This window comes from Neovison vison, chromosome 10, assembly GCF_020171115.1.
Source record: "Neovison vison isolate M4711 chromosome 10, ASM_NN_V1, whole genome shotgun sequence".
Taxonomy (NCBI): domain Eukaryota; kingdom Metazoa; phylum Chordata; class Mammalia; order Carnivora; family Mustelidae; genus Neogale; species Neogale vison.
In genome coordinates, this window is record NC_058100.1 from 73,641,217 (window position 1) to 73,749,128 (window position 107,912).

The 107,912-nt window shown below is 50.1% G+C and overlaps 3 protein-coding genes and 1 long non-coding RNA gene across 6 annotated transcripts; 2 read left to right on the forward strand and 2 right to left on the reverse strand.

Moving 5' to 3' along the window:
- Positions 1-14,141: 14,141 nt before the first annotated feature.
- On the forward strand, positions 14,142-46,679 carry CNTN2 (contactin 2). 2 transcript variants are annotated; one of them, XM_044267727.1, is made up of 23 exons: positions 14,149-14,182; positions 23,142-23,297; positions 27,452-27,596; positions 27,725-27,900; positions 28,055-28,150; positions 28,532-28,741; positions 29,016-29,115; positions 30,655-30,830; positions 31,215-31,351; positions 31,803-31,932; positions 33,554-33,704; positions 33,829-33,956; positions 34,287-34,462; positions 34,977-35,097; positions 35,632-35,790; positions 36,202-36,351; positions 38,166-38,236; positions 38,552-38,786; positions 39,112-39,224; positions 40,570-40,756; positions 41,476-41,588; positions 42,032-42,200; positions 42,563-46,679. In XM_044267727.1, exons 2-23 carry the CDS (start codon positions 23,228-23,230, stop codon positions 42,670-42,672), a joined length of 3,123 nt encoding a protein of 1,040 aa, XP_044123662.1. In that variant the 5' UTR covers positions 14,149-14,182; positions 23,142-23,227; the 3' UTR covers positions 42,673-46,679. The 2 variants fall into 2 exon arrangements, 1 of the variants encoding a protein (XP_044123662.1); XR_006386685.1 differs by lacking the exon at positions 42,563-46,679 and having other exon boundaries at positions 14,142-14,182; positions 38,611-38,786; positions 42,032-42,116.
- Positions 46,680-50,791: 4,112 nt separating this feature from the next.
- On the reverse strand, positions 50,792-51,640 carry TMEM81 (transmembrane protein 81). The gene has a single exon (XM_044266347.1). The coding sequence runs from the start codon at positions 51,638-51,640 to the stop codon at positions 50,792-50,794; it is 849 nt and encodes a 282-aa protein (XP_044122282.1).
- Positions 51,641-53,126: 1,486 nt separating this feature from the next.
- On the reverse strand, positions 53,127-91,407 carry RBBP5 (RB binding protein 5, histone lysine methyltransferase complex subunit). 2 transcript variants are annotated; one of them, XM_044267729.1, is made up of 14 exons: positions 91,246-91,407; positions 78,717-78,742; positions 77,661-77,833; positions 69,375-69,515; positions 68,311-68,473; positions 66,981-67,090; positions 65,600-65,719; positions 65,358-65,511; positions 65,190-65,261; positions 64,435-64,552; positions 62,634-62,703; positions 62,005-62,234; positions 60,872-60,949; positions 53,127-55,193 (listed from the first exon to the last, which is right to left on the reverse strand). In XM_044267729.1, the coding sequence occupies exons 1-14, from the start codon at positions 91,262-91,264 to the stop codon at positions 55,165-55,167; spliced, it is 1,503 nt and encodes a 500-aa protein (XP_044123664.1). In that variant the 5' UTR covers positions 91,265-91,407; the 3' UTR covers positions 53,127-55,164. The 2 variants fall into 2 exon arrangements, with proteins under 2 accessions (XP_044123664.1, XP_044123663.1); XM_044267728.1 differs by having other exon boundaries at positions 60,758-60,949.
- Positions 91,408-91,703: 296 nt separating this feature from the next.
- LOC122918195 lies at positions 91,704-101,205 on the forward strand. The gene is made up of 3 exons (XR_006386569.1): positions 91,704-91,802; positions 100,592-100,689; positions 101,172-101,205. It is a non-coding gene; the product is annotated as an uncharacterized LOC122918195 (long non-coding RNA).
- The last annotated feature ends 6,707 nt before the right edge of the window (positions 101,206-107,912 follow it).

Here is a 107,912-nt window from a genome sequence, read left to right on the forward strand (position 1 = left end):
GTCAATGTGGCCGATCGGGATTTACCCCTCACTGTTCTGCTCTGCTGGGGTGCAGGTGGGGGGACATGCAGGCTCCAGACCCTGGCCCCGGGGAGCCCAGGGGAGAGGGTCGTTTGTGCCAGGCTGCTCAGGGTCCTGCAATGAGGGGCCAAGCTAGCTGCCAGTGCTCACCCGGCTCCAAGTCTGCCTTGGGTAATAGGAAAAAAACAGCCAGGACTCGGAAGATAAGGGAGGCACTGGCTGGGTGACTGACCTTCGCTTCTTCCTCAGTAGGACGGAGATTGTGACCGCAGCTTTCTCATACGTTGGTGTGAGCATGAAATCAGTTAAAATGTGGGAAGTTCTAAGAAGAGTGTCTGATACATGGTAAATATTATATAATAATGCATTAAACGTACAGAAATGAATGAATCCCCTTAGGCTTTCCCCTTCTTCTGCATTCTGGAATGTTCTCCCTAACCTCTATTTCGTCCTTCAGAAGCCCTCCCGATCCTTCCAGGAAGTCTCAAATCCCACCTTTCATGACCAGCCTAGCCCCCAAGCGTGTTTCTCTTCAAGGAGCTGCTCCTGACCTTCCCTCCCCCTGTCCCCCACCCCACCCTACTCGCCAACCCTCATCCACCTTGACCTTCAGCATTGGTTCACTGCCACTGCAAGGACTTGTCTCTTCTGTGCCTGCCCAGTCTACAAACTCTGCAAGGCAGCCCTCCCCCTCCCACGCAGGTGGGCCTCGTTTGTCTGTGTTACTGTATTACTGCCCGCCAGTGGCTCAGTCTGTGCTGTATTGACAAGGGGGCACGGGGTGGGGGTGGGGGGTTGATGTGTGTCAGGCAGTATCTCTCTTCCTGAAAGCTCGTTTACCAGGTTCGGAGTGGCTGGATGTAAGGGCCAGTGATCGGTATTGAGAGGTAGAGGTTCATGCTACAGCCCCATTAATTAACTTCCCCAAAGTCCCCTAAGTGCTCTTGTCTCTCTTTAAAGCCTAGGAACCCACTCTTGCTTATCGGAAAGGACTGTCCATTTTCCACCTCCCTCCCTCCCGCTGCTTCTCACTCCAGGCTGGTGGTTAAGACGCAGCACCAACCTCTGCCCACCGGGCAGTCCATGGGGCAGAAGAGAATGAGGCCAGCCATCCAAAAGGCCCAGGTTTGTCCTAAGAGAGAACGACAGGACTCTGCCAGACTGCGTAGCTCTGAGCCCCATGGGAGTGGGACAGGGAGGAAGTCACCTGGTGGGGAGGACCATTTCCCCCCCAGATTCCGGAGCCTAACTCCCAAGCTTAGGGTAGGAGAAAGCCCCTCTTCCAGGCCACACGGCTCCTTGCTTCTCAACACCAACAGCATTCCTCTCCAGGGACCGGGGGTTTGGCAGAGATCATCATCCACGCCATCCTACTGGAGGTCCAGAATGGCTAAAATCTGCCATCCTTCTCCACCCCCAGACCCAGCAGCCACCTCCCTGAAAAACAAAGCACAAAACAGAAAGTCCTCCCTTCCAGCCACCTGGGCCTCCTTCCCACGTTTTCCATGGCGCTGAGCCCTGGTACAACCGAGCTCATCAAGCTGCAGGCTCGCTGCCAGGGGGACAGAACACGCTCTGGAGCCCCCAGGCAGGGGGACGGGGCCATAGGTTCAGTGGTCAGCCAGCAGGCTCCCGGAGAAGGCTCAGCCCCTCCTCAGTTATGAGCACCGCCTCAGACCTGCAGACCGCAGGTGTGAGCCCTGGTCCATCCCTCCATTCCATAGATCCCCCACATCAAATGCTAAATCCCAGACTGGCTCCCGACCCGGCCCCAGTGACCCAGCAATGCACTAGCTAAGCTCCTTGGGGAGAGCAGGTGTCCTGTTCAGACTGTGGCCAGCCAGAGTCTGCAAGGGCTGTGAGGTTTCCCCGGGCCGGGAAGGGGGACGAAATACACAAACCTACAAATACACTCATTCCAAAGCCAACAGAAATCGTCTGAGAGCTTCAGACTCTGAAGCTGGCTGAACCTGGCCCTCTAGCCTCCCCCATCCCAACACACCCCAACACAGACAGCTGGGCGCCATGCTGTTCTGGGAGAGCTGGGGGCCAGAAAAGCAATACGATCATTCTCCAGAACTTCATCCTATCCCACACTGAGGACCGTGAACGTGCATGGTACCCAGACATAGGCAGGCCCTAGACCAGGGGGGAGCCTCTGCACCCCCTTTCCTCCCTGCCCCCAGCCCTGACATCCATTTCCGATCTCCCAGCCCCGCTTCAGGGCTGTCAGGCACCCTCTTGTGGGTCCATCAGTGGCTTTTAACGGAGCCCCCCGCCCCCGCTTTCATCCTATTAGTGAGCTGGGAGTAATTACGACTTCATTAGCCAAATAGGTTCTTGGTTCAGAGATTCCCCCCACCCCCCAAAACAAAACACACACCCGCTTCCCTCCATCTGAGGTCTGTCCCCCGGGGCACCAGCTAACAATGTAGCAGGCTCCGGGGAAACCAGCAAGGAAGGGGGAAGAAGCCAGGGATGGCTGGCCAATGGGGAGGGGGCCAGCAGCTGCCCCCCCTCCGCCGCCACGCATCTGTCGGTGGGCTACCCCCACCCCAGATCTTTGACAGGGAGAAGGATGGCCCTCCAGCAAATGAGGGGCGTGACCCTTTGCATCTGTCTGCTGTCCTTCGCCCCCCAGCCCCCCGCTCTAACTTCCAGCTACTTCCCGGATGGACAGGCCAGGCTTTTCCTGTAGGGGGGCTCTCGGAACCAATTCCCAGGGGCCTGTAGAATGTCGGGAGTCCCCAGCTTCCCTGCCCCCAGTCTCCCATCTCGACTGCAGCTGCGGAAGAAGACGGGTCTGCCAAGCAAGGACAAAGCTGCTCCCAGGACCGGCTGCCTCGGGGGGGTTGGGGGGGGCTCAGCCAGCCCCAGCCTCCGGGCCATGCAGGCAGATCCCTGACATCTCGGAAAGATTCCACAGCTTCCCCGTCTCCAATCTGGCTCCCTGTATCTCAGCCTTAGAAAGTGTTTTCTTTGGGTCTAAATTAGCTCCACCTTGCAATTAAAACCATCCCCGCTAGGGAAATGGCTTATTGTGCTTCTCTTTTACTGAGCTTTTAATAGCTTTTAGGAGCATGGAGTCCAAGCCTCCTGCCCCTCCTCCGCCCTACCACGAAACTTCCTCAGTTACCGCGAGCCACACAGTGCTACTCGTGCAGCCTCCTGCCTCTCGGCGCAGGCCAGGAGGCGTCCCGGCTAAGGCCAGGCCAGCTCCGGCCACTCCCACTGCCCACCCTCCAGCAGGGAAGGCACAGGCTTCCTGCAGACCCTCAGACGCATGCCTCTTTGTCCATGCAGTTTCCGAGAGATCTGGCTGCTTCTTCTGGGGGCTGCGCAAGTAACAGCTGGTGAATTCTCATTCCTGCTGAGGGACCCCCTGCCTGGATCCTCAGCTGGCAAGATGCCATCTGCTGGGGCTGGACCTAGAGGCAGGAGGCTAGATGAAATGACCTCCAGACAGCCCTGCCACTTACCCGACTCGAGGCTACGTGCAGCCTGGCCCTGGCCTTGGCTCTCATCTGACCCTGTCCTGCCCCCAGACCTGACAGCTCTGCCTCTGCCCACCCTTTCCCAACCCCCAAGCAGCCCAGAGGCCAGGCAGGAGGACCCCTGCTCCCTGCCCTTCAAGCAAAGGGAGTCCCCAGAGCCCAGCCCAGCTGTACACACCGTGCCCCTGCTTGTGTTCCCTGAAAGCAACCCTCCTTTTGTTAATTCTGCAATTTCCCCAAGTGCCAGGAGCGTCTCATTTGACAGTCACTGCATCTGTTCCTGTCACTCTCCAGAAGGTCGAGTGGGAGCCGTGCCAGCCCCTTCCCTGAGGCTCCCACACCTCACGCTCCTTCCGTCAGCACGAACGCCCTGCTCGCCTGGTCCCCTGGGAACACCTCCAGGTCCCCTCTCTATGTCCCCAGCCCCCAGCACCCCTCCTTGTGGCCTTGTCCGGCAGCCTCAATAACCATCTCCCCTTCCAGGACCAAGCTCACCTGTCTAAGTAGAGGAGCACCTGTCCCGTGCCTCAGGGAACTTCAGGGAACATTAGTCCTTCCTGTGAGGGCCCCAACAGGTGTAGGAACTTCAAGGACCAAACCCTCGTTTGGTCCTTCTCATTGTCCCCCTGCCCCAACACACACCCTGCGTGCACCCTGTACACGCAGTCTTTGGGCCACTCACTAGCAGAGCAGTGGACGTTCTGGCTGATTCCTCTGCCTAGAAGGCCTACCAGGAATCTGCCATGCCTGCGTCCCGAGCTTCTGCATAGAGATCCCAACCTCGTTACTGCTGACATTCGGGGCTGGGTGATGCTTAGGGGGAGAGAGGGCTGCCGGGTACATTATAGGATGTTCAGCGACATCCCTGACCTCCCCCCAGACGTTATGGGCACACATTCCGCCCCACACACACCCTTGAGAACCAAAAATGTTCCAGACGCTGCCAGAGGTCCTCTGGTTGAGAGCCACCGAGCTAAGGTAAGAAGGAAACCAGAAACCTGAGTATCAGTGACTGACACCTCCGCCTGGCTCCCGGAGACTGAGGGACAAGGGACAGCCTTGCTAGGGTTTGGCAAACCTCTTCTGCAAAGGCCCAGGTAGTAAATACTTTCGGCTTTGGAAGCCACACGGCCTCTATTGCCACAGCGCAGCCCCCGGCGTGGCACGAAGTCGGCCGGACCATAAATGAGCAGGCAGGGCTGTGCGCCAATGCACCTTGATGAACACTGACATGTGAATCTCATCTTATTTTCACGTGTCATGGAATAGTCTTCTTTTTCGTTTTTCAACCATCTAAAAACGTAAAATGCATTCATTCTCAGCACCCGCGCCGTGCTCCAGGCTTCAAGGATCTCAGAGGAATGGCCAAGGTTTCCGGCTGACCTGTCCCTACACAATGGACAAAGTCAGGCCCAGAGGCTGACGCTGTGAATGGGGTCCTGGTCCTGCAAGGGGGTGGAGAGGGCCAGTCACCCCCAGTCCCTTGGTCCTAATAAATCCGGGGACCGTTTTTTGGTGGGGTAGCCCCACTAAGCCCAGCAGGACTGACTACGTAATTTGCAGCACCTGACACAAAATGAGAATGCAAGGCTCTTCTTCAAAAATTATTCATAATTTTGGGGCACCTGCGTGACTCTGTCCTTAAGGGTCTGCCTTCAGCTCAGGTCATGATCCAAGAGTCCTGGAATCGAGCCCCGCGTTGGGCTCCCTACTCAGTGGGAAGCCTGCTTCTTGCTCTCCCACTCCCCTTACTTGTGTTCCCTCTCTCAATCTCTCTTTCTCTCTCTCTCTTTCTGTCAAATAAATAAATAAAATCTTTAAAAAATTATTAATAATTCCAAGACAGCTGCAGAAGAGCATGAAATAGGCAGGGACGTTCTGAGCACAAAGCCCATGTGATCTCACAGGCTGCACATCGCCAAGCTGGCCCTGGACCTCAGTCTCCTCCCGGGAAGGTCTGCACCCACCTCTCAGCCTCTGCCGGGTGGAGGACCGGCCCATCAGGCTGGTTCTCTGGCCCCGGGGGCAGCTTCTCCCACAGGCCCTCAGGCTGGGCCAGCACGTAGGGACTGTGCCCTGCACCGTGACATCTGGCTGAGGTGGTGACTGAAGGCTTCCCCCTAGCCCAAGCTCCCCTTGCTCGATCCATTCGAAGAAGCCTGCGCTAAACAGGCTGGTACTTGCCCTGCCTCTGGGACACCCGAGATTGGGGGAGGAGGAGTCAGTTGCACCCTGACATGGTCTCCGCCACCCCCATCCTGAACTGCAGAGGAATGGATGCCCCACGTCAGTTCATTTAACAAGTATATATTGCACACTGGACGCTCTGCCGAGAGCGCAAAACCAGAACATCCTGGGTGGAGACACCAATCCCGGACAGATCCCTGAGGGACATGCCCATGAAGGAACAGGCCTGCCCAGGGCCTAAGAGAGAGTCAGTGACCACTGGGCCAATTTCTGAGAGTACGGAGGACTTAAGCAGGTGTACCCAAGGGAGGAAGATGACTGTTCCAAATCAGGAACAGCACAAAGAGGGTGAAATGAGAGAATCTAGCCCCTTCCAGAAAGGGCAGGCAGGTCAACGTGGCAGGAGAGAGCTAGGTGGGGCAAGGCAACAGGAAAGGGCAGAGCTAAAGATGGGGCAGATCTGATGATCTCCTGTGTCACAGAACGAAGCCCGGCACCAACCTGGAGGCAGGAGATGTTGAAAAATTTTTAGCAGGAGAGTGACAGGCTCTGATTTGCATTTTAGGGAGCTCACTCTGACTGCAGTCTGGAGGGGGATAGGAGGGACTGAGACCAGAGATGAAGGCTGGAGAGGACGAGATGGTCAGAATTCAGATGCAGCCCGTGAGGGTCAGAGCCAAGACCGTGGGACACGCACAAACGAGGCCTCTGAGGGCTGAGTGGTTAGTAGGATACCGGGGGGCAGGGGGGTTGAGGAGAGGATGTAAAGGTCTGGAGGGTACCATTCATGGGGGCAACAGAACCCAAGAGGGGCAGCAGGAGGATAAGGGGAGGTGTATCAGTCAGGGTTCTCCTCAGAAACAGAATGGGTAGGACGTGTGTGTGTGTGTGTGTGTGTGCCTGTACATTTGTGTCCTATATATGTGTGTGTACACACAGACACATAGATATGATTCATTTCAAGGAACTGACTTATCCAACTGTGGGGGCTGGTGCTGTCTTCCGTAGACGAGCAGAAAGGCTGGAAACTAGGCAAGTGCTGAAGCTGCAGTTTGAGAGCAGAATTTCTTCTTCCTCAGGAAAACCTCAGTTGAGCTTTTAAGACCCTTCAACTGATTGGATGAGGCCCACCCACATTATGGGGGGTAATCTCCTTATTTTTTCTTCTTTAAAAAAGATTTTATTTATTTATGTGAGAGAGAGGGAGTGTGCGCTCAAGCGGGGGAAGGGACAGAGGGAGAGGGAGAAGCAGACTTCCTGTTGAGCAGGGAGTCCGATGCAGGGCTCGATCCCAGGACCCTGAGATCACGACCTGAGATGAAGGCGGACACTTAACCAACTGAGCCACCCAGGTGCCTCAAGGGTAATCTCTTTGAAGTCAGCTGATTATAGATGTTAACCACAGCTACCAAATACCTTCATGGCCATCCCTAGATCAGTATTTGATTAAATTACTATAGCCTAGCCAAGCTGACCCATGAATCTGATGGTCAGGGGAATGGGGTAAGGGGTTGGGATGTGAGACACCCACAGGCATTCAAGTGAAGACTTCTTGGCTGTCCAGGGCAGGTTGAAGCCCCAAGGATCCTTCTAGGTCCTCATCACCTCTCCTCTGCCCATGCCTGACTAGCTGGCCTCCCTGCCTCCCAGTCTGTGTCTGCTCTGTGCATTCAACCCTCCCCACCACCCCAAAGTGGGCTTCCAAAGGACATGTCTCAGCCTGCCTCTTGCCTGCTCAGATCCCTCCAGTAGCTTCCGATTGTCTTCGATGAAGCCCCCCGTAGGGTTCATAAGGCTCTTCATGGATGGGACTGGCCGATCGCTCCAGCCTCCTTCCTTCTTTGAAACTTCAAGTGCAGACATGTTGGCTCTCTCCCTCCCCAAGCTCTTCAGGCTCTGCTGCTGCCTTCGCACACGCTCTTAGAACTTCCTGAAGCCACAGCCACCCTACTTCCTCTCAGCCCGTGCCACCGCTACCTGGTGAGTTCAGACATTCCTTCAGGACTCAGGTAAAATATTTTCTCTGTTTCTGATCCGCAGTAGGCCAAGGCAGGTGCCCCTCTGTGATAGTTTGTGCAAACTTGGGTGACAGCTCTTACTATATTTTGATGATTTGTGCCTATCACCCCACCATTATACTGTGAGCATCTCAAGAGGGTGTATCATGTCTTATTGTCTTCAGTATCCCCAGCATTTGGCATAGTGCTTAGTGCAAAGGTACTCAATATTTGCTTGGTAAGTGGGTGGATGATGGATGGAAAGACAGATGATGGATGGATGGGTGGATGGATGGATGGCCATAATTTTCTAACAATTTCTGGCTATCGTTTGTGGAACTCTTCTTTCATTCCAGGCACTGTACTAGGATTTTTAAGTTGTGAATCAATCCAGGTTTTCGGTTGCAGGCAGAGAATGCAAACTCTGACCATCATAAGCAAAAAGGAACTTTAGCTATCCCGTGGATCCAGAATCAATGGCTAAAGCAGACGACTCAGAAATGGGCAGAAACTGAGGGAGGCTAGCCAGCAGAGACTCACTGAGGTCACATCTGGGGAATGGCCTGATCAAGAGACCATCTTTGGGATCGCCCACATTGGACACTGCCTGCGAGGGTGCTGGAACATTTCACCGCCCCCTCTCCTGCTGCCCAACACATGTATGTCACTTCCTCTGATCCATATAACCCTTTAAGGCAGATGGTCTCGCCTCCATTTTACAGATGAGAAAATTGAGGCTTAGAGAAGCCCAAGGTCACACAACAAATCAGTAGAGTAGGTGGAACCGAAATGCATATTTGTCTGACTCCAAAGCCCATTGGCTTCTGCTCTGCTGTGTGCTATCTACTTCCAGGGGGCACAAGTCACTGGTCTTGTGTAAATACAGCCCACCTGGGTAGTGTACCAGGACACCGAAGCCTCAAAATTCTAATGTACCATCTTTTGCATAACTATAGATTTGGGTTACATTTTTGGCCCTAACAAATTATGGTGGGGAACATAAAGATAGCCAAGTCAGCGCAAGTAGGCTGAGCAATTAGAGAAAGGGTCAGTGCCCTGACATGGGTTGATTTAAACTGCTTCTAAGAAATTAGGCATCAGATATCCAGGGATCCTGGAAAATACGAGTCTGGCCTGAGACTCTGGGAGTCCTGCAGACCCTGGCCGAGGACCCCCCTGTGTGCTCACCTGCCCCGCTTTCATGTCCCATGGCCGCGCATTAGCCACCCTAGGCAGTAAACCAGTCAGCGGCCACTTCTCCGCAGCCCAGCGCACATCCAGAGTCACAGCTGCTCCCAACCAGGGACATTTTGGTCTTGCCAGGACCAAAAGATGCCCCCACCAGGTATGTCCTTCTCAGACCCTGATGCCCCCGTGGAGTTGAGGGCAGAGCTCCAGGCAGGGAGCCCAAGCACCCATTCCTAGTCCTGGTTCCACCTCCCCCGCTCCGTGACCTTGGCTCAACGATCTGATCTCTCTGTGCTTCACCCTCCCCATGACTCAGTCTCTCTCCACTGCCCCTGCCTCCCCCCACATTAGCCATATTGTTCCATTAAAATAAAGAACTCAGGGTTCCTTGAGCTCTTTGGAGAGACCACATAAATGCATGGCATTATTAGCATCATTACTATTAAATATTAATAAGGACATTAGCATTGTCTATTATAAGCCTGAAAAAGAAGCTCCAAGAGCCCTGGGTCGAAATGGCTAGAAGAATAATTAGGCCCCTCCAGGCCACAGACCCCTTCTGGCCCTCAAGCAAAATTAGGAAGGCAAGTGTAGGCAGACTGGAGATTTCCCTTCCAGCTCCCCCTGCTCAGTTCTGCTGCGCTCCTGGCCCCACACAAAGCATGTTCTTCCCAGTCCTCAACACCCCCTGCCAGGAATGCACTCCTCACGACTTCTGCCTACCCAGGCCTCATCCCAGAGCCACACACGCCCACCTTCCCGAGCCCTTCACCCGCCTGGCGTGGGTCGCAAATAAAGACACTCAGGTGATAATCCCTACTGTGAGATTCCACACGATCAGGGAACAATGATTGGTATTTTGCATGGCTCTTGGTGACACAAAATGCACTTTTAAAAGTTGTTGTTTTTGGGGACACATGGGTGCCTCAGCCAGTTAAGCGGCCAACTCTTGATTTCGGCCCCGGTCAGGATCTCGGGGTCCTGGGACTGAGCCCAGCATCAGGCTCCAAGTTCAGCTAGGAATAGGCTGAAGGATTTCTCTGCCCCTCCCCTCACCCCACCCCCAATAATAAATAAATAAATAAATAAATCTTTTTAAAAAAATCCTTGTGGGGGCGCCTGGGTGGCTCAGTTGGTTAAGCGTCGGCCTTTGGCTCAGGCAGGGGTCCTGGGATCCAGCTCCGCATCGGGCTCTCTGCTCTGCGGGGCGTGTGCTTCTCCCTCTCTCTCTGCCCTTCCCCTCTGCTTGTGCTTTCTCTCTCTCTCTCTCAAAATAAAAAACATATTTAAAAATAAATAAATAAATGAATCACTGTGTTTAATCCGCATGTCTTCACAACCACCCTTAGTCGGGATAAGATTGTTCCCATTTTACTGATAAAGAAGTGGATTCTCAGAGCTGTCCGCATCCTTCAGTGATCTGCCCAAGGTCACCCGGCTAAGGGCGACCGCTGAGACAGAACCCAGCTGTCCTGAGCACAAACCCAGAGCCACCGCAACCACTGCAGGAGAGGATTCAGCCTACTCGGTGCACACCCTCGTGACACAGATGGGGAGGCTGAGGCCTTGAGAGGCCCACAGGGAAGCACTGGCATTGTCTGAGCCTATGTGCTTGGCCCGATGCTAGAGGCTTCCTGCCTGAGTCAATGCTCACGTCAACTCAGGGAGATCTGGGTCTTGATCCCCATTTTCCAGGTGAGAAACCCAGGGCTCTGAGGTGGGAAGTGACTTGCCTGTGACCACAGAGCTCACACGTGTCCGGACTGTCTGTCAAGCCAGTCTGGTGGCAGAGCTCTGTCCGTACTGCCTTGTCCCCTGCCCCAAAGCATGGTATGGTCAAGAACACTACTACTATCTGACTGCTTCCTGGAAAGTTCCAGACCCATTGAGGACAGACCACAGCCTGTGGCTCTTGAACCCTGACTCCTGTAGGCAGAGACGCAGCTCCATAAACACACGATCTCCTGAGAGCTCTAGGAAAGGGTCTGAAGTCTGGAACCAGAGGGAAAGATTTCGGGGGCTGCTGAGGCCAAGCTGACCTAAGTGGGGTTTGGACAGATGAAGAAAGAGATCTGAGCACCATCAGAACCCTGGGGCCCTGGCAGGGTCCCCGCTCCCTCCCCGCTTGTCCCCTGCGGCTGGGCCCCCTGAGCCCTGCCTTCCTTGACCATTTGAAGAAGCTGGACTCCACTATTGATCTTTGGGAGTTCTCAAAGGAAAGAGCAGATGGTCTAGGAAGAGTTGGTTGACCCTTGAGATGCCTTCTGGGGGCACCCCCTCCAGGGGCCACCACATGTTCACAGGCAAAATAGCGACTCATTCAATGAGCCACCCGATCATCCTTGGCGGGCCCTGTGTTGCCCCATCTGGGGGTCTGTGGGGACTCAACTTGGGGATACGGTGTCCCGCTCTGGGCTACACAGAGACATACTGATTAGCCACAGAGGGGACAGGTGCCCCCCAAGTCAACTATAGTGAGGATTCTGGGATCTGGCGATGCTAAAAAAGAGGAAATTGTCCTGTCCCCAACTCTGATAAGGGGAAGGTAAGGGGAGTCACTGGTGGCTGGAGCACATGGTATAGTGATGTGACCATGGATGCTGGAAGCCAACTGGCAGCCTCTGCTTCTCCATTTGTTCTGTTCACTTTGATCAAGTTCCTCAACCTCTCTGAGCATCGTGTGCGAAATGAGAACAATGATAATAACACATACCCGTTGGAGGGGGTGTCAGGTAAAGCACTCAGCACAGCTCCTGGCACATTAGAGACACTGGAATTGTTGTTCATAATGTATATAATAATTAGTAATAATATTATGAAGTACTTTAGTTATTACCAGATTGAACCCACAGGCAAAATGCATGGAACCCCAAACGTCTACCCCACTCTTTCCTCAGCAGCAGCAGGAGCACCTTAGAAGCCAGCAGTGAGGAGCCCCGGGAGCCCCCCAAATCCATCAATACCAGGTGCAGCTGATGAAACAAGCAAGAAGATGAAACTCTGGGAATTGTCTCCCCACTCTCCTCTCGGCTTAGTAAGTACTCCCACTGGTAAGTACTTAGTAAGTGCTCTCGCTGTGGCTGTCAGAGGCCCCCGGGGGCGGGGCAGCCGGATGGCAGAGGAATCAGAGATCTAGACACCCAAGTCACCCAGACTGATCTGATCGGGAGGGAACCGTGTCCTTTCCAAGGCACCCAGCCCCCATGGCAAGGGCAGCAGCTGTCCTAAAATAGAGTCACAAAGACAGCTGTCTCCATCTAAAGCAATCCTTGCAAGCATTTCCAGACCCTCGGTCCCTGAGTCCGCCTGTGCCCTGGCCCGTCTCCTGGTCCGTCCCCTGGACCGTCAGCCCTGCGGCCACAGATGCACCATGTCCTCTCTTGACAGCCAGTTTCTGCCTGGAGAGAACTTGAAGTGCTCCCTTCCAAGCCCCGAGTTGACCGGCATGTCATCAGAGGGCAAGGCTAACATGCCAGCCCTAGGGAGGCAGACAGACAGTCAAGGACCATGGGCCGGGGCAGAAAAGGGAAGGACGTCCTGGAAGGGGTGCCCAGCAGCTTCCCAAGTTCCCCGAGAAGCATCATCAGCACCATCAGATGTCTCTCCATCAGGAACAAAGAAGACCCTGAGCTGGGAGAGCCCCTCCGCATGGAGCAGAAGGACGGGAGGGGAGAGCAGATGGGACCTGGGCAGGCGTTCTGGCCTCGGAGTCCGGGCAGCAGAGCCTCCCCGCCCTTCCCTGTCCTCTCCTTCTCCAGGACCTCTCACTCAGCCCGGGTGTTTCCCAAGGCCCGGCGTCCACCCACCCCCTCCACCCCCCACTCCAGCAGACCCAGAGCTGCGCTCCAGGCTCGACAGGTCTGGCCATCGCAAACTCCGAGGCCGGCCTGGCACTGCCAGCTGTTTCAACATCTGGACCACTACCTAGTCTTGTCCATGTGAGCTGGACAGCAGGTGGAGCAGAGTGGGGAGCAAGACGACCGTGACAGCCTGACAGGGTGACTGCTGCTGCTGCAGATGGCTGTCTCCCCACGTCCAGGGCCCAGCCATCCGGGGCACACACACACCCGTCCCCCCACCCCCACCCCAGGTGATAGGAACAGAGCAGAGGAGATGAGCGGAAGGCCTGGATGAGCACCAGCATCTCAGAGCGGGCAGGAAACTTGGCCATCTTTAACCCCTTCACATTAACAGCGAGGCTCGGAGAGGGCAGGAGGCTTAGCCGAGCACACACAGCCAGTCAGTAGCAGAGCCCAGACTCTCCTTCGGACCTTCCATCCCTCAGTCTATTGAGCTCTTCATGACCTCACACTGCTGGTTGATTAAAAATGGGCTTGGATCCATAAGCACTGATGTGGAAAGCTGTCCAAGATCTATTACACAGTTTAAAGATATTTTGCAAATCATGCTGGAGCGTGCGATCCCATTTTCATGAAATAATACTAGTAACCCACATAATTATATACAGGAAAATAATAAATCTGGGGGCACTAAAGTCAGGTTTGTTAAGGGACTTTGACTGTCTATTTTTAAATTTCCTGCAGCGTGTGGACAGAGGGCTGCTACTTTCATAAGCTGAGGGGCAACAATAAAGATGAACGTGTGAGGCGGGCAAGGGAGGGCCCCCTCCACCCCACTTGCCCCGTACAGCAAGAGATTTCTGATCTGGACGCCTCCCTGTAGGAGGGGGGCATCTGGGGGAGGCGAAGAGTTTGCCTCCGCGGGTGTCCAGGGTCTGAGGAGCGAGAGCCGCTTTCTTTGCCCTCCCCGCCGCACCCCTCTCGGGCCCCTTCAGCTCTGGGCTGGGCGGCGATGGGGGGCTGGGGCGGGCAGGCCAGCCAGCGCCCCGCGGCCGAGCCGCCCATGCATTATGGAAGACGCGGGCGCCCCGGCTTGCTCCCTGGTCCTTAAATGACAGCAAATGAGGTAAAGCCAGAAGGGTGGGGACGGGAAGGGGGCGGGAGGGGGGCAGAAGGAAGCCATCTCCGGGGCCCCCGAGCGTCGGCTGAGGACCGGAGCCAGCCAGTGAGCGGAGCCTGGAAGAGGGAGGAGCACATCTTGATGCAGAGATGCTGCAGTGGCTCCGGGCGGGCGCGCACACACACAGGCGCCCTCGCCCGCCACCGCCGCCACCGCCACCGCGGCCGCCACCGCCGCACCGGGACCGCGGCGAGCGGCCGAGGCGAGCAGGGGCGGAGAGGAGGGCGGCCCCGGGGGCCGGCGGCCGGGCTGGCTCCGGCTCACCGCCTCGGGCAGCGTCCACCTGCCCCAGCCAACACCCTTCCTTCACCCCAGGTATGTGCCAACTGCTTTTGTCTCCTCCGGCCCCGGGGAGGGGGTGGGGGTTCCGGGCGCTGCTGTGGCCAGGCTCAGGGGCTCCGGCTCAGTTTCCTTGCAACTTGGGAGGGGGCAGGGGCAGAGCAGGAGCTCCCGCAGGCTGAGGCCAGGCTGACTTCTCACCCAGCCTCTGGGGGGTGGGGGGGGTGGGCCGGAGGTCCCCTCCACCCTGTCTGTGGGTGGCATCCTGCAGGGGCCTGGCAGGCAGAGCCTGGCCAGGAGGCTGGACCCCAGCAGTGTCCAGGAATTCCAGATGGCACCAGCACCTGCCCAGAGAGAGGGCAGCGGCTCCGGGGCCTGCCCAGCGCTGGGGTCCAGGGCCAGACCATCCATGAGGCCAAGCCCCCCAGACTCTGGCCTGCCCCCGCCCCCAGGAGTACCTGGGTAGAATTGAACCTGACCATCCAGACTTGAGGTGGTCCTGAGTGTGCCTCTGCTGGGTGACCTCTTTGCGAAGTCTTGCTTCAGTTCGAGGGGGAGGCTGTGGAAGAGAGGGGTGGGGAGAGTGGAACTCAAGTTTGGGCAAAGGCCTGTCCTAGAGTGGGGACTGAGGGAGAAGAAACTGAGGCAAGTCACATCTCCAAGGGTGAGAAGCAGGGCCGCCGGGGGCTGAAATTCTTTCTCTTCCCTCCCCCTCCCCAAACTTGTCTTCTCCCCCACATCCCTCCCCTCCTCCTCACGGGTGGGAGGAAAAGATTTTGGCATTAAGTTTGGCTTTCCCTGGAGGAAGGGGGCCTGGCGAGAAAGGAGGAGGACTCAGTTTAGAGGGTCCAGAAAGAGGGAGAGTACCATGGGGCTTACATCACCGACCAAAGAGATGGGGGAGGCAGCCTCAGCCGGTGGCCAGAGCTGAATCCTGTTGCCTTCTCCAGGAGAGATTCCCAGGGATGGGAAGCAAGAAAGAGGGGGTGAGATGACACAGTGCCTGTGGAAGGGGACAGTCCTGGCGCTACATGGGGACAAAGTTAGGACCCTTCAGCCACACAACACTGGGGGCTGAGCTTGTGCCCAGGGAGAAAAAGCTGTCAGTCAAGGTTGTCTGGAGGTTTGGGAATCCAGGCAGACCAGGAGGGGTGGCCTATGAGAAGGGCAGGTTCTCTGGCCCCCAAAGTACCTGCCCTTAACGTTCCCCCCTCCACAACCAGCCTGTGATCATCAGACCCTACTGCCCTTCCTTTCAGCCTGACTCCCCGAGACCCATGAGCCCCCTTCCCAGCCCCGGCAGCTTCCTTGGCCCTCTGTTCAGAGGGGGGCGGAGAAGGAGAGCCCGAATAACCCAGTCCCTCAGGGGGCTCCTAATCTCCTTCTGGGCCGAAACCTTGAAACCTCCGGCTCATCTCCCGACCCTCTGGCCAGAGAGATGCTCTGTCCCTGTAGCTTCCCATTCACCCTCAGAGGGACCAGATGAGCCACTGGAGGTCAAACAGTGGGCCACCTGTGAGAGAGGCTGGTGGGACCCTGGCTCCTAAGGGGAGAGCAGGGAAATGGTGCCCTGACTCCTGGCATTGGGTGGAAGGACTTCTGCCCCCAGGCAGCATCCAAGCCCCTCTCCAGGGTGCCTCACCAGTTAACCCCTTTCTAGCCAGGCTGCAAAACTACTCAGGCAAGGCTTCTGCCACCTGGTCAAAGTTATTCCTAATTTCCTATGGGATCTATCGAGAGTCTTCAGCCAACAAGAGGGAGGCAGGAGACAGATGGGAAGGGAATATCAAAGTCGCATATGGTTCACCTGTCCTTCTGGTGCTCCCAAGGCGGGAAGGGAAGTAGAGACACCCAGACGGACAGGTTCCTGGAGATGGTCCCCTGCTCCTTGACTCTCTTACCACCCCTCCCCCACCACTCCGTTCATTTCCACTCCCCGCCTGGCCAAGCTCTTCCCTCATACTCCCTTCCCTGGCCGAGTGCCCCCCTGCAGCCTCAGCCCTCAGCCTACCTCCCCACCACTGCCCCTGCCAGATTTCTCTCCTTATGCAACTCTCTTCTAGCGCATTCCCTGCCGGCAATTGTTCAAATAGAGACACATGTAGGCTGGGCCTCTCTTCCACGGGACGGTTGTGCAGACTGTCTCTGACTGGCCGAATTTCGTTCTCAGGAGCGAGTACACAGAAGGGGATCTCCCCATGGCACCCTCTCTGACCCTGAGGCCATGAGGGAAGCAATACATTTGGGGTGTGTGGGAGGATGTGGGTCCCCCACACACACACCCCGCATGTCCTCAAGCCAAATGTTTGTGAGAAAGCACATCTCAGAGATGATCTCTAAACTTGAGCGTGGGTGGTATTGGTGATCTAGGGGAGAGTCCCAGGGCAGAGCCAGGGGCCCGAGCAAGAGGTGGGCCATACACAGGGAAAGAAGGACCAGAGCAAAGAAAATGCCAGTGCAGCAGGAAGGCTTGAAGTCAGACTGCTAGAGACACCTCCTAGCCAGGAAGATGAGCCACGAGGGGGCGGAGCAGTCCTCCCCAGGGACTGTTTGGGGTCTGGTCCGCAGCCCTGACTGCAGGCAGAGGTGGCATGGACGGCCTTCTAAATTTCTTCCAGCCTCAAGTTACGCTTTTTCAAAAGGTAACAAGGAGTGACTCATAAGAAGACAGACATCCTTCTCAGCCCCTCCCGCAGGCCGGCCACCTCTCATTCTTCTGAGCACCCCCTAACGTAGACCAGCCTCCCCCACTCACCTCACAGGGGGTTTTGGGAATCTGGAACATTCATGAGAGTTTCCATGGGCTGTGTGCCCTGATGATAAGCCCTTTCTTTGGTTTAATGAGCTCTCTTGGTATGAAGTGAGCCCATGTTTCGTTGTTTACCCAAAGATGATGCAGAGGTGTGACGCTCTCACCCCAAACGGAGCGCCCTCTGCCCCAGGACACATGCAGGCCCAAGCGCACGCCAGCACCCATCTCTTCTAACAAGCACCCCCCCACACACTCAACCCCACAAACATCCAGAAGAACCTGCTGGATTTCCTACGCCCTAGCCCATATCCTCTCCAAGTCTGCCGGCCTCCTAGACCAAGAGGCCCCCCATTCTGCGTTTGGCTGGAGGGCGGCCTTCCTGTAGTGCGGCCCCAAGAGACCCAGTTAATCTGGGCCCCAGAGCAGAAACTAATCAGAGGGGAGGAGCAGGTCCAAAGGCGCCCCCACCAGGCTTGGCTCTGAACCAGCCTGCAGGAAATTGTCCAGGAACTGGGGGTAGTCTCCCCCTCTGCAGAGATCTGGGCACATAGGGAAATTGGTCCACTGATTTCTTCCTGATGTGGTTTTTTAGAACGGAGTTGAAACAATCATCCTTACTCCTGGCCTCTCGAACAGGGATGGTCCTCTCAAATTCTTGCTCAATCTGTCCCACTCCATATTGGCAGGTGAGCTGGGGACGCCTTGCCCCTTATCCTGAGCTCCTCCCAGGAGGATGTAAGTCTCTCCCTTTTCCCACTCCGCACTCTGAGGGATCTCTCCAGGGGAGCGGGCCAGACCACGAGAGTCAGAGCCTCCAGGCTGCAGGGGAAGGGCCAGACTCCCCTGGTGCTGACAGCTCGGACAGATGTGTGAGCCTGGGTCACAGCTCTCCCCAGAGGGGCTAGGGGCTCCGAACCAGCTGCTAGTACAAAGAAACTGTAGAGAAAACTGGGGGGTGAGAAGGGAGGGGGAATTTAGAAGGGGCTGGGGAGAGACCGAGCTGTCCATCTCCCCTGTCCCCACCCAGTCCCTATCCCCCACTGGGGACTGAGGAGGTCCCTATTCCCCCCCAGATCCGTCCTAAGGAACCTCCTCCAGCTCAGGGCACCTTCCTTTCTCACCGAGACCTTCCAGCACTGCCCTCCTCTCCCAGCAGCTCTGGCCCTGCCTGGCCCCACCAGGCCACTGCAGACCCCTGTCTTTCCAGATAGGTGTGGAGTGGTTCAGACCTTCCTGCAGGACCATGACCCTATCCCAGGTGGTACTTCCCTTTCTAGGCAGAGTGCCCCCCCCTTCCTGGACCTGCAGGTGGGAGGTGGGGGTGGTCGAGGAGCAGGGCCTGCTGGGAGCGCCCGTGTGTCTGTCCCCACCAGGTGCCCTCCCGAACACGCCGCATTTGGGTGTGGTTCTATGTGCTTGTGCCCTCCTCTCCAGTAGCCTGCTTGCTGCTACTTGCCTGGGCCGGCAGCACCTGTGGGGCGGAGGGGAGGAAGGCACCTGCCCAGGAAGACCGTGGTCGCCTGTGTGTGTCCCATGCATTTGTGAGCGCCGCCCGAATGTCATGACCATGTGGGAGTGAGTCTGACTCGCGGGGCGTCTGTCTGTGCCCCTCAGAGCGCTGGGGCCCATGCTGGAGGTCCCGTGAGGGTTCTCGGTGTAAGATCTGACCTTTTCTGAGCACCCACTATGGCCAGGCTGGCTGCTGATCTCCCCAGAGTCCCTTCTCATCCCCATTTTGCAGGTGGGAAACTGAAGCTTGGAGAGGGTAAGTAATGAATGGAAGAGCTAGGGTTATGCTGGTTAATCGTGTAGTAACATTACACTAGTTATTAAGGGCCAGGCCAGTCGGCACGAGAGCCCACCCTGCGGCCACTGTGCTGCAGGATGGAGGATGGTGGGCAGCTGAAGGGCCGGGCCCCCGCAGTGCTTCCCGGCTTATAATAAGTCACTTAGTCTCTGCCCTCAACCTAGCTCCAAACTGCCCCTTATCCAACCAGCACCATCTGAACATCACCAAACCCCTCAGTACTCAAATCTCCATTATCCAGGGGAAGGAGAGACAGAGTCAGGGCCAGGAGCTGGATGTCTAGCTTCCAGGCAGAGCGTATCTGTCATTTTCTAGTTAGTTCTGCACAGGGGTCCTCAGCCCAGAAAACTCCATTCCGTGTTGAAAGTCTGGCTCGCAGCTTTCCATCCCATGGCTGTCCCCCAGGTCCTTTGTCTCCCACACCCAGCAATTCAGCCCACTCCCCATGGTGCCCCTGAACCCCCAAGCAGCCCATTCCCCCATGTGCCACCGCCGCCGCAAAGGACCAGCCCCTAATGGTGCCAGCCTGTGCCTGCCTGTGCCAGCCTGCGCCAGCCTGCACCCCTGCACTGGGGCAGCTGGCCTGGGCCAGGCTTGGCTGGCTCCGGGCACAGAGGGCCGGCTCTGGGCCTGGCATAGCTCCACTGCTGCCTTGCTCCCGACAAAAAGGCCTCCTCCCTCCTGGGCATTCTAGAATGTGTCATAGGGCAGATGGCACAGTGATTGACTGGGCCACGCTTAGTGGGTCAGGAAGCTCTGCAAAGGCAGTGTTTTCATTACTGCCTTCCCAGTGCTTAGCACTATGCCTGGCACCCGTAATAAACATTGGAAGGGAAAGGGAAAACTTGATGCTAGTTGCCTCATCTTCAGGGAGGCAGTGAGCTCAAATCTTGACCCAGGCTCCGTGCATGTGTGTGCGCGTGTGCGTGTGTGTGTGTGTGTGTGTGTGTGCATGAATTCACACAAGTCCTTGGCACCAGTGGAGGCAATGTACATCTGAATGGCCTGACTGGTCCCTAGTGCTCCCCAAAGACAACTCCTGCAGGTCCTCAATCCCAGCCCCTCCCCAAGGAGGAGGGCTGTCCCTTCTGAGGCAGGTCTTAGTCCCCAGAGGCTACCCAGGGCCCATCCGCCCGAGGTGACTAATGAAAGTCTGCATTAAACTGAACTGGGAATGAGCAGTGGGATTGTGTTACTCCTGGTGGACACCAATGGCAAGCACTAACATGTAATTCTGACCACTGTGGGTGACAAGTGCTCCCGGGTGAGTGATCCTCCTGGCGGCTCAGGCAGGAACTGGGTCGTCACACCCTGTGCTGGGTGGGGACACACACACGCGCACACACATACACTTTCACACACACACACCAGACATACCCATGAACAGACACAGATGCAGGCACACATAGAGACCAGCCCACACATATATACAGGGACACAGAGATGCAAATAAACATCACATACCTGCGCGTGTGCACACGTGCACACACGCGTGCTCCCCACCACTGCTGGTGGGCAGCAGCAGACTCCTGCCCCCGGAGTCTCCAGCCCCAGTTCCCTTGGTCATCTGTCCCAGCTTTGCTCGGCACACTCAGGACAGAGGAGCGCCTGGAGCCCAGCTCCTCCCCAAGCGCGCACCCCGCCCCCTCCCCGAGCTCCGGTACTGGCAGGCAGACAAAGGGCAGGAGGCAAACGATGATGGAGCACTTTCTCCATGCCAGACTCCAGGACGTGCTGCACCAGCGCCAAGAGGCATTTTCAAACTTTTTGGAACCTTGGAACCCTTTGTTTAAAGGGAACTTCCAGTAGCTAAAGCAGACACAAGTAGTTCCTGCTCGGGCTAAAATGGGGAACGAATCTGGAGCCCCAACCTCTCTCCATTCCCCCATCTGAAACGTGACCTCAAAGCAAGTCCAAACGGCTCCAGACTCCTGCAGGGCGCTCCCTCACCTCATTTCCCATTCAGAACAGCCCTGGAGCGTAAGTGCTACAACGTCCACTTGGTAGGTGAGCAAACCCGAGCTTCCACCAGGAGGAATAAGATGGCCAGGCTCTCAGAGCTGTGAGGCCAGGAGGGCAGATCACTGACTCCCGTCTGTGGATTCCAAGGCCTTGGCTGGCTTGCAGTGCTCCCAGGGGCTCCCTATCAGGAGGAGAGCTTCCAAGGCCATATTTCTAGATTCTTCCATGAGTAAACACCCTGCTGACCTTAGAGACCTGAGAGTATGTGTGTGTGTGTGTGTGTGTGTGTGTGTGAAGTGTGTGTGTGAGAGAGAAAGAGAGGGAGAGAGACTATGTGTGTATAAAGGTGTGTGTGTGTGTATGTGAAGGTGTGTGGGGAAGAGTGGGAGTAAGTGTGAAAGTGTGTAAACGTGTCTGAGAGAGCATGTGAGACGAAGAGGCAGAGTGTGCGTGTGTACCTGCGAGTGTCCGAGAGAGTCTGAGTGTGTCATGAATGTGTGTCTATGAGGAAGAGAGAGTGTGTGAGTGCGTGTGCCCTGGGGCGCTGGCCCTCGGGCAGCCCCTGGGGAGCACCGAAGCCCAGCGCCCCCAAATCAGCTATGCGAGAGTGGGAGTGTGTGACCGAGTGTGTCGCTGGCTGCTCGAGGATCTGGCCACAGCTGCCCGCCATCAGTCAAAGGCGACCCACAGTCACAGCCACTGTTCGCGGGGCACTTTGCTAGGCACTGGCGGGACCAAGATGAAGGAGCTCCCAGGCTTGGAATGGAGGCACCTCCACGGGTGGGCACCGAGGGTGTAGCCACGAGCCCAGCGGAAGTCTAACTTGTGCCTGTGGGGGTCTCTGAGGGGCTTCCTGGCAAGGGCAGAGTTTCTGGGCTCAATTCTGGAACTGAAAGTGGCAAGAACAGAAGGGGGGTGCCAGGTCACGGAGAGACGGCACCTGGGCCCCTTCCTGACAAAGGGAAGTGGATATGAGGCTGGGCTTGGGGTAGAGGAGGGAGAGCCACGTGTTTGAACATCGCTCCCCAGCCACACACCCCCCCACCAACACTCCCCCCACCCCCACTGACACCCAGCCCCCAGCCTCCCTGACGCCCCGGGGCCAGTTCTCCCCCTCCCTCCTCCAGCTTCTCAGGAGGTGGAGAAAGGTTGCCAGGGGCCAGAGGCTGAGGTTTAAAGGGGGTTGGGAGCCCTTTCTTTCCGAAGGAATAGAGCAATAGAGCCGAAGTAAGGCTGGGAGATCCTGGTCTTGTGTTGGGTCTTCAGACCCCGCGCTGACCCTGGGGGCAGACTCGGGGGTCATCTGCAACCTCCCCTGCCCCCACTGCCGCCACCCTGCCCCCGCTCCCCAGCAACACCCCCCATCCCCCTCCACCCCATCCAGGGGACAGCATCCCCAGTCCCTCAGCCATGCTACACTCCCTGGGGGCATCGCAGACTCAGAGCTGGAGGGGACCTTATAGCACCTGCTTTACAGAGGAAAAGACACTCAGACCCAGATATGGTCTTGCCCCAGTCTCAGCCCCCTCCCCCTTCTCAGGCTTCTGGAAAGGTGCAGGGCAGAGAAGCAGAATCTGCATCTGGGTTATCTACTTTCCTCAGCGACTCTGACAGGGAGCCCTGGGAGCCCCGAACTCAGAACCTCAGCCTGGAGATGTGGAGTCAGCGGAAGGCCTGGCCCCTCATGCCCCTCTCAGGATGAGGCCCCCTCTGGCCTGCTGGCGGAGGGGAGCTCTGACTAGCTTTGAGTGCCCCTGCCCGGGGAACGGGTGTTTCAGAGCTCTAGGATTTAACCAAGTCTCCATATAACAGGAAGGCTCCTTTGGGAGCCACATTAACTCCTGGATCCTAGAGGGCCTGTGGAGGCCCATCAGCCCTTCCAGCTGGAGGCACTGCTGGCGTGGCCAAGGCTAGGGACCTGGGGCCCAGGAGAGAGGGTGTGAATAAACCAGTGAAACTCCTCACTGCTAGAAAAACAAGGAAGACCCCAGGACTTAATGCCACTCCCAGAGGGGCTTCTCGCCGCCCCCAACCCAGGCAGCTGTGGGGGAGGGGCAGGGGAAATTGGGCCGCAAACGCTGGAGGAGGGAGATGTTCCCCACACCCAGGCATGGCCCTGTTCTCATCTGGACCCTGCATCAAGGGAGGGGCAGGTGGGTTCTTTCCTCCCAATTAGCCAATGCTTTGACTTCCTGAGCAAACCCCCGTTGGCTGTAGGGGAGGTGGGGGGGGCAGGTACAGGGCAGAGCCAGACTCCCCGGGGGCCTCTAGGAGGCACTCAGCCGGGAAGAGCTCCCCTGGAACAGCCAAGCCCCTTCCCCTGGGGGCCTGGGGCGGGTGAATGCTTAGCAATTCCAGCAATCCGGCCTCTCCCCAGGCTGGGGAAAAAGCTCTGCCCACTTACCAGGGAGCGAGGAGGGAACCAGGAGGGGCGCTCCGAGGCTCAGAGTCCTCCCCAACCTCTGCCTCCCCAGGTCCTTCTCAGCCTCCAGCTGGACTCTCCCCAGGCTGGGCTGAGCCTCCTCTCCTCAGCTCCCGATCTCCTCCAAGAACGTCCACCATGGGGACACCCACCAGGAGGAAGTCACACCTGCTGCTGCTGGTTGCTGTGGCCCTCATCTCCTCTCCAGGTAGGAGGTCTCATCTGGGCTCCGGGGCCCAGCACGATGATTATACTGCTCTGTCATTGCTATTATTTTAGTGATGACTTCAGAAATCATTGACTCTCCCTTGCTGTGGCACTTAGGTTTTTAAGGCCGTTTCCTTGCTAAAATTTTCCCATTTGTGGCTCTTCCCTTCCCTTTGAGGTGAGAAGGAACGGTCTCCACCATAATAGAGATGAAAGCAGCAAGATGCACAGAGGGCGAGGCGTGCCTTGGCCACACAGCGAGACTGTGGCGCTCTCAGATCTCCGTGGTCTTGTCTTCGAGCTGAGCCCCCTGAGGAGCTGTGCTGTCCTGTAATGGGGTAGCCACAGCCACGTGGAACGATTCAAACCGAGATGAAATTAAATTCTACAATTAGTCTTTCAGTTGTACAAGCCACGTTTCAAGGGCTAATAACCATGTTGGATAGCGCAGGTGACAGACATTTCCATCGCCACAGAAAGTTCTATTGGTTCGTACCGCTCTAGCGTCCTGTCACATGAGGAGACAGGAATCGATACCGCAAAACTCTAGGAGGGCTCCCCAGGGCCCTGCTGCAGCCTGACAGACGGACTGAGTGCAGGACCTGAGAAGACAGGAGACAAAGCGGGGGGTGCCTGAGGCAGAAGGCCGGGGTGCGGGGAGCCAGCAAGACTTCTCATGCCAGGGCTGCCGTGGGGTAGGAGGTAGGGAGAGCGTGGGAGGGAGGCCGGCAGAAGAGGGCACCGCGGGCCCAGACCCGGGCAGGCCGGCCCCTGGGGAGCCTGTGGGGAAGAAGGTGCTGGAGACCCAGCCCTTCCGGGAGCTGGAGGGTGGTCCCCCGCTGCTCGGAGGGGCCTGTTGGGACCACCACTTGTCCTCTCTGTCCTGACCCCCAGCCCAGATCCACAGATGATTTTTTTCCTCTCTATAAAGTTGTCCACGGGAGAAAGAGCCCTCACCCTCCTTCCTCCCTCCCTCCTTCCTCCCTCCTCCCCCACCCCGTTCCAGAGCACATTTTAGGTTCTCTCTCTCTCTCTCTCTCCCTCTCACCCGGGGAGGATTCCACTGGCACAGTTTCAGATGCTCTCATTACCTCCTAACTGCCTTCCAGGGCTGCACCCAGATCCCTGAGGCTGCAGGGAAATGGGATTGACCCAGAGGCCCCACGGAGCCTCCCAGCACCCTCACCCCCGGGGCAGGGACAGAGCAGCCGCTGGGCAGGGAACCAGCTGCACAGAGCAGCAGACGGCCACCACACTCCCCACCCCACCCCACCCCCGCCGGCCACCACCCTCCCCAGACAGCAGAGGAGAGGCATGGGGGGGTGGGGCGTCAGCACTGCCCCCCATTGGGGACCGCTTGGGCTGGGACCACAACACCTGAGGCAGGGGTGTGGGCAGCGGCCAGACTTTTAGACCTAGAGATGCAGAAAGGTCCAGGGAAGGGGAGGGACCCCCATCCCCGCATGGAACAACCATCACTGGCTCTCCCCGCTCCTGGAAAGCTGTCTCCACTCACTACCCTGCTCTGGAGAGGCGGCCGTGGGTCCCAGGCACCCAGGCCAGGAAAGGCGGCCAGGAGGCCCCTCCGTTCTCGGTGCTCCCGCCCCTTCCTCTGGGCTTCCAGATGCCCATGTTTGGGGGCGCAGAGTTGCCTGGACAGGGAATCCGCATCAGAATATGAAACACAGGCAGCAAGGGAGGGCGTGTGTGTGTGTGTGTGTGTGTGTGTGTGTGTGTGTGAGAGTGCAGCCTCAGAAGAAGGTGTGGGATGAAGGAGAGTGTGTTTGTGGATGTTTAAGAGGGTGCCAATGCCAGCAAGTTGTTGCCTGGACCGGGTGCTGCATTTGGGAGGATGACGGATGCGTGTGGAAAGCCTTCCAGTAAGAGCGATGGCTCCCGGCCCCAGCTGCCCTCCAGAGGGAGCGCCCACGAGGCACCTCCGGGTGAGGCGGGGGAGGACAGGGCCTCGGAAGGCTCTGATGGGAACCCGGGGAAAGAATCACGGCCGCTGTGGCTGAGGACGCGGGCCAAAGGCACAGCTGGCCGGGCTCCGATTCCCCAATACGCTCCTCCTCACTGTGCCATGTGGGGCAAGTTCCTGAACTTTCCTACATCTCAGTTTCCACGTGAGGGAAGTAAGGAAATGTCAGTGCCTGTCTCGTAAAGCGGTTAGGCGAGGAAATACAGAGTGTGGCATCCGATCCAGAGTAAGCACTCGGTAAAAAGCCCCTGTTTTTATCAGTATGAATGCATGTGTGTAAATAAGCACACACAGACGTTGGTATCTGGGCGTGCATGGGCACAGATGTGTGCATGAATGTGTTTCTGACTATGGGAGTTGCTCAGAGAGGTAAGTGAGTGTGTGTGTGTGTGTGTGTGTGCGCGTGCATGCGTGCGTGTGTGCATGTAAGGAAGTGTGTGTGGGCGAGACATGTGGGTGGACACTGGGCCGAGGGTGCATACGTGGCTGAGTGCAAAGGACAAAGCTTTTTCTGGAAGAAAGCCAGTCTCAAAGCCTCAGTGCACCCCAGGCCCCCTCACCACCCTCCGCCATCCCCAGAGTTACTGGAAGCGCTTATAACACAAGGTGGTTCCCAGTAGCCCGGCCGCCCCCACCAGCCCTCCTTCCCCGCCCACTGGGGCTGTCCCAGCTGGGGCAGCGGTCCCTACCTTCCACCACCATCATTAACTTGGGATTAAGCGGGGCTCTCCAACCGAGATGATGCTGGCACCCCGGCTGCCGCCTCTGAGGCCTGGGGCGGCGGGAAGGGCGATGGGGGATGCCATTTCAGGGAGCCCTGCCTCCTTCCTCATTCAGAGAGCTGCTTAACAGCTGCCCTCCTCCCCCGAGGTCCAGGGCTGGGCCTCAGCTGTGGCATGGGAGGGTGCGCCCCCCAGCCCTGGAACGGGCCAGCAGCTGGATGTGCTGGGAGAGGAGGCATTAATTGTTTAATGGGGATCCCCCCACCCACCAGGGAGGGCCTGAAACCAGCTGCATTGAGGGGTAGGAGCCAATTAGGGGTGGCCTGGCTCCTGCCCGACACCACAGAGGCAAAGCATGACGGGGCCCCACGAGTGAGCGAGCAGAGCCCCCGTGGGAAGGAAGGTGTGAAACACTGCCCTCTGTGCCTCGGTGTCCCCCGCCCTGCTGGCGTGGAACAACACGGGCTGGAGAAAGAGGCATCCGCCCTGGCCGGGGGCCGGGCACGAGAACTCCAGTTGCACCAGCGACACGCATGTGCTCAGCAAACTCGGGAGACCGGGGTCTGGACCTGCGTGTGCCACAGACTTGCCTTGTGACCACAAGCGAGTCACGCTGTCTCCAGGGCCTTTCTTCAATTGCCACAGCAGAATGGTATAAAAATGCCCCCCAAAGCTACCTGCATGCCCATCCCATAAACCTTTCCTTCTCCCCGTACCCTCCACCTTGCTCCATGCCTGGGTCCCACAGACATTTCCAGAGCACACAGCCTGGGCCAGACTGAGCCCTCTTCCAGACCCTGGGTGGCCAGTTCGTATTCGCTCCATTTCACAGGTGGAGCTATTGAGGCTCAGAAGGGCTCCGTCATGGCCAGTAAGAGGCCAAGAGCCGGAGCATGTGCCATGGGCCCAGAAGGACCATCAGGCCCCAGGGACACACATCCTCTCCCCGTCTCTTTGGCCCATGACTTCCCAGGCCTCTCACACCTACAGATCAGCTCCCTCTGCCCCGAGGGCCCCTGCACCCGGCTGCCATCACAGCTCTCAGCACCTTGTCCTGTCCTCCTCTGTCTCCCTCCCTGGACTGCAGGCCCCTCGAGGAAGAGCGTCTGTGTCTTACTCATTTTTGCAACACGGTCTAGTCTGGTGTTAGGTACACAGCAGGTGCTCAATACCTGAGTGTGGGAGGGGTGATTTACTCAACTAACTTGGTCAACTGGGGCCTGCCCGGCCTGCTGAAATACAGGTTTCAATTAATTAAAATGAAAGAAAATTTTAAATTGGGTTCCTCGGCTGCACTGGCCACATTTGGAGGGCTTGAAGGCTGGGGCTCGTGGCTACAATGTTGGGCAGCGCAGAAAATGGCATCTCGCCATCCTCGAAGAATGTCCTGGGACAGCACTGCTCTATTGGGCCCTAGGCCCTAAGGCCTCTGGTGCTGTCCCCCATCTACAGCTCGGAGTTCAGCCCGGGGATCCCCGGCCACCTTTGGGCCAGTCTTCGAAGATCAACCTCTCGGCCTGCTATTCCCAGAGGAGTCCACGGAGGAGAAGGTGACGCTGGCGTGCCGTGCCCGGGCCAGCCCTCCAGCCACCTATAGGTGAGCCCCCCATGGCGGGCGCTGGAGGCCCCGGGCAGCCGTGCAGCTCTCCCTCACCCCAGGCCTGCCCCCAGGCTGGGTGCGGCCAAGCAGGACTCAGGAGGCTCCCCGTCTGCCCCCCGCTGCAGGTGGAAAATGAACGGTACAGAGATGAAGCTGGAGCCCGGCTCCCGCCACCAGCTGGTGGGGGGCAACCTGGTTATCATGAACCCCACCAAGGCCCAGGATGCCGGCGTCTACCAGTGCCTGGCCTCCAACCCAGTGGGCACCGTCGTCAGCAGGGAGGCTGTCCTCCGCTTCGGCTGTGAGACCCATGGAGGGCTGCACTTCTGGGGAGGGCCATAGGGGGCTGGGAAGGGTGTCCAGAAAGGGCAGGGACTATGTCCCATGGAGGCCGGGCTGGGGAGAGGCCCCCAGTCTTGGAGGATGGCGCCCAAGTGCCCGGTCTTTACCTCTAGTTCTGCAGGAATTCTCCAAGGAGGAGCGAGACCCGGTGAAAACCCACGAAGGCTGGGGTGTGATGCTGCCCTGTAACCCGCCCGCCCACTACCCAGGTGAGCCGGGCCCCTGGCCCACGGTTAGACAGGGCACAGCAGGGACCTCCAGCCACCCAGGGCTGGAGTAAAAGGTGGTGAGGAACCCTTGGGAACACATACCCCTTGGCTCCCCTGCCTAAAACGACTTTGTGTTTCCTTCACGGCCTGCCATTTTCTAGCTCTGGGCCCCCTCCCCCTGCCTTCAGACTGGGAGCACCCTGAGAGCAGGAGCAAAGCCACATTTTTTTCCCTAGGGCTCCCCTCAGTGCCAGCTCGGAGACCGGAGCCCTGGGGACTAGGTCTAGAGATCCCCACCTGCACGCCGAGGGTCCTCCCCATGGTTGCCCCCCTAGCCTAGCACCCCGTGGTTTCCTCAGACTCCCCATGTCCTATCTATAGGCCTGTCCTACCGCTGGCTCCTCAACGAGTTCCCCAACTTCATCCCGACGGACGGGCGTCACTTCGTGTCCCAGACCACGGGGAACCTGTACATTGCCCGGACCAACGCCTCAGACCTGGGCAACTACTCCTGTCTGGCCACCAGTCACATGGACTTCTCCACCAAGAGCGTCTTCAGCAAGTTCGCTCAGCTCAACCTGGCTGCGGAAGGTCAGGGTCAGGGGACATGGTGGGGAGCAGAGAGCTGGAAGGGTCAGCGGACATTGGGAAAAGAGGGTTCCTCTCAGAGGGTGGGAAGGGGGCTCACAGAGCCCAGGGTCTGGGGCCTGGATCCCTGGGTCCTCCTGCTGCAGGGCCCCAGACCCTTGTCCAGGCCCCCGGGGAGGAGCAGGGGTCAAAAAGGAATCGGCTCTGAGCCACACTGCAGTGCGAGCACCTGGCCCGCATCACTTGCGTCTGGTCGGCAAACTCCCTCTCTCCCCAGATCCCAGGCTCTTCGCACCCAGCATCAAGGCCCGGTTCCCTGCAGAGACCTATGCGCTAGTAGGGCAGCAAGTCACCCTGGAGTGCTTCGCCTTTGGGAAGTGAGTGGTGGAGGAGGGAGGGGGCAGGCCAGGGCGCACCTTGTCAGAGCCCCTTGGGGGCCCGCAGGACCCCAGGGAGAGGGCAGGCAGGGTCTAGCAGAGAGGGGGCAGTGGGTAGGGACCACCCCTCATGAGCACGGTCTCTCTGAGCAAAGCATCATGATGCCAGGGGCCTGACACACACTGGACGCTCCCAGCAAAAGGGCACGGGCTCAGGGGACAGCCTGGGCAGCATCCCAGGCTGAAGGCAGGGAGCACCATGCACGAACCCCAACCTGTCCTGCCTGGTTCAAGTCCCGGTTCCGTCCCTGGCTGGCTGCGAGGTCATGGGTAAACTACGTAACCTCTCTGTGCTTCTGCATCCTCATTTGTACATGGAAACTGTCATAAAAAGTACCTGCATCGCAGGGTTGTTCCGAGGATTAAGTGGGTTAACACACGTGACATGTCTAGAACAGTGCCTGGCATTTAGTGAGCGTTCTACGCATGCTGACAGTTCTCTCTCTCTTTTAAGATTTTATTTATTTATTTGACAGAAAGAGAGATCACAAGTAGGCAGAGAGGTAGGCGGAGAGAGAGGGGGAAGCAGGCTCCCTCCTGAGCAGAGAGCTCAATGCAGGGCTTGATCCCAGGACCCTGAGACCATGACCTGAGCCGAAGGCAGAGGCTTTAACCCGCTGAGCCACCCAGGCATCCCTGACAGTTCTTTTTATAAAAACTGCAATAGAAACCCTGCTCTCCCAGAGAAAGGATTCACTGGAACAGGGCTAAGCAAATAGCAGGTGCTCAACAAATGTTTGGAGAACAGTGTGATTTGCACACTGGTTCTGTTTCCTCATGTCTCCTGTGGATACCCAGGATGTCCCTGTTTTGTGAAAAGCTATTGGGCTTCCAGAAAATTCATATTTAAAGCACGTGGGGCCGCCTGGCTGCCTCAATCCATTAGGTGTCTGACTCTAGATCTCAGCCCAGGTCTTGCTCTCAGGGTCCTGGGTTTGAGCCCCATATTGGGCTCCACACTGGACATTGGGTGTGGAGCCTATTTAAAAAAAAAAAGTGCATGGAAGATTAATATATTAACCCTTTCAGACTCACTGATACCTTAGTCCGTTTTAGTACACAAGTTACTAGTAAGTAGAGCCCTTTTGAAAAGTAAAGGCAAGGTCTGTTGGGGAGAGGGGGAAGGGGACCCACAGAGCCCCAGGTCACAGGCCCCTGCTGAGGAAGGCCGTCCCAGAAGAGGCTCAGAGGCCAGTGCAGGGTGGGGGCAGGGAGGGCAAGCCAGTTTCAGGGTACAGACCACCAAGAAGGTTACTGGTATCGCAATACTGCAGGGGAGAGGAGACCCTACTTTCTGCTTCTCCCCGGCCTGAGCTCTGAGCCTACCTTCGAGAGGCCCTGTCCTCCCCTCTTGCCTCTCTCCCTCCGGCCTCCTCCCCATCCCCACCTGCCCAGCACCTCCCAAGTGCGGGAGAATCTGCGGGCACTAGGGAGTCTGCCTAGCGCAGCCCACCGCTCTGGCTTTGTCTCCTCTGCCAGCCCCGTGCCCCAGATCAAGTGGCGCAAAGTGGACGGCTCCTTGTCCCCCCAGTGGGCCACCGCCGAGCCCACCCTGCAGATACCCAGCGTCACCTTCGAGGACGAGGGCACCTACGAGTGTGAGGCGGAGAACTCCAAGGGCCGCGACACCGTGCAGGGCCGCATCATCGTGCAGGGTACACAGCCGGGACACCCCCTCCCCCTGCCTTCACTCTTGCTCCCCTAGGAAGCAGATCCGAAAGTCAGGGAGGGGACCCGCGTGGTCCCCGGCTTAAGCCTTCCCGCCCCACGATTGCACTGGCTGTGGAAACAGAAGAAACAGACGCTCAGAGCCTCACTCAGGGGGTGCAGAGAGCACATGGAAGGCTTTGGAATGCTTTTAAGTTGCTCAAACAGCCCCGACACAGACGGCAAGGGCCCACTTTCTTCAGCCTGCTTCTCCCGCGACCCAGTTGTGGAATGCCAGGGCGCCCTCTGCTGTCTATCATAGGAACTGCAGCCCTCAAATCCGGGTTCATCCCAGCTCATCCCAGGCCTTTTTCTGTCTTGCTGCCCCGCAGCTCAGCCCGAGTGGCTGAAGGTGATCTCAGACATGGAGGCTGACATCGGTTCCAATCTGCGTTGGGGCTGTGCGGCGGCTGGCAAGCCCCGGCCCACTGTGCGCTGGCTGCGGAACGGGGAGCCTCTGGCCTCCCAGGTAGGAGACTGGGGGCTTCCCACACGTCAGCTGCGCTCCGCTCATCCCGTTCCCTCACCTTCTGGACTTTGCTCCCTGACTGCACCACCATGGGCCATCTCTCTGGGACTATGAAGGCACCACGGGCCGGGTGGTTCTAGGTGCTTCTTTCCACCCCAGATTCATATGGCCACAGGCTGGTCACCCAGATAGAGTCCTGACTGAAGGGCCCGGAGACCTGGATCCAGGCACAACTGAGTCACACAATCACTGTGTGGTCCTGAGTCGGTCACCGTGTCCCTCTGGCTTCAGCGTGCTGATATCCAGGGGCCCGGGGGGACCCGAGTCCTGGGGTTCCGGGAGGTCCTGAGATGGGACTGGAGACAAATGAGTTCCCTCGACAGGGCAGTGGCAGCCTGGAGTCTCTACTGCACCCCCCCCTCATGCCCCGCACCTGCTCTCTTTGGCACAGTCCCGTGTGGAGGTGCTGGCTGGGGACCTGCGCTTCTCCAAGCTGAGCCTGGAGGACTCCGGCATGTACCAGTGTGTGGCAGAGAATAAACACGGCACCATCTACGCCAGTGCTGAGCTGGCCGTGCAAGGTACAGGCCCAGGGAGGCAGGGGACGTCAGCAAGGACACGCAGGCAGGGGCATTAAGCCTTCTGAACAGAAGCATTTGTAAACACACAAATGCAAGGGGCAGCTTCCCTTTGTTTTCCGATGACTTTGGAGCAGAGCAGAGGGATCGAAGAAAGGAGATGAGACACTCGATTGCAAGCTTCCAGAAGACGGGTCTCTGGCTTGTACCGTGTCTGGCACGATTAGCATTAAGCGTTGGCTGCCGCAAAAACAAGGGGGCAAAAATCATTGGCAACCAACTCAATTAGATTTGTGTTTAAACCAGCCCTGTCCGCTGTGCAACCTTTGGCAACTTAATCTCTTTGTGTCTCGGTTTCTTGATGTATAAAAGGTGGGCAATAAAAGTCCCACCCTTGTGTGGCTGTTTGGAAGAGGAAATGAGATAGAGGTAAAGCAGAGAGGGCCTGGCCCTCACCAAACAGGTGCCCAGTAAATGTCAGCTGGTGCTAGTGTTCTTAGTTATATGATATGAGCTCTTGGGGCCTTGGTTTTCTCATCTGTAAAATGGGTATAGTGATACCTACCTTGTCAAGTTGTAGTGAGCTTGACTAAGGCTCATTCGTATATTCGTTCCTTTAACCAATATTTATTTATTCAACACCTTCTAAGGAGTGAGCATGAAAGATAAGGTCTCTGCCTTCCAGTATCCTACAATGCAGTGGAGAGTGAGGGATAATCACAAAATCACGTAATTAAATAATTTTGGACAGCCGTAAGAAAATTACAGTATAAAGAAACCAGCAGAGCGTTAGGAGGATGGTGGGCCGTTAGATAGGGTGGCTCGACCTCTCGGAGGAAGTCACATTTGGAGTGTGACCTGAGTGTTAACAAGCAGCCAGCCATGCAAAGAGCTGAGGGATTTTTAATCGAAATGTATGGCCAGTGCAAAGGTCCTGAAGCAGGAAAATCTTCCATATTCTCGAAGGAGAGAAAATGGCCCAGATGATTGGAGCATAATAAATGAAGGAGAGAGGGGCGCCTGGGTGGCTCAGTTGTTAAGCGTCTGCCTTTGGCTCAGGTCATGATCCCAGGGTCCTGGGATAGAGCCCTGCATTGGGCTCCCTGCTCGGTGGGAAGCCTGCTTCTCCTTCTCCCTCTACCTGCTACTTCGCCGTCTTGTGCTCCCTCCCTGTGTCAAGTAAATAGATAAAAATTCTTTAAAATCGGTGAAGGAGAGTGACGTGAGACGTGGGTGGAGAGGTGGGGTCGTGTCTGTGAGCCCTTGTGAGGGGCTGGGACTTCCTCCTGAGTGTGTTCGAGTTTCTCCCAAGACACGCCAGGCCGCAGAGTGGAGGAGGAGATTGGAGACAGAAAGTGCAAACACAGGAAGACCGACTAGGGGGTTTTCAGTAGTTCTACAGGAGATTCGGTGGCTTGGCCCAGCATGGGGGCAGTTGGGGGGCAGAGACCAGCCGGGACTGGACTCCGCGTGTATTTTGGCAGTGGTGCTGCTGCAAATCACTTGTGGATTGGCCTCGACGGATGCGTAGGGTGTAGCGTGGGGCTGGTGGACCTCTTCATCCAGGCAACAGGCGGTGTTAGGATTCCTTGAGTGACTGCAGGGCACTCCCCTCTCCTTCCAGCGCTGGCCCCCGACTTCAGGCTGAACCCCGTAAAGCGTCTGATCCCTGCGGCCCGCGGCGGAGAGATCGCTATCCCCTGTCAGCCCCGGGCGGCTCCGAAGGCCGTGGTGCTCTGGAGCAAAGGCACCGAGATTTTGGTCAACAGCAGCAGGTACAACCCCTCCTCCACCTGAACCAGTCCCTGGTCCTCCTCACCCACTGTGCAGACGAGTCCCCTTCCCGTGATGAAGACAGTGTGCCCCTAGTTGGCCAGATCTGCTTTGTTCCTGCTGCAGAGTGACCGTAACTCCAGATGGCACCTTGATCATAAGAAACATCAGTCGGTCAGATGAAGGCAAATACACCTGCTTTGCTGAGAACTTCATGGGGAAAGCCAACAGCACGGGCATCCTCTCTGTGCGAGGTGAGGGGCGGACGGCAGGTGGCTCAGCTGCCACAGGGTGCCTGTCCCTCCTGGCCACCATGCTCTTGTCTTCCCACCTTCCTCCACGTTCGGTTTTGAGGCTATCCTGGGACTGGACTTCATTTGGGACCACCCCCTTGCCACCATCCAGAATCTACTCCTGCCTCCCTCTCGCACACTCGTGAGGCTCCTGGGAGGTCAAGATCCTGTTGGCCATGCTGCCTCTTCTCTTCCTTGGGGCTTAGAGACCAATGCTCTCACCCTGCCCTGCTGCCCCTGCCTGGGCCTCTTCCCTCTCCCTCCACCCAGGGATGTTGTTTCTTTTGGCAGATGCAACCAAGATCACCCTAGCCCCCTCGAGTGCGGACATCAACTTGGGGGATAGCCTGACCCTGCAGTGCCACGCTTCCCACGACCCCACCATGGACCTCACCTTCATCTGGACCCTGGATGACTTCCCCATCGACCTCGATAAGCCCGGGGGGCACTACCGGAGGGCCAGCACGGTAAGGCCTAAAGCCAGACAACACTTAGCTCCTCCCTCCTTCTGGACAGACAGGGGATTCAAGATATCCTTAACCGTGACTACTCCAGAGCCTTTCCCCATTCCCTAAGGAATGCCATGATGGCAAACTATCCTAGGATTCGGAGGAACACCCTTCCTTGGATGGGCAGTTCCCTGGATCCCACCTGAAGATGACACATTTAGAAGAGGGTTAGGGACAAACCTGGAATGCCAGGCGCCCAGCAAGGCTCCCTCCCCATCCTGACCCCAAAGCAAATGACATCATCAGCTTGGACCATGGTTGACTGTCTCCATAACAAACTGTTGTTCAGTCCCGTGGTACTAACAGAGGAGAAGTGGATTCCTTCCACTGAACAAACCAAAACCCCGAGATGCTGAGGGGTCCATGGACATAATGGAGCAGGAGACTCCAGGCCCCACCTCGTGCCTCACTGCACTAGCCGGGGCCCTCTCCTCTGACCTGCCCCCCCCCACTTTCTGTCCCCCATGTGCAGAAGGAGACAGTTGGGGATCTGACCATCCTGAACGCCCAGCTGCGTCACGGCGGGAAGTACACGTGCATGGCCCAGACAGTGGTGGACAGTGCGTCCAAGGAGGCCACAGTCCTGGTCCGAGGTGATGGGGTTTCCCACCCCGGCCCTGCCCCCACTCTCTCAGGGGCCGGCTGGGCTCTACCGACCTGTGCTCCCTAACTCCCCTCCTCTCCCAGAAAGCTGTGGGGGAAGGGCTTCTGAGAGAGAAGGGCTTCTAAGTCCCCAGAGCCGGAGCCAAACTTATCCCATGGTTTTTTGAATAGAATATTTCTCCTCCAAAGCCACAATTTTAAAAATCCCCTTCCTAAGACTGGAGAACTCTGCTGAGGCCAGCAGTTTTCAAAGCCTGGTGGTGGCAGGCTTTGGAATCTATACACATCTCTGCACGAAGGCCTCTGTGAGCCCCTCCGGCCTGGGACACATCGCTCCAACATCCCAGACCGCACCTGCCACTCACTGCTGTCCCCATTCCTGGCCCTCCCACCCCATGCGTGTTTAGTGCGCCCTCTGCTGCCCACTTCTGGGTATTGCACCAGCCCCAGCCCGCCTGAAGGAGACTGATTCAAATTTGGAGCAGCTGAGTTCTGACTCCCTGTGCTCTGACACCCTGATGCAGGTCCCCCAGGTCCCCCAGGAGGCGTGGTGGTGAGGGACATTGGCGACACCACCGTCCAGCTCAGCTGGAGCCGAGGCTTCGACAACCACAGCCCCATTGCTAAGTACACCCTGCAAGCCCGCACTCCACCTGCAGGGAAGTGGAAGCAGGTTCGCACCAGTAAGTGCTGCGAGGCTCCACCCAGGTCAGTGCTGATAAGGCCTGGCTGAGCCTGGAACTTGAGAAAGGGAAAGGCTTAGGTCCTCTGCCTGCAGGGAGTTCCCTGACCCTTGGGGGAGGCGGTCCCATGGGCAGCAAGAGAGCAGGGAAAGGGCTAGAGACAGCTCAGTCTGTGTCCTTGGAACGTTGACAGACCATCTCTGGCATTCCCACTGATGCACACAGCATCAGCAAAGGTCCTGGGGTAGGGAGGTCTAGTAGTTTTCCCATCCTTTCTAAAAGAGTGCTGAGCACTGAGTATGGCAGGCACCACCATGAGGGCTGGATACAAGGTGAGTCGGGCCCAGTTCCTGCCCTTTCCATATCGACTGACTAACCAGTGCCAGCACACTGATTCTGGGCCCCTTGCAGATCCTGCCAACATCGAGGGCAACGCTGAGACCGCCCAGGTGCTGGGCCTCACGCCCTGGATGGACTATGAGTTCCGGGTGTTAGCCAGCAACATCCTGGGCACCGGCGAGCCCAGTGGGCCCTCTAGCAAAATCCGGACCAAGGAAGCAGGTCAGAGTCCTGGGGGTCCCAAAGAGAAGTAATGTCAGGGCACAACCCCAAGCCCTCCTGGAAGGGAACCCCAGGGGAGGAGCAATTATGGGAGTTCCCACCCTGCTCACCAGGCTTCAGACTCTAACAAAACAGATGAGAAAGGGACACAGTCAGGGCTCCACATGATGCACTCTGCCCTGGGCCACAGCCTGGGCCTGTCGGGGCTAGAAGAACCATCCAGTCCAAACTCCTCATTTTAAAAACATGGGTCAGCCTTACAAGTGCATATGAATCTAGGATGATCTCAAAATAAAAGGTTTAAGTGTATTTTTTAATGGAAAAATCAAAGTCTGGAGAAGTGTCTGAACTTGAACTCAGGACCATGGGGGTGGGTGATGGGCAGATGTCCTTCCTGGTAGTGCATGAGCTGCTGAAATCAGTTAATGAGGAAGGTGTGTGTGTGTGTGTGTAGGGAAGCAGTCAGTGTCTCTAAATCCTTTAGAGCAGGCGCAATGTACAATCTTCCCACAAGCTTCCCTGAAATGCAGGTGGTGTCACATCTTAAAAGGGGAAGAAAGGAGAGAAAAGCCAGGAGGGGCACCTGCCGACCTAGATTTTCACAGCTGAAGTTCCAAAATGAGAGCCTTGGGGTCTTGCAATGGGCAACATGGAATCAGGACCCCGTCTCCCCTTCCCCGCCCACCCAGGCTTCCCACCTCCCATGTGTAGTAAGGATGTGCCTTCTTATGTCCTTTAAACACAGCTTCCCATAAGCCCCAGGCTAATTCTCCAATCAGTCAACATTTTTACCTGGTTCCTCTCCAGAGTAAGGAATTCCAGGAAAATCCCCTTCTTTGGTTGAACTTCTTAGAGAGACAAATGAAGGGAGGGGAGTGATCTCCTTCATTCTGGTATCCCAGGTGTTGGTGAGCAAAAGACAACCAGGATGCAGAATTAAGATGATGGGCTTTGAAATCAGAAGAGTAGAGTTCAAATTTGAACTATTCCATTTATTAGCTGTGTGACCTTAGACAAGTCACTTAACTGTTCTGGGCCTTGGTTTTTCCACTTGACAAGGGTGATGAGAACGCCCAGCTAACAGGACCACGTGGGCAGTGTGGTTAAGCACCCCTTTGCACATCACAAGGCGCTAAGCTCCTGGCATCAGAATCAAGTGATAAGTTTCCCATTGCTGGATTCTCTGTAGAACTCTTTTGATGCCCAGCCAAGTTACCCCCTGCCAAGATTCCTGATCTAATTAAGTAGAGTCTTGTTTTAATATCAGCTTTGTTGAATACTAGAGACAATTAGGAAATTAAATCTGCCATGGAGAGAAAAATCATAATAAAACCCCCTGCAACCTGAAAGAAATTTTTTTTCATTAACTGCAGTTCCAGATTATTTATTCCCCTCGTTTTAGAGCAAACTGGAGTAGGTCTCTGTTATTTAGTTTAAACTGACAGAAGACGACAAAGATCATTGTGGCGCAGCGACTATAACAGAGCAAGGACTCGTACACGAGCTGGGCACCGTCGTCCTTGATTTTATTCTTCTTAGAGCCCTTGGAGAGAAACATTATTATCCTTATCTTACGGAGAGGGGAATCAGGCTCAGAGAGGTTAAGTAACTTGCCCAGGGACACACAGCTAGTAAGTGGCAGAGGTGGGACCTGATGTCAGGTCTCCCTTGACTCCAGAGCCCACATCCAGAGGTCCTGTTGGAGGACAAAACTAGGGGTGTCCCCATGCATCTGCTGCACAGGCACAGGCGCGAGGCTGCTGCCCCGTCACTGCGCATTCACCAGCCACATCTGTGTCCCTTGGCCCTGACAGCCCCCTCGGTAGCACCCTCGGGACTCAGCGGAGGGGGTGGAGCCCCTGGAGAGCTCATCGTCAACTGGACGGTAAGCTGCAGGGACAGAGGCAGAACTGTGCCTCCAGCTCTCTGGAGGGACAAATCCTGCCCACCCACCCCCTGTCCCCACTCATCTCCAGATTGCGCCGCATGTAGACAGGACCCAGACTGAGCCGCTGTGCAGCCCCGACTCCGGGTGAATGGCACCCCCTTCCTTCCCCTCGCATCCACTGCAGGAGAAAACCCGCCAAGGCCCCCGAGCCCTGGGGCTGCCCCTCTTGGCCGAGGCTGGGGTGGGTGGCGCGGAGGCCGGGCAGGGAAATGCACAGAGGCCCCTCGCCCACGCCACACTCTTGCCCCCCAGCCCATGTCGCGGGAGTACCAGAACGGAGACGGCTTCGGCTACCTGCTGTCCTTCCGCAGGCAGGGCGGCAGCGGCTGGCAGACCGCCCGGGTGCCCGGCGCCGACGCCCAGCACTTCGTCTACAGCAACGACAGCGTCCGGCCCTACACGCCCTTCGAGGTCAAGATCCGCAGCTACAACCGCCGTGGGGAGGGGCCCGAGAGCCTCACGGCGCTGGTGTACTCGGCCGAGGAAGGTGGGCCACCTGTCCGTGGGGTGTGCGGGGCAGGGCGCAGCCCACACCCCAGCTCAGTTCCACGTCAGGGCGGGGCGTGGGGGACAATGGGGCACCTGGCCTCATTCCCTGGCTACCCTGTCTCCCCACAGGCCTGGGGGAGGGGGAGGGAGGCTCCATGGGAAGAGAAGTGGCCTGGGGGAGGCTGTGGGAACGCCCAGGTGACCTTCTTCCAGGGCCCTGGGTTCTCAGAAATCCTAAGCAAGGGCAGACCCCTGTTGGCAGCTTCTCTGCAGGACACGGGGAGGCCCTGGGGAATCCAACCCCCTTCTGTATTGGTCCCCAGAGCCCAGGGTGGCCCCTACCAAGGTCTGGGCCAAGGGGGTCTCCTCCTCAGAGATGAACGTGACCTGGGAACCTGTGCAGCAGGACACGAACGGCATCCTCCTGGGGTACGAGGTGAGCACTGCCCTGGGTCCTGGGACCGGAAGGGGGGCTAGGGGCACCTCACAGCTCACTAGTCGCTCCTCCTGGGATTACTCATTCACTGAGGCGGGGGCCTGCTGTCGTCATGCAGCCTTGGGGAGGTAGCCCGAGCCAAGCCCCTCCCCAGGTCCAGAGCGAAAGACTGACCTGTGGATAGACTTGAAGTTCAGTGCTTGCCCAGAGCCAGCCCTGGAAGCTGGGAGAGCCGCACAGGTTCCGGAAGGGACATAGCCTGTCGCTTTCACACCAGAGCCCAGTTAGCTAGCATCGTCAGCCTGCGGAGGAGAGCATGGTCCCCTCCTCGTGCCCGTTGGTCGTCCTGTCCCTGGGAAGGGTGGGCCCAGCAGTTTCTGGCCTGAGCTCTGAGCCCCCAGTGACTTCATACTGGAGCACCTTGTGGAGTGGACAGAGAGCAAGAGGGAGCAGTAGGAAGGGCAAGAAGGGAAAGGAAGAAATGTCACCTCCTAGGGGGAAGGATTAGGCGAGCGTAAGGACAAGTCTGGACGTTCCATTCCAGCAGCCTTAGCTCTGGGTCTGAGCGCAGTAGGACAGGCAAGCTGCACTGAGGAGGTAACACCACCAAAGTGTCCTTGATGTGGATAAATATTTAACCAGTCCTGCTAATATGATGATGGTTTGCATCTTTACTGGGCCGCCGTCATCAGCTCGCCGGGGCGGGCGGGGACTGCTTTGCAAGTACAGACACTCATTTCATTTCCTTCAGCACAGCCCCCCGGGATCCCGGAGAGAACTCAGTGGGGTTGGGTTCCCGCAGCCCCCCACCCCCGGGAGGAGTCTGTGCCCAGCCCCACGCGTCACCTGCCCCCTCGCCGCCTCATTCCACCCAAGTCTCCACGCTGCCCCTGGACCGGGCTCTCTGCTGGCTGCCGAAAAGGCAGCAACCCCCTCCTCCATCCGCCTTAGCTCGCTTCCCTGGCACTTCTTTCTCCTCTCAAGGAAGAAGAGAGGTTGGGAGCCTTCTGAGTGGGTGTGAGTTCAGCAGTCAGATGGTCCTTCTTACCCAAGATCACCTCCTCTTGGTCCTCCGGTGCTTTGCCTCCCACCCAGTCTGGGTAGTAACATCCCCTCACTGATCTTGCGGTTTGTCCAGAGGCTGCTAATGATAGTGGGAAGCACGTGGCCCTGCTGTCTTGGAGCACGTGGCCCAGTGTCCATGTTATGAGACCCGAGACTGAGTCACGAGGACCGGAGGGAGCAGGAGAGGAAAAGAATGTCGGTGGTCAGGGCCAGGGTCAGGGTTCCCCCCCGAGGTGGGGGCTTGGCTGCTGACCCTACGGGTTCCCCTTGCCCCCTTCAGATCCGCTACTGGAAGGCGGGGGACAAGGAAGCAGCCGCCGACCGAGTGAGGACCGCGGGGCTGGACACCAGTGCCCGAGTCACTGGCCTGCACCCCAACACCAAGTACCACGTGACCGTGCGGGCCTACAACCGGGCAGGCACTGGGCCCGCCAGCCCTTCTGCCAATGCCACCACCATGAAGCCCCGTGAGTCTCTCCCGAGGGTGGGAGCACCTCTAGGACCACCCACTCCAGGGTGAAAAGACCAATGTTCTAGACCACAAGCCCGGGCCTGGACAGAAACAAGCCAGCAAGACTAATGAAATCAGGGGCACGTGGGTGGCTCTGTCAGCTAAGCGTCTGCCTTTGGCTCAGGTCATGATCCCAGGGTCCGGGGATCAGGCCTCACATTGGGGTCCTTGCCTATCAGGGAGCCTGCTTTTCCTCTGCCCCTCCTCTCACTCAGGCTCCCGTTCTTTCTCTAAATAAATAAATCTTTGAAAAAAAAGAAGAAGAAGAAGAAGACTAATGTAAATAGGGCGAGCACAGGGCGCCTGGGTGGCTCAGTGGGTTAAAGCCTCTGCTTTCGGATCAGGTCATGATCCCAAGCCCTGCATCGGGCTTTCTGCTCAGCGGGGAGCCTGCTTCCTCCTCTCTCTCTGCCTGCTTGTGATCTCTCTCTCTCTCTGTCAAATAAATAAATAAAATCTAAAAAATATATATATATATAGGGAGAGCACATGGGCTCTGAAGCATCTCTCTTCTCCAGCCTTTGGAGTTTCCTGAAGTTTGTTTCTTAGGCAGCTGTGATGGAATGTTCTGGGTGTAATGGCTGCGGGCTGACTCATAGAAAAAGACCGACTAAGGCAAGGGGGTGGCTGGGGAGGAAACACTGGGAACATTTCTCAGTCTCCCTCCTCCCGCAGCTCCACAGCGCCCTCCTGGCAACATCTCGTGGACTTTCTCAAGCTCCAGTCTTAGCATCAAGTGGGATCCTGTGGTTCCTCTCCGAAATGAGTCTGCGGTCACGGGCTATAAGGTAAGGAAGGGCCCCAGCAGGCACCGAGTGGCCGGGCACTGGGCCTCTGAGTTTCCAGTGGACACAGGGAGCTGCCGTGTGGAGCAAGTCCGAGTCCGACAGAAGCAGAGTTCGGGATTGTTGGTGCCAAAAGATACAGATAGCTTGTAGCAGAGACAGAAGAAAGGGGGCTGAAGGGAGGATGGCGGGAAGGCAGGGCTCCAGGGGACTAGGTGAGTCTGAGGGTCCTTCCAGCCCTAAGGAGTCTGCAAAGATGGCTAAGCTTCTTGCAACCTGTCCTCCCTCTAATGAGGAGTTTATTTAAGGGCCTGCTCCCAGTCAACAGGTAACGGGAAGGGTGAGCACCAGCACCGAATGGGCACGTCCTGGTGCCCAGAGCTGGGGAAGAGAGAAGAACCAGCCAGTGTGAGTAAGCTCTACCTTGGCTGCCCTCCTCCCCACAGATGCTGTACCAGAACGACTTACACCCGACTCCCACGCTCCACGTCACCAGCAGGAACTGGATAGACATTGCCGTTCCGGAAGACATCGGCCATGCCCTGGTGCAGATTCGGACCACGGGGCCTGGAGGGGATGGGATCCCAGCGGAAATCCACATCGTGAGGAATGGAGGTGCTGGCTCTCCCCACCTTATTCCCCAGGAGAATCAGGGTCCATGCAGATGCCTGATGAAGGAACCATTCCCACACAAACCAACCCCAACTCAGCCAGACCCCCAAGGCACAGGGGAAGGTGGGCAGGAACTGAGTGTAACCGAGTCCCTGCACTGTGCCACCCCCTGCCATCCCCCCCACCCCCACGTCCCTGAGGGCCAGGGAGGAGTGAGATCCCTTCACCGGGTACAGAGCCAGACTTTAGACCACAGAAGCAAAGGTCTTACAAAATCCTGTGGATCCTGTCCTGGGGGTGGGGCGGGGACAGGCTGGCCCCAAGCCCAGCGGACACAGCCCCACTTTTCCACCTGCTGGTTTCAGGCACAAGCATGATGGTGGAGAACTCTGCAATCAGCCCGACCCCACATCCCGGCGCCATCCTTGCCCCGTCGATGGCGATGCTGGTCCTCGTAGGCTACCTGGAGCTCTGATCTTGGCACCCTTCCCTCTCTGCCACAGCCGGACCCCCGCCTCTGACAGACACAGCCAGCTGGCCCTGGCCCTGCCTGATGCCAAGGTGGCCCAACACTGTGCCTGAGAATGGCTGGCTTTCAGTACCTACTTTAAACAGTGCCCTTTTTTGTAGGAGGTAGGATATTTCATATTCTGCCACAGGATAGAACCTGTGCTAGGATTTTTTTTCTTTAAATCAAAAGACGCCAGGCAGTAACTTCGTGATGATACTGAACCCTACGCCTGGGCCCTCTGGGGCACCTGGACAGAAGGAACAGGCCCATGGGAAGAAGGGGGTTTGAAACCACGTATCGGCACATTGGGGAAGATGGCGCTCCTGTCCCGCAGATGGACTCGGCCGCCTGAGCAGAGTGCCTGGCCCAGTGGGAAGACACCGATGGGCCACAGTAGGACAGAGCATAAACATCAATGTCCCTCAGTATAAGGATAGAGCCAGACCCAGGACCAAGAACTCCTCTACTTTCCCAAGGGGCTGTACAGCTGGACCCTGACATTGTCTTCGATGCCCCTAGGGGCCCCTGCCACGTACCCAGGTGGCTGAAAACCAGTGCCCCAAAGTCCAAGGCCAGGAGCCTGAGTCCCTGCAGCTCTGGGGAAGGGTCCTCCAGACTGCCGAGGGTGGGAGCTCAAAGGGGTTGAGAAGCTGGGACACCGGGTAGAAAGGGGCACCAGACTTGGCCTGAGCCACAGTCCCAAGGCAGGTGACGCTGCTGTCTTAGCCAACACTGCCAACCTAATCCTGTCACCCCCAGAGTGACAGAAGCCACCACTGGTGGCCGAGTGACTAAAGGGCTTATCTTGGGGAGGTCCCCCACTCCACCCAGACCCATCCTGCACGGCCCCTCCAGGGTGTGGGCAGGAGCCGGGAGACAGGACTCACGCGCCCACCCTCTTCCTCCTGCTCAGCCTGCAGGCCTCGGGCCGCCACTCTCCAGCACCGACGCCCGCAAGCCTGGGACAGGAAGGTGGCATCTGTTCTATGCGTTCTGCAGTTGGGAGTCTTCTGAGAAGGGCAAAGGATACCTACGGCCCTGCCTGCTCCCAGGGATGCCCTGGGCCACCTGGCCAGACCTGACCCCCAGCTGCCTCCGACTGCTCTTTTGCATTTCCCCAGGAGAAAAAGGCATTAATAAATCACACGCTCTGGGTCCATTCCCAATCACGGGACATCAGAGCTGGAGGGGGCTTTCGAGCTAGACCTGCCCCAGCCCCTCACTTTACAGACGAGGAAATGGAAGGGTCAGGGACCTCCCAAGGTCACACAGCCTGTCCTACCTTCCTATTCCGAGCTGTCTGTCCAGAGGAAGGGGGCAGCTCTGAATGGCTAACGGCCTGGTTAAGAAGGTCTTAAGAAGGGCAGGGAGCTATGAGGAGGTCCAGGTGGGTGATCGTGGGGAGACCGGCATGGCTGGGTCCTTCACCAGGAGGCAACGATCCTTCGTCTTCTAGGCCAAGCTCCTGCCAGGCCCTGGACATGCGGTGCTGGCTTAAGGCCTCCTGCTGCCCTTACCCTTGCTCCAAGTAAAGGGGCCAAAGCAAGGACAGGGATTCCCCAAATCCAGGCAGCAGCGATGGCACAACCAGGAAACCTCCAAAGCCCACGCTCTAACAGGTAGCCCTTCACATCCGGGAGCAGCGGGACAGGCATCTCATAAGGGACAGACCCGTGGAGGACCCCAGAGCCTGGCTTCTGTAGTTTACAGTTAGAGCTCTATTTTGTTATGGGTTTTTAACTTTTAAGTCCTGCTCTATTTTCCTGGGCAGGTTTCTGTTGATGTTTACCCGCTACAATTTTTTAAAAACGCTAGCTCACACCCCTTCTCCGGGCTACCGCTGCACCCACCATCCCGCCCCTGGCCCGGGCCTGGAGCCCCTGAGCCACTGACCAAACCCTCTGCACCTGCTCCCATCCTCCTGCCCCCTCCCGCCGTGAGGTGCTGGGGGCTCAGCTAAGTGACCGCACTCTGAATGCAGAGACCCCCCTTCCTGGTCCCCAGTTCCATCAGAAAGGGGATGCCGAGGGTAAAAATGAGCCTTCCGCTTAGCTGAGTTTTTCCTCACTGCCTGGGGCTGTGGCAGGGGAAGCAGGGGGACGGGATGGGCTGCTGCTGCGGCGGGAAGGCTGAGCCAGCACAGGGCTTCACCAGGGAGCGGGACGCTGATGTTCCTGAGCTTGCTTGAGGCAAAAGACACTTGCAAGTAAGAACCTTCGTTCTAATGAGGCCCCTTGGCAAAGGAGAGGAGAGCAGACTGTCTGGAAAACCTAGCAAGGGCTTTTAACTAGAAAACTCAGCCCAGAACTTGCCAGGGGTATGAGAGCTACGCCGAAACTCGTGTGCCGACAGCCTCAGGCGTCAGGCCGGGGACGGATGCAGGTCCAATGAGACAGAGGGTGACTGCAGGTCATGCAAGTGTATAAAACAGAACAGTCCTTGGCTGAGGTGGCTTTATACAGAAGAGCCCCTGCCTGCCCGGGGGGGCCTCTGATTTCCACCTTCTCTGCTCGCTCGGGCTGAGTCTCGCGCCTGCTGTGGTCAGTACTTGATTCTGGATCTCTCCTTTTCCACTCACCAAGCTGGGAGGAGGTGACAACAGGAAGAGCCACAGACAAGTACTGCACTGCACAGCTTAGTGGCCAGTAAGTGCCTTGAGGACTAGGGACAGAGACAGCCTGCAGACGCCTCAGGGCCGTGGGGGACAGTCTCTCCGTTCTGCATACGTTCAGGCTCAGCCTACAGGGCCCTCTGCCCCCTGGTCTTGGCTACTTGGTCCTCGTTGCTCTAACAGTCTCGATGTAAACCTTGCCCTCAAAGGGACAGGAGCTCTCTCCTGCTCGGGGCTTGGGGGCCAGCAAGGTCAGGTTATCCACTCCCATTCAGGCCACCAAATGACAGAGATAGGCCAGGAAACAGAAAAGGCCACGAGGAGGGGCTCTTTCTGTTTTGATAGAAATAACAGGAGAACCTGAGGTCAGACATCAGGAAGAGCGGCTGTAACAAGAGCCCGGGATGAGGGATGGAGAGGCTGCTTCCTTGTCTAGGGAAACACTGGGGAATTCTGACAGCTGTCGATCTGGGGTCTGGGCCCGCTGAAGTCTGGAGGGTGAGCGGATGCTCTTGAGCGTCCTGTCAGGACCACGATTCTGAGGTCAGCTCAGGAAGAGTCTTGGCGCTCCGTCCTGCTTCGGCCCCGTCCCGGAGGAGTAATGACCCCAGTCACCGTCATGAAGTGAGGAGGCTTGCCTCGGGCATTCCTTCGTGGCAAATGCCGTTTCTCAGCAGCCCCAGGGGCCACGGAGGTTCCTTGAGGCAAGAATCCCAGCTGGCTAAGGATGTGTCACTGCCTTCATCTCCTCCCCACCTAGAGGACTCTCTTTTCTCTCCCGGGCAGGAGGGGCGGGCTAGCGCTGCCAGACAAGCATTAGCCTCAAACCTGGTTCCGAGGCCCGGGTATGGTGCCCTGTTTCCCAAGGTCAGACCTAAGCTGGGTGTTGTCGTGGGATGAACGAGGTTGCTGGAGAGGCTCCTGGAGGGGTGTGAGGGATTAGGTGGGCAATTGTAAGGGACTTCTAGAAGCTCCATGCAAAGAGGTGTCTGGTAATTGTATATAGGGTCATAGGCTTTGAGAAGGCAGGATAGTAAAGGGAAACTGGTGCAGGGAGGAAAAATGGGCCAGAGAACTGCCCCGAGCCCCAGGGAGCCTAGCGCCCTTCGATGGGGTACACCCTGGCTCAGCCCCCAGATTCCAACTTACCCAGCCCCATCCAGGGCCCGCAGAATTAGGCTCATGGCTGGGCGAGGGCTAGGGCTCCATCAGACCCTCCTGACCGGACCCCGTCTTTGTTGGACGGGAACCACTTCGGCCAGCCTGTTGTTCGCCTCTCTTGTACTTGTGACGGTAGTTATTTATTGACTCTGGTAGCGTCAGTGCTTAAATAAAGATGATTTCTCAGCGTGCTGGGGCAGCCGGCTCCTGCCGCGTGTGGGTCTTTATCGTCCGGCTAGAGTCCACGGCCTGTCCTGTTCTCTAACCCAGGCTGTGGCCGATGCCCGCCCCCTTCACACGGTCGGCTCCAGGGAAGTCCCAGACACTGTCCCCTGCCGCGTCCTGCCGGCCTGGGAGGGGGAAGCATGAGGCCGTGGGAGAGTAAGGCGGGCCGCGCAGGCCAGAAGCAGGCCTTGTACCCGCCCACGCTGCCTTCGCCTGCCACTGGGCGTAAATGGTGCTCGTGGACGGCACCTCTTCAGGCTTCCCTGGTTGTTAAGGCATCTGACAGCAGTGACTCAATGGTACCAAAGGGAAGCCTTCCTCCCGCGGGCACACAGTGACTGACCCCCACCTAGCAAGAAGGTGCCTCTCGTCTCCGCTCTCAGCAGCCAAGAGGATGGGAACTCCTACTCCCATTTGGCAGCTGCAGCGTCCTCTCCTGCATTCAACAAACACTCGTCGCGGACATACGTGCACAGCGACACACATGCACACAGACAGCCCTGTGAGTGTTCGAGTTCTTCGGTGCAGAGCGGGCAGGGCTCCGTGTCCGGGAAGACGGTGACGAAGGCGAGCAGAGCCCCTGCCCTCAGTGCTCAGCAGCAGCGGCCCAGGCCCACGGGGATCCCCCCCAGTGTGGGGGGCGGCTCGGGTAGCAGGACAATAGGCTACTTCCTTCCCCCTTGGGAGCACTGGCCAGTCTAGAACCGAAATTTTACTCAGCATGTCCTTGACCCTCCCTCCAGAGGCAGACCCAGAATTCAATGAACTGAATGGAGTTCTTGTCTTTACTGACACATCGGAGGGTTTGGTTTTTATTTCCCCCCTTTCCTGTTCAATCCCTTCACATTCCGAGAGTCAAAATTTACGAACCCCCAGCACAGAGGGCTGTGAGCCCAGAGCTGCACAGTCTCCCATCCCATGCGTCCCTGCCGGCTTGCACCACGTATCAGACCAGCTCTGTGGCTCCTCGTGGGTCTGGCTCTTCAGCTGGAAAATGCACTGAGTGCCTCCCCAGCCACACTGCACTGAGTTCATTAGATCAAAGATACTGTTTTATCATCAAGACTAGCAAGCTCTCTCCCGCGTGCTTGAGCAAAGAGCCCAGTGCTGCACTGAGGTCCTTGGTGACCTCTGCCCCATCCTGTCCGGTCCCTCACAGCATGCAGCACCCTTCCAGGCACAGCACTGCTCCCATCAGACCCTCCCATTCACGGGAGTCAGCTTGCCTGCTCCACTACGTGGTCGACAACAGAACTGGGTCCAGAATCCGGGTCTGCTGAAACCCAGCCCCTCTGAGTTGGGGGAATGGGGGAAAGAATGTGTGGAAAATCTAAGATCTTTCCAAAATAAGATTAGTCGTTAATTGTAAACTACGCATGGGCCGAGGCCAGTGGTCCTCCATCTCCACTCTCTAGCAGAATTACCTACAGAACTTCTGAAACACAGAGACACTTTGAGCGGATTTATGTGGATCTGGGACACTGAAAGGGCCTAACAGTATGACTCCCTGGCGGCAGTGAGCACACTCAGCACCCAGACCTTGCCTCCCAAACGCTACTCCCCACACTAAAAAGGGGAGTCAGAAGCCCTTGGAGAAACTTCAGGTTTGGGTTTGGAGAAAACAAAGTCCCAATGTGGATGTGAGATGTCTTGTTCTAGAAAGCAAGGACATGATCCAGTCAAGCGGGGCCACAGAGGAAGGACAAGAAGAGCTAGCTTGAAGGGCTCTCACCAGCCCAAACTGGAGACGATTTCAGCATCAAATGTAGGACAACAGGCATGGATTATACATGATTTGCTGAAAAAGATAATCCATGGAGATCACACAAATAACAAGGGCAGCTCTTTTACAGAAAAGACGCAGGCTAATGACCAGAGCAGGGCACATTAGCATCGCCATTCTACAGCCCCCCAGCAGGCAATACACAAGATCATGAATGGATCCTAAGGCATTAGTGATTATTAGGAATGTCACAAAGTACCCCCCCAACAAATGACTAATTACAGAGGAAAAAATATACACCTTTGCAGAGACCTAGCAGTTGGCACCTTAACCAAACCACCACACTTATCAGGAGCGAGCCAGCCCGATGCCAGGTGCCTGAGGCCATGCAGGGAGCACACACCGTCTGTGGGGGGCTGTGGTCAAACTGTGGAAGATCTGTTCCTCGGGAACCTACTCATGTGACCATGACGAACCTGGCTCGTGGGTCTCTACCCAAGACAACCAGCTTGATTCTTCAATAAAATCAATGTCAGGAACAACAACAAAATGCAGGTGGTCTATTGTAAAATAAGACTCAAGAGAAACCACCAAACGTGGTCTGTGAAGCTTCCCTTGATCCTGGATCAACAATGAACAGGCGCTAAGATTTCAGAAGCCAGGAGGATGAGGTATCAACCATAACTAAGATTAGGGGGCTGTTAATTTTCTCAGGTGGGGTGGAGACACGGTAGTCCTACAGGAGAACGTCTTTGTTAGCAGACGCATATATGATTTCGGAGTAAAGGCTCACAAAGTCTGGGACTAACTCACAAGTGGTTCAGTAAAGTCAGATAAACATAGAAAAACATTCACAATTGGTGAGTTTAAGTAGAGAATCTATGGGTCGTCATCAAATTGTTCTTTCCATGTCTCTATGGGGTTGAAATTATTTTAACTTTTTTTTTTTTTTTTAAAGATTTATTTATTTGACAGACAGGTCACAAGGAGGCAGAGTGGCAGGCAGAGAGAGAGAGGGAAGCAGGCTCTCTGCTGAGCAGAGAGCAGGATACAGGACTCCATCCCAGGACCCTGAGATCATGACCTGAGCCAAAGGCAGAGGCTTTAACCCACTGAGGCACCCAGGAGCCCCTATTTTAACAATTAAGCTCTACGCCCAACATGGGGGACCGAACTCCCAATCCTGAGATCAAGAGTCGCAAGCTCCGCCAACTGAGCCAGTCACGCACCCTTGAAACTATATTTAACAGCAGACCAACACACAGCCATCAGCCACAATTCAAAGTGATCCTATTAGCATCCTTGGAATTGGGGTTCAGGCATCTCATTCTTCAAAAGCTCATCCGGGTTGACTCAGACACACAGCTAGAGAAGACAACCGCTAGTCCAAGTCCTCACGTCCACTGCCACGTGTGCAGCTGGAGGAAAGCGAGGGGGAAGAAATGTTCCAATTCTCTCAGAATTTGCTCAGCTGGTGGCCAAGAGCCTTTGCCCCGACAACCCCACAAGCCGATTATCTCACACAGTCTGAATGGCCTCTTTGGGTCTTGGGATTGATTTCCTATGGAGGTAGGAAGGCCTTAGTCCTTCCTTTGGTGGCCTTGGCGGCTCTAAGAAACCAACACACTTGCCTTCTCTAGGAACACACACTTGTGGGCACCGGAAGAGTGAGGAGAGGAGCAGGGAGCAAGTCCAGGAACCGTTGGGGGAAAGCTACCGCACGGAGAATCCAGGGCTCCACCAGCAATCAGCTTAACGCTGAACACAGACGGTTTGCCCAGGGAGTACAGAAGGGGCAACTTAAAACATTTAGTGACTGTTAACATACCCAGGTCAGATGCCTTGGCTCTGCCACACGAGGGCATACGTCCTTCTGCAAAGCAATGTGGGCAATGTCTGTTCTGAGAAGTCGGAGGAAAAGGAAAGCTGGACTGATCAGGGGGCCACTCAAACAGTTGGAAGAGATTTTTAACTAAAGAACAGAGGTGGTGAGGTCTGCATGCAGCTACTGTGAGTGATTTTTATTGAAGAGGAGAAAAAGGTTTCCAGTAGGAAAGCTGTTTACATGTCCTTCTACAAGATTATACAGCTCAGAAGAAGGGATGGAGGCGGAGAGGCGTCCAGTTGTAAGAGGTAGTGAATGCAAGCTTGGAAGCCAGAACTCTCCCCAGGAGCAGCGGCAGTGCCTAGGGTTAGGCTTCTTGGGGGCCCAGTGGCAGCAAGATCAGGAAGAGATCCATCTGGAACATTGCCCAGCACACTCCCATGACGTTGCCCCTCTCCATGTGCCCCACTCTTGGGGCAGTGGAAGCCCTCCCTCCTAGCCAGGCCACAATCAGACCGCCAGATATTCCTTTAAAAAGCTAGCCTGGCTTCCTAATCTGGTCTGGGTTCCTGGACAGCCAGCCTTTCCAGAGGAAGGCTTTGAAGGACTCGAGGCCGTCACTGCCATGCATCAGCCTCAGCCCGCCGCCCAGGGCAATGACCAGCAACACGCCACCTACCACTCCACTGGTGATTCCTATTCCCAAGGCTATGGCCACCTTCTCTTCCCACAGTGGGTGCTGAGGCTTAGAACTGTTGTCCAGATTCACTTCCAAGCCCTGATCGACTAACTTCTGATTCTCAGTAAGGGACTGATGGAAATCCAGGTTCACCAACTGAGGGGGAAGGACCCGCAGCCCGAAATAGAGCCTCTTGACAAATTTCAAGTTCCTTAACAGCTGCACATCACACCGGTATGTCCCAGAGTCATACTCCTGAATAGACTCAAACTTCAGCAAGTGCGAGTTGGCCCGGAAGGGTCTGAAGATTTCATCGTCAGTTGAGATGATGCCGCGAGCCAGCCTCCAGGTGAACCGGAAAGCCTCCTTCCCCACCTGCAGGATGTCTGAACTCAGGCAGCTCAGCTCGAACGCCTTCCCTCTGTGGACGGTGAAGTGGAGCATCCCGCAGATCCAGTTCATCAAACACTCCACGCGCTGAGACACACACTTCCTTCTCATGCCATCAGGGCCCACCTCGCAGACCGTCTCTTCCTTATAGCCAAGGCCACAGGTGACCGTGCAGGTGGTGGCACTGACAATAACCCGCCCCACGGCTTGCTGAAGTTGCTTTGGGATGGCCAGTGTTTTCGGTGAAGTCACCACCAAAGGCAGACCAAAGGCCAACACCAGACTCCCAAGGAGGAAACCAGCGGCTGAGGTCCTCATGCCTCCCCACTGTCAGCCGGCACCCGAGCTGTCCCCGGCGAATCCTCTACATCATTACTCCATTCCTTTGACGCAGGATCTCCCTCAACATCAAAAGATGGGCTGCACCCGTGGTCAAGGACACGCTGCGACTCGGTCGACACGGGTCCAGTCCTTATGAACAGGCGAGGCCACAAGGCAGAGGAAAAAGTCACCACGTTGCTGCTTTCCCAGCTCTTGCTCGCCGGTGCCCACCTCTCCAGTCTTCATTCTGTCCACCCCCTTACCATGACTTAAACCTACCCTCTTGGGAAGACAAAGACGAAGAGATTTCAGCTTCTGAAGTCTTCTGAAATTACTTCGAATGCATTGCGAAGCTATTCCTCCTCACTCCAACCCTCCTCTCCGAACATGGGATCCAAATTAAAGAGCTTCAAAACCCCAATTAAATCTGACCCAGAAATCAAATACCAGGTCTAAAAAAATAAATAAAAGAGGATGACCTTCATTAAGTTATTATTGACTTTAAAGGCTCCTAAACCTTCTGTAAAAAAGGATTAAGAACTCTGGACTGGGAGGCAAGCAAGTGATTGATCCTTCCCAAATTTCTATTTCTATTTTCTCCTTTGTAAATTAAGACTGCCTGGGCTACTTCAGGGGGGTCACTTTGGGCAATAAATGATAAACTGTACATGAAAACACTTGGTAAAGTGTGAAACTCTGTTCATGGGTAAGGAATTTTAAATAGAAATGAAAATTCACGGAAACAAGGACCAAGCTGCCCTTTTAGAATCCGAATGTTTATGGGCAAGACGGGCAATACCGAATATAGCCCCTTTCCCCATTCTAGACGCTCCTCCTTCACAAGGGCGCTGAAGGTATTTTTGGGGGGAGGGGATACATAATCGTGCCCACCTCTTGGCCTACTCCCTTACCTTCACAGAACACAGGAGCACATCACTCACTTGGGTCAAGGTTGCTATGAAACAGCTATGACCTCAAAGATGGATTATTAGGCTCAGAGCAAACTAAACCAAAACTGAGTGTCACTCAGATGTGACAATGATTAAAACCAAAGACTTAAATCGACTTTATGAGTTTGAAAGTAATTTAATCTAGGGGGAAAAAAGTCAAATAAAGAGGAATTTAATAGTACTTACACTTTAAGGAAGGTCCTTGGAAGGGAGGAATGCCCTCGCATGTGTTTCCCCCAGCTCCGTGGCCTCTACTGTGTACTTACACACACCAATGGAGTTAAAGAATTGAGAGGGAGAGCATTCCTAGATGATCTTTGTGATTTAACACCAACTCTTTGCTTGAATCATTTATTTATAATCTTGTCCAGAGGCAGAACTCTACACTCCCCAAGCACCCCCTACCCCTCCCGGGTCTGCATCTCTGCACAGAAAGATCTAACATCAGCACAGTAAACGGGATTTCCTGTCCTACAACTCAAAGGGGCTACTGAGTTTCAGAAGCAGCATCCACAAACCAACATCCACACCTGTTCTTAATAAACATCCGATTTTATTTACAAAGCATTAAAGCTTCAGCAAGAAATAACCCAAGGCTAAGTCTCCTCTTGTACAAAACTATGGAACATTAAAAAACGAAATGGCGGGGTAGGGGTCGGAGGGAAGGAATAACAGAAGAGAATATGCACATATTGTACAGACGAAGAAAAATCAAACTAGATAGAAAGTTTCAGGAGCCGAAAAAAAATTCCGAAAGCATAAATAATTATTAGGAATTGCTGCCAGAGACCATCCGACAGGGCTGAAGCCCATTTTCTCAGTAGCCAGTTTAGGAGGCAGATGTAGCAGAAACCTCCTAACGCACGCACAAGCAGAGGACACCAAGCTACCCTGCCCACGGAAGCTAGGCAGAGACCCTCTGTATCACAGAGTTTGTGCAAGATGGAGCTCACGGTGCACAGACACAGAGAAATGGAATGGACAAAACAAAAAACATGTCCAGTGAGCCACCTGCCAATCTCAACCACTGGTCTGATGTGAAGAAATGAAATTCACAGAAAGAGCATGGGAGGAAAAAAGCGGTGGCGGCTAAAAACACAGGCATTTTGAAACCGACTAGCAGGGAGCTCTTCAACTACTGAATATTCTGGTTCTAAAAGTTGGAGCAGCAGAAAGAGGTTCTTCCTGATGTAAGTCTACTTTGATTGCTATCCTAAAATCCAAAAAGTAATCCCCTCGCGGGGCGGCCCACAGGGGCACTGGCTGCTGGAGGACTCACACAGAGCAGAGCACGGAGACGCTCCTCAGAGGACGCCACGACCACAGCCACGATGACCACTGGGTCAGGCACCTCCGGGCAGCTCAGAGCTCTCTGCAGAGAACCCCCTGCACACCTGGGATGTGGGTTCTCCGAGAATTTCAAACACCTCATGTCTCGTCCATCCAATCTACTACCTTGTATATAAAGAACAGCAAAAGCAAGAAGCAGAAAGTAAAAAAAAAAAAATTTAAAAAAGCTAAGCGACCTTTCACAGAAAGGAAGAGACTGAAAACATGTCATACGGAGAAGGAGCGGGGATACAAGGGGACACACTGTCCCGACTGAAAGGAAGGGACAGAGATCCACACGCAATGATAAAAAACAATTTTTCCTTGATCTTTGATTTGAACTGTGTTGCTGCTGCTTTGATTCTGGACGGTTTGACTTCCGTCCTCGTGGAGATTCCCCCACCCCAATAAAAAAGCAGCTTGTGGAGAGACACCTCAAGTTGTCTCCTTCTCTGGACGCCAGCACAGGTGAAGCCACATGAAGGACTGATGACTCCGTGCTGCAGGTGGACGAAACCAGCGCTCTTCGGAAACCATGATTACTGAGAAGGAACTACCACCGGAGCAAAACACGCCAGGAAAGGAAAACAGAGAAAAACCTCGACCCTCTTACAGCCCAGCTTCTTGAGCAAAATGGGGTATGTTAAGAAGAGGGGGTTTTTCTCATCTTTCTTCCCTTTCCAAAAACTTGAAAGCTTTCAAGCACTTTCCTTTCTGCCCAGCCTCCGTACACAGTAGGGAAATACAGGAGGGTATCTGGTGAGAGAGTTAAGTTAAACAACGGAAGACAGAATATGCAACAGAAGTTTCTCTAGGATACCGGCAGCAAAACTTCAGATGAGAATTAGTCACTTGAGGACATGCACGGAGGATGGAAGGCAAATAGGATAGGAAATGTCAGGTCAAAATGATCCTGGGCACAAGAGTTAGAGGAGCAAAACTGGTCTCTTTTCTCCAGCAACATAACTAAGCATTGAAGTTTGAATGAGTCCAAACTCCTGGTGACGTCTTCACAAATCCTCATTCCTGAGAGCCTATGTGGACTTATGCTTGAAGGGGAGGGCCGCGTACTCTTCTTCCATAATTCACTTCTTCATTCAAATATACGATTCCCTCCTTGCACCTCCTGGGTTGGAGGCAGAGGCCTTTGTTTTAAATTAAAGTCAATCTCAAATGACTGACCACAGTGTCCAGAGGCCACATGATGGCAAAAGGGGGAAGAACGAAGCACTTCAAGCGTCTTCATAACAGTTCTGAGATCGCTCCCCCTGCTAAAGAGAGGAAACACAAAAAGATGTCTTTTAGCATCAACTGGGACGAACAGAGGGCAAGAACAGAAGTACTGACGGATGCTGGGTGATGCCCGACAAGCACACGTGGGCTAAGACTCCCCCCTTTACGTTAAAACCAACTCATCTCTCATTTACTCTTTACTGAAGCAAGAAATAATCCATATCCCAAACCCCCATTCTAGCACTTTCCTCAGGACTGCCCCAAGGGGGGGGAGAAAGAATTCCACGTTTTCTAAACTGCTAACCATTCTCCAACATGCCGATAGATGCTTTACGACCCAAGGAGTGCAACAAGGAGAGGAAAGGAAATTCTAGGGTGCCACGTCTCTTCTTTCCTCTATTAGCTTCATCAGTCACTAAATAATAATGTGCAACAGGCCCTTTTCTAAGCACCCCTGTGCCTTCGCTGACATTCTCCTCACCTTAGAATCCCAATATGGTGAAATGTTAATGAAACCTACTGCCGGCATTTCTATGCGCCAACATTTGATCAATAAATAAAATCCTCAATAGTAAAATCCAATGAACACTTCCCTGATGATTCCACAGAAGCTGTTCAACCTCTGAGGGGACATCCTTAAATGGGCTGCTGTGAAATATTAACTAAGAAGTGTAAGAAGGGAACAAAGTGAAGAAAATCCTCCCAGATGCCATCCGGAATTGGGGGGTGGGGTGGGGTAGGAACATGCCACTTGGTAATTATAAAATGAGTAAAAAATAACTGTCCAAGTTATAAAAGAAAAATACCCATTTGTAAACTTTGCTTTTAACCCGACTTTTAAAGTAAAAGTTCAAGCACAGATGAAACTGGCAATAAAAATATATTCCCATTTGTCTGAGGACAGATGAGAAATTAGGAGACACAAACTCTTCTAGATGCTACATTGGTAAAAATCAAATTTAAACTTTATACAGTTCAGTTAGAGAAAAAGTTTCTTCAGCACTTCTTTTTCAGATCTCTCAACATAAAACATAACAACTTCTTGAATTGATTATTTAAAAGAATCCTTGCAGCGGGGGCATCTACTGCGCAGGACGGGACACCGTGCCTTGACTGCATTAAGGCAAGTTTGATTGACTGTGCCCAGAGGTACCCTGACCAATCTTCTTTTAGCTGTTTAAAAATGAATACACCATTAATGTTTTAAGACTAAATCACAACAGGAAAAGCTGGTTTGATCACAAATCAATACTATTAATAAAGAGCACTCAAGATGACTAATGAGGTATGTTATACTGATCATCTGAGGTCAGTTAATGTTTCTGTAACATCCTCATTCATGTGGACCGAAAAAAAAAAAAAAAAAAAGAGGCCTGTTGAGGCATTAGGCAACAAGCCAAAACCACAGCAAGCAGTACTACTAGAAGTAGGTAAAATACAGCAACACAAAAGAGCTCCGGGCTGTTTAAAATTTTGCCCCAAGGACCCACAGTATTTTGAGGCAACATAAAGGAAATCTCCAGTTACGTAAAATTAAGAAAAACTGGGCTCATGATGACCAGCTGTTACTGGTACCTCCTGAGGGCCGCCAAAGCCAAGGTGGCCTAAGAAAATGCTGAGTATGAACTCTGAAAAATTACCCAATATTTCCTTAGTCCACCAGTAAGATCACAAAGAATGAGAAAGAATACCTATGAGCTATCTGATTTCAGGAGTTCATAAATTAGTCTTTCAAAGACAGATCGTTTAAAAAAAAAAGAGCAGGAAGAGGTGGGGAAAAACCCTCACTCCCTGCCCAGCACTCAACATGATCAGACTGAGGAGGTGGCTGAGGACTGGGGTGGCGGCCAGCACCAGGAGGGCAGTAGCACGGCCACACGCACGGAAACCCGCATGGTGTCCATGTGCCCCCAGACGCAGTGTCTCTGCTCGCTCTGCCTTTGCCACCCCCAAGAGACACAGGTAGACATCCGCCACTTCATGCCCGCCTTTCCAAGAGGCCTTTAGACCATGTATGGGATGAGCCACAACTCTGTCACACTTGCTGCTGGTGACATTTACTGCCAAGAAGCCCTAGTTCTTGGCAATGCTTAAGCCCTCATAGGGCAGCATATGCCCTGGTGGTTCTGCTCAATGTCAAGTTTCTGTTCTGAGGACTGTCTTCCGGAGAGAATCTAGTAAGGAAACTTAGAGGAATCACAGAGATGGCGCTGACGACGTTGGTCTGGCCTCTCTGAAGGGTCCCAAGCTCAGGGCTGCCCGCACTAGGCAAGCTTTGCTGAGGGGCTCTCATGCATCAGCCGTGTGTCTTCGTGCACGCGGGTGCCCTAAAGGCAGCTAACACAGATGAGCTATTTGACGGGGAAGAATTTTCTGTAGCCCAGGTTCCAGAAGGCCAGATTATCTCCGCAGAGGTCTGTGTCTCTCCCAGTCTTCTCACGTAAACTCCTGCGGCACTGTGCGACAGACGGTGCCCGCTCTGTCAGGGCCCGGGGGGCTTACCCCAGAGCTCCTTCTGTAACTGGTCAACTGCAGATTTTGACGAACCGCTGCCACTGATCTAGACTGACCAACGGCATAGCCCGTGCCTATAATCCCTTGCGAACGATTTAGCTCTAGTGAAAAAGTAGGGCACGGGGGCAGAGGCGGAGGCAGAGGCGAGATCCACCGAGCCTTGAATGTGCAGACAAAACCTTCAGACGGAATTGATTTTTGAAGACGCTTCGATCTCAGGCACTCTGGATCAAGTTTCGTGTCTTTCCCTCTCCCGGAAAACCTACAATGACCGCAGACCGCTTTTTATGGGAAATCTCTGAAGTGAATATAGAACTCAACCACCAAAGAGGTTTTTTTTTGTTTTTTGGGTTTTTTTTGTTAAACCTCAGTGGCCTTTGCAGGGAAGCATGGCAGGAGAACCAAGTGAAAATCAACAGCCTGGGCCAGCCAGCCTTTGCCTGCTCTGGACCCTCCAGGCCGACCACAGCACCGGGTGAGGTCCCACTTTTGCCCTGAGAATCCCACACAAAAGATAGGAGATCGTCCCGAAACTCATGTCTGACAGAGTTAAGAGACACCCAGAGTCACCACGTGGGACAAGCAGCCTCCGCAAATCTCCAGCCCGCGCCGCAGCCGGTCCCTGACACTGGAGGCAGCCCTGCGGAGGGAAGAAACCGTGATGCCCCTGATCTGAGGTTTTTTAAAAATCCTGCCTCTCAGCACTCTCTGGTTTAATCTGGCCACTGCAGTTCTGGAAATTCCCATTCAGGAAAAGGTCAAGGAACAGGGCCAGAGAAGCAAGGAGAAAAATGGGAGGAAGGAAGTGGTTTATGTGGGGAAGCGCGCCCCGCACAGGGTCTCGAGAAGCTGGTGAGATTGCGTCCTCTAGGCAGCTGTTCGTGTGTGTGTGTGTGTGTGTGTGTGTGAGATCATAGGGGGTACCATCCCCCTGGCCTGGAACCTAGAAGTCTCCTCTAGTTGCTTTAAAGGGTGAAGCAGTTGAAACAGCTGCCGCTCACTAAAGCTGGCCAACTCAAGCACCTGATAAAAATACCGCACAAAGTCAGAGTCTAGTTTACAGCACTCTGCTCTTCAAGATACAGCTTCTAGCCTTTACTGAGATCAGTACCTCATTTAACCTTGTCAGCAAAGTGAGCAGGAATACCCTTCTAATGGGCCCTAGATCCTGGCAAGCACTCTTGCTAGGAGCTCAAAACACTGACTTCTAAGATTGAAGTGTCTATATTACATACAACTCAAAATTTCACTGTGAACTAACTCAGCATTAGGAGAATTTTAGGAAATAAAGATGGCTGAGTAAACTTCCCCACATTTGATGTTGACTCTCACTTAGACCCTTCTGAAGTACAGCTAGGAAACCACTGCTCTTACAGGCTGTGCTCTAAAATCTGACAGCGATTTACGGTAAACCCCTTGGGGAAGGCCAGATACTGACTGCATCAACTATAATTAAAAGTCACTATACTAGAACTCTGTATTAAAGGAAGGAAAATGTGAGTTTCCAAAAACTTTTAAATGGTTTATAGGCCATACCCATACTATTAAAAAGCAAATGATTAATTACTCACGGGTTCTGAAGAAGCTAGGAGACTATGTCTTACAATATTTCAATTAATTCAGTACATTTGGTCACATCTTATTTATTTACTGATCTTTATTTTAAGTGGGCCTCATGCCCAGCATGGAGCCCAAGGCGGGGCTTGAACTCACTACCCTGGATCAAGACCTGAGCTGAGATCAAGGGTTGGATGCTTAACTGACTGAGCCACCAGGCGTCCCTGTGGCCACATTTTAAATCACCCTGAAGCATTTCAGCTCTCTTTAAGCCAGAGGAATCTATTTCAATTTAAACTATGTTTTTCTGTACTGACATCTGCTTGTACAAAAAAAGGTTATAGAGGGATCTTCTTCTTCTTTTTTTTTTTTTTGACATTAATCTATTACTGACCTGCAATCTTTATTGGCAATAGCCATGTAACTCTTCCCAGATATTTAAAAATATACAGAGAGCCTTAAGTGGACTCAGTGTGGAGGTGCAGACTGGTTATCAGTGGAACACCGTAAATACTGGTGTTGAAACACGCTGGTGCTCTGTGCCATGTGCTGGCCGTGAACACCTGAAGTCTGCATCTAGCACATGTGAGAAAGAATTACTCAGAGTGAGTCACTGAGTCGGCTTAGCTTCCCGACAGAAGGGAATTCATGTTCACACGATTAACTGACTGCGGGTGGACCTCAAACAAGGAACTGTCGCCCGTTCTAGTCATGTGTCCCATCAGCACACCGGGCGGGGGGGGGGGAGGGTGTCACACCCTGAAGCTGAAAATTTTAAAGCAAGAGGAAAAAAACCAAAGTACAACTGCTGGTAGCTGATCAGTCCTGTCCCTGAGTCTACTGAGCTCGCCACGGGGAACCGAGAGCACTGTTTTCACTAAAGCAGGGCTTGTACATAGAACAACATTTTCCAAAGGCTGGCGATGTCGGAAAAGAAATGGACTCCACTTGATTACTATTTTCCAAACAAGAGACCATCTAGCCTACATTCACAAGTATTTGACGGGAAATTAAAATTGTTCTCCGTCCCCCTCAATCATATAAAAGTGACAGATCTCTGAAAGTTTCAAAGGCGCAGGTGTTAAGAAGCTACATGGATATTTTAACTGCTGTCTTTTTGGTAATAATCTCCTATTTGGAAAAACATTTCACCTTCTTCCTTAACATGATGGTACTACTGACAAGTTTTTGTTACTGCCTCTAGGCGATGGAGAAAGAGCCACCACCTCTGGGATTTGACCAGTTTAAAGAAAGACAAAATGGGCGTCTTCCCCACAAAAATATTCATACAGTATCTGTGTGCAGTACAGAGGAATATAGACTCCCGGAAACTTACTGATGGACCCAAGGTTAAGAGCCACTGAATTAAGCCAAATCTGTTTAGCCTACCCTCAGTGTCAGCCTAACACTCTGCGGAAGTCTACCAGCGGGAAAAGGAGGGAAGGAAGGAAAGGCTGCAGCTAAACGGAGTCGGGGCTGTACAAAGCAAGGCCGCGAAGCAAGCCAGACAGCACTCCCAGTGTGTCCTTACCTGCCAACGGCTGGCTGAGCTCCGCCTGCACTTTACCCTTCGCTGATCCTTCCAGAGGTAAACCTCTGTCCCCTTTGTAGAGTTTCGGTTTAAATGGAGAATCTTTCTCTTTACCTTTTGATCCTTTAGGCCGGCCTGCTTGCTTCTTCTTGGATTTGCCATCCCCCTTCACACCCAGTAGTGGATGGACTTCTGTAAAAGGACAGAGAGGCACGGGAAGGGATCCACACGCCGCCCATCCCAGCACCCCAGCACCCCAGCACAGGGCTGCACGCCATGACTCCCTGGGAGCAAAGAATGGCGCCCTCCTGTCCCAGACTCCTTGAAACTCGGAGAGAAGTGCACACTTACTAATCACAAAACCACGAAAGAGCGGCTGTTGAATAAGAAATGGTCACTTGGCCAAAGGGCACACGTGGCCTCCATGGCCTGTCCCAGCAGCTTTAACCAAAAAGGCAGCTGAGAGACACAGGGATAAGGGGTCACACTGAGCCAGACCAGGAACACGCACCCTCACTGGCAGGCAAGAACAGAAAGGGAGGCAGGCCTCGGATCCAGGCCAACCAGAGCGACAGTCCTGACTCTTCCACTTCCCGAGACCTTGGGCAAGCCACCTGACCTCTCCAGCCTAAATTTTCTCCTTTGTAAAGCAGAGACAGTGAAACAGCCTGCAGAGTAGATGTAACACTCAGCAGAGACGCATACACACAGCAGCGCCTGAAACCGGCAGGTGCGCCAGCAGCCATCGGGGAAACAAGGAGCTGGGCAATGAACAGACCGCGGCCAGCGAAGAGACAGAGGAGGATGGTCAGTGGCAAACACACACACACACACACCCCAACCTACCCCAAGAGGTGAGAATAAAAGCTTCTGGAGACAGAAGGTAAAGGCAGGGGGGAAGAATGAAGAGATTATCCAGGTCTGACCAGTACTTTACCACCCAATAAAACCACTCTACAGAAAAGAAAAGATGGTGTAATGAACAAACTCTGAGCCAGAGGTCAGAAGATGTCATGCTGTCATTTAACCAAGTACCAGAAGGCACAATGTCTCCATTTTAAAGGAGAAGTGAAAGCAGACGAAATCATTACAAAGTTGTAAGGAGTTACTGAAAAAAAAAAAAAAAAAAAAAGACTCCAGGGAAATTTCCTTCGAGGTTATAATCACTCCAATGAGAAATTACGACTGTGCTGGAGAGTAAGAAGTGATGTCTACTGGGGAACACAGGGAGAAGATGCAGCCCTTACCATCATTAGGTACTCCTTGAAGTTCTATATTGGTTGTTTTGGGTTTCTTCTTCGGTGGCTGGGACCCGTCTGCTGAAGACTGCCTCTTCTTCTCTGAACTAGCCCCTTCATCCATCAGGGAGGTTTGGACCGCATCCGGTGGGGGGCCGTAAGGATTTTCTTCTGGATCTTCTACCTCAGGGGCAATGGGTAAATATAATAGAGCCTTTGAATCTTCCAGCTCTTCATCACTATTGGGAACAGGATCAGGCAAGGGATTGGAAAAAAGAGGAAACAGTTGCTTAAACCATGAACCCTTCCTCTAGGGCAGAATCACCTATATTAACCATAAGCAACAGGTATGGATCTAGAATTTTAAGAGAGCCAAGATGAGTAAAAGAAAATCAGACAATATGAATAATATGAATAACAAAATCAGTAGCAAAAATAAAAAAATAAATGGTATAAATGAATTATCTCAGTTCTTCAGATTTTCTTTCAGGGGAAAAGGGAAGGGATTTCTTGTACACCAAAAGAGTTCTCACTTGGAACTAACGAACGGCGGACAGATGGGCGAGGCGAGCCATACACCAGGGCCCGAGGGGGAGAGGGAGGAGCGCCCCACGGCCTTGCCTGCAGAGGCGGCTCACCTGCTACAGAAGGCGGCAATCGGGTCCACACTGGTGACATCGACCTCCTCGTCCTCGGCAGCGTCAGCCCCTGCAGGAGATAAACGGCACAGGTGTGAGAAGGAAAAAAGCAGCTTCTTACTTGCAGCTTAATGATTTCTGTAAACTAAAATTCAAGAAAACAAAGGAGGAAAGCCAACAGTTGGTTTTACTCCATCATTCAACAAGTGGGTGTCGAACTGCCACCCTATGCTGGGCACTGGGGATACGGCGATGACCGAGAAAGCCGCACACAGTCCGTCAGCAGAAACCTAACCAGGGGGGCGCCTGGGTGGCTCAATGGGTTAAAGCCTCTGCCTTTGGCTCAGGTCATGATCCCAGGGTCCTAGGATCGAGCCCCACATCAGGCTCTCTGCTCAGCGGGAGCCTGTTTCCCCCCTCTCACTCTGCCTGCCTCTCTGCCTACTTGTGATCTCTGTCAAATTAAAAAAAAAAAAAAAAAAAAAAAAAAAGAAAGAAAGAAACCTAACCAGGGAGACAGATAAACAGATAATTTCAATTTGATACAGTAAGTGTGATGTGCTAGGGAGGTGAGAAGGAGGAACATTTATGTGAGTTTGGAAAGGTTTCACACGACATAATCCAGCAGCGTCAACACAAACACAATCCAGAACATGCCGCCTCCCTGGTGACCTTCCTAAAACATGGCGGAGCTGGGGGGGGGGTGCACATGTATTACACAAGTAAGAAGTAAGGACCAGCACTTCCAAGCTGGAAGAACCAACCCCAATCCCAATTCCCGGATTCCTGGCACCATCAAGTGGTCCAGCAGGCCATGACCCATGGCATTAACTACTTTCTGAGTAATTAACTTACAACCAGGAATACTAAGCATTTAAACACAAGAACCCCTATTAGATATAAAGCCCTGTGTTAGACAACCATGGGGATTAAAAAGTCAAACCTCACCCAGGGGTGCCTGGGTGGCTCAGTGGGTTAAAGCCTCGGCCTTCAGCTAAGGTCATGATCTCAGGGTCCTGGGATTGAGCCTGGCATTGGACTCTTTGCTCAGCGGGGAGCCTGCTTCCTCCTCTCTCTCTGCCTGTGTCTCTGTCTACTTGTGATCTCTGTCTGTCAAATAAATATGAAGTCAAATCTCTATTCTAAAGGAGCTTCCTACCTAGTTCAGAAATTAAGATAAAAATAATAATGAATAAAAAAAAAATTAAAAAAAAAAAATAATGAGGGACGCCTGGCTGGGTCAGTCAGTAGAGTTGGCGACTCCTGCTCTTGGGGTTGTGAGTTCAAGCCCTGCATTAGGCACAGAGTTTACTTAAAAAGCAAACAAACATTGATCACTATCCAAATCCTAATCAAATATAACATCTAAATGCTTACCTTGGTCTAGGCCCTACCTGGTGCCTTACATGAATTCTCTTATTCCTCCCAACCCTAGAAGGCAGGTTCTATTATTACCACTATTTTACAGATGAGGAAACTCGGGTTTAGAGAGTAATAAGCAATTTTCCCCAAGCAGTCAAACTCCAGAACTCGTGCTATTTACCTTCCTCTTCCTGCCATGGGGGTGACAGTATCTAACACAGACTGAGCACCTGGCTTGTGCAGGTGATCATGTGATCACGCGATCACGCGATCATCCGTAATTCACTAGGAAACACAATCAAATGGCAAGAGAGCTGCTGAACCCTGGCAAAAAGGCTCACTGAAGCCCTCCGCCGGTGCGAGCCCCAAGGAGACTCTCAGAGCACTGTCAAAACTGTGGAAGCGTAAAGAAAGAGAGACTGCAGTCGAGAAATTTTACCTGTCTGCTCAGGCTCACTCTTATCTTCATCTTCAATATCAAACTCAGATTCCCTTTCCTCATATTCCACATTTTCATCCAACTCCTTGAAGTCTGGGGCAAAGGCACTCCAGTTTTCCTATGCCACAAACAGAACACACTACTTAACCGTGTGAGAACGCAGGGATCCGCAAGCTCGACACTACTGACAGGAACGAAAGATCGGAGCACATGCGAGACTCAGGACTCAGAACTCAGGAGAACAAATCTGGCAGGTAAGAAAAATGAGGTATCTATAGGTTTTACTGTCTTAAGGTATTTAGATCTTAAACTTTCAAGTTCTTAAACTATAGTTCTTTCATGAGAACTGCCATCTTTAATCTTTTTAAGATGTAATTATCAGGTAAAACGCTACATTTTCTTAGGAGTACAAGGATTACAAACATAATAAAAATTGTTCAAAATAAAACCAAGATATAGAACAGAAACTAACAAAGTTGAAAATAAGAAAAGCAAAAGAAAACTCACTCTCAGGTAACAGAGAAATATAACAGAAAGTATACCAGACTTTCTCCCTGAAGACAGAGGTAGTAAATCAGCTTTGGACCAAAACCTTCCTATCAAAATAAAGCAAAACTGAACCGATTTAATTAGGTTACAAGAATCACATGCAAAAGAAATTAAATAGGTCATTTTTAGCTTACAACCTATAAGGGTCTGTGATATAAAGAAAGGATATCTAGCTTCAAAGCAACTGAAGCAGAAAACATACTTACTACTTGGTTTTGTGCCCAGATAGATACCACTCCACTTGAAATGGATGCGATGATGGGTCGAACAGGGTGCCACTAAATTTAAGGAAAAAAAGGAAAATCGGCTCTAAGAACGGATCCGAGATTGTCTGTTACACATCAGTAACAAGAGCAAGCTCCCGTCCTACTCACAGCCACATCCAAGAGGAGCTCTCCTCTTGTCCCGTGGAGGATCTTCACCAGGTTGCCAATGCTTTTCTCCCAGATGTACAAGGCATGCTGCCGGGCCGAGCCAGCCACTATGTACTCCCCATCCCCAGAGAAGCAACATTTCTTCCATGGGGTCCTGAAGGACAAAGAAAGCACCCAAGGAGAACTAGAAGCTGAGCTCAGGTCATGAACTGCCCCATATTCTTCTAGGCGGCCATACACACCTGTTCACCAAGTCCTGCAACTTCTGCATGGGCTCAGGCTCTCCATCTCTTCCACAAGTTAAGATTTCTCTGCCATCATAAACTCGGATTATCCGATCTGCTGTGTTAATTAAAAAGCAACTAGAGAAAGGATAAAAACATCAACACAGGAAGTCAGAAATCCATTTCTGTTAACGTTTTCTGTTCCTACGTGTTAGAACAGTACCACAGAAAAACTACTCCAGCGAGAGGGGCTCCGTGATTAGGCTGGAACACTCACGTATTTACTTGCCGCCTTCCAGAGCGAAAGAGAATTTGAAGTGAAGTTATGTTGTATGCTTTCTGTGTATCCCTGAACCCTATGTGCACAAACTGATCTTCAGAAATTTTTTAAAAATCTTGAGTATTTGATTAAAATCCAAGACCTCTAAACCGAAACCAGCTTGCTAGATTCACAAGGTCGTAGTTACACATACAATAAATGCTTCATTTCTCTGGCCTATCTTATACATAACACAATCTTCCTAATGAGCTGATAAACTATGTCATTTTAAAATGTTAACTTCTGAGGGGCATGGGTGGCTCAGTGGGTTAAAGCCTCTGTCTTCGGCTTGGGTCATGGTCCCGGGGTCCTGGGATCAAGCCCCGCATCGGGCTCTCTGCTCAGTGGGGAGCCTGCTTCCCCCCTCTCTCGGCCTGCCTGTCTGCCTGCCTGTGATCTCTGTCGAATAAATAAATAAAATCTTTAAAAAAAAAAATAAATAAAATGTTCAACTTTTTACTATAATGACATTGAAAATCTCTCTAAAAAAATAAATGATTTCACTATTTTCCTATGGAAGTCACTAAGCTTTCCTGAATTCAAAAGAATTTTGAACATCAATGTCCGAAGTAGAGGCTGCCCCTATACGAGACAGGACTGTCACCTCTCTTCCTGACGCTGACAACCTAACTCTTCTCATTTCTTTTGACATATCTACTTCTAGCTGGGTAACCAAACTTACCAGAAAAACATCTGAAACTAAAAGGGTAACTAGTTTTATGTAAATAGACTGTATGTTCAATTACTGTGAGAATTCTGCAACAACACTTCGGGTTATAAAAACAGCTGATCTTTACCCAGAGCATACCATGGGGCAGGCATTATAGCTCTAAGCATAGACACCCAGATATCTTTCCTACAAAGGGACGGCCTGCTCGTCTCCAGAAAAAGAGGATGTGACTGCCAACTCAGTGCAATAAATTTTATGAACGTAAAAAACCAGATACTGACAGTTTCTAGTTATTTTTAAAGTAAACTTTCTTAAAGATTTAGGTATCGTATACACAAAAACTGTGAATCTCAATGTATTTTTGCATTCTACTCACTTTTAAAACTGTCCCTAAAAAGACAAGGTCTCACCTCCCCTTCCGGGCAAACTCTATGGACTTAATCGCTGTGGTATTGCTTGTTCCAGTTGTTACTCTGAAGGAAGCAACAAGATCCTGAGAATCTGTTTTTAGGACCAAAATCTAAAGTTCAAAGGAAAAAAAAATGTTAAGCATTCGGATAACTTACAGTTATTAGACCTGGCTTCCGTTTCTGAGACTGGGTAAAAATATAAACACCTCGTGTATTCAACCTGATGAACTGATACTGCCTTTTAACTCTTCAAACCATGTCTTAATATGTTCTTAAAATACAACGGTTAGGGTTAAAGACAAATACCATGTGAGTCCACTTACATAAGGTACCTAGGGAGCCAAATTCACAGATCTAGAAAGTAGAGTGATGGCTGCCAGGGGCTGGGGAAGGAACAAGGAAAGGTTTCTGCTTAGTAAGTACAGGGTTTCAGTTTTGTAAGATGAAAAAAATTTTTGGAGATACGTGGTGGTGATGGGTACACAATAATGTGAATGTAGTTAATACCACTAAACTACACATTTAAGAATGGTTCAGATGGTAAATTTTATGTTGTATTTTACGTTATGTGTATTTTACCACCATTTCAAAAAATGGCCACTTTCTAAGGCAGCCATGAAATTATAATAGCCTATATACCCCAATCACCAAAAACAAGAAACAACAACAAAAAACCCAAAACAAGCCTATACAAACTCTAAGCTTAAAAGGGACCTTAAAGAGGTGCCTGCATGGCTCAGTCATCTGAGCATCAGACTCTTGGTTTCGGCTCAGTCTGGGTCTCAGGGTCAGGAGATTAGGTCTCACACTCAGCAGGGAATCTGCTTCTCTCCCTTTCCAACTCCCTCTGCCCCTCCCCTCCACTCATGCACATGGGTGTGCAGCAAGCTCGAATCTTTAAAAACAAACAAACAAACAAAAACCCAAAATAAAACGGCGACCTTAAAAGCCCAGCTAACTTCTTACTCCACGAAACTATAGGTTAAGCTGGCCTGAATTATACAGTATTTACAGAACTATTAAGAACTTTTCATCAAATGTGTTCCATTTTATAATATGGCTTTTAAATTTTATAAATGAGTCCCGGCCCTTCGTTATTAGCAAAAAGGCCCTTCTACCCTTTCTAGCCCAAGAAGTCTCTGATCACTCTCAATCAACACAACAGAAATTATCTCGAAGGCGTGAGATAAAAGCAGGCCACAGTTGCCAAAAGGAGGAGATATGCTTAGTCCAGGGATAAAAAATATTTCAAAGGAAGCAGAACAAGTCAACATGAAGTAAACCAGTGCACAGGACGAATGATGCTTATTTCACTAGCTTCCAGGCTTACCTTGCCTTTTGCATTTCCCGTATAGATATATTCCCCTCGCCTATCAAAAGATGCAACCACGTTCAAATCGGAGTCATCGTCTACCGGCAGAACAACATGCTTGGAATCTGAAAGGGTCAACATGACAGGAGCAGATTTCATGGGACACACGAGAACCTTGTTCCTGTTTAAAAATATGAACAGTACATTGGCTGTTGCTTTGGTATCAGAAGGCTGATTCTCCTGCCCTCTTCCCTGAGCCCTGTCACTACCTCCATCAACTCTCCCAGCTCAAGCAAATTTAAAAGAGTGAAAAAGCCTAAATGTCTAATAACAGGGAAATGGCTGAACATAGCTGTTGGGATCCTAGTTTGACAAAATAAAATGCAGTCATTAAAAATAAATATGAAGTAGCAGCAAACTAGGAGAAGAAATATGTATGCAATAAAAAGGCAAAATGCTAATGAAAACTGTGTAATATACATAATTTATGTACATCTCGTCTGCACAGAACGTGCTTTGTGAGCTATATACAGCACTAGATCACAAGCATTATACTTAGAGAGAACCTGACTAATAAAGAACCAAGAGAAATGAAGACAGTTACGTCTGGGTAATGGAATGGTGGGTAACTCTTTTTCTTAAATGATGTAGTTTTAAATGTAGTTTCATTTTTTTAAAAAGTAGGTTTAATATTCAAACTATTTCCCTCTCAAGAAATTCGAATAACCAGGGGAGGATGGAGGATAAGGGGCTGGGGTGTGTGTGTGTGTGTCTGGGGGTGTGTGTGTGTGTGTGTGTTGAAAGCTCCAGGTCAAGGACCAGTTAATTATTCTTCTTCCTACCTCTGCCCACTTCCAAAGCCTGAACACTGCCTGGCTTTTTAATTATATGATACAGTAACAGTCTCCTTAAAAACTATGCAGTGGAGCCAACTTAGACAGAAACATCGCTTTATGCAGATGATGTGAAGAGATGTGTGCTCTTGCCTCCTACAGTCCCCCACTGCAACTGTCATAAGCCTCGAGCTAGTCCACAGAGAATGAGACCCTGCCCCGGGGGGGAGCCATGCAGATGAAACATACTGATCTCGCGGATGGTACTGGACTTTCAGGATGGGTGAGGGGAACCGAAACCTCTGGTCGCAGTCGCCAGAAAGAACATCCCACTGCGACACTATGTTGTCCGTGGAAGCGCTCACGAGCTTATGGCCGTCTCGACTCCAGCTAGGAGAAAAAGGGGTAATTTAGCACATATCGCAAGTTCAGGTACACTGTACCAACTCTTAAGGATAAAAATACATGAGTCACATCCTGCCCTAGCTGTAGGAGCCAACAATAATTCTTTCTTTTTATATTTACTCAAATCCACAAACTTTCCCAACAAAACAATGAATAATGTCTTCATGAAATTTTTGTATGGAGTAACAAATGCCTGTTAACAGTTCAAGACAACAGTAACAAGTGGCTCCAGGAAATAAAAGACTCAAATGTTTAAGAGTCTATAGTCTGCTCGCTCTTAAATGCTGAGGTAACAAGTATTTCGGGGGTCGGGGGTGAGGGAGCACCTGAGCTTTCTGAGGCTGTCCCAGAAATAGCACCACCACAGCATACACAAAACAACAGAAGGAAGTATCCATTATTTAAAATAACTAAGAAAGGATTTAATTCCTCCTGCTAAGTACAGCTAAACACCCTGAACATTACACATAAAACAAACACAAAAAGACTGGGGGCGCCTCGGTGGCTCAGTGGGTTAAACATATGCCTTCAGCTCAGGTCATGATCTAGGTTCAGGGTCCTGGGATCCAGCTCTGCATCAGGCTCCCTGCTCAGCCAGGAACCTACTTCCTCTCCCTCTGCTGCTGCTCCTGCTTGTGCTCTCTCAATCTCTCTCAAATTAACAAAATCTTTATTTAAAAAAAAAAAAAAGACTCTGAAGGGCAGAGGAAAAACTGATTGGCTAGAGACTACAGGATATGAGGAATGACACATTAGAAAGTTCCTTGGACTCTCTCTCCGCCTGCCTCTCTGCCCTCTCTGCTTACTTGTGATCTCTTTCTCTCGGTCAAATAAGTAAAATCTTTAAAAAAAAAAAAAAAAAGAAAGTTCCTTGGATTCTCTTTTTTGCCTTACATATATCCCAGACTGAGTGATGGAGAAACCAACAGCCCAACAATACTAACAAGCTCACACAAATAAGGCCTCAAGAAGAGCCTGCTTTCACTAGCCAAAGGAGCAGCAAAGGACGGCACAGAGAGACACAAAACTTCTAGGCAATAATGACTCGACTCCAGCAACCACTGTGGAAAAAACGGCAGCCCCACTTCCATCCCAGTCAACAGAATCTAAACAGAATCTAGACCTCCACTCTTTCCTAGTCATAGCAAGGCACCCTTCTCCACTAACTGTACTGGTCCCAGAGACACCTCAGCAGGCAGCCAGATTTCCATACCCACCAGCCTAGAACGAGGGGTCCCAAAGCAGTGGAGGCCACTGGAGAACAGGAAGAAGGTACTCCTATCCCTCCCAGCCGGCATGGTTCAGACCAGGAGGCCAGTGGGGAACCTCCACTTCCATCCCCACCTAGCACAGTGAAGCCAAAAAGCTTGGACATCTAACCCACCTGGCAATTAACAAGACGTCGCCCTTTCTTCTCTGCTGGTACAGTGTCAAAGGAGGCCAGTTAAAACACAAGATTTAAGTACGCCCTACAGTCTTACAACACAATACCCAAAAGGCCCAAGTTTCAACTGAAAATGACTATCAATCCAAGAACAACAACAATAAAAATCTCAACCTGAATGAGATAAGACAATCAACAGATACTAACAGTGACATAATACAGATGTTAGAATTATCTGACAAGGATTTTAATGCAGCCATCCTAAATGTGTTTCAATAAGTAATTAAGAACATGCTTGAAATAAATGAAAAAACAAAGTATCAGCAAAGAAATAAAAGATGTAAGGAAGACCTGAATTTTAGAAATGAAACACAAACTGAAATAAGAAATCCTATAGATGGGTTCAGGAGCCAATGGAGAAGGAAAGAATCAGTGAACTGGAAAACAGAGTCAATCTGAGTAAGAGAAAAAACAGACCAAAAAAAAAGGAACAGAACAGAACCGAACCTCAGGGACTTGTGGGACTATAATAAAAGATCTACAATCCACGTCACCAGAGTCCTAGAAGAGAAGAAAGAATGCGTCTTTCAGGTACTGAAGGAATAATGCCTGAAATTTTCCCAAATCTGGCAAAAGACAGAAAACCTACAGATTCAAGAAGCTGAGCAAACTTCCAACAGGGTGAGTCCAAGATTCAGAGACAAACCTCTGAAGCCTAAAGACAAAGAAAGAGGAAGGACATGTTACCTATGGAAGCAAGTCGTGTGCAGATTTCCCACCAGAAAGCATGGAAGGAAGGGGCGCACTCTTCACATGCTGAGAGAAAAAGAGCTGCCAACCCAAATTCTACTGTCAGCAAAAATACCCTTCAGGAGCCAAAAGGTAAGTCAAGACCTTTGGCCAGATCTACCCTAAAAGGATGAGTCAAGGAAGTTTTCTAAATGGAAAGGAAATGATAAAAGAAGGAATCTTAGAACATGAGGGAAAAAGACTATGAAAAGAATAAAAATATAAGTAAATAAGATCAATTTTTTTTGTTCTAGTTTTGACATATGAACCAAAAATTGTAACACTGTCTTATGTGGGTCTCAACGTATACAGAGGAAATATTTAAGACAATTATATACAAAGGAGGGTAAATGGAAATTTTACCATTTCTACACTTCACCTGAACTGGTAAAATGTCAACACCAGTAGGCTGTAATAAGTTAGGTGTACACAATGTGGTATCTAGTAACCACTGAAAAGTTACACAAGTACCCTCAAAAATATTATACAGTTCCCTCTTATTCATGGGGGATACTAATACCCCCCAATGGACGCCTGAGACCACCAACAGTAACAAACACCATGTAGACTGTGTTTTCAGGTAAGTAACATACCTATGAGAAAGTTTCGTTTGAAAGTTCGGCACAATAAGACAATCGAAGTTGTCTGTGGTCTCTCTCCCTCAAATTCTCTTCCTGTGCACCCTCCTGTGTGGTGTGGGATAATGGAGTGCCCATGTGAAGACATGAAGCACAGGGAACGACACAGGCACTGTGATGCAGCCTTAGGCCACTACTGCCCTTCTGACATGTCAGAATCATCGGCTGCCTAACTGTGGCTGATCACAGGTAACTGAAACCACGGAAAGGGAAACCACAGATAAGGGGGACTGCTGCAGATAAAATGGAATTCTAAAAAATGTTCAAGAAACCCAAAGGAAGGCGGAGGAAAAGTGAGAAACAGAAGGGACAAAATAAATAAATTTTTATAAAAATGAAAAGGAAAAAGAAACATAAGGGACAGAGAAACCCAAAACCAGTGTTTACCCCAATTTTACAATGAAGAGGAGTTGCGGCCGAGGAACTCGGCTGGCAGTGTATCTCTGTGGTTAAGGATGCAGGCTCAAGAGTTAGACTTGGGCTGAAACCTGGACATTACCACCTTGTAGCTATGCGATCCTAGGCAAGTTATAGACCGTTCTGAGCTTTCATTTCCTCGCCTATAACACGGGAGCAGTAATATTACCTACCCAGCAGAAGACTGTTGACAGAGTTAAGATCAGTATATATAAAATTTCTATCCCAATACCTGGCACATAATGATGATTCAAAAAACATTAACAATTATTTGTAGGAGACAAGATGAACGTTTGCCCAGACCTGGGACTCAAGGGCCAGAGAAAGGCAGGGGTAAAATAAGGAAGTGACTATAAAGGGATCAAGTTCAAGTCTATTTACCAAAGGACTCTGGTGCCTCTCTCCCACCAGCTCTAGAGCACCTGCAGTCGTGCTTAATTCTCAGAAAGGCAAACAGAAAGAAGATCCTTCTAGAGAATGCGAACCTTAAAAAAAAAAAAAAGAGGCCTGAAGATGCCCTTCTTTTTTTTTAAAGAGGATTTATTTGTCAGAGAGAGAGAGAGCGAGCTAGCACTGGAGCGCACACACAAGCAGGGGGATGGGCAGGCAGAGGAGGAAGAAGACTCCTTGCTGAGCTGCAAGCTGGAGCTAGGACTCTATCCCAGGACCCTGGGATCATGACCTGAGCCAAAGGCAGAGGTTTAACCGACTGAGCCACCCAGATGTCCCTGAAGATGCCCTTCTGTTAGGATTCACAACAAAAAAGCCAGTGACCCACCCATTTCAGTGAATGATAGGAGGGTAAGACAGTGGGCTAAAACTTGCAGGCAGTATAACAGGATGTCCATGGATAATTTCTGAAATCAACAAACCAAGAAAAAGTAACATATACATATTATCTAGAAATATGAAGATAAATACCAGAAAAAAACAGATCAAAAAATGAAAGCACACAGGGAACCAGACCATACTGGGAGTGAGGAGAAAAAAGGGACAGCTTTCCTTGCTTCTTGTAAGTCTTACAGTACAACCTGACTATAGGACAGAACATTAGTTATCATTCCATTTTTTTTTAAAAGGTTTTATTTATTTAGGGGTGCCTGGGTGGCTTAGTCATTACGTGTCTACCTTCGGCTCAAGTCGCAATGCTGGGATCCTGGGATTGAGCCCCACATCGGGCTCCCTGCTCAGTAGGAAGCCTGCTTCTCCTCCCTCTCCCACTCCCCCTGCTTGTGTTCCCTCTCTGCTCTGTCATAAATAAATTCCTTTAAAAAAATTTTGAGAACAAGGAAGAAAGTGAGAGAGAGAGAGAGAACATGAGCAAGGGGGAGGGGCATAGGGAGAGTGGGAGAGGGAGATGCAGACATCCTGCCAAACAGGGAGCCCAATGTGGGGCTCCATCCCAGGGTATTGGGACTGTGACCTGAGCTGAAGGCAGATGCCCAACCAACTTAGCCACCCAGGCCCCCCATTTTTTCTTTAAATCCTTTTGTATTATAATACCCTTTTCTCTTTTTCCCACCGTAAGCCTGTATTTCTGTTAAAATAGAAAGGACTCTAATTTTGAAAATGAAATTATAAACAAGTGAAAACTAAGAGGGGCTCTCCCACTGAAAAACATAATAATAATATAGCCAACAATTCCAAACCCTGTAAGCAGGCACAAAATTAGAAGCCTGGGGAAAAACACAAACACAAAACCCAGAAGCTAGGAGTATGGAGTAAAATGGCATTCAAGGTTAATGAATCACAGCACTTACCGTCTCGCAGGAAAGAAACTCACAGGACAAATATTTGCAATAAAATAATAGGAGACACACAGCCATGATCTCAAACTTAAACCATTTCCCCCTAAATTCTACATTAGTATCTTCATCTCAGCCAGAAGTCTGAGGTTCATCCTAACTTTGGCACTTCGCTCAGACTCATCTGACTACGACCAGGACTCTAACTTCTGTCCTCTCCTCTATCAGTACCGCTCAGTCATGCTCAGTCATAGTCGTGGGGCTGCTGAGCTCATCATCTCTAGCTGAGATCTCTGTACTTCCCTTATCTTCATTCTCTGTCTCCTTCAATCTCTTTAACACATGCTGTCCTAGAGATTTTTTCCTTAAATAAAAAGCTCATCATACCACTGTTCTTTCCTATGATGTCGTAATGGATTCAAAGTTACCTACAAGATGAAGTTCAAATTCATACTATGGTACACAACATCCTCCATGAGGATCTCTGCTTACTGGCTCTTGCCCCATCACATCTCCCACACCACAATCCAGCTATCTTGAAGTACCTGCGGTTCTCCATTTCTCGTGCTTGTTTGAAGCTAATGGACCTTTGCCTGGACAGCGTCCTTTGCTTGGAATACAACTGGCAAACACCTATAACTTACAAGTTTGAGGTTAGATATTATCTTGCCTAGAAGCCTTTCCTGACTACTGTTCTCCTCCAGGACATGGGTCATCTCCTCCTTTGCACCTTTGCCTCCACTGAACCCCAAACACATTTCTTACACAGGAACCATAAAGCTTTAGGACCTGTACCTGCTGCATAATTCATGCTCAGTATTGTTGAATGAATGAATATGTAAGTGAAAAAGTTTATGCACAAAGACATTTACTAAAAACATGTAGCAGAGAAACTAGAAAAAAACTGTTAAATAAATTATAATTTATCCATGAGAAGATATATAGCTGTAAAAAAAAAGTTTGTAGAGGCTATGAAAGTAGGAAACTGTCTGGTGTTACAGAGGAAAAAAAGCAAAATATAAAACAGAACATAGCACAATTATAAATTCTGCTCTTTTTTAAAAGATCTTATTTTATTATTTATTTGAGAGAGAGAGAGAGATCACAAGTAGGCAGAGGCAGGCAGAGAGAGAGAGGGGGTAGCAGACTCCCTGCTGAGCAGAAAGCCCAATGTGGGGCTCGACCCCAGGACCCTGAGATCATGACCCGAATTGAAGGGAGAGGCTTTAACCCACTGAGCCACCCAGGCGCCCCTAAATTCTGCTCTTTAAAAGCCATATATAGGGGCGCCTGGGTGGCTCAGTGGGTTAGGCCGCTGCCTTCGGCTCAGGTCATGATCTCAGGGTCCTGGGATCGAGTCCCGCATCAGGCTCTCTGCTCAGCAGGGAGCCTGCTTCCTTTCTCTCTCTCTGCCTGCCTCTCTGCCTACTTGTAATCTCTGTCAAATACATAAATAAAATCTTTAAAAAAAAAATAAAAGCCATATATAAAAATAGACTAAAATCTTTATGGTAGTGATTACTTGGGTGGTGGGACTACGGGAGATACCAGTACTTCTTTTTGCTTTGCTGTATTTTCCATAATGTTCTAAATGATAATATATTATTTTATAATAAAAATAAATGCATTATTTTAACAGGTGGGAGTGGCTAATACTCTCATTTTGCATATTACAGACAAGTTTTGGCCAAAGCTAGTTCATTGGCAGCCAATCCTAGACTGGGATTCAGGCCTCCTCCCAACCCAGTGCTTTACAATACAGCTGCCATTTCCATTAATACAAAAGAAAACAGCTTACAGATTCATAAATCTAGATCTGATTATGGGGTGCCTGGATGACTCGGTTGGACATCTTACCTTTTTTTTTTTTTTTAAGGTTTTATTTATTTATTTGAGAGAGAGACAGTGAGAGAGAGCATGAGAAGGGATAAGGTCAGAGGGAGAAGCAGACTCCCCGTGGAACTGGGAGCTTCACGTAGGACTTCATCCTGGGATTCCGGGATCACTATCTGAGCCAAAGGTAGTCGCTTAACCAACTGAGCCACCCAGGCGCCCAACATCTTACTTTTGATTTCAGCTCAGGTCCTGATCTCGAGGTCGTGAGACTGAGCCCCACATGAGACTCCTGTTCAGTGTGGAGTCTGTTTGTCCTTCTCCCTCCCCTTCTACTCTACCCCCAGCTTACTTGCACACACTTGCTCGATCTCTAAAAAAAATAATAAAATCTTAAAAAAAAAAATTCTAGATCTGATAAGATGCCTTTTTTGGTCCAAGCTCATTTAGAAGAAGAGCTACCCTAAAACAAAACTTTCCAAAGCAAACACAGTAGTCACCGAGAGTAAGAAAGAGATCAATGGGAATTTATACTACACTGGAGTTTAGCTCAATCTATTTGATAGAAAATCTCAACTATGAGTCAATGAAGGAACAGACACGGGTGTGAGCACTAAGACTGCTGGAATTCAAGAACTTGGACAAAGCTGAAGCAGATGACTTCTGCGCTTCCCTCCTAATCAAGATTGTCAATTCTAAATGAAAGGCCAGTATCACATATGCTACTACAGCTGCAATCTGTAAATATCTCATTTCAGCACTGAAATATTCTCAGATAGAACCCGACGCAGATCCATACGTACACTCAATTTCTCCCTGACAACAGTGCTCCAAGGATGGAGCACCTGGGTGGCTCAGTGGTTTATTAATGTTTGAATATTTTTCTTGTATAAGCCACCTTACCCTATTTTCTTGTTTTTTTTAAAAAAAGTTTGTTGGGGCACCTGGGTGGCTAAGTGGGTTAAAGCCTCTGCCTTTGGCTCAGGTCATGATCTCAGGGTCCCGGATTGAGGCCCGCATCGGGCTCTCTGTTCTGCGGGGAGTCTGCTTCCCCCTCTCTCTGCCTGCCTCTCAGCCTACTTGTGGTCTCTCTCTCTCTCTGTGTCAAATAAATAAATAAAATCTTTAAAAAAAAAAAAAAGTGCTCCAAGGACAGCATTTTTTCAAGGTCTACAGATGCTATGAAAAATTGTACTACTAATGACTGAACACTTAAAACTCTAAGTATTAAAATATCTAGTACAATTAGATTGGCAATTTCACAGTCACCACTCATCCCCCTAATTCAACTCAGATTCAACATATTAGTGTTACAATTTCTTACCATAAAGAACAAACGGGATGGATGTGCGCGCTAATTATTTTAGCAATGCCTCTTGTCAAGAAATCCCAGATGACGATTCGGCCATCATTACAGCCAACCGCAAGCAGCGTGCCCCACCTGTTAAAGGTGCAAGTCAGGGCCATGCTGATACAATCCAAGGTTCCATCGGCTTCCTAAAAATTAAAACGAATACAAGAATACAGACAATGCCATCCAGGTACCCAAATTATTTCTTAAAGACTCTCTATCACCTATATGACAGTTCTCTTTAAATTATGATGTATGCCCAAAGAAACTCTATGTGTGTTCTTGTACCTATTAGACTAGCCAAAACAAGGAAGCAAGTGATAAACAGATGTGATAAATCCCACTCATTACCAGAATGACTTTGAACCCACCGGGCAGGGCAATTAGGCAAAATATAACAAGATTCACTGAAAAGAGTCATCCTACTGACCCAATAAACAGTTCTTGGGATTTAGTCCAAGAAAAACAGTTTAAAACAAAACCCCTAGAACAACCTGTATGTGCAATATTAGGAAAGTCAAATACATTATTTTGTGTTCGTAACAAGCCATTTAAAATAACCATAATGACTACACTGAAACACATTTCAAGTATTACAAAATATTCTTATTTTAAAAAGTAAAGTAGAACATACGTATTACTAATATGCAAAAACACTGATTGATTGAAACTAGAAAAGCACTAAGGAAAAAAACCCTACATACAGGTGATAGTACTGATTGTGAAAAATTCTTCAAAGAATTGTTTTTAATTTACTGGGAAATGAACTGTGTAAAATTAAAACATTATGGTGAGATTTCCCACCAATACTGCTTATATATTTCCTCTATTCTCAAAATTAAACACTGAGTTCCTTATCATAGCAAAAGAGGTATCATCATACTTAAAGCTTCTACTGTCAAAGAAAAGAGGTGGGGAGGATCAAATAACATTTTCCACTCAAACACAAAAGACAGCAAGTTATCATACTCCTAAATTCACAATAAGATTATACTCTTTAAAAAAAAAAACAAAAAACTATACTCTTACCTCCGGATAATTCTGCCCAAAGGACTCTGCAACAAAGCAAAGAAAGAGTTCATGGAGCGTTTGCAACAAAGCAGGAATCCTCCAGCTCACAAACAGGCGGACACAATGGTTTGCGAAGTGTGGATGGGAACTGCCTCTGGCTCAGGGACTCCAGAGCGGTCACACCTGTTTTCATTATCATACCAAGATCACATCTGCCTCTTTCCTCTCCTGTGTCCCACTCCTGAGGCCACAGCACCAGTGTTATAACAGAGTGCATGCAAAAGTAGATGCAAGAATTCCACCAACCTCTACTTAGGCAAGCAGTAAGGGCAACTTGGAACTGTAAAGCAATGCTCTTCTCACTAATTTTGTTTTACAAAAGTTATTTTTCATAAAAACGTTATTTATGTAAACAGGTAATGGAGTTATGTTGGCTATTTTGAATTACAAACTTTTAAATATCCAATCTGTTAAACTATCTAAAGTCGGATGAACTCTCTAGAACTGTCATTTACAGCAGCCAACCTGAAGTGGCCATTTACCTTCCTCACAATGACATTTATGTTGTCACATAATCTGGTAGTTGATTAAAGATGCAATTCTCTACTCTCTATATTAATTTCTTAAGCAAATGACATTTGGCGGCTAACACCCCTAGCATGTTTTTCCTGTCTGAAATGCAGTGTTCACACAAGTCACAAACATCTCGAACAGCAGACGATGGCAGGATGATATCGCCAGCTTCTCCTAAGTGTCCGGGTCAGCATATATTTTTAACATTACATAAGTATGTTATTACAGTGGTTTTTAAACTATACTGAGAACTACAGATCCATGAAAGCTGTTTCACACATAAGGCATCCAAATCAGATTTCATCTAAAAGAAGTCGCCTACTCTTAAAAAAAAGTCTGAAACCCAGTTTTATTAGACTGTCCTTTATAAAAGTGTAATTAAAAACAAAAGAGCAGGAGCTCCGGCTGGCTCAGTTGAAGAGCATGCAACTCCTGATCTGGAGATCACGGGTTTGAGCCCCAGGCTGGATTGTAGGGATTACTTAAACCAAAACCAAACCAAACCAAAACAAAACAGAAGAGAAAGAGAGGAGGGAGAGGAGGGGAAGGAGGAAGAATAGGAGGAGGAAAGAAAAGTTAAACTACAGTAAAAACATGAAAACCACTAAAAAAACAAACAAACAAACAAAGAGCCCTACAATAAAGAACACTAAAAGATGGAACTAAACGCAAATGTCCCCAAAAGGTAATTACCTTGATGTATTTAATGTGAACCAGATTTAAGGTGGCTGACTGCATTCACTTATGAAAGAATGAACTGAAATCCTGAAACCAGTAGAGAAGTTTTATTTTTTTAAAGATTTTATTTACTCATTTCAGAAGGAGAGAGCGTGCGAGTTTGGGGTGGGGGAAAGGGCCGAGAGAAGCAGACCAGGGCAGAAGGCAGATGCCCAACCAACTGAGCCACCGAGGCACCCAGATCGAAAGGTTTTTGAAAGAAATTTTCTGAAGTTACTGAAGTAATACATGCAATACAGAAATGTATAATCAACAAATGATCGTTTCCTCCCTGCAACCCACTCAACCAAGGTAAAAGCTTCCATATATTTCCATATGCTTATATAAGTAAATCTAGAAGCATATATTTGTATGAGCATTCATGTATAATTGTCCTGGTTTTTAAATAAAACATTACATCTATAATGTGACTTGTTTCCTTAGCAATTTAGCTCAGAAATCTTTCCAAATCAGTAAGACAGATCTATACCTTCACATGGTCGGGGAAAAAACAAACAAACAAAAAGCATTTATCCAAAAATTAAAAACAAAACAAACAACAAACCACAACCTGAAAAGACAAAGTACTGGGGAAGAAGCGGAGGACGACAGGCTGTGTTGCGGTAAGGGAAAGCCACGCACAAGCTTCTGAGTGAGTCGGGGATCCAGGGACCATTTCAACGTACGATCACCTCTCAACACCAGACTACCCCTTGTATATCTGGTTTATGTTTCTAGGGTAGGTTTTTCTTCTTTTGCGGATCATCCTAGTTAACAGAGCTACAATAAGGCACAAAGAAAAAGTGACAACATGTGAGAAAGACCAGGCTCATCGGGGGCGGTTCTGTTGGAGGACCAGAGTCAAGACTGCGGGCAAGCAGGACGACAGGAAGCAAGGCCCTTTCCTCAGAGAATGCTCAAGGTCACCTTTATACTCTTCATCTTGCCATCATCTACCATTTTACGGGACAATTAGATTTCTTAGGTTTTAAATCCATACTGGGGGAAAAAAGGATGCCCAAAGACGTGGATGCCGAGGAGAAATAAAACCCTTGTCAGAGATTTAACTTCATAATACACTTGATACAAAACACATGAGTGGCTTCTACAGCAAAACATGCATATCCAAAACTGATTATAGACGAAAAGTCCTTGACTGGATCAATGAGTAAAATACACAATGAAAGGCTGTTAAAGACACAGCATTGAAAAGGAGGAGGGGGGAGGGGAGCAGACCCATAAGGATTTTGTGAGCAGTTTCTCCTAGTCTCAAGCAGCAGAAAATTACTATATTATTCAAGCTATTCTGAGCGGGGAAAAAATACTAGTTTTTTGTTTTTTTTTTTTTTTTAAATAAAGCCAACATAACTGACACCAAACCCTCAGAGACAATACAAAAAAGAAAAACAAGAATTTTCTCAACACAAATGGGACACAATATTTCACCTTCACACTCAGCAGACTTGCAAAGTAACCTCTAACAGTATATACAATTATAACCAAATTCGAACCACAAAGCTTCTGGAGAGTTTGCTATTGGACCATGTAAGAAGACATTGCAACAGAGCAAGAGAAACAAGGACGAGGGTCTAGGGTACTCCAAACAGTCTAATGGCAAGATGCACTCTACTGTACATCCTGAGTCAAGAATGTTTGCACAACAGCCACACGATCCTATCTGTAGATACTGAAAACACATCTGCTAGAACTCCATAATCACTTCTAATAAAAGGAAGAGAGGGGACGCCTAGCTGGTTAAGCGGCTGCCTTCGGCTCAGGTCATGATCCCAACGTCCTGGGATCGAGTCCCACATTGGGCTCCTTGCTCGGCAGGGAGCCTGCTTCTCCCTCTGCCTCTTCCTGCCTCTCTGTCTGCCTGTGCTCGCTCGCTCTCTGTATAAATAAATAAATAAATAAATAAATAAAATCTAAAAAAAAAAAAAAAAAAAAAAGGAAAAGAGGACTACAATAAATGATAAAATCTACCAAAAACACAATTCTCATTCCAAAAGGTGAAATATTAAAACCATTTCAATTACTATCAGCAACTAGGAAGGGATATATCATTACTAGTTAATACCATACAAGAAATGAAGTAACTGGTTTAACCACTGAACATAAGGAGATAAAACTATTTCTCTTTTGCTGTCACTGAATACCACAAAAACACAAGAGGCTCTATTTAATTAATAAGAAAATAGGGAAGGGGCTTCTGGCTGGTTCAGCAGAAGAGTGAGCAGCAACCCCTCGTCTCAGGGTCATGAGTTCCACCCCCAAGTTGGGTGCAGAGTTTACTTAAAAATAAACAAACTTTTTTTTTTTTTTTAAAGATTTTACTTATTTGACAGACAGAGATCACAAGTAGGCAGAGAAGCAGGCAGACAGAGAGGAGGAAGCAGGCTCCCCGCTGAGCAGAGAGCCCGATGCGGGACTTGATCCCAGGACCCTGAGATCATGACCTGAGCTGAAGGCAGAGGCTTAACCCACTTAGCCACCCAGGTGCCCCAACAAACTTTTTAAAAAAAAAAACAAGAAAATAGGGTAAGGTGGCTTATACAAGAAAAATATTCAAACATTAATAGATTTTCTTTACTTTAGCAATTAGAATCCAAAAATGGAAATACAAGCAAAAATTCCACTCATGATGGCTACAAACATATAAAATATTTAAAGAACAGGTCATAAGGTAATAAGGAAGACACAAGACATGTATGGAGAAAACTATAAAATCTTAAGTAAGGCCATAAAACCTAAATAAATGAAAAGGTAATCTACATTCTGGGATGGGAAAACTTAACGGCTTTCCCTAAAAATTAATAAATGTTATATAATTCCAGATGGAATAAAGAGAAATGTGGAAAAAAAATTCTAAATGTACTGACACTGCTGATACATGATAAAGGTGGCATTTCAATTTAGTGGAGGATTTATTTAACATATAGGGAATGACAAGGGACCATATGGAAGAAGGAAAAAGTAATTCCTCTTATGTAACATATCAATTTCAGGTAAATCGATGTTTTTAAATAACAAGAATCTTAGAAGAAAATGTAGGAGACTACATGTATTATCTAGGGTAGGGAAGATCTTAACCAAATGAGGAACACCAAAAGAAAAGAGAAATAGGTTTGATTAAATAAAAATTTAATATTTTGCATGGCAAAGTTCCCATAAACAATTAAGATTTAGAAACAAACTTTCGGGGTGCCTGGGTGGCTCAGTGGGTTAAAGCCTTTGCCTTGGGGCACCTGGGTGGCTCAGTGGGTTAAGCCTCTGTCTTTGGCTCAGGTCATAATCTCAGGGTCCTGGGATCAAGCCCCACATCAGGCTCTCTGCTCAGCGGGGAGCCTGCTTTCTCCTCTCTCTCTCTGCCTACTTGTGATCTCTGTCAAAAATAAATAAACTCTTTAAAAAAACAAACAAACTTTCAAGGCAGATGACTGATAGGAGTTGATACCTGTATTACAAAGCAAATTTATACTTCAGTAAGAAAAAACAACCCAAAACACAAAAAGAACATAAATAAAAATGAGATGCCACTTTCATCCATCAAACAGGTAAATTTAGGGGCACCTGGGTGGCTCAGTCTGTTAAGGACCCAGGATTAAGCCCCAAGTCAGGCTCCCTGCTCAGCAGAGGGTCTGCTTTTCCCTTTCTCTCTCCCTCTGCCTCTCCCCTGGCTTGCACTCGTGCTCTCTCTTCCTCTCTAATAAATAAATAAAATCTTAAAAAACAAACGACAGGGGCACCTGGGTGGCTCAGTGGGTTAAGCCACTGCCTTTGGCTCAGGTCATGATCTCAGGGTCCTGGGATCGAGGCCCGCATCGGGCTCTCTGCTCTGCAGGGAGCCTGCTTCCTCCTCTCTCTCTCTGCCTGCCAGTGATCTCTCTCTGTCAAATAAATAAATAAAATCTTTGAAAAAAAAAAAAAAAAACGACAACGGCAACAAAAAACACAGGAAAATTTAGGAAGAGAACATCTGGGGGTGCAGGAGAGGGCACAGGGACATTTTTATATGTCACCTATTAAAAATGGGAATTACGGGCTCAGTGGGTTAAGCCTCTGCCTTCAGCTCAAGTCATGATCCCAGGGTCCTGGGATTGAGCCCCGCACTGGGCTCTCCGCTCAGCGGGAAGCCTGCTTCCCTCTCTCTCTGCCTGCCTCTCTACCTACTTGTGATCTCTGTCAAGTAAATAAATAAAATCTTAAAAAAAAAAAAAAAAAAGGGAACTATTATAGCCCTTTGGAAAACGGATCTGACAACATCCATTAAAAGCAAAACACAGGGGTGCCTGGGTGGCTCAGTCATTGAGCGTCTGGCTTCATTCAGCTCAGGTCATGATCCCAGGGTCCTGGGATTGAGCCCCACATCAGGCTGCCTGCTTGGCTGGAAGCCTGCTTCTCCCTCTCCCATTGCCCCTGCTTCTGTTCCTTCTCTCGCTGTGTCTCTGTCAAATAAACAAAAGCTTAAAAAAAAAAAAGCAAAACATATAGAGTCCTTACCTCAGCAATTCTACAAATGGAAATCTAATCTCCATAGATGTAAATACAACAGTGGGACAGAAGTACTAATATTTCAAGTATTGTTTTTAGTGGCCAAAAAACAAACAAAACCCACCCAAACTGGAAACAAGGTAAATGTCCATTATTAGTGGAACAGATGAATAAATTACATTGTATTCTAATACAAAAGTACTAATAAATTATGCTAATTCTCTTAGAGAAATTTACATTGGTGTTACTAAGTAGAAAAAAAGGCAAACACAAAGCGTGTATTATATAATCTCATTTTTTATTATTATGTGTGTGTGTCCATGCACACAAACACATATATAAGCATAGAGAAAAATATGGAAGGAAATACATGGGATTATCAATAAAAAGGAGGCCGCAAGGGAAAAAAAAAGGATCACTTTTTCTTCAAAACGCATGGGAATTTTACTGTTGAAATTATACATCATGGGGCACCTGGGTGGCTCAGTGGGTTAAAGCCTTTGCCTTCGTCAGGTCATGATCCCATGATCCCATGATCCAGGGTCCTGGGATCAAGCCCCGCATCTGTTCAGCGGGGAGCCTGCTTCCTCCTCTCTCTCTGCCTGCTTCTCTGCCTACTTGTGATCTCCATCTCTCAAATAAATAAATAAAATCTTAAAAAAAAAAAGAAAGAAATTATATATCGTGTGTATCTACATGAATGTGTTAAAATCCATCAGATCTAGGGGCACCTGGGTGGCTCAGTGGGTTAAAGCCTCTGCCTTCAGCTCTGGTCATGATCGCAGAGTGCTGGGATTGAGCCCCGCATCGGGCTCTCTGCTCAGCGGCGAGCCTGCTTCCTCCTCTCTCCCTCTCTGCCTGCCTTTCTGCCTACTTGTGATCTCTCTCTATCAAATAAATAAATAAAATCTTTAAAAAAAAATCCATCAGATCTAGCATCTCCCAATGTGTACGAACAATATCCTACAGTGTTAACTGAAGAAGGCAAGTTCCAAATAATGTGTATAAAAAGGTTCTATTTCTGTAAAAAAGCTAAAACAAAGCCCTAATAAATTTGTTTAAATGTTTGTGCGAGCAAGGAATAAGCTACAGAATGAGAAACTCTAGAAAGTTACCATTTGGGGAAGGGGAAAGACAGTTTTTCTGGATCCGTGTTTGAACTGTTTCCACTGCTGTGATAAACACGTGCTATATTTGTTCACTTGAAAAGCAAGAGATTAAAGAACCACAGGGCACTTTCCTGACTTACACTCACACTGGCTCATCACTTCTCTGAAGTGCTCAAACCTGCACTTACTACGAGCAGCTACCGCTTACTGAATGCCTACGAGTCCAACTCCACACTAAGGTCTTTTATATATTCCCTTTCAGTCCTCTCAATTCGTGATTAAGAGACCACTGCTGGCACCCGCTACACCCCAACACCTGACCTTTACTGACACCTGCTTGTACTCACCAACCCTCGTCCCATATTTTTGCTCAAGCTCTTCCTTCCCATTCATCTCTTCACTCGGGTGAATGGAAACTGAAACCCTCACGCGACACGGGACACGGTCCAGACCACTTTGAGCATAACCCTTGCCTGGTGCCTGTGCAGATGGACTGTGGAGTGACCTCCAACTACCTTTATCTCATTAGAATACTAAATCTCCGCCCAAGGAGGAGCACAGGCCTCATTTCCATAACAATGTCTGTACAGCAGGTTTCCTTAAGGGAGCTCCGGTGGCCTTATGCTCACCTCTACACGCAAGGACAAGTCTTCCCAACTAAATACTCATCCAAAAACCATAAGCAGAAGGAATCCATTCACACTTGCTCAGAGAATAAATGGTTTTGGAAGTTATTCCCCATGATCTCCTTACTTGCTTCAAATAAAGTCTACTCTGTGCCCAACTCCACGTGGTGCATCTGTGACTCACCAAGGAGCGAACTCCGTTGGTTCAGTGACACTATTACATTCCATTTCACAGTAAGTCACTTCCCAAGTGCACACAGTCAAAACATGGAACAACCGGAACCTGATCCAGAAACCACACTCTTAACTGTAACTACACTAAATAGCCTCTAGAATCTCGCCTGAATTTGACCTCAAGGTTACTAATGTATCATCTGTAAAACACAACACAATCCCCCCATTTGAAAGTCAAAATGTGCCCATCTGCTTTCCTTCTGTACATCTTCCTTTCTCTTCCCACATCTCAAAGATCCACACCAATTACTCCCTCACGGCCACGGAATGGAATTTAACCAAGAGAAGTGAGCTCAGTGGCCTACCGAAAATTCCACCTACTGAGGATTTTTCTTAGCAACAACCAGTGTTCACTTTATTTGTTCCCAAAAAGCCATCCCTTTTCCCAGAGAAGACAAAAGGAAAATTGGAAATTAAGCTTCCCACCTCCCTTTGCCGATAAAGCCCACAGGAAGCACACAGAAGGTCTGCGCTGAGTGCTGAATGAGTAATTTTGGTATTACACCATCCAGCCCAACCAGGCAGGAAACTTCTTTAGTCTTCACTCTCCACATAGTGTCACAAACCCTTCCTAGTCGCCTCACTTTCACAGTCTTGGCCTTCCACCACATTCGTCTTCCTGACACTGTTCTTCAAGCCTGTGCCCCCCTCAGACCTTCCCTTCGGCTAAGGGCGGCTGCTTTGCAGCTGCCTTTTCGGAATCTGAGTTTACAACGCTTCCGGCCCAGCCACCCAGCTCCCTCAGGGCCCCCCTCCTTTCTGTCCGGTGAAGATCCTTTCTCCAAACTGCCCTTCAGCTTTCCAGCCCCTTCCAGCTTTCTCCCTCTAGGTCTCCTGACATGGAATAGGTCTGTTCTCCACACTGCTGAACACCCACCTCCTTAAAGACCTGATTATCATCACCAGCTCTAAAGCTGCACAGACCTCTTCGTCCAAAGGCCCTATTATTTTCCATTCCAACCCATTCCCCTCTGTTGTCATGGTTAGGAGCAGAGTAGCAATTTCCATTCTGTTTCCTCAATCTAACAAGCGAGGACACAGGCAAGGGCATTCTTCCAGAAAAATGCAATTCGCAGGTTTCTAGATAACCAATCCCACCCCGCCCTCATCTGATCCCTTCACCAACGTAATTACTCTGTGTCCTTGACTCCAGCCTCGCCTCCCTCGCAGAGCTGCCACAGCCAACTTTGCAAGACCAGAATCTCACCTGTCACTTAGCTGCTTAAAATTTACTTCACCCAACAAAATACTAAACTTCTAAGTATAATTTTTAAAAGTGATTTCATTCTGGCCCCTGCCAGTGTTATCCTCTCCATGTCTGGCTAACTTCCCATCAGCACCTAGCATAGAAACTCACATAACCCGCCCTAAGCACCAGCTGTAGATCACTGACCATTTCTTGAACACACCATATGCAGTCATGCCTCAGAACATCTGTCCCAACTACTCCCTGCACTGCTAATCAGCTTCTCTAACTTGTCCTTCCGGAAAAACCCTTCTCTATCTGCACTGTCTGGGTTAAATGACGCTTCCTCTATAAAACCATCCCCAAATTCTACCGCCAACCTCTACACTGCAGAATTAATTGCTTTCAGCTGAACTCCCATAATGCATTCACTTATTACGGTTCCATATTAGACACAATTATTTATGTTTCACTCCCTCTAGCTCCACATATTTATTCAGGGCAAAGGCTATATCTTATTTTGAGGTCTTTCAAATAGTAGGACCCACCCCACCATAAGTGGATAAATCAATTTAGTGAGCCCCAACAAGTTTTTTAATAGATTCGAACAGAAGACATCAGAGGACACTGAGCATAACAGGAATTAAGTATAATTTTGAGAAACTTAGTTCTATATATATTTGTATATATGATGGGTTGTGATAGAAAATAGATTTCCTGGGCACCTTGGGTGGCTCAATAGTTTGAGCATCTGACTCTTGATTTCGGTTCAGGTCACATCGCAGGAATTGTGTCATCAGGCCCCTGCATCAGGCTCAGCACTGGGCATGAAGCCTGCTTAAGATTCTCTCTCTATCTACCCCCACTCCCTTCTCCCTCACCCCCCAAAAAAGAATTTTCTTCCTGTGAGTTGTAGTAAAAATAGTTTTTTGAAAAACTCTTAGTAACTTTCTATCTCCAGTGCATATTGTCAGATAGCCATCAAGGGCTCAGAAGTGACTACAGAAGTAAAATCACTACCTTGAGTGTTACATTAACAGCACGTTATCATTCCTTTCCTTTATCTGGACAGATATTCTTTCCCACACATGCTCCCATAATCACAATCACTTCTGTTCCTTGTGCTTTTTATCTCCAACTTTCTCCTTTAAAACTCAGTAATTTCCACAGAAATGTAGATTTCCAGACCCAGCTTTCTTTTAAATTGTCTAGCCTTCTTGGGGTGCCTGGGTGGCTCAATCAGTTAAGCATCCCAACTCTTTCACTTCAGGTAAGAATTGCAGGATGGAGGGATCAAGCCCGACATCATGCTCCACACTAGGCGTGGAGTCAGTCTGCTTGTCCCTCTCCCTATGCTCCTGCCCCCAACATGCACACATGCACATACTTACATGCACTCTCCAATAAATAAAATCTTTAAATAAACTGTCTAACCTTCCAATGCTAAATATTCCTAAATTTCACCCTCATGATTCTTCTATATCATTCAAGGAAATTCTTTCCCATGACCATTTCTTTCATGTACTAGCCTACCTATCACTTTTCCTCCATCCTGAAGTTTTTAAAAAAAGGGTCGACCTCTGACCTCCACTCCGTCTCCCAAGCCTTCCAAAAAGGACTGTACTCTGGCTTCCACTCAAGTTGCTGATGGGTACCAAGTGCCTAAGGACTACACAGAGCAGCCCTTTCCCAGCTTTCAGCATTCACCTGCTCTACAAGTGGCTTCTGAGAGCACGACAACGTAGATCCACCTCCACGTGGATAAATATAGGGAAGCACTCAAAAATTTGCCTAGCTCATAAGTAATATATAATTCTTAATTTATTATCACTTATTTGTCCTCTTAACCCCAAAATATAGGTAACTGCCCAAGATTCTGCCCTCAGCAGTTTTCTTTCTGCCCCTCCCACCTTTTCCCCTGGTCTTGTCATCCACTCACAAGGTTTCTTCAACAACCCACCTGCAGGAAAGTACACATCTCTCTCATAAATCTAAACCTACCTCCTGAACTCCAGATCCACACACAACATGCCCAATGCTGTCTTTCCCCAATGTCCTTAAATGTTCATCAGTAACACCACCATTGGCTCCCATGATTTTCACGTCATAGTTCCTCACCACTGACGCCCCTACTACACACAACAATTCTCAAATTCTGTCAACTCTTACCTCCTCAAGGTCTCTTTGTTCCATTTCCCACCTCAGGCCCTCTTTATCACTCATTTACTCTAGCCCTCCAAACTGGTTTCACACCATCCAAGCCTCAATGACATGCTGCTGTCAGGTAAATTGCAATAATAAATAAATAAATAAATCATAGCTCTGATCAAGTTACTTACCAGGTCAAAACCCTTCAATGTATCTGCCCTACTTTTCTTAAAAACACAGACTTTTCAGCTGGGCATTCAAGAGCCCATTCAAGAGTCCACATACAGCATCTGCTGGCCTTCCTTTTATTCACAGCACCCACAACCAAGCCAAGCAGGAACATTCTTTGGGTGTTCTCTCACTGATGTCTTGGCTCAAACATTCCTAATAAGCATTTCTCCTTGTACCTTCATGCTTCAGTCCGCCACTATTTCACCAGTCTTAAATGTCTACTCAAAAGTCCAACTCCTCCATAGAATTTTTGTTCCTGGATGCCCTTCTTGCCCAGCCTTGAAGACATTCCCTCTCTCTCCTAAATGTTCTTAGCACTTGGTAATGACCCTTAAAGGCCTATGTTCTGCAATATATTATGGCTATTTGGATAATCACCTTAAGCTCCTTAAAGGTAAGGACCACTTCTTTAAAAACCTTTGTAGCCCTTTTAACATTCAATACAACTTCTGAGTTTTGTTTTTTTTAAAGAAACTTAACTTTACATCAAGTCTTTTAGGAAATCTGGAAATATAGACTATCATGCTAAACACCTAATGAAAACCTAGAAGACAAGACCTAAGTTTTTAAACAACTTGGGTCAGGGATAGGGAGGAAATGACTCAGAGAGCGTGACAAAAAGCAACTGCTTCTGTAGTTCTGTGTTGTGCACACCGTCCCTGTTACTTGAGCAGCTTAAACAGAAAGTCAAGATGACGATTCCAGGACCAAGTGTGCCATTTACTCACTTGATGCCTTCCAGTCACTGCCCACTAAGACTTTTTTCATGTGTCCAATGAGGGACTTCAACTAGAAGATCTCCAAATCCCCCTCCTTAGGCACCCCGTACGTCTACAAAACAATCTAACTTTTTCAGGCACCCAAACCCCTGACAAGTCTTCCAAGCTTCATCTCAAGCCTCACATCCTCACACTCCTTCTTCTCCAAATACTCTGGTCCTGCCCGCCATGGGCTACTTCAGCACCTTTGATCCTTGTCCTCAAATCGAAGTCACAAGCTGTCTGCGCCTACCGCTCCAGCACTGATCTGAAAGCAGCCTCGGGAAAGGCAATGCATCCTGCTTAAGCCGAAGCTGGGCTTCCTCCTCCCGCTGCTGCTCCGTAACAGGAGCGCCCAGTGATCCACAGCAGAACTATGTCCCTGAGGTTGCAGCCCGCGTCCGTCCCGCCCAGGTTCCCTCCTTTCCAGGACCGAAGGGTTTCCTAAGACGCAACCATAGCCCTCCTCACCCAGCAACTCGAGGTTCATCCCTGAGGACTCCGGCCGCCTGGTCTCAGCTCCAGGAACGACGCCTTTTCCCCCCGCCTGTTTCTGAGACCTGCGTGTAAGTGGGGGGCGCCGCAAATAGCTTAGCGCAAGCTCCGGAGACTTTCTGGCTTAGAAGCCCCCGCGGCTTCCGCTTTCTTCCCCCGCCTTCCTTGTTCGTTTCAAGTGGGCTGTCCATATAAACGCCTCACCCAAAAAAAGAACAAACTCTCTCGGAATCATTTGAGAACGCTCTTGACTAAGGGACAAAAATGTCATTGTCAATTAATATTTTAAAAAGTGCGAGTACTGGAGGCCATTTTCTGCCAAATCATCTAAGTGAGCTATACATTTCAGGCATATCGTTAGACTACTAGTCCTTGCGGTGTTGTGTGTTCGGCGGCCATGTCTCCGCCGGCTGCTTCCGAGGCCGCAAGAAAGGTTCCGGGCCAAGTCCAAGGGACGTAGGAGAGCGGGAATGGTCGGCCGCCGTGCTCGGTTGTGGAGCGTGGCTCTTAGTCCCCAAGGCGCGTACTCATCAGTATGTATGCTTCAGTCTCCTGGGAGTTACTGCCTACTTATAAGGCTGTGCCACTGGGCACACGGGAATGTACGATAGCATTTGTTAGGCCTCCATCCAAGGCTTTACAGCGTGCCCCCAGCCCTGAGCAGGACGCCGAACCCGGAGCGGAGGGAGAGGCGGGCTGAGTTCCCCGGCGCTTCCCTGCGGGAGGAAAGGAACGGTGTAGGCTTTCCCAAAAACAGGACTGGAGCTGGATGTCCCCCGCCCCGGGTGTAGACGTAAATGCCCCTAATCCCAGCTCCCCGGGTCGCTAACGCCGCCCCTGGGGCCGCGTTTTTCCCTCCGGGCCTCAGTGTTGTTGTAGGTAACACGGAGAGCGGTCCTGGGCGTCCCTGCAGGGTTCGTGGGAAGGCTGGGTGAGCTCCCGGCCGAGAAGCGCGTAGGGCAGCAGGCGCCCCGCAGAAGGTTAGCTGCTCTGACGAATCCCTTTACCCAGAGTTATGTCGTCCTGAGGCCCTTCAGGCAGGGGTCAGCCCCGTTTGACCGCATTCAGTAACCGAGGCTTGGATCGCGGGAGGCGGGTAGCGTTCGTCCACATCTCCGAAACGTGGCGACAACGACTACCCAAATACTGGAGTACCAACGGCGGCAGATACCAGTGCTTCCCTGCACGCCCTTGTCATCATTCGTGATCACCGGTCCCCTCGACCTCCGCCCTCCACAGAGCTGGGGAAATGTTCTTGTTACATTTATTTCGGGATGAACCTGAGCAGCTTGTCCCATGTATCCACGTGTGTTTTTCTCCTCTGCGAGGTGGCCTGCTCATGCACTTGGCCTGTTGTTCGGATGCAGTACTTGAGTTGTGGGATATTTAAGCGAGGAGTAATGTGATCCGAGGGATGTTTAAGGAGGAAAACAAGGACGGTGTGAAGTAGGATTGGTTTAATGAGTAGAAAGCGGGTAGATCACTGCAGTAAGCCTGTGGAGAGCTGAGGAAGACCTGACCCAAGGCGAGGACAGAGGGAAAGAGGTAGGCGATGTTTAAGAGAGGGGTAGGAGGGGGGCGCCTGGGTGGCTCAGTGGGTTAAAGCCTCTGCCTTCGGCTCAGGTTATGGTCCCAGGGTGCTGGGATTGAGCCCCGCATCGGGCTCTTTGCTCGGCAGTGAGCCTGCTTCCTCCCCTCCCTCTCTGCCTACTTGTGATCTCTGTCAAATAAAATAAATAAAATCTAAAAAAAAAAAAAGAGGGGGGGGTAGGAGGCAGAACTGATAGGATGGGAAAGATCTCTTGTATATGGAAAGCAAGAACGTCAGGAGACGGGTTCAACTTCTAGGTTTCTAGTTTGATGGGGGGACTCCGTTTGACAGGGCAGAGAATGCAGGGAAAGGAACAGCTTTGGCAAGGTTGATGGAGAAGCCAGACTGGGTTGTTAGGGGTTTTTTTTTTTCCCTTTTTTAAGAGGTGTGCTTTTTTTTTTTTTTTTTTTAAGGTTTTATTTATTTATTTGAGAGAGAGAGAGTGCACGCAGAGGGGTGGAGCAGGAGAGGGAGAAGTAGGCTCCCCCCTGAGCAGGGAGCACAATGAGGGGAAGGACCCTGAGATCATGACTGGAGCCAAAGGCAGAGGCTTAACTGACTGAGCCATCCAGTTTCCCCATGGGACATGTTAGGTTTAAAGAGCCTTTGAGAAATTCAAGTGACCATCCTGACTTGGTGTTCAAAGAAGAGGTTTAGGGGCACCTGGGTGGCCCAGTGGGTTAAAGCTTCTGCTCGGGTCATGGTCCCGGGATCCTAGGATCGAGCACCAGCTGATCCTTTTGTGGGAAAAGGGCTCTTTCTCTGCTCAGCAGGGAGCCTGCTTCCCTTTCTCTCTCTCTGCCTGCCTCTCTGCCTACTTGTGATCTCTGTCTGTCAAATAAATAAACAAAATCTTTAAAAAGAAAAAAAGGAGGTTTAGGCTAACGATGAACTATACTTCATCAATTCTAATATGCACATGTCCCCACATTTAAAAATCTCTTCTATTTAATTATCTCATAATTATTTAGCAGTGGGCTTTTTTCTCTCTTAGTGCTACATAAGATAGTGTGTTTTATAAGTTATGCTATCTCTGATTTGATGAAAAACTATAATTAGCGGGCTCTGCTTTACAAGTGTTAGTTGGAGCTTATTAATACTGCCAACCACAAAGGAAGGTACCCCGGTTTGTGTGTTGAAGGGGAGAAAAGGAAATTGAACACTCTTCCTTCTTGGCCTGAAGCAACTTGTCACTGTCATTCAGACTCTGTATGAGAAAAACTTACTTCTTGGCTGGGTTGAAATTCCATCTCATTAAAGACTTTTACTGATCTCCCTAAATTAAGCTAACTGGTACTTACTTCTCCTCCAGGTAAAAATCAGGAATTCTCTGAGTGGAATGCCTCCCAAGTCAGCCGGGATATACTCTGGCAGCTGGTTCAAATCACAGGGAATATGGTGAGGGCCAGGAGACTTTTGTCACATTTCAAGGACTTAAGCCAGTCGTTCTCAGCCTTAGCTGCACGTTGCAACATCTGGAGCGCCACAGAACAATACAGGTCCCCTAGTCCCACACCCAGAGATTCTGCACTAATTGTAGGATCTACCTAGAGCATTCCTAGGCATTGATAACATTTAAAAGATTGTTAGTAATTCTCATGTTCAGACAAGGTTGAGAACCATTTCTATTACAAGAGTGGGGGTACCACCAAGTCATTAGGGAGTGAAGACTTTTCGAAGAAAATGTGCTCATGTACTTAGGACCGCCGTCTGTGCTGTCAGAGATTACAGACTTGAAAGGCTGTTAGAGCTAAGAAAGAAAGCATGAAAGAGATAGTAACATAGACACAGCTCTCAGTTCTGGCAAGCAGGATTGGAAGGAAAGAAATAGTTATATGTATCTATGTATCTATACATTCACTTGAAGATACACTCCACACTTTTGTGGGAAAAGGCACAAGCCTAAGGTTGATCGTTGCAGTATTATTTGTAATTGCAATATTTTGGAAACAATCTGTTTGTACATTTGTGGTACAACACACAATGGCATACTCAACAGCTGTTAAAAAAAATGAGGAAGAACTCTGTGAATTTGATATAAAGTGGTTGCCAAGACATCTCTAAGTGAAAAATGAAAAGCACAAATGCAGCCCTAAATGAGAAGGGAATATAAGAAAATATGCTGTCTTTGTCCATTTGTGCAAAAGAAACAGTACAGGAAAGATAAATCAGAAACTAAGGACATTGGTTTCCTGTAAGGGATAGGTGAGGAAAAGATGGAAAAGAGGAGTAAATGAGAATGGGGTAGCAGGAGTGAGGAGGTAGTGATACTCAGAGTATATATTTGTGTAGCTCTGACTCTTAGAATGCTAGTGTTTCCCATACCCCCGGGATAAATAAATAACTAAAACCAACTGGGATGTGGAGAGAGCCCAAATGGAATAAAAATATTAAAAAAATGAACCTACTGTAAGTCAAAAACATAGCTACACTAAAAAGGTTGGGAAGAACTAAAAAGAGCACTTGGTTGGATCCACAAGCCTAGAGACCCCCCCCCCAAAAAAAAAAACCTGCAGAAAACAGCTCCACTGAGAAGTACAAAATTGAATGGGCAGAAGTTTGAAGAGAAGCATAATTTGCATAGTCTCAGAATATCTCCTGCAAGAGATCTATTAACTACAAAGGGAAAGATAGTCATTTTCAAGTTGAAATCTAGCAGAAGCCATCTGATCCCTTGATCTGGTGATAAAGGTCAACATCACCAGGAACAAGACAAAGCAAAACCATGAACCTGATATGATGTGTTGAGGACACAATGTTATCTGTCATATTCAGCCTAATCATGAGAAAACGTCAGACAAACTCAAATTGTGGGACATTTGACAAAATAACTGATCAGTACTCTTCAAAAAAGTCAAAGTTATGAAAGACAAAGTCAAAGGTGCTTTTACAGACTGCAAGAGGCTTAGGAGAAATAACTACATGCTGTGTAGGTCTGGTCAGGAGCCTAGAATAGGAAAAATAAATGAGCAAAAAAGCTGGTAAATTCAAGAAAGGTCTTTAATTAGTAGTACTGTACCAATGTTAATCTTGGGTTCTGACAATTGTATTATAGTTTTATAATGTTAACGGGACGTTGCAGGAGAGATGTATGAAAACTCTCAAGACTATATTTGTGATTTTTCTGTAAGTCTAAATTCAAGATAAAAAGGTGGGTTCTTTTTTTATTTTTTTTGGTAAGAATGTTTTTAGAAAAGGACATTAACTCCTTCATCATCAACTCTTATTGAAGATGACTGACCCAACTCAAAAGCACACTTCGTACAGCCTTCGAGATCATTGCCTCATAATGGAAAGGAAGAGACAGAAGGCTTAAAAACCCAACTTATTCATACTCAGGCAATTCCACATAAAGTTACTGGATCTGAGGAGGAGATAAAGAAGATAAAGAACCCCCCAGTGGGGGCTGTGGAAAACAACACTCACTCTAAGTTATGAACTCCAAAAACAAGAATCTCTGGTTCCAAGTTTTGACATATGGGGGTCTAGAAATTCATTTTGGAGGCTCTTCCTCCAGGGCTAGAGCAAGGAGTAGCCTCTTGGCCGGAGACCCATGCAGTCATCCAACGCCCTGCATTTAGAAGGGGCCCACCCTTGGTTTAATGTTCTGCTGTTGCAATCTTGAAATCCTTCACAATCTTTGAACAAGGGTCCTTTGTGTTTTCATTTTGCACAGGGCCCCACAAATTTAAGTAGCTAGTTCAGTCTGCCTCCGCTTGTCCACCATAGTTAGCAGAAAGAGAAGCCTCGTTCACATGGTGCACGCTGTCCCCCCAGGCCACAGTTGATTACTCTGTGGCTAAGCCCCTGACCCAAGCTGAACCCAATTAGATTCCTTCCCAAGAATGGAATGTGGACTAAGAGGCCCCCATAGTCTGGCACATCTGTTGAAGAGAACAGATATGAATGAGAGGCCACTGGTGTCCAACAGATGGAAACCATGGGAGTTGGCTTCAGATTGAAAAATAAAGCAGAGATTCAGAAGCAAGTCAAACATAATACTTTCTGCATCAAGTTCGTTACCAAGGACATACCACATGAACATTTTCTCATTCAGTTAAGTATCCTTGGACCTTTAGAAAAGATAAGCTTTAGGCGCACCTGGGTGGCTCAGTGGGTTAAAACCTCTGCCTTCGGCTCAGGTCATGATCCCAGGGTCCTGGGATCGAGCCCCGCGTTGGGCTCTCTGCTCCGCAGGGAACCTGCTTCCTCCTCTCTCTGCCTACCTGTGATCTCTGTCTGTCAAATAAATAAATAAAATCTATTAAAAAAAAAAAAGATAAGCTTTTTTGCTGTGCTATTCCAAGACATGATCTGTTGATTACAAAAGTCCTAACTCATTCCACTCCCCAACAAGGCAGAATGGTCAAACCCCATTTCTGTTGGGAGGGAATAGGGAAGGGAGTATCATTTCAAACTGAAAAGACTGACAAAACCATCTCTCTCTTTTTTTTTTTAAGATGGTATTTATTTATTTGACAGAGAGAGACATCACAAGTAGGCAGAGAGGCAGGCAGAGAGAGAGGGGGAAGCAGGCTCCCGCCGAGCAGAGAGCCCAATGCAGGGCTCGATCCCAGGACCCTGGGATCATGACCTGAGCCGAAGGCAGAGGCTTAACCTACGGAGCCACCCAGGCGCCCCAATGAAACCATTTCTAAAATCAAAACAACCATTCAAAATTCTTTACATAAAGAAAACCCGTAGTTGCTCCTTGTCAAAAACAAAGGGAAACATTGCATAAAGGGAAAAACAAAAAAAGATAGTATATAAAGACAACATACTGGTTTCGTCTCAATTCTCTGGGTCTCCCATCCAATGTAATCATTTTCAATTGTCTTCATTGGGTTGGATGCTAATATTTCAAGCCCTTTAAAAAAACATTGGCTAAAATCCCTGATGTGGTTTTCAGTGCAGTTTTTCCCCCCTCGTTTACCTATTTTTCCTTCTATACCTCCTATTTTTACCTTTTTTATTTTATTTATTTATTTGCTAGAGAGAGACATCGAGAGAGGGAACACAGGCAAGGGGAGAGGCAGAGGGAGAAGCAGGCTTCCTGCTGAGCAGGGAGCCCGACACGGGGCTTGATCCCAGGACCAGGAGATCATGACCTGAGCCAAAGGCAGATGCTTAACAACTGAGCCACCCAGGTACCTCTCCTTTTTACTTTTTTGAAAGATTTTATTTATTTATTTAAGAGAGAGAGGGAGCATGAGTGGGGCGGGGGTGGGCAGAGGGAAAGGGAGAATCCTAAGCAGACTGCCCACCGAGTGCAGAGCCCCAATCCAGAGCTTGATACAGGGCTTAATCTCACAACACTGAGAGATCTTGATCTGAGCCGAAATCAAAAGATGCTTAACCGACTGAACCACCCGGGCCCCCCTACCTTTTTTCTATTTTAAAGAAAACTTACATAACTTGTTATACAAGCCAGACTGCAAGCTCTGGGCACTTCAAGGAACGAGAACTGTTCTGGTTCGCAATAAAAATGTGCGGAGGGAAGGAAGAAGAGTTTAGTCCCCAACGTCTCCCACTCTCAGCAATCTATAAACAGAATCTGGATTCCTCCTCGTCCCAGGCCAGAATCCAAATACTGAGGGTGTTCATCTGCTAGGGGGTGTGGAGACTTCTGATGTAGTGCACCGAGAGCCTGGGAGGTTCTCTTGCAGAGGCTTCTTCGTCCCGAGAACCTCAAAAGGGTTCACGTCCAGAATATAGAAAGAAATACAGGCGCATGTGGGTGGCTCAGTCAGTTATGCATTCGGCTCTTAATTCTGGCTCGGGTCGTGATCTCAGGGTCTTGAGATTGGTCTATATAATTTTCTTAGTATCTTTATCAGGTTCTCTATTGATATCACGTGAGCATAAAATGAGTTGAAAAGTTGCCAAGTCTTTTTTTATTCCTAGTTTAAATAGGTTTTCTTTAAAGATTTTATTTATTTATTTGAGAGAGCATGGGGGAGGGGGAGGGTCAGAGGGAGAGGCAGACTCCCTGCTGAGCTGGGAGTCCAAATTAGGACTCATTCCTGGGACTCCAGGATCACAACCTGAGCTGAAAGCAGCTGCCTAACCAACTGAGCCACCCAGGTGCCCTTAAATAGTTCTTTTTTTAAGTGAAAAGTGAATGTCTTTAATTTTTTTAATACACTTTATTTTTCAGAGCAGTTTTAGGTTGACGGCAATGTTGAGCAGAAGATACAGGATTTCATTACATATGCCACCTGCCCCCACACATGCCTGAACCCCCCATTATCAACATCCCCGAGTGGTACTCTTGTTACCTTTGATGAACATACAAAAAACGACTCATCATTATCACCCAAAGTCCTTAGTTTACATTAGGGTTCACTCTTGCTATTGTATGGGTTTTGACAAATATATGATATATATCCACCATTATAGTGTCATACAGTGTAATTTTACTGCCCTAAAAATCCTTCCAGGCTCTCCCAACTTATCCTTCCCTACATTCAACCCCTGGCAACCAATGATCTCCACGGTGTTTTTGTTTTTTTTTTTTGCCTTCTCAAAAACATCATATAGTTGAACTCATACAATATATAGCCTCTTCAGACTGGCTTCTTTTACTTAGCAATATGCATTTAAGTTTCCTCGATGTCTTTCCATGGCATGGCAGCTCATTTCTCTTTTGCATCAACTAGTATTCCATTGTCTGAATGTACCAGACAATGTTTGTTTATCCATTCATCTACTGGAGGATAACTTGGTCGCTTCTAAGTTTGGCAATTAGGAATAAAGCTGCCAAAAACATCCATGTGCAGGTTTTTGTGTGGACACATCTTTACTTCCTTTGGGTAAATACCAAGAAGTATGATTACTGGTTTGTGTGCTAAGAATATGCTCAGTTTTCTAAGAAACTACCCAGCTGTCTTCCAGAGTGACCATACCAGTTTGCTTTCCCAGCAACAATGAAAAGTTCCTGTTGCCACATCCTCATCCAGCGTAAGGTGTTATCGGTTTTCTGGATTTTGGTTATTCCAATAAGGGTGTAATGGTATCTCTTGTGGGTTTTTTTTTTTTTTTAAGATTTTATTTATTTATTTGACAGACAGAGATCACAAACAGGCAGAGAGAGAGGAGGAAGCAGGTTCCCTGCGGAGCAGAGAGCCCAACAAACAGGCAGAGAGGCAGGCAGAGAGGAGGAAGCAGGCTCCCCGCCCAGCAGAGAGCTGACTCGGGGCTCAATCCCAGGACCCTGGGATCATGACCTGAGCCGAAGGCAGAGGTTTTAACCCACTGAGCCACCCAGGTGCCCCTAAAGCTTATTTTTTCTAAAGGTCCAAGGATACTTAACTGAATGAGAAAATGTTCATGCGGTATGTCCTTGGTAACAAACTTGATGCAGAAAGTATTATGTTTGATTTGCTTCTGAATCTCTGCTTTATTTTTCCTGGGTTCCGTCCCAGGAAACCAGGATCATGACCGAGCTAAAGGCAGAGGCTTTAACACACTGAGCCACCCAGGCACCCCTCTCTTGTTTTAATTTGCATTTTGCTGGTGACAGGCGTTGTGGGGCATCTATTCATATGCTTATCTCCATCCATGTATCTTCTTTGGTGAGGTATCTGTTTAGATCTTTTGCGCATTTTTTGACCAGGTCGTTTTCTATTCATTGAGCACTAAGAGTTCCATGTATATTTTGGATATTACCAGTTGTGTCTTTTGCAAACATTTCCTTCCAGTCTGTAATTTGTGTTTTCATTCTCTTAACAGTGTCTTTCACAGAACAGAACATTCTGACTTCGATGAAGTGCAGTTTATCAATTCTTCCTTTCATAGTGTTGTATCGAAAAGTCACTTCCTTGCGCAAGGTCATCTGCATTTTTTCTATATTCACTTCTAGAAACTTTGTAGTTTTGCATTTTACATTTACTTTATTTATTTATTTATTTATCTGAAAGAGAGAGTTGGGGAGGGGGCAGGGAGAGGGACAAGCAGACTCTGCACTGAGCGCGGAGCCCGACATGGGGCTCGATCCGCCACTCTGAGATCTTGACCTGAGCCAAAATCAAGAGTCAGCTGCTTAACTGATTGAGCCACCCAGGCGTCCCACATTTAGTTTGGGGATCCATGTTAGGTTAACTTTTGTGAAAGGTGTATGATGTGTGTCTAGATTCATTTTCATTTAAGTAAGTTCTGTGCCCAACATGGGGCTTGAACTCACAACCCTGAGATCAAGAGTTGCATGCTCTACTGACTGAGCCAGCCAGGCACCCCTAGATTCAGTTTTGTTTTTAAAAGATTTTTATTTATTTATTTATTTATTTATTTATTTATTTATTTATTTTGACAGAGAGAGAAACAGCAAGAGAGGGAACACAAGCAGGAGGCGTGGAAGAGGGAGAAGCAGGCTTCCCACGGAGCAGAGAGCCCGATGTGGGGCTCAATCCCAGGATCCTAAGATCATGACTTGAGCCAAAGGCAGACACTTAATGACTGAGCCAACCAGGTGCCCCTAGATTCAGTTTTTTTACAAGTTGATGTCCGGTTACTGTAATACCATTTGTTGAAAAGACCATCTTTTCCCACTGTATTGCCTGTGCTCCTTTGTCAAAGATCAGTTGACTGTGTTTGTGTGGGTCTAGTTATTCTTTCATTGATACCATACCACCTTGATTAGTGTGGCTTTGTAATAAGTCACATAGTGTCAATCCTCTGACTTTGTTCTTTCCCTTCAATATTTTGTTGGCTATTCTGGGTCTTCTGCCTCTCCATATAAACATTAGAATCAGTTTGTTGCTATCCACAAAATAATTTACTGGGATTTTGATTGGGATTGCACTGAAACTATAAATCAAATTGGGAAGAGCTGATCATGACATTACTGTGTCTTCTGATCCATCGGTATGGAATACCTCTCCATTTACTTAGTTCTCCCTTTATTTCTTTCATCGGAGTTTTGTTGTATTCTTTACATAGATCTTATACATATTTTGTTAGATCGATATCAAAGTATTTCATTTGGAAGATGCTAATGTAAATTGTGTTGTGTTTTTTTTTTTTTATTTCAAATTCTACTTGTTTCTTGCTACTGTATAGGAAAGCAATTGATTTTTTTTACTTTTTTTAATTACTTATTTTAATTAACATATAATATATTATTTGCCCCAGGGGTACAGTTCTGCGAAGGCAATTGACTTTTGATATTCACCTTGTTTCCTGCAACATTGCTATAATCACTCATTAGTTCCAGGCAGCTTTGGGCAATTCTTTCAGATTCCGTATGTTGACAGGTCATCTGCAAACAAAGACAGCTTTATTTCTTCCTTCCCAGTAAGTATGCTTTTTATTTCCTATCTTCCGTTTCTGCATTAGTTAGGACTTCTAGTGCAGTGTTGAAAAGGAGTGGTGACAGGACATCCTTGCCTTGCTCCTGATCTTAATAGAAAGCTTCTAGTTGCTCATTATTAAGAATGATACTGGGAGCACCTGGGTAGCACAGTCGTTTGAGCTTCTGCCTTTGGCTGAGGTCATGATCCCAGGGTCCGGGACTGGAACTACAAACTGCCTGCTAGGCGGGGAGTCTGCGTCTCCCTCTGCCTCTGCCGTTTCTCTCTTCTTAGTTAGCTTAGCTGAAGGCTTATCAACTTTAGTGATCTTTTCAAAGAACCGGCTTTTGCTTTTGTTGATTTCCTGTTTTCAATGTAATTGCCTTGTGATATACTATGAATTATTATTCTTTTCTTCTGCTTACTTTGGATTTGATCTTGTGGAGTTAACCTTAGAAAATACATTATAAACCCTAAGGAGTGATTGTAGAAGCAGCTTAAATGTCAGCAGCATTCTTGTTTCCGGGCTGTTGAACGCAATGGCCCGGTAGGAGCAGGATACCACGATCCGTAGGGTCAGGGAGTAAGTTAGGAGCTATGAAAGAATGTAAGCCTCAGTCTCCCCTTTCTTCACCTGGCAATTGCCAGCCCAAACATCCCACTCCTCCCTTATCCCATGACTGACTCCCTGTGTGCCTGTGTAGGGGACAATGCAAGCCTGCTTCAAGATATTTGCCATCCCTTTGTACTCCTTTCCCACGCTTGGAGGCATCGTCCTTGCTTTTCTGGTAAGAAATGAGACCAAAGCTATGTGCAGGACTCAGCTGCCACTGCTCTTCCTTGCAGAGCCGCTCAGATTGGTGTCTGAGAACTTTATTTCAGGGCGCAATGTCAGATCTACTCTTCCTTTTCGAGTTTTCTGTTTTGGGGGGGGTTTTGTTTGTTTGTTTGTTTTTTAAGATGGAAGCTTAGATTATTGGTTTTAGACCTTTTTTCTTTTCCAATATATGCACTCGGGGTGTCTGGGAGGTGTCTGACTCTTGATTTTGGCTCAGGTCATGATCTCTGGGTCGTGGGATCAAGCCCCACATCGGGGTCTGCACTGGGCTTAGAGTCTGCTTGAGATTCTCTCTCTCTCCCTTCTTCCCTTTCTCCCTCTCTCTCTCTCAATAAATAAATAAAAATAATATATGCATTTAATGCTATGAATTTTTTTCTAAGTACTGTTATATTAGTCAGGGTTCTCCAGAGAAATGGAGTGTGTGTGTGTGTATGTGTAATACATATGAGAGATTTATTCTAGTAATTGGATCACATGATTATGAAGGCCAAGAAGTCCCATGATATGCCTTCTGGAAGCTGGAGAACCAGGAAAACTGATGGTATAATTCAGTCTGAGTCCAAAGGCCTGGAACCAGTGGGACGCGTAGTGTAAGTCCTGGTCCAAAGCTAAAGGTCTGAGAACCAGGAGTTCCAGTTCCAAGGGCAGGAGAAATGGACGTCCCAGGCCAAACTGAGAAAGTGAATTCATCCTTCCTCTGCCCTCAGTGGATTAGATAATACCCACACTGGGGAGTGCTGTTTGGTTCACTCAGTTCACCAATTCAAATGCTAATCTATTCCAGAAACAGGAGTCTCAAGAGCTCAATAGTGGGCCACCTGGGTGGCTCAGTTGGTTAAGCGGCTGCCTTTGGCTCAGGTCATGATCCCAGGGTCCTGGGATCGAGTCCTGCATCAGGCTCTCTGCTTAGTGTGGAGCCTGCTTTTCCCTCTGCCTGCCACTCTTCTTGCTTGTGCTTGCTCTCTCTCTGTCAGAAAAATTTTTTAAATCTTTAAATTTTCCACCTCCATGGGCCAGGCCTTACTTTCTAAAATTTAATCTCTTACCTCCTCCAGCTCAACAGACCCACCAAAGACAAGTGGAAAACTTCCCAAGCTACCCAGAGCCCTCCTTCTCTGCTCTGGGTGATGCTGCTGTGGTGGGTCTTTGGGATCCAGCCCGTGGGGCTGTCCAGCCAGAGATCCTCCTCCTCTGGGCCTGGGGATGGAGAAGTTACCCCTCCCCAGCTGGTGACCTCTACCACTTGTAACCCTCAGGCTGCCTCTCTGCTCATCTACCTTGGCCTTTGTCCCTCACTGTGGGTACCGGTTCAGTAAGCCCTCCTTCCTATAGCTTCCTAAGCTGTTCTCGTGTCTCAGGGCCACAGACTCCTCTTGAGTGCCTGGAATGGGATGGGGAGGCCATACATGAGATATCAGACTCCATGGCTGCAAGAGAGATGAAGAACCCCATCGGCCAGCATGCTTTTTAACTCAGAGGGCCAGTGGGAGCTATAATTAAGAAAGGAAAACCAGCCTGGGGATCAGGAGACATGGGTGTTAGTGTGGTCATACCCGCCAGCTAGCTGTGTGACATCCTTTGTGCTTGGGGTCTCATATTCTCTGCTATAAAAGAGGAGCCTAGATGGGATGCTTTTGGGGGGGGGGATTATTTATTTATTTATTTATTGGAGACAGAGTGCAAGCGGGCAGGGGACAGAGCAGAGGGAGAGAATCTTTCAAGCTGACTGCATGCTGAGCAGAGCCTGATGTGGGGCCTCTCCCACAGTCCATGAGATCACAACCCGAGCCGAAACCAAGAGCTGGACGCGTAGCCGACCACGCCATCCCGATGCCCCTAACTGGGATGCTTTCAGCGGTCTTCCCAAGTCCACGTCTGCCTCTGAAAGCCTGCTGATCGGCTGCCCAGGGATCCCATGTCTCAGCAGAGAAAACATAACAGTCAGGATACGTACGGCGGTTTCTCATTCTACCTTACTAGGCCTTCAAGAGGCCACATGATGAAGTGCATCCACAGCTGGTGAGGCTACTAGAAGCCGGAGGGGGAGAAGGTGTAAGTCTGGGGCCAAAGAATGCAGGCTCCAAGATCCACCTCTGCTTCCACCGCTGGGGCCAAAGACAAAGGCTGTGCCCTCTCTTGATAAAAGGAGCCACGACCTTGGATTTCCTCTCTGCAGCCTGGAGCTGGGTCAGGTGTGAATTGTGGCCTGCAGGTCTACACGGGAGATTGCTTGGCTACTTCCTATGCTGGTCAGATGCTGCTGGGCAACCCCTGCTTCCTTCACTTCTCCCAGCTGCTGAGCCAAAGAGGCCGGGAGGGCACCCTGTTACTTCTTATGCAAGCGTCTCTGTCTCGGAGTCCGTGTTTCAGGAGTCTGAGCCCTGGGAGTGTGACACATGGCCTGCAGGTTCCCTCACCCCTGGGCCCCTGCCAGTCTTTCCAGTCTGCCTTGGCTCCAGTGCCGCCTGGCCCACCACCCTTTGGCCTCACCAAACTCTCCGCTCCCCAAACACCAGGTGCCCCCTTGAGCTCTGGGCGACTCTCTGCACAATGTTGCCACGTATTTTGTTCAACACACATTCATCCTGCTACGGTGTCCACTGCAGGGAAGGGAGGGCGTACTGGAAACAGGGAGCCGAGGGACGTTGAGGGAAGGGACTCTGGAAACCATGGAAGCAAGGTGAGAGGGAACCAGCAGATCAGCTAGGACTCCCAGCGCTGGGACACTGTGGGGCCTGATGGGTAAAGGCAGGGGCCGTGCGTGGGAAGGGCGTGTGGGGGGGGGCTCTTGATCTAGCCCCATGCTGGGGCTAGAAATTCCTATAAACCTGAAGCCTGCAGTTGCAGGAGAGCCATGAGACAGGAGCTATGATCTTCAGGGGGAAGGCAGCCACTGCTGAAGGGAGCTAGGATGAAAACTGCCCAGCTTTTCTCCTGCCATCCTCCCAAACCCCCGTGAGTGCAGCAGAACTTCACTGGAAGTGCAGAGCAAAAGGTGGGGTCCACAGAGGCCGGGGAGCTGAGCGGAGAGGGGAAAGGGGGTGCGGAGGGGCCAAGAGAGCATCCCGTGTGGGCCGGGCTGTGTGCCAGACACCAGGCAAAACAGAAGAGCATTTGTGGTCCTGCCATTTCCAGTCTCAATAGAGGGCCATGGGCTTGCATCGATGAATCATAAAAAAGTAATGAATATACTCATTCCTTTCAAGAACACTTTATAAAGCACTCATAAAAATTAACCACAAGTAAGCCCGCAGAGCAAGTCCCAACAAATTTTTAAAAACTGTCATCCTACAGACCACGTTCTCTGCCCACAATGTCGTTGTTTATAAATCATTAACAAAAACACAAAAAAACTCTTCCTCGCACTTGGGAATTTAGAAACATACCCACGTAAAACTCAGAGCAGAGAAGAAATAGTAACAGCAAATAGAAAACACCGAAACCGAACCATAACAAACATGTTTCAGAGTAAAACTTACGGGATGCAGCGACAGTTATAATTCAATGGAATTCTACTGAAACGTCAGTGTTTGTGTGAGGAAGGAAGAAAGTTGAAAATTCATGACCAAAGCTTCCAGCTTAAGAAGATGGGACAGGGGCGCCTGGGTGGCTCATTCACTTAAGTGTCTTCCTTCGGCTCAGGGCATGGTCCCGGGGTCCTGGGATCGAGTCCCTCTTCGTCATGGGGCTCCCCACTCAGCGGGGAATCTGCTTCTGCCCCTCCCTCTGCTTGTGTTTTCTCTCTCTCTTTCAAATAAATAAAAATTAAAAACTTAAAAAAGATGGGGGAAAACAGTGGACTATGTACTCACCCTTAAAAGGAAAACCGAGATGATAAATAAAATGAGAAGGCATTAGTGGGCTGGGAAACAGAGGTGCAGTGAGAGAAACAAGCCAACCGGAAGTTGCGTCTCTGAGAAAGAGGCCACATCGAAGTCCATTCACGCATTAGAATAGTCTCTCTCACAGTGAGAACAAACTGACAGCCAGTTAGCTGGGATAAAAGTCAGAATCATGAGGGAAAAGAAAAAAGTTCTAGAAGATGACATACAGGTAACACCATTTTTTTAAAAGATTTTATTTTGAGAAAGATCATGAATGGGGCAGGGTGGGGAGGGACAGAGGCAGCGGGAGAAGCAGGCTCCCCACTGAGCAAGGAGCCCAATACAGGACTCGATCCCAGGACCCCGGGATCATGAACTGAGCCGAAGGTAGACCCTTAACGGACTGAGCCACCCAGGTGCCCCGATAATGCCATTTTCAAGCTCAAGAACAAGCAGACCCAAATTATTTATTGCTTAAAACACATGTATATTTGGAAAAGCTTTTTGTGTTTTGAGCAAGAGAATGACAAGCACAGCGGTCACCTTGGGGCAGGAGAGAGACCCAGGGCATCTGGAAAAGAGCACACAGGGGCTTCAACACTGTGATAATGTTCTGATCCACAGGTTCTTAGGGAAGTTTACATGGTTTTAAAATTATCACGGTTCATAGTTTGCAAGGATGTTATGCATATATTTTTAGCAGGCATTAAATAGGAATTAATAGTTTTTAGAAATTGTAAGCAAATCCTGCTTAGTAAGAGGTCTCAGATTGACCATTGCTTCTGCACGTTCCCAGCTTGGAACACGGGGCAGCTTTCCTTAATCTCAGAGCCTGTGGTTTTGCACTGAGCCTGAAGTTGACTCATCTTTCTACCTTTTCAACTCCTGGATTCTATGCACAGAAAGGCCGGTGTTTAGCCTATTCTTAGATGCTTAAACATCTTTAGGTTTGATCTCCTGGGGACCCCTGCTGAGACAACAAGGAAGGCAGAAGAAAGGAAAGAGAAGCCAAGGGGGTCTTCTCTTTAATGTCCTTCCCAGAGCCCCAGCCGTGACCCCTCCATGCTCGGGCTCCAATCCATACATCTATTTTCGCCACT

Coding starts and splice junctions, on each gene's coding strand:
- TMEM81 (XM_044266347.1), bottom strand. CDS start 51,640: ATGAGGACCTCAGCCGCTGGTTTCCTCCTTGGGAGTCTGGTGTTGGCC.
- RBBP5 (XM_044267728.1), bottom strand. Junction 69,516..77,660: donor CATCCCGTTTGTTCTTTATG/GTAAGAAATTGT, acceptor TTTTTCTCCTAG/CTGGAGTCGAGACGGCCATA. Junction 65,720..66,980: donor GAGTTTGCCCGGAAGGGGAG/GTGAGACCTTGT, acceptor TCCTTTCTCTAG/TTGCTTTTTAATTAACACAG.
- CNTN2 (XM_044267727.1), top strand. CDS start 23,228: ATGGGGACACCCACCAGGAGGAAGTCACACCTGCTGCTGCTGGTTGCT. Junction 31,352..31,802: donor GGGAGCCTCTGGCCTCCCAG/GTAGGAGACTGG, acceptor TCTTTGGCACAG/TCCCGTGTGGAGGTGCTGGC. Junction 39,225..40,569: donor GCATCCTCCTGGGGTACGAG/GTGAGCACTGCC, acceptor TGCCCCCTTCAG/ATCCGCTACTGGAAGGCGGG.